Source organism: Procambarus clarkii, chromosome 49 (assembly GCF_040958095.1).
Source record: "Procambarus clarkii isolate CNS0578487 chromosome 49, FALCON_Pclarkii_2.0, whole genome shotgun sequence".
NCBI lineage: Eukaryota > Metazoa > Arthropoda > Malacostraca > Decapoda > Cambaridae > Procambarus > Procambarus clarkii.
In genome coordinates, this window is record NC_091198.1 from 14,013,387 (window position 1) to 14,157,565 (window position 144,179).

Genomic DNA, 144,179 nt, shown 5'->3' on the forward strand with positions numbered 1-144,179 from the left:
CTGAAGGGCAAGAGCTACGAGGAGAGGTTAGAGGCATTAAATATGCCAAAACTAGAAGACAGAAGAAAAAGAGGTGATATGATCACTACATACAAAATAGTAACAGGAATTGATAAGATTGGTATGGAAGATTTCCTGAGACCTGGTTTAAGAACAAGAAGTCATAGATTTAAACTAGCTAAACACAGATGCCGAAGAAATATAAGAAAATTCACTTTCGCAAACAGAGTGGTAGACGGTTGGAACAAGTTATGTGAGAAGGTGGTGGAGGCCAAGACCGTCAGTAGTTTCAAAGTGTCATATGACAAAGAGTGCTGGGAAGACGGGACACCACGAGCGTAGCTCTCATCCTGTAACTACACTTAGGTAATTAATGTAGACACCAGCACTGTCCTTTCAACACTTACTCGCCATAATTAGGCATGATGGGGGGGGGGGGTAGCTTCAGTGCAACAGTTGTTCACTGTAGTCATGCAGATATAGCCAGATAGTCAGACACTACAAATATTGACCGCAGTAATCATCACTACCAAGGAGGATCAACACATTAACTCGGAGCCGTATAACTACTGCAGGGTACCACACAGTAGTCCGTCGCTGATATCGTTACAAGCCAGTGACTGTGGGGACAAGTTACTTGTGGTTCACCGTAGCCGGCTGCCTGCCCGCCCTACTGTGAGAACCTGTCATGAACACCGTGCACACTTTCCCTGCACTCTCCCACCTGTGGCCTGCTGCACACCCGCGTCTCCAACACTGATTTTCACTCCTGCTAATTTCTCCTCCATGATGGTCTTGCGCATTCTTCCAGTTATGTACGTGACAGACAGCTGTGTATGTGTGTGTGTACTCACAAAGTTGTGCTTGCGGGGGTTGAGCTCTAGCTCTTTGGTCCCGCCTCTCAATCGTCAATCAACTGGTGTACAGATTCATAAGCCTACTGGGCTCTATCATGTCTGCATTTGAAGCTGTGTATGGAGTCAGCCTCCACCACATCACTTCTTAGTGCATTCCATCCGTTAACTACTCTGACATTGAAAAAATTCTTTCTAACGTCCCTGTGGCTCATTTGGGTACTAAGTTTCCACCTGTGTCCCCTTGTTCGCGTCCCACCCGTGGTAAAGAGTGTCTTTATCCACCCTGTCAATTCCCCTGAGAATTTTGTAGGTGGTTATCATGTCTCTCCTTATTCTTCTCTTTTCCGGGAACGTGAGGTTCAGCTCTTTTAGCCTTTCCCTGTAAGCTCATACCTCTCAGTTCCGGGACCAGTCTGGTGGCATACCGCTGAATCTTCTTTAACTTTGCCTTGTGTATGGTATGTATGGACTAGGTATGGACTCCAGGCTGGAGCTGCATATTCCAGGATTGGTCTGACATAAGTGGTATACAGGGTCCTGAACGATTCCTTACACAAGTTTCTAAAGGCAGTTCTTATGTTGCCCAGTCTAGCATATGCCGCTGATGATATTCTTTTGATGTGGGCCTCTGGGGACAGGTTCGGTGTCATATCAATTCCCAGATCTTTCTCTCTATTTGACTCTTGCAGGATTTCACCTCCCAGATGGTACCTTGTGTTCACCCTTCTGCTCCCTTCGCCTAATTTCATTACTTTACACTTTCCTGAGTTGAACTTTACTAGCCATTTTCTAAACCATTCCTCCAGTTTGTCCAGGTCGTCCTGTAGTCTCTGTCTATCTTCATCAGTCGATTCTTCTCATAATTTTTGCATCATCAGCAAACATTGAGAGGAATGAGTTTATACCCTCTGGAAGAGCGTTTACATATATTAGAAACAGGATGGGTCCAAGTACAGAGCATTGTGGGACTCTGCTGGTGACATCTCGCCACTCTGATGTCTCCCCCCTCACAGTTCCTCGCTGTTCCCTGTTGCTTAGATACTCCCTTATCCACTGGAGCACCTTACCTTTGCTCCATCTTTTGTAACAGCCTTTTATGGGGTACTGTGTCAAAGGGTTGCCGACAGTCCAAGAGAATGCAGTCTACGCACCCTTCTCTTTCTTACCTAACTTTTGTTGCTTGGTCAGAATTCTATTAAACCTGTGAGGCGCAATTTATCGGAGAAATGCCCAACCGACCACTGGATCATTATCTAACAGTGCAGTTACAAACTCGTTAAGATTTCAACTTAGATTCAACAGAGCAGAAGAAGTTGTTAAACACATGGGGCAAAATCTAACTGAAGCGACCATATGAGTTATAAGTACTAATACTCCGCCCAAGTAAAACAGAAACAAACAACACTTTGTGAGCCAGCCAGAGGCTTAGGGCCCACGCTGGAATATCCCTGCCCCCCCCCCCCCCAAAAAAAAAAAAAATCTGAACCCATGCTGGTGGTGTGTTACAAAGCTATTTCTCTCCAGATGCTCTACGAGCTTTTTCCTCACGATCTTCTGCATCATCTTCCATGGTATACAAGTACACTCGCATGGTAAATCTGTGTAAACACTACAAATAAAGGCACCTAGTCTATGGAACTCTATCCCTAACGAATTAAAAAGCTGTCCAACCTACCCCCTTATTAAAAAATAACACCAAAAAGTACCTAATTTCATCCTCGTAGTTTTCCCAACCTGTCCTCGACTCAAGTCCATTACATCCAGCGGTCGACCCCACAGACGCATTCATAAATTTTAACATACTGTTCATTCCAAACAGGAATTTTCTCAAATATAAATTAATATTATATTAGCATATTGTGCATACATAGGCGTAGGTTAGGTTAGGTGTTTAGGTTCTGTTGACGATTATTTGTATTTGTAGTACGTGGGTGAAGCATTTATAGCGTTGTGCAGCCCGTCCTCCAAACAAAGATCTAAAAGTGATTCCATGCACCCACCAAACCCCCTGTTTATGAATGAAAAGCGGTTTACACACGACTCACAACTGCTGACGTTCGAACATATCCGGAACAAGTGCTTCACTAACGAATTTTGTTCGAATCACAACGCAACCCATCCTCGACTCAAGTCCATTACATTCAGCGGTCAACCCCACAGCAGCCCGTCCTCCGTCCACTGGCATTCAAGTGAGCGTTCTTGGAGACCCGAACAGGGGTCTTACCAAGGCAGGATAAGGCGGCCAAGTGGGTGGCCGCATCCTGAGGAGCAGCAGCAACGACACGCGTACCGAGACGGGTGGGGTTGAAAGTAACAGAGGCATCTACGGAATCAACAAGGTGCCTATGGAGGGAGAAATCGTCAGGAGGTGTAGAATCCAGAGGGAGGAGATTAAAGTATTTGGCCCATGAAGCAGGACCAAACAAGGATTGGTACGCATCAGAACGGAAAGGAATCGAGCGAGTGTGGCCGTGGCGTGGACGGCATTGAGAACCCCCAGAGAGAGGGGTTAAAAGGTGCAGTAGTCACCATGAGAGAGTGAGCCGTGCCAGGGGACGAGGTAGTCACCACTGGGGGCTTGTGGCTCGACCCAACCACAGAGGAGGGAGGGGAGCCAAGGGGAGTAGTCAGGAGGGTCAAAGGACGAGTAATGTCGGGGCCCAGTGCAGCGGGGGCTACAGAGCCTGGTCTTCCAACATAGTCCAACTCGGGGGCTTGGTCGCCCACCCCACGAGCCTGAAAAGTCATAAGAGGAACAGTATTGGACAAAGACGAGAGGAAAGACTTTCATTCACTAATGTGCCCCCACACCCACCACGAAGCCACAATTAGAGGAAAAGACACCCAACAAGAGACATGTTGCCGATCTTGATGGGGCCCCCTAGGGGTGCGTCGCTAGTACATGCCCTACAAACGCCACCTTAAGAACCGTCAGTCCGTCGAGATCGGGTTCAGTGATGAAAGGAGGATTGACAATAAAAGGGTCCCCTCACTCGAGATGTTGGGTACTACAGTTCTACCGGTGCAAGAGTATGCCTCCTCAAACACCCGGGCATCAAAACAAAAGAAGGCCGAAAGAATAATAATAACAGGCAAAAGGTCGGCGGGGAAATGACAATTAGAAAGGAGAAGATGGGGGGGGGGGGAAGAGAAAAATGAAACATTTCGTGGAGAGGAAACGTCGTCCAGCAGAATTTGTGAGGACAGCAGCAGGAGCATAAGGCCACAAAAGGGCAGAACTGGCCCATGGAGCATCACACTCTGGCACTCACCCACCAAGTCCCCTCAAGGCAACAACGGGCCGGACAGGGAGGGGGTACATCTCGGGTGAAGACGGTCCATACACTCTTGCTCTTATTTCCTCTTTGATGAGTGAAGAGAAATTTGCTTCATTTATTGGGGTTTCTGCATTACTTTCATGCCTCCCTTGTTTACTGGCAGGTATTACACAACTGCTACAAATATTTTGCCACGACCGGGGGAGCTGGTCGGCCGAGCGGACAGCACGCTGGACTTGTGATCCTGTGGTCCTGGGTTCGATCCCAGGCGCCGGCGAGAAACAATGGGCAGAGTTTCTTTCACCCTATGCCCCTGTTACCTAGCAGTAAAATAGGTACCTGGGTGTTAGTCAGCTGTCACGCGCTGCTTCCTGGGGCTGGAGGCCTGGTCGAGGACCGGGCCGCAGGGACACTAAAAAAGCCCCGAAATCATCTCAAGATAACTACCTTCTAATATAGTTCCTGCACAGCCTTCATATCCAAATGTCTGCAACTGTCTCAACCTTCCAATTATCATTAATCGGCAGGTCAACACTATTCACGTGTATTCTTTCAATGATCTGGGAAATACTGCATAATTATCTCTATCAGCGATATAACCTCACTCTCTTTGTTAGAAACGAGATCAGCACTTGTTTATTAGAACTTAAGACTAGTTACTCTATGAATATTCAATTTTCTGTTGAGTTCCATGCTATAACATACTAGGTTGAGAGACAAAAGAGAGGGGAGGGAGGAATGGAGATTGAGAGTATAGGAAAATGAGGAATAACAGGCAGAGGAAGAAAGATATGGAGGGAAGAATGAGAGGAGATTGTGAGGAAGTGAAGATAGAAAATGAGTTGAAAGATAAAGGAGAGGATGAGGAAAAGATGGATGGCTTATATACATGGTATTTAGATACAGATGGACACATTCAAATGTACGTATACACACACGCATGTAAAATTATACGGAAGCCCCTTCCCACTGACAATGACAGCATGTAACAGCAAATACTGTACTACAGTAGGGTAACAAGGGTAATCAAACATTGAAGTAATTTTAACAAAATATATTTTCTGCAATTTACAACAGACAACCATCACCTACTCTGGAATGTGCAAAAACACACCTGTTAAACTAGGTAGAAAAAAAAAAAAGTTTCCCTAGGCTTGAAGGCTTTTAAATATCCATTTCCTGTAATGGAAATTACAGACACTATACCAGAATCTTTTAGATTCTTCTCCTCACTTCAAAATGAAAACTTAGGTACACACAATAGCCACTGGCATGGTGCTGAGGATGTGCGTGTTATCCAGCCAGTTGGGTTAAGCACCACAAAAGCTTATCAGTAACTGGATGGGACCTTGGCAACAGGATACATTAAGATTAAAACAGAAACCTCCACAATGCAAGTCAGTCACACTACTCGGGATACATATTGAATTAGTTGAGAAAAAAAAAAAAAAAAATAATGCATGGGTGTCAATACAGCATATTCCTTATATATTTTACAGCCAATTGCATTGTCACATCCACAAAAGTATCCCATTAATTTTTTTGTAATTAAACAATTTTAACATTTGTGAATACTTTATAGTTCTATATTACAACAAACTACTTGGCACCAACTACAACTGGAAAGTTCAATGTATTTGCAATAAATTTCTTGATACAGAAAGATATGCCCATATTGCTCAAATGAAACATGCAAATGATGTATAAAATAATGTATATACTCACTATTCTCAGAAACAAATACTGTATGCCTATTGGTAAGGAAATCACTATGAAGTTACACAAAGTGCAATGCCATGAATACTTGGTTTTATTTTATCAATATGGCTACCTAATAAAAAAAACTTAAGCCCTGAAAATCTTGGTTTTTATACATTTCCGAGTCAAGATTATGTCTCCAATACACTATTACTAATCAAGATCTTCACATGGTCTCACAATCTATTCAAACTCTTATAAAAAAAAAACTATCCATAATGTCAATATTCAATATCAAAAACATATAAACTTGTCAAATATTCCTCATCAAATGTACAACGTTCAAATTGTGTGACATTTGTATACATAAATATACTGCACACATGCATACATACTACATACATAAATATATGTATATAAAAGAGGACCAAGTTTTACACATGTTACTTTTTCTTTTTGCTCTCTTTTTTGGAGGAGGCTTTAGATGACCTCAGTGAAGTGACTATAACCAACAATATAAGAACAATAAATACAATGCCAATAGCATATACAGCACTTGGGTTCTCCCGCAGCCAGTCCGCACACCATTCAGTGTAGTCATCGCTGAAGACAAAATTGGAATTAATGTAACGCCAATATATTTAAATACTCTAACCTACTGTATTTCCAACCTATAACACATTATACATAAACTATATCAAAGCAAAATAAACCATAATTACATCCCTAATTATGAACAAAAGCATTTACCTTTTTATAAGTACCATATTATACAGTACAACACTAATTTCAGTAAATCATTCACCAGTATTAATGCAAACCTGGTCAAAAGTAAAAGTATTTAAGTCAATGTCTAACCTTGTAAAGATGCATACTATGGGACCTACAACATGCTGATCTTGGCAAGCTTAATTGTGAATGTCAGAAATTCTATACATATCCTTGCAGTCCATCCTGGCACTCATTGCACTCTCCTACATGGCCTGACGTCCAAACCCACACTTGAAGAAATAATTCACAAACAAATAATATTTTGTCTGAAAGGAATTACCCATCAACCACTCTCGATTAACTATCAGGCACTCGCGTATCACTGGCCACTCGTGCTTTTCCGAGGGAGGGAAAGGAAAGGAAAAGAAAGGAGGGAAGGAAAGGAAAAGAGGGAAAGGAAAAGAGGGAAAGGAAAGAGGGAAAGGAAAGAGGGAAAGGAAAAGAGGGAAAGGAAAGGAGGGAGTGAAAAGAAAGGAAAGGAGGGAGTGAAAAGAAAGGAAAGGAGGGAGTGAAAAGAAAGGAAAGGAGGGAGTGAAAAGAAAGGAAAGGAGGGAGTGAAAAGAAAGGAAAGGAGGGAATGAAAAGAAAGGAGGGAAGGAAAGAAAAGAAAAGGAGGGAAGGAAAGGAGATAAAGGAAAGAAAAGTGAAGGAGAGACAGGAAAGGGAAGGGTGTAAAAGGAAAGGGGGGAAAAGGAAAGGAGGGAAATGAAAGGAAGGCAAGGAGAGGAGAGGAGAGGGAAAGCAAGGAAATGAGGGAAAGTATAAAGGAAAGAAAAGGTAAGGAGGGAAAATGAAGGAAGGATGGAGGGAAAATGAAGTAAGAATGGAAGGAGGGAAAAGAAGGGAGAGAGTGAGTGGGGAGGGAAAAAAAACACTCCAGCCACAAGAAATAAAAAAAAAAAGTAAGAAATATGTAGCAAAAAGCTTAAAATTATCCTTTGCATTAGTAGATAAAAAAATATCAATGAGAAGTGTATGCCAAAACCATTGTAAACATCAAAATGTCATCAAATGATAGAGAAGATAAAATACCACAAGCATAGCTCTTACCTCATAACTACACTTCGGCAATTACTCTTCATTATGTACAAACGCTGATTAACTAGCAGTTTCTTGCTTATATATGTCGTGGACGACCCCACCAACAAAGATAGGGCACTGTAATATTGGACAGTACGGGCTAACAACTAAACAAGAGGGTCTAACACACCAAGCATCAGCTGACTTGTCCTACCAATTTGCACACTTGAATGATGGGGAAAACTAGCACGGTACTGTATCACCTCGCACAAATAAATATTTTACAGCCACATTTCTGCCATATCATACACAGTAATAAATAATAATTCTGAGTTATGTAGTCATTCCTTTCAAAACAAACTGCGTCCCTCACTCGTAGTCACTGAAAACTGTCATCCCAGTCGACACTATCATTCATCCATGCTCTATCAAGCACTAGTCCATTTATTTCACACGACCCTGACAAAGATTGAATTCCTTAAATTAACTCACAATGGTGTTTTTGGATGTGGAATATCTTCTGCCCGGGCATTTCTGAAGCCTTCTTGAGCAAATGCTGCTAGGGAACCCACGTCCACGCCAGGCAGGTTGTACCGGTACACACGACCCTGTCTAAACCTAAAAACCATTCACAGTGCCATAATGAGAATACATTACAGAATTTTAAAATTAACTTTTAACTACAATTAAAACTATTTTCTAGAAAAAAAAAATGTTTGTTTCCTTAATCAACAGGCTAGATAAAGACATCGTAACAGCCAGTAAATAACAAATCTAAATCTGACAATGTTTGTTTGTTTGCAAAGTTTGATGTGGATTGAAAGCATGAGGGGTGGATGAGTGTATATGGGGGAGGGAGTATATATGGGGGAGGGAGTATATATGGGGGAGGGAGTATATATGGGGTTAGGGGATGGTGGGATTTAGTGCAATGTTCTGTCTCCAAGTTCTTTGCACTCTGTGATCACTTTACATTTATTGATGTTAAAGTTCTGTGTCATACTTATTCTCAAAAATGCGGATGAAGTGCAAACCTCTTACTGTCAATGAATCCCACTTGTTACTCACCCATACAAGTTACAAGAATATCCTTACATTTCTATGACCCAAGTGTATATTCAACTTCCACTTCTTTTTAAACGTTCTCTTCTCCTTGATATATTGCATGTACTAGTGATCATATTTCTCCTTTCCTTCTCACTAAGGTTTGTGAGGAGTTTCTTTAACTTTCTTCCTCACACATTTACCAATTACAGTACAACCTAGATTAATAAACTATACGAGACCAACCCCAATTCGTTAGAGTAAGGGATTCATTGCAACTAGAGATGCCTTTAGGACACATTTCCCACTGTATGGGCTAGTTTCACTATATTGTAACACAGTATAGACAACTACAAAGTAAACATTTCTGCATTTTTTTTATGATATCTACCTTATTTTTCATTTCCCCAGCCTCAAAAATAGTTTTCAAAAGGTAGCAGGACCATACCTGAATGAACAAAAACATTGCCAACTTGAAATGAAAAACCATTGAATTTTGTTTTAAATATCTTCAATAATTTTCCCAAGGCTCCAACGTTTTCTTTTAACACTTTCATTCCTTAGGGACAGAGGTGACATCCACAAATAACTCTGCAGATGTTCTTTGGGGACGTTGCTGACATCTAAAATTAAAATACTGTATTTTTTAAAAATCCATTTTTTATCCGCTCATTATGGGAAATGTTTTAAACTTTGTGGCAATGTCTTTCCATTTTCTGTTATGGGCCCATGTGGCATCAAGGCACCGCCTGTGACCGCAGGCCCATTGGTATTGTACTGTGATTTATGACTGCTGCGGCCTCCCCTCGCCTCCAACACGTGTGCCCGTTCTGGCTATTACTCCTCAGCTGTATTTGTTATGCCTTTATATACTATAAATTTACTGCAAGATGGATAGTGATCAAGAACAGTGCCATTCCAGGACGAAAGCCATGAAAGAAACACGTCTGAGGGACAAGCCAAGTTCTGTAGTGTGCGGCAAAAGTACAGCAAGGTCAAACTGACCAACAAATTTCCAGGCTATACTCTATGTGATGAATTATCTGAAATTGATCTTGAAAGTGCCCAAAGTGACATTGATGTAGATAGTAAGTTTATTGAAACAAACAGCAGGTGAGGATGAATTTGAAAGTGAGGGGGAGTGATGATTTTGGTGGTGATACCCCCACAGCCACATGTGCAGGGTGTGCTCGTACCCCACACACCAGTTCTGTTGAAGCCTGGTCTACTGACAACACTCCACCATTTGAAGACAGTTTTACTGGAACACCAGGCTTGACTGTACCAGTACCAACCACCGCTCGGGGATTTTTACAATTATTTATTACGCGAGATTTGCCGAAATATATGGTATATGAAACAAATTTGTATGCATCACAAAGCAACACCAATGCTTCTCAAGCATCCAACTTGAGCAATAAGTGAGATGAAGCGAGGGTAAAAGAGCTTGCTAGATATTTTGGACTTACAATGTTGATGGGCATTATGAAGTTGCCAGCAATGAGAATGTACTGACAAACAGGTAAATTTTGGCATGTACCATCCATGAGAAATGCTCGGTCCACCTTGGGAGGGTGTGGGGAGCGCGAGCCAGGCCGCTGAAAGTGTTAATGTTCTGTCCATCTACAAAAATCATCAGAAACATAACTGGAGCCATATTAAGGGTTACCATTCATACCCTAATATTTCCCAAGCTCTATAGGCTGCTTTCAATGAGCGAAATTACAATTTCAACCTATCATATGAAGGACAACTACGAAGAGAACCAGTCTGTTAAAGAAATTTAATGGCATCTTGCATATTTCCCATGCACTAGCCTTGAACATTGTTTTCAGAAGAAAAAGGACGCTTTTGTGAACGAAAACTAGGGAATCTCAAAATGAAAACAAATCACAGAAAGATTTTAAATATGATTAACGGTTCCCAAGTTCTTGAGAAGTGCCAAATAAAAATCATTAAAAACATGATTGGGCAATATTAATTATCATTCATACCTAATTTTTCCCATGCTCTATGGGTTGATTTCATAAAGCAAAATTATAATTTCAATGTTTCATATGAAGGACAACCACAAGACCCTCTGTAAAGATATTTAACCCCATCTAACATTTTCCCCAGGCCCAAGCCTCGATATCTCAAATGATTTGGCGTGTCATATTCCTGGGAATATTAGGATTAACCCTTAACCCTTAAACTGCGCATGGCGTTATATGTCGCATACAACAGGACCCGATGGTACCATAAGTTACAGTGACGCACAAATAACGGCGAAGAGCTACAACCGGACACAAAACATGATGCACCCCCAGCCTGACCAACCAAGCATCAACAACCCAGGGACCCCTCCGGAAAACAGCAGTCTCATTCTTCGCCAGAAAAGGAGATGGCTGCATACAAACAAAACCATCACGAAGGCGGACAGAGTAGAAACGCCTGTGCCGGAGGAGAGCATGAAGCTCCCCAACCCAACCCCCAGAGGCCAATGCCAACAGAAAAAGTGCCTTGAGAAACAATCCTGAACCGAAAGGGCCCACAACAAACCGAGGTGAAAAAAGAAGAGAGAGCACTCTGTCCAAAGACCAGGCAGTGCATGAGCAGGCCAGAGGTGAAACAATGCATGAGACAGCTTGCGAAACAGGACAGAAGTAACATCAATACCGAAAGCAAGCTGAAGCGGCTCCGCCAGTGTAGCACGATACGAGGCGACAGTGTTGGGCATAAGGTGACGATCTTGGAACAACCAAGAAAGAAAGGACAACACCACCCTAACAGAAAGCAAAGTACAATGACGAAGACGCAAGAAGAAACGGAAGGACCGCCAGGAAATTTCACACTGCTGCCGAGACGAAGCCTGCAGGTGGGACACTAACAAGGAAGCCACCTGATCACCAGAGAGATGATGATAAACTAGAGTAAAAAATACCATACGCGAAGACTCGTGGAGAAGATCGAACCAGCCACGTGACGATCCGGTCCGAAAGGAAGAGGCGGACCCGTGGGAAAGCCTCTGGGTTCGGACACCTAGCAAGCAGCGGCTAAAACCACGGATGGGCCGGCCACCACGGGGCCAAGAGGACAACTCTCCTTTGGTAAGTCTCCAAGCAAATCGGGACCTGGAGCAACAGCTGAACCGGGAAAAAGAGGTACAGGAACCCCCACCTCGACCAGTCCTGCCAAGAGGCATCAACCCCGATGGCTTCGCAGTCGGGGAAGGGCGCCACATACAGGGGAAGGCGCCGCGACCACACCGACGCAAGGAGGTCCACCTCGGGGCGACCGAACGTCTGGCAAAGCCAACTGAAGGAGTCGGTGTCGACCGTCCATTCCGTGGAGAGGGGAACGAAATGACAGGCCGTCAGCCAAGACATTGGACAATTCTCGCACGTGAACTGCCAGGAGAGCCAAACCCAGAGAACTCAGCAGACGAGTCACCCGAAGCGACCAGCGCCAAAGAGCCAAGGACCGCATCGAACTCCCTCGGTTCAGACAATGAACCACAGGGGAGCAGTCCGCGGGCGACCCGAAGCCTCCGAAGAGCAAACCACACTACCACGAACTCCCGCACTGTGCTGTGGGCTCGACGGAAGGACGGGTCCCACCGTCCCTGACCAGCCTGGTGAGCACTGGTCACAAAGCCCCAGCCGAGAGACGACGCATCTGTGAACACATCGAGTGAGGGCTCGGGTAGGCGCCAAGGCACTGAACCCTGAAAAACCCGAAGAGGAAGCCGGTGACGCAAGGCCCCCGGGGTCCGAAACCAGCGATGGCAAGAGAGGCGGAAGGGACGTCCCCGAAGGAACCAGAACAGCTGACAAAGCCGAAGCCAAACCCGACCTGGCAGGTAGACCATCATCACGAAGTTCAGGCTCCCGCACAGACCCTCGAGCAACCGCAGGGTGACCCGGGAGCCCCCCAGGAACAGGCGCAAGCGAGACCGCAGGAGAGACTCCGGAGGGAGAGACAAGCAAGCGGTCCAAGAGTCCCACACAAGACCCAGTCATGTTCGACCCTGGGAGGGAATCAGATGGGACTTCCTCCAGTTCACTAAGAACCCGAACCCGGCGAGCTAGGAACCAAATCCCTGGCTAGCATACAACTGGACCAGCTGGGAGCCCAAACTAGCCAGTCGTCGAGGTAGGCCAACACCCGAACACCTAAGAGACACAGACGGGCCACTACAACCCGTGTAAGGCGTGTGAACACGCGAGGTGCCAGGTTCAACCCGAATGGGAGGCAACGAAAGCGGTAACCCTGACCTCACACAACAAACCCGAGCCAGTCCCTGAACCCCGGATGAATTGGGAAGTGCCAATAAGCATCCCAGAAGTCCAGGGACACCATCCGAGTGCCCGGCTCCAACAGGAGTTGAACCTGGGATAGCGTAGTCATACGAAAGGAGGGGCAATGAACCCAGGGGTTCAGACAGGACAAGTCCAGAATGAACCACATGTCCGCACAGTCCCGTTTTGGTACTGGGAACAGATGAGAAACCCATCTGAGGGACGTCGTCATTTCAACCACGCCCAAGTGAACCCATTCCAAGAGGACTTTACAGAACACAGGGGAAGAGGCCTGCCTCATCAGCCCCGAACTTCCCAGAGGAGGGGGGCCACCCAACGCCACCGCAGGCCAAGAGAAACGACCCGAGACGCCTACAAATCATGGGGCCAAGCGTGAGCGAACAGTGCAAGCCTCACCCCCATCGCCACATCAATGGGGCGAAACGCGAAAGGGCCGGCGCCCCTTACGAGACCCAGAACCTCGCACAGAGCGACCACCGCGCCGACCCAATGAAGGCGGGACCGAAGGTGGCCGAACCCGGCACCTGTGGCCTACCACGAGAGGAACCCTCTGGGAAGGTCCCACCCCACCCGGAACCCCCGGAGAACCAACAAGTCAGACATAGGCCAACAAGTAGCCGAAGGGCCAGCTATGAAGGGCCCCCCCCACCCCAGCCTGAATATACTGCGCCACGGCAGAATCCTCAAAAAGCAGAGGACAAAAAGGAGAAGACATCCTAAGAGCCAGGGCCCAGGCCGATTCCAGGGAGCAGGCAAGCACCGCCTGCCGACACGCGAGCCAGGAAGCATAGAACAGGGAAACCACATCCCTCAGGATCGGTGCAAACAGTTTCAGCAAGGCAGCCGACGAGCAGGCTGCCGAGCACAAGGCACCAGACCCTGAGACGGCCCCGAGCGCCCCTACATCCTCCTCAAGCCAGTTCGAAGACAGCTCCAGGAGGGAAAGGAAACGCAAGGTTGAAGCCAAAAGGCCACGGACACGCATGTCCTCAGCAACCTGCGCAGTCGAGAGGGAGGGAACCTGCACATGGAGCTGCACCATGCCCACATCCCGGGAAAGGGCAGGGGGGGGGGGAGGGCAAACAAGCACTCATTGAGGCGCTCTAGGTTGCCCCCCAGGAAAACCTGAACCACTGTCGCAACCTCACGCCACTCAAGTGTGCAGGTATGGCAGAAATAATGCCAAGCCTTCAAGGCAAAGACAGGACAGTCCGCCAGTCGGGACGACTCCAGAACCTCGTAATGGACCCAGAAAGGGAACAAAGTCCCAAACCTGAACAAAGACGGATTCATCACCGAGGCATAATCCGGGGTCATGCAGGAGGCAAGCTGCAAGGGCTGCCCACACCGCAGAAGGTTGGATGTGAGGAGCCGAAAACCTCCAGAAGAACGGAACCGACGCACCCGGGGAAGACACGGAACTGAACCTGGGGAGGGGCAGACACCAAATCCAAATCATACAGAGGGGGGAAAAAAAGAAAACCCCACTCTTGTAACAAGCTCTGCTCAGAGGGTAGAAAAACCCAGGTGGGGTCCAACGGGGCCCAAGGCCCCCAAGTCAGCCTCTCCTCCCGCCCCGGGATCCTCCTCCGCAGGACCCGGGGCCGAGTCATCTCCCAAAGCACCGGCCTCAAAAGACAAAGCCAGCACAGCCGTGTAAGCCAAACAAAAGGGGGCCCACTGGTCAGACCCGGTGGCTTCGGCAGGGAGACTAGACTCGAATGCTTCTGTCGCCACACCAGAAGGGGCATCTCCCGAGACTGCCCGAGCCTCAAGACCATCAAAACCCTGCTCCGGCTCCGAAACCCTCAGACGCTTTAGGGCCGGAAGCAGGGGTGGGGGACCAGAATGAACCACAGGAGGGGGACAGATGGGGGGGGGGGGAAGACTGAACCTAGGTCAAAGCAACTCCCATCCCCAAGTCCGGGTCCCTATAAGCAAAACGGGGCAGCCTCGGGGCATCATGGTGAGCAACCAACCGAGCACGTTGCAACAACCTAAAACGCACATGCAACGCCTGTACCCTCATAAGATCATCACTAGACTGGGTAAATTGAGTCACTAACAAGCAGCAGAACTCGCAGGACTCAGGGTCGAAAGTGTCACCGACCCAACAGGCAGCGTGATGGAGGTAAACACAGTGAGGGGTCACTCCGAGACAAAGGGACCGAACAACCCTCAAACTCGCATGAAGCGAGGGGAGACTCCGAGGTCACATCCATCGGACCCACACGCCCCGATGGATATTTAATATATCCCCGATGGATATATTTGGGGATATTTACAGAACCTGACGTAAGAAAATCGTGCATTGTTTAATTTTAATATTTTATAACAGTGAAGATGGATTGATAACAGTACAGTACTGTGTATGAAAATATAAATTTTATATACAATATATATGTACCAATTGATATTTATGATTCTTGTACAGGCCATTCTCACTTTACAAATATTCACCTTACAAGCATTTGCCCATACAAACATCCTCTCAGGTCCTCCTGTACCTCTTCATGCATAAAATCATTGTACAAACTTGCTGAAGTGTCCCTTTGAAGGCTCAACTTGCCACACAAATCACGAAACCAAATAACGAAACTGGTGACATTTTCCTGAAGTGTTGGTGCCAACGTCTGCCCTTGTCTGCTACTGTGAGGTCAGCGACTCTTAAGTCAATCTGCTGGCCCGACTCGGTGCCCAGTGATGACGTTACTGCAAGACCGTCACCAATTCTCCGTGAGCTTGCCACTTCACCCACTCTTATCTCTTATTGTATCATGATTTGCCGGATCAGGTAAAATCTTTCCTTCCTGGCCGCCATTTTGTTTGGGCCATCGCCCCTTGCCAATTCTTTACAACTAAATTTACCCCAGTCATGCTTCTCACACTTTCCATTATAACTTGAAACATTCTTTGGGCCATCTATTATTTCATTAGGTGGGAATAAATAATAAAGGTGAGGCTATGACATTTATAAGGCAATTAGAAACATGGGAAAATCATGGATGAGGTTAAACTAACATGAAGCGTTTGGAGAAAAGTTTGTCCTCAATTTGTGCATAATTTTTGGGGATTTGAGAATTAATTGCACGAGCTGACTGAAAACATTGATGATATTGCAAGGGATCTAAACCGTGAGGTTGATGAAGATGTGGAAGAATTATTGGACTTTCAGAGGACCTCACAAATGAAGATCCTGTGGAGTTGGAGGCAGCAAAGACTGAAAATGAAGCTTACCGGATGAGTTGGTTACGTAGACACCCCCAGCAAATGATTCACAGCCAAGAGACTAGCAGAGCCATTTAAGTTGATGAATGATGGTTTGGCAATTTTGAAAGAGCAAGATGACGATGCAGAGAGATATCAAAATTAAAAAATTATATTTAATGGCCTTACACTCTACAAGCAAATTTACCTGGAAAAGAAGAAGACAGTTGTGCAAAGTACTTTTGAGAAAATATTTCCCAACAGTCTCCAGCCCAGCAATTGCCTCCCAAAAAGTCACCATCTATTCATCCACAGATCTCTAGTTCCAGCTATTGGTACTGGTAATGGCTCCAAAGATTCTCCACTTACGGGCTATTCATGCCCATGCCACCTTTTGGGTGGCTTAATCCTTATCAATCAACCATCAACTGCCAACAACAACCTAAGAAGAGTCTGACCAATACCATCAACTTCCACAGCACCTAGTGAAACTCATGATGGCCCACAGTGTTTCCTACCAACTCGATCACCTCCAACATCAAATGTAGCCAGTGACACTGAAAATGAACCACCACCCTCCACCGCTGATGCATCGCCACCTTTCATTGATGCTGCATTGCCTCCCTCCACCACGCACGCATCGCTCATCTCTCACCATCTCCTCCATCAACTAGATCTCTCCACTCCTCAACAACATCTAACTTTGACAAGCTGGACAACTCCATCATTCACAGTAAATAATATGCTGTGTTTTTTATATGTCCGAAATATTTTGGTTTTGTGAAAAATTTTGGTGGCCAGGGAACGCATCTCCCATTTATGGGAAATCTCGGAAAATCTCGCTTAGCATTCCAAACAACTGCTTTATAAACACATTCTCAGGACATAACTCTCTTTGTAGTTAGGGTTACTTTGTAGTTGTAGTTATTAATAACCAATCTGTGTGCCACCTTTCACAACATTTAGGACGGCATAGTAGTAATATGGCCAGAGACCGATGTAGACAGGCAGCAGGATATTTGTATAACTTGCCAAGTGGTGCAAAGAATTCCCAGTTAATACGGGTGGTTTGCCATTAACCGTATGTTTGTCCAATTAATGCTGGATGGACAAATTCTCATCAATTGTGGATATTTATACTGTCAGATACTCCAAGAACCTGAAAAAGACATGGATAATGGGGGTTCCACTATTGCGATAACATGTCTTTTTCCACAATTTTAGTACAGTACTGTAGTTGTATTAGTGCTGACTAATAGTAATAATGATGGTTATGACAGTAATGGCTGTGGTAGTAAATGATAGTTATGCATTAACAAGCCTAATAAGTAAATGGTCAGAAAACTATTCATAATTACAAAAGGTTAATTGACTAATCCATACGCTGTACTTACAGAAGGAAAGAAGGAAAACTCTTCACGCCAAATCTTCGGGTTGTCTGGCCACCATCGTTATCACGATTAATAAGTGCAACATTTTTCTTATTTTTCAAATTGGCACCAACTGCCTCAATAGTGGCTCGTAGCTGAGTACAAGTGGTGCAGTCCGAGCGTGTGAACATCACTAGCCAGTCTCCAGTTGTGGCTCCAGTTGAGGCTTGTGTCAAATGCTGAGGGCAAATTAAAAGAAAGTTAATGTGTCCATTTTCTTTGTGAAGAGCAAACTAAATATAGCTGTAACCCATACCAAACTAGGACAGAAGGTATCATTGATGAATTAGAGGCCGAGAGAGATCAAAACATTAATGACTGGCATATATCCAATGGAAGCATTTGCATAACATACAATCCAAAGAACAAGGGGGATAAAAAAAACAGCGTTGAATGTAATGGAACATTTTCTGACCGAGCCCAGGAGGCTCCCTGGAGATATCAGACTGATATATGATATATTAGTCTGGGGCATCAGTCTATTGGAGTTCAGCCTACTAGGGACCACGAGCCAGAACCTGTCCCCCTCAGAGAGGAACAGGGAGCAATAGCATATTGAAACGCCTAATGTGGTTAGGGATCCATGTCTGCCATCAACTGGGGTTAGGCACCCAGAAAGGTAGGCATAACAAAACAGCCCCCACTTGGTAAGAATATTGCAACCAAAGACCAAACAGAGGCAGAACTCCCCCAACACTCAAGGAAACATGTAAACGCCATACACCGCCGCTGTGCTGCTTATCCGCACAGAACTCCCCTTCCCTGGGGAAGGGGGAAGCCCTGGACACCCGGTGCCGGCTACTCACACCTCCAGTTCGGAGGCCGAGTATCAAAACCTCAACGAAACCGGCGACCAGGGGTGGGAGGGTGCCAGGGAGCCTCCAGGCTCACCCAGAAAATTGCGTTTCATTACGTTCGGCGCTGGTTTTCTGTGGAGAGCCCCGTCGGCTCCCTGGCGCTAAATAACCAAAGATAAATAAAAGAGGGACTTACCCGGGAGGCGGCCGCCACGTGCTCTTCAACTCAAAAGTCGAGACAATTGACTGCAACTTGCAACCCAAAGCCACACACGAACGACCAGGACCAGGACCAGGAATATTGACTAAATAACAGGCGGCCAGGACCCTGTTCGACCACTAAAATCCCCGCACTCGCATGTCAGCCCAAGACATGTTGCCAAACATGGCAGCCAAAGCAGCAAACTTAAGAATGTCATGGGTATGAGGATAGACCGCAGGTTGGCTAGACTAAATAATCTTGTGGAAGAACTGGGAGACCCGAGCCCTGGATCAAGGAACGAGGGAAACCGTATCAACCCAAAGCGTGTCCCCGGCCACTGAGGCCAAGGCGCGCAAATAACGGCGAAGTGCTGCAACTGGACACGTCACATGATGCACCCCCGGCCTGACCAGCAAAGCATCAATGACCCAAGGGCCCCACTGGAAAGTCACCATCTCGTTCCTCGTCAGAAAAGAAAGCGACAACTGTAACCAAACAAACTGACTACCAGGACTGAAGGAACAGAAACTCCTGCGCTGGAGGAGAGCACAAAGCTCATCAACCCGATCCCCAGAAGCCAATGCCAACAGACACAGAGCCTTGGAAAAACAAACGAACTAAACTAAGAGGGCCACCACAAACTGAGGAGCAGAGAGAAAAGAGAGCACCTGGTCCAAGGGCTAGGATGGCTCAAGCGGAGCATGAGCAGGCCGGAGGTGAAACAGAGCATAAGAAAGTCTACGGAACGGGTTGGAAATGACATCCATCTTGAGGTAAAGGTGAAATGGCTGCGCCAGCACTGCACGATACGGGGCGACAGTATTCAGCATCAAATGACAGTCCTGAAAAAGCCAAGAAAGGACAAAACAACCCAATCAGAAATAGAAGACAACCTACGGAGAGACAGAAAATGGCAAAAAGAACACCAAGAAACTTAATAAATAAATAAATAAATAAATGTTTATTTAGGTAAGGGACATACATAAAGAGATTTTACAAAGTTTGTTGGATTAATAGATAGAGCTAGTACATACAATGCCTAAAGCCACTATTACGTGTGTGACGATAATCTCCTTCAAGAGATTGAGCCTGCTCTTCCCTCCAAAAATACGTCGCAACAAATATATAAAACTACTATGGAAGAAATGTCCAACAACGACAACATCATCTCCAAGGTTTGCCAGAGAGCAAAACGTATGCAGCCAGGAACACCTGCTCCACCTCAAACCGCCAAACTACCTGTCTTGTCGCCTGCTCGTCGCTGATTGGCTGCGGGGTCCAGCTGCAAATGCACTCCACCCACCATACTACTTGATGTCTGGGGCCGCCACGACCTCAGTCTTCAGAATATCCCGTGCTTTCGACAAGTTAACACGTCTCGTTGGTAGACTAAGCCCCAGGCTTACGTGTACTAAGAGAAGTGATAGCTTGAAGCCAATATTCCGGCACCTATTTCCTTTGTTTGCCATAAACTTGTTATTTGCTCACTTGTCTTAACGTAACTTTTCATTTTGTCATTTGATTATTCTTATTACTTTGATTGATTTTATTATACGAATTTGTATGTCCATTTTATTCATGTTTTAATTTCTTTAACGTAATTAAAATTTCATTGTTAAAATTTACTTGTGTGTCTTCTCCTTACCTTACCACAGACGAAGTTCCAGATTTTCTATTTTTTTTTATTTCTATGTGACGAGGCCATACCCCTAGCTTTGAACAGCCGAACACCAACGCGTTACCGTCACATATTATATGGGGGCCTGTCCGGGAGCTTCACTCAGGTACTGGTGCCAAGTGGTAATTAATGGTAAGCGTATTTAACTTTGTTAACGTAGCTTTTACTATTTTTCATATTCAATTTCATTTTTTATATGGTGCGGTGTATTGTGCATTACGAGAGTAGCATATGGTGAAGGTGAGACAACTTTGGATTGCGTGGTGACTGTAGGCCGCAGTCATACTCTTAATTGGTCATCTCTCCCTCCGTGTTATTACTCCTGTTTACCATCTTTGTCCCTTGGATATTTCTCATTTTTGACAGATCATCATATTGGTACCCTGGTACTGTGGTCTGCCCCGGGTCAAGTGCACCCAATCTTCTGCAATCTGACTGTAGGAGGACAAAGAGGGCCATAGTTCCTCTAGCTCGAACTTTAGTTACTGAATTGGGACCTCAGCAGCAGTTCTCGTCACCAGTTGACACCTCGCACCCCTACACGTCAGTCAGAGATGATGATACATACAACGGTAGGGAATTAGCTTACTTTTTCAGAGCACAAAAGTTCGCTAATTCTGTAAGTATCATACTAATTCAGTAGGAAAAACTTGCTTTATGTCCTATAGAGACTTGGCAAGGTATGCCTACATCCTTGGACTACCAATTTTACTTTTGAGGCAATTAACTGTTTCATTTGTTTTCGAAACTGTTTCATTTGTTAGTAGGATTTTCTTGCCCTTATCCTCTTACACGAGTACCGGGTACAAGATTTCCTGCGCCCTTGATTTAAATTAATCATTTAACATCTTTTAATTAACTTTAATTGTTAAAGATCCCACAGGATAGGTATCAGTTGCCACGTTGTCCTGTTTCTGACATTCACTATAACTGAATATTCGTGTATATTTATTTGCTAATTTCACCATGTTTCGTCTCCAAGCTTTCCGTGCAAATCCAGCAGGTGAAATAGGGACTAAGTCGTGCCAAGAGGACTGAATTACAAACTCTTGCACATGAGTATCAACTAGAAGTTCCCTACCAAGCCAACAAAAATGACCTACACAACCTGTTGCTGGATTACTATTTAGAGCAAGGTAAGATAGACTCTGAAACTCATGAAACTTACTATATTGCAGATAAAACTGATTTGGCAACGATGAAACTCAAAATAGAGCTGGCCAAGATTGAACGCGAGCAGCAAAGGGAAGCCATCGAACAACAAGAACGAGCAGCTGCCATACGAAGGGAAGAACAAGAACGCGAAGCTGCTTTGAGGAGAGAAGAACACGAACGTGGAATCGCCCTCCAGGAACGTGAGGTTGCACTACTCCAGGAGCGGGAACGAGTACAGCTTGAAACCAAATGACGCGAGTTGGAGATGCAACGCGAACATGACAAGCAACAAGCGACTCTGGCTCTAGAGTGTCGTCAACGAGAATACACGTTGGAAACTTCACACCTCGCTCAACGCCAGCAAGCTACTGCTAATCTTCCCGTCAGTTTTAATATATCACATGCAAGTAAGTTAATGCCATCCTTTGTAGAAGCAGAAGTTGATGTGTTTTTCACCACCTTTGAAACCCTTGCTAATCAACTCAGTTGGCCTGTCGACCAATGGGCCACACTTCTCAGAGTCCATCTTACAGGTAGAGCTGCAGTCACACTCAGTACTCTGGCGTCTGAGAATGACTACCAGACTCTGAAACAAGCAGTGTTGGACGCCTACCTCCTCTCTACAGAAAGTTATAGAAGGAAATTCCGTGACCACCTGAAGGCAAGTACCACTACCTTCCTCGAGTTTGCTAACACAAAACGGAGATATTTCATGAAATGGCTGGAAGCAGCACATGTCTCTACTTTTACAGAACTCGTCAACCTGATGCTAGTTGAAGAATTCTTGAGACGTGTGCCGCCTCCTGTCCGTCTCTACTTAGCAGATAAAGAAGAAACCGACTACCTGAAGTGTGCTAAGTCGGCTGACACTTACAGCCTCATCCACCGGCTGACACCCGAACCATCCTCCAGTAAGAAGTCGTGGTACAGTTACGAGAAAGTGAGCACCGATCAAGCTGGCTCGCAATTGTACTGCAAGTATTGTAGACTCTATGGACATACCATAGACAAGTGTGGTAAGTCTCAATACAAGGGAACCACTGACCCACAGAAACCCAAACCAACTCCTCCTAAGTCCGGTAAGCCTGTGATGAATGTTGGTGTTAATGTTAATGATCTTTCTCTTTTCAGTAACCACCTGTATACTGGAACTGTCTCTGCCAACGGTTCAAATCCGGAGGGACGTTTCAAATTGAAGATCTTGAGGGACACAGCGGCTCTTCAATCGATCATCTTGAAGTCGGCTGTGCCCAACATCGTCTACACCGGAGAAACTGTCTTCATCATTGACCTCACTGCTACCACTCCATACCCTCTCGCCAGAGTCCACCTGGATTGTCCCTACGTGAACGGAGAAGTCCAAGTCGCAGTCAGGGAAAAGCCTTTTCCCATGCCTGGAGTGCAACTTCTCCTAGGCAACGACTTGGCAGAAGACCTGCAACCGACCAACCTGATCGTCATGGACAAACCCCAGGTGTGTAACTCTGTGCCAATAAACCCTATTCTAGCGTATGTTCCAGCAGAGGTTCAAGAGAGTGATGAAGTTTCTCCTCCGGTTCTTGTGACCACCCGTGCACAAGCCGCACGTCCACAGCCAGCTGACTCTACTGCTACCGCTGTCCCTCAAGACCCTCAGAAACTACCCCCGCATCTGACCAAGTTGGAGTTCCGTAAGTTGCAGAGGGAAGATCTTACTTTAACACCATTGTTTTTCCAGGCTGAGACTCAACCCGACAGTATTCCTGGGTTCTTCCTAGAGAATGACTTGCTCTACCGCAGATATAGACCCAGTAAACTGAAGGAGGAGGACGATTGGGCCAACATCGAACAACTTGTGATTCCTACCAGCCTGCGGCCCACTATTCTACACCTGGCCCACGGAGCACTCTCCCACTACGGCTTCAACAAGACTTACCATGGAATTCGTCAAGACTACTACTGGCCAGGTATGGTAAATAGCGTCAAACAGTACGTAAAACAGTGTCATACATGTCAGATGGCAGGCAAACCGAACATCTCCATTCCCAGAGCGCCACTGATTCCCATACAGGTGCCTGCGGAACCTTTCCACAGACTCATAATAGACTGTGTTGGTCCTTTACCTCGGACCAGTTCAGGTAACGCCTATATCTTAACCATCCTGTGTCCTACCACCAGATTTCCCATAGCAGTTCCAGTGAAGAACATCACGGCTGCTACGGTTGTAAAACATCTATTGAAGATCTTCACTCAATACGGATTTCCCAGGGAGATTCAGAGCGACTGTGGTACCAACTTCACCAGTGATCTCTTCAAAAGGACACTGGAGGAGTTCAACATCAAACAGGTATTGTCCAGCCCCTATCATCCTGCTTCACAGGGTTCTCTTGAACGTAGTCATCAGACTATCAAAGCACTCTTGAAAAAGTTTTGTAGTGAAACCTCTAAGGATTGGGATAAGCAAATCGACCTTATAATGTGTATTTACAGAAGTCTCCCCAATGAGTCCCTAGGAGTATCTCCTTATGAGATGCTCTACGGCCGTAAGTGCCGTACTCCCCTTAAGGCTTTCAAAGACTCTCTCAGAGATGCCACCTTCAGTGAGCATCAGAATGTGCCCCAGTTTCTTCAAAACCTTCAACACATTCTAGAGAGAGTCCACCATTTTGCCCATGATAATCTATTGAAAGCCCAGGAGAGGATGAAGACTCATTACGACCAGACCAGCAAAGTAAGAAAATTTAAGCCAGGAGACTTCATTCTAGCATACTTCCCTATCCCAGGTTCACCTTTACAAAACAGGTTTTCAGGACCCTACCGCGTCAAAGAGTGCAGAAATAACAACAACTACGTAATAGAGACTCCAGATAGGCGGCGGAAGACCCAGCTGTGCCACGTCAACCTCCTGAAGCAATATAATGGTACTCCTCCCACTGTCCTAATTAATTATTCCACCTTCACAGAACCCTACATCAACAGTGAGACCTTCCCAGCTTCTCCTCCCGAAAGCACTGACAAGGAGTCGGCGCTTTCTAATTCCGAAATCCTTAATGATCTTCCCAAATACTTTCAGGATAATAATAGTGCTCCTTTGCCATATTCTAATTCCACTCTCACCTCGTCAGATAAGCCCTTCATCCTCCATGTCGACGCCAGTGGTACCGACGTTGGTGGTGTCGTGATGCAGCAACGAGGCGAGGAGAATACACCTGTCAGCGACTACTGCTACAAGGAACTACGGAACAATTGGCAAGGAACTACTCTTCATCATCCTGAAGCTCCGGCACTTCACTCCACACCTGAAAAGTGCTCGGTCCACCATCAACACGGACCACACCACCCTACACCTCCTGCAGCACGCCCACTTCTCATCTCAACGTCTTCTACTATGGGCTTGCTAACTGCAGAAATTCAACCTGGAGACACGCTATACCAAGATTCCGACAACATCTTAGCCCATGATCTCTCCAGAGTTTATGAAGTAGAAGCGACTCCATCTATTACTCCACCACATAACGACGTACTTCTTCCAGAACCGCAGGCTTCGGGGGAGAGTTGTGACGATAATCTCCTTCAAGAGATTGAGCCTGCTCTTCCCTCCAAAAATACGTCGCAACAAATATATAAAACTACTATGGAAGAAATGTCCAACAACGACAACAACATCTCCAAGGTTTGCCAGAGAGCAAAACGTATGCAGCCAGGAACACCTGCTCCACCTCAAACCGCCAAACTACCTGTCTCGTCGCCTGCTCGTCGCTGATTGGCTGCGGGGTCCAGCTGCAAATGCACTCCACCCACCATACTACTTGATGTCTGGGGCCGCCACGACCTCAGTCTTCAGAATATCCCGTGCTTTCGACAAGTTAACACGTCTCGTTGGTAGACTAAGCCCCAGGCTTACGTGTACTAAGAGAAGTGATAGCTTGAAGCCAATATTCCGGCACCTATTTCCTTTGTTTGCCATAAACTTGTTATTTGCTCACTTGTCTTAACGTAACTTTTCATTTTGTCATTTGATTATTCTTATTACTTTGATTGATTTTATTATACGAATTTGTATGTCCATTTTATTCATGTTTTAATTTCTTTAACGTAATTAAAATTTCATTGTTAAAATTTACTTGTGTTTTGTGTGTCTTCTCCTTACCTTACCACAGACGAAGTTCCAGATTTTCTATTTTTTTTTTATTTCTATGTGACGAGGCCATACCCCTAGCTTTGAACAGCCGAACACCAACGCGTTACCGTCACACGTGAAACACCCACATCAAAAAGACCAGACGCGAAGAGCGGAGTAGTAGACCGAATCAGCCGTGTACCGGACCGATCTGCTGAAAGAGGCGGAGCTGCGGGAAACGCACAGGGTTTAGACACCGAGCAAGCAGCACCTGAAACTAAGGCTGGGCCGGCCATTAAGAGGCTAGAAGGACGACTCTCCCACGGTAAGACTCCAAACGAGCCAGAACCGAAAGCAACAGCTGGACCGGGGGGGAAGAGGTACAGGTAACCCCATCTCTACCAGTCCAGCAGAAAGGCCTCAACTGTAACGAATCCACAGTCAGGGAAGGGCACCACATAGATCAGGAGACGCCAAGACCACGCCGACGCGAAGAGGTCCACCTCCGGAAACCCGTACATCCGGCAAAGCCAACTTACGGGGTCAGCCTCAACCATACATTCTATGGACAAGGCAATGAACAAAGACAGGCCAGTGGACACACCCTGGACATGAACTGCACGGTGAACCAAACCCTGAGAATCTAGCAGACGAGTCACTCAAAGTGACCAGCCCCAAAGAGCCACGAACTAAAGAGAACCCCCGCAGTTCAGACAATGAACCACTGGAGAGCAGTCCGAATGGAGTCGGATCATGGATTCCCGAGCGACCCGAACCTTCTGAAGCAACAGTCAAACCCCCGCAAATTACCGCATGGTGCAGCGAGCCCGATGAAAAGATGGAGCCCACCGCCCCTGGCTGGCCTGGTGAAAACTGGTCACAAAGTCCCAGCCGAGAGACAAGGCATCCATGAACACATCGAGTGAAGGCTCAGGTAGGTGCCAAGGTACTGAATCCAGAAAAACCTGAAAAGGAAGCCGGTGGCGCAGCAACTGACGCAAGGTCCACAGAGGCCGTACCCAGCAATTGCAAGAGAGGTGGAAGGGACATCCCTGAAAGATCCAAAACAGACACCGAAGCCAGACCCGACTCGGCAGGTAAACCAGCAGGGGGAAGTTTCGGGCAACCTTCCGAGTGACCTGGGATCTCCCCAGAAACAGCTGAAGATGGGACAGCAGCTGCAGCAATGCCTCCAGGGGGAGAGACATGGTAATGGTCCAAGAGTACCACACGAGGCCCCGCCAGGTCAGATCCTGGGATGGAACCAGATGGGACTTCTTCCAGTTCACCAGGAACCCGAACCTGGCAGCTAGAAAAGAGCCACACCCCTGGCGAGCAGACTAGCAGACCAGCTGGGAGCCCACACCAACCAGTCATTGAGGTATGCCAAAACCCGAACCCTTAGCAGATGCAGACAGGTCACCATGACCCGGGTAAGATGCGTTAATACGCGAGGTGCCAGATTCAAGCCAAAAGAAAGGCAACGAAAGCGGAAAGCTTACCACCCCACAATGAAACCTAGCTAGTCCCTGAACCTAGGAAAAGTCAGGACGTGCCAAGGTGCGTCACAGAGGTCCAGAGACGCCATCCTACAGACGACAGTAGTGATCCGAAAGGAAGGGCAAAGAATCCAGGGGTTTAGACAGGACAAGTCCAGAATGAACAGCAGATCCACACAGTCCCGTTTTGGCACTGGAAACAGGCAGGAAACCCACCTGAGGAACAATGTCGTTTCGACCACTCCCAAGCGCACCCACTCCAAGATGACCCCACAGCGCAGGGGAAGAAGCCTGGCTGCCAGCCCCGAACCCTCAATAGGAGGAGAAGCCGCCCAACGCTACCACAGCCCGGAAGAGACGACTTGAAATGCCCACGAATCGTTGGACCAGGCGTGAACTAACAGCGCAAGTCTCCCCCCCAATCACCCCATTAACGGGGCAACACGCAAAAGGGCCAACACCCCCTTACGAGAAGCTGGTCAACGAGCAGAGCGTGAAGCTGGCCAACGAGCAGAGCGAGCATCACGCTGGCCAACGAGCAGAGCGAGCATCACGCTGGCCAACGAGTAGAGCGAGCATCACGCTGGCCAACGAGTAGAGCGAGCATCACGCTGGCCAACGAGTAGAGCGAGCATCACGCTGGCCAACGAGTAGAGCGAGCATCACGCTGGCCAACGAGTAGAGCGAGCATCACGCTGGCCAACGAGTAGAGCGAGCATCACGCTGGCCAACGAGTAGAGCGAGCATCACGCTGGCCAACGAGTAGAGCGAGCATCACGCTGGCCAACGAGTAGAGCGAGCATCACGCTGGCCAACGAGTAGAGCGAGCATCACGCTGGCCAACGAGTAGAGCGAGCATCACGCTGGCCAACGAGTAGAGCGAGCATCACGCTGGCCAACGAGTAGAGCGAGCATCACGCTGGCCAACGAGTAGAGCGAGCATCACGCTGGCCAACGAGTAGAGCGAGCATCACGCTGGCCAACGAGTAGAGCAAGCATCACGCTGGCCAACGAGCAGAGCAAGCATCACGCTGGCCAACGAGCAGAGCAAGCATCACGCTGGCCAGACGACGCAGGCTCTGAAGGAAGCGCTAGCTCAGAAACTGGCACCAATGGCCTACCCCAACTGGAAGAACCCCAAACATTCCGAGAAGCCTAAGAACGGCCACCACAGAACCAACAAGTCCGATATAGGACGACAACTAGACGAGGCCGCCTGCAGAAACCGATTGACAGCAGTCTCTGCAAACAGCAACGGATAAAAAAAAAAAAAAAAAAAAAAAAAAAAAAAAAAAAAAAAAAAAAAAAATTAAAAACCTAAGAGCCAGGGCCCAAGCGGATTCCAAGGAGAGAGTGAGCACGGCCTGGCGGCACGCGAGGCGAGAAGCTAAGAACAGAGGAACTGCCTCCCTGAGAATCGGCGCAAATGGCTTCAACAGTGCGGCTGCCGCCCGAGCCGCCGAGGCCAGCGCCCCAGACAAAGGCCTGGCACTCAACGCCATCACATCCTCCCCAAGCCAGTCCGAGGACAGCTCGAGAAGGAAAAAGCAGCGCAATACCGAGGCCAAATGTCCTCAAGCACGCAAGTCCTCAGCTACCAAAGACACCAAAAAGGTGTAAACTGCACGTGCAGCTGCACAAGGCCCACATCTCGAGGAAGCACAAGGGCAAACAAGCATGCATTAAGGTGCTTGAACTCGCCCACCAAGGTAAATCTGCAGAACGGTAGCAGCCTCCTGCCATTCAAGTGCGAGTCCGACAAAACTTATGCCATGATCTCTACGAAAAGAAAAGGCAGTCTGCAAGCCAGGAAGACTCCAGAACCTCATAACGCACCCAATACAGGGAAGAAGAACCGAACTCAAACTAGGACGGATTCATCACAGAGGCAGAATCCAGGTCTTGCAGGAGGTACGCCGCAAGAGCCTCCCGAATCTCTTTAGGCGAGATTCGAGGCAAAAAACCTCTGGAAGGGGCCAAGCAACCCAAGGGAACCCAGAACTGAACCCGGGGAGGAGCTGACCCCAAATCACTCATACAGGGAGGGGGGGGGGGGTTAAGAAAAGCCCTCCTGCAACAACAAACCCTGAGAAGAGGGCACCAAATCCCAAACGGGATCAAAGGTGGTCCAAGCCTCTCCAGGTCAACTCCTCCCCAACCCCGGGATCCTCCAAACCAGGACCCAGGGCAGAGCCGTCCTTCACGCCCTCTATTCCTGAAGAAAAGGCAGAGTCCAGGAGAAAGGTAGCAAAGAAGGTAGTCTGCTGGTAGGACCCAGAAGCCTCGGCAGGCAGAGCAGGCTCGAATGCCTCTGTCCCCAACTCAAAGGGGCAGCCCCTGAAGCCGCCCGAGTCTTATCAATTAAACCTTGCCCCGACTCCAAACCCTCAGAACAATGCCAACTGGGGAAGGACTGGGAGGCGCGGATTGAACCAGAGTCAACGCGACCAACGCCCCTAAGTCAGGGTCGCTATAACCAAAACGGGCCAGCCTCGGGGCATCCAAGTGGGCAACCAATCTAGTGCATTATAGCAACCTAAACCGGGCCTGAAATGCGGATGCCACCAGTACCCGAACCTCAATGTCAATAGAATGGGAAAATTGGAGCACTAGCAGAGAACATGTCTTGCAAGACTCTGGGTCAAAGGTGTTGTTGACCCAACAGGCAGCATGACGGAGGAAAAAAAGGTGACTGTCACCCTGAGACAAGGGCACAGAGCAACCTTCAAACTCGCACAAGGTGAGCTGGAACTCTGAAGACGCATCCATCAGTCTACCGAGCCCTGACAGGGTTTTCCAGGCCCTGCAGGCTGATCGCTACGGGAAGTCCCAGCAAGGTGCTGTAAAGCCGGTTAAACCCAAAAACTAACAGATGAGCTAAAGCTGAACCCCTGCGACATGTCCAATCACAGGCAGGGGCCTAGATAGAGGAGGGCCACAAAAATACCCTAGGTGAACCAATAGTCAAACGAGGCAGACCACCTCCAAGCAAGGAAAGTAAAAAAGAAAACCCCCACAAAAGTACGTCACCAGAAGGAACAGGAACACAGCCGCAGTGTTGGTAGGCAAGCTGTGCAGCACCTTGCGCCCCTACCAGCAACAAAACCACTTCCTACCCAAGGCCAAACAAAAGACACGAAACCCCAGCTGGCCCCAAGGGCAGGGTAAATGCCAAGCAGCAAGAATCCCCTATGGAAGTGGAGTCCCGAAGGCACTATGCAAGGTAACCCTAGGAACCAAGGGTAGTACTTATAAGATGCTTAGGGAAGGTAGCCCTAAGTGCATGCAGCCCCAGTACACTGAAGTTATACTTGGCCACTGCACCACAAAACAGCAGAGAACACCAGTAAGGCAAAACCCTGCCAAGATATTGAGGCCAGAGTTGACGACCGCCCCAGATCACATCGGCCAACGAACTGGAGGTGTGAGTAGCTTGTGTGGGGGGTTCGGGGCTCCCTCCTCCCCCTCCCGAGGACAGGAGGGCTGCGCGGACAAGCGGCGTGGCTGCGGTGTATGAAGTTTACTTGTTTCCTTGGGTGTTGGGGGAGTTCTGCCTCTGTTCAATTTTCGGTTGCAATTTTTTAAGTGGGGTTTGTTTTGTTATGCCTACCTTCTGGGTGCCTAACCCTGGTCAATGGCAGACATGGAATGCCCCCAACCACATGGGGGTTTCCATAGGCCATTGCTGCCTGTGCCTCTCTGAGGGGGGAGGGGGGGGGGGCCAGGTTCTGGCTCATGGTCCCCGGTAGGGTGAACTCCAATAGACTGATGCCCCAGACTAATATATCCCTTATCAGTTCGATAGCTCCAGAGAGCCGACGGGGCTCTCCACAGGAAAAGTATTTAACAGAATTTGTTTGCATCTTCCTAAAGATAACAGAGACCAGTCAGAAAGATTGTGGAGGGGGTCTTAAACCTCTTCCTACCCAACCTTTAATAAAACACTAGAATTTCCCACCAGGGAAGGTAGGGTTACATGATCCAATATCAATAGACATGTTTCTTGTACTGCCATACACATAGGATACCCAATTCTCACCACATAGAAATTTTGGTTTTATGCTCAAGTGTAAAAGTAGTTTCTTTATACTTGCCTCAAAGTTAACATCACTCAGTTGGTGGACAGTTGACTCTGGATTGGCAATTAAATAATTCAACATGAATTCATCATCATCTGCAGGACCACTGTACAGCAAGGGGATTCCATTACGAATGAAAACAACACCAGCACCCATTTTCTGCAGGAATTTACTTTGTTAAAAATATTATACTACAGGGTAGAAAAATTTAAATTTACTTCAATATTTTATTGTGTAATTTGTTTAACCATTTAATTAAGCAATGCAATTCTGTACTCCAATTACATTCAACTTAACAGGTAAAAATGAACAGATGCTAAATATTAATATATCATGCTGACCTTTGATCAAAACCATTACAATAAGCCAAGAGACGGCAAGTACGCTTACCTTGTTGTTCAGACCATACTGTTCAGCAAGAGAGGGAGAGTGGGTCCGCACCACCCAAGCATTAAACGTCTCGACGATATCTTCTCTTATTAATGCCAGTGTGCCCTCCAGCTCTTTACATCTTCCAGTGCACTCACTGCTGTCACCTACACAATGGTAAAAGGTTCTAGGCTTGCCACAACATTTAGAATGAGACAGTATAAAGTTAAAGCCTTAAAGAAATAGGAAAATTTAAAACATATCCATTATAAAATATAAAGCCAAGCATTCTGTAGAGCTGATCGGCAAGGTTAATTATTTGTTAACTGCTACTTTAATAATCTAGGCATTTTTTAAACCAAGAAATATAAAAATGGCAGAGATAAACTTGACGAAAAATTTCCATATGAATCATGGAACAAAACCTACTCAATCAATTCAGATTTGTAGCATAAATCAGCAAACTGCAATAAAAATCTAGAATCTTTACTTTTATGGATTTTGATTGGCTAGCTAGGGAACTATCAGGAGAAAGCGCTAAGCCACTAAGACTATATAGCATTACAAATATATCAATGGGTACTGTAACACAGTGGTCTACCTTGGGGTAAGAAATAGTAGGGGAATAGTAGATTTAGGTTTTAAAATCCGCCTGGAAAGGATCATCAAGGCAAATAGGGGGGGGGGGAGGGCCTTCGACAAGCCGCCAGATTCCTGTCCTCATCGAGTGGCCACTAGCACTTGTGGCCTCGCTGACCACTAGTGTTAGTGGTCCCTCGGGTAAATCAGGTGATGGCCTTCTGGCAAGTTCTAGAAAATGGGCACGGGGGCCGCGACCCCCAGGGCACGGGGGCCGCGACCCCCAGGGCACGGGGGCCACGACCCCCAGGGCACGGGGGCCGCGACCCCCAGGGCACGGGGGCCACGACCCCCAGGGCACGGGGGCCACGAGCCGAGGACTCCGAGGCCAGAAAAGGAGACTCTAGCTCAAGTCGACCATCTTCCAACATGTGAGACACACTTGTCTAACATTATTATTTAATCTAATCCCCGCTAACTTGTCAGGTAGACGGAGGGCAGGAAGGAGGGTAGGAGGAGGGCAGGAAGGAGGGTAGGAGGAGGGCAGGAAGGAGGGCAGACGGAGGGCAGGAAGGAGGGTAGGAGGAGGGCAGACGGAGGGCAGGAAGGAGGGCAGGAAGGAGGGTAGGAGGAGGGCAGACGGAGGGCAGACGGAGGGCAGGAAGGAGGGCAGACGGAGGGCAGGAAGGAGGGCAGACGGAGGGCAGGAAGGAGGGCAGACGGAGGGCAGGAAGGAGGGCAGACGGAGGGCAGGAAGGAGGGCAGACGGAGGGCAGGAAGGAGGGTAGGAGGAGGGCAGACGGAGGGCAGACGGAGGGCAGGAGGAGGGCAGACGGAGGGCAGACGGAGGGCAGGAAGGAGGGTAGGAGGAGGGCAGGCGGAGGGCAGGAAGGAGGGTAGGAGGAGGGCAGATGGAGGGCAGGAAGGAGGGTAGGAGGAGGGCAGATGGAGGGCAGGAAGGAGGGTAGGAGGAGGGTAGGAGGAGGGCAGGAAGGAGGGTAGGAGGAGGGCAGATGGAGGGCAGATGGAGGGCAGATGGAGGGCAGGAAGGAGGGTAGGAGGAGGGCAGGAAGGAGGGTAGGAGGAGGGCAGGAAGGAGGGTAGGAGGAGGGTAGGAAGGAGGGTAGGAAGGAGGGTAGGAGGAGGGCAGGAAGGAGGGTAGGAGGAGGGCAGACGGAGGGCAGACAGAGGGCAGGAGGGTAGGAGGAGGGCAGGAGCAGTGCGGGAGGCCGGTGGCATTGCAGGGTGGCAGCTGTGCCAGGCAGAGGGCAGGAGGCCGGTGGCACTGCAGGGTGGCAGCTGTGCCAGGTAGAGGGCAGGAGGCCGGTAGCACTGCAGGGTGGCAGCTGTGCCAGGCAGAGGGCCACTCACCGAAGAGGACTACCACGTAGTGCTCGTCAGCCGCCAGTTGCCTGAGCTCGTCCTCGGCCAGGACCTCGAGGGAGGAGGAGGCGGTGATGGGGGGCCAGGCCAGCAGGGCCAGGAGCACACAGGTGACAGCTGACACCGCCATTGTTGTTGTGAGAGGCAGGGAAAGTGGAGTTCTGTGCTGAGCGGCCGCCGCCACCTCTCGCCGCTGCCGCCCCGCTCCACTAGATGGCTCTCACAAAGCCCAACCACCCTATTATACTACCATATATCTATCTATCTATCTATATATATAGATCCATTTATTTATTTGTATACAAGAAGGTAAATTGGGTTTATGAGAGAACATAGCATTGATGTTTTCACATTCTTGTAAAGCCACTAGCTCGCATAGCGTTTAGGGCAAGTCCTTAATCTATCAGATAATTTTAAGTAGATAATTTCTAGCAAAATTTAACTACTCAATTGTTTCATTTTATTTATATATACAATAGTTGTTACATTGTTGTACAGCCACTAGCACGCACAGGGTTTCAAGTAAGTTCTTAAACCAAATGTTCCCTGTAATACGACCCGCCAAATCGTTTAACAACCAGGTACCCAGTCTTACCTGGGACGCGGTCGGGTCAAGAAGTACCTGCTCCGCGACTAGGGGTGAAGTTAGTATTGGTGTTTAGCTCAGTCTACACACGAGGAGACTGACTAGTATCAATCGGATTCTACACATCTCCCCCATGCTGGGTACTGAGATGGAGACTCAGTCACCAGAAGAACTGGCTACTTCCCACGGCAATATTCACATGGACTCAGAAAGCCGCCAGTCAGTCGAGGAGAGTGAGTTTGAAGAAGTTATACCCAGGCAACAGAAGAAACGGAGAAGACAGGATGTAACGCCTCTCTAATGTGTGTAGAAACAGACTTAATCTGGGTGAGAAAATAGTTCCCCAGATGCTGCAACTGTGGAGATGTTCACAATGCCAGCTCGGCTGTGTGTAGCAAGAGGCCGAGTATGGATGTTCCCCGGCCGGTGAATGTTACAGGGCAGGCAAGAGCTCTTACCCAGACACCGGGAGCACAGCAGAACAGTCTGCCTCAAACAGCACCAGTGAACCGGACGAATGCGTGGGTAAAAAGAGTCGCCTTTACTTCGTCAGGCTCAAGCAACAATTAAGCAGCCACGCCACCACTCAGGACTCCGGCAGTGACTGTAACGGTGAGGGAAGTGGCTACTGTGGCTCAGAAAGAGGGCCATAATGGTATGGTCAAGGTGTGGGCTGAACTAAGAAAAGTTGGTGAGTTCCTCCGAAATCTTGGGCAGAGAATAGTCCATCGAGGCGAAATTAAACGTTCAGATGAAGGTCAAGGAAAGTCACAAAACAGTGAAGGAAAGTCAGGATATAGTGGTTGAGAACAATAATGAAATATAGAGTTATGAAATGAATTAAAGTGAAGCGTGTGTGAATGATGATAGTCTTAGTGAAAGGAAGAACTCTATAATTACACATAATTGTATTATGCTGTACACATAATGCTGTATTGTGCCTACTAATTTTTTGTTAAACTACCATTCAAGTTGTCATTGCAATCAATCTGAGCTACCTATGTGCCTTAATATACCTACAATTTTTCTCTCGTCTTTTATTTTTTTTTCTTGCTTTGTAACTGTTATCATTTTTATAAATTTTGCAAGCATTTACCTACTTAAAATTTTCTTGAGTAAGGACCTGCCCGAAACGCTGCTCGTACTAGTGGCTTTACAAGAATGTAATTACTATGCTATGTATCCTCACAATCCCAATGTACCTTCTTGTATATAAATAAATAAATAAATAAATAAAATGAAGGAATCATTTGGGTTAATAATGGACGTCACGGGACTGAAAAAATCTCTTGAGAAACGCAATGTTGCTTTTACTGGTGACGTTGGGAGGAGGTGGGAGATGTTATACAAGGTATGGTTATCATTTAGTGAACTTATTGTGGATGACTTAGAAAGTGAATTGATTAATAATGGATCACCCTAGACTGAAAGTGTTGTCATGGAATGTTAATGGTTTAAGAAACAGGGTTACAGATGTTCAATATCATTTCCCATCACATAACAATGGTGTTGTAGCTCTCCAGGAAACCGGGGATAGGAATGAAGGCTTATTGAAATTAAAAATGCTATAAAGGGTTTCACCTCTTCGCTGCAAATAACATCAGAGGGACGTTGATTTATGTTAAGAACTCCATACCAGCAGAGTTGGTAGAACCGCCGTCAAAAACGCAAGGTATAGAGAGTGTGTGCGTTAAATTATCATAAAGGGAAGGGGGAATTTATTGCAGTTAATTTGTATGTATCCAAGAACTGCTTCGACCCTCACTATCTACCTGACTGCATTTATACTAATCCTTCACTGGTCATTGGGGACCTTAATGCTCGGCACACAAGCCTTGGGACAGTGGGTAGTATTAATGCTAATGGGGTCAAGTGGTTACAGTTTCTGCAAGATCATCCAGATACCTGTCTCTTGGAAAATAATAAACCAACTCACATCAGGGAAAGATGGCTTGACTATGCCTGCATGTTAAACTCTCAGGGGATTATGGGGGAGGCTCGGGTTGTTCCGGAACTACTTAATGACCACTTTGTCTTGAACATTGAATTACCACTGCGTAGCGAGTAGATTATCCCAATAATATACTCGCTCCAAAGTTATGAAAATTTTATTCAAAATATGGGAGATTGGTATCAACAATAAACGCCGCTCTGCGTTGATAGTTTTTACGAGGACATGGTCGAGAACATGGAGAAATTAGTACAGAGGAAAAATAACGGGGGCAGGGGAAGCAAGACGCATGGACCCAAGAAATTTAAATATTCCAATGATCAGCAAGTTAAGGGGTGGGAGAGAATGCTACGGAGTGCGCATAAAGAATGGTTAAAAAATGGAATGAGGGATGAAGAGAAAAATACAATGTTGGAAGTGGCTAGGGAATGCAGTCGGGTGAGGAAGGAGGCGCGGCCGGACAGATACTTATTTATTTATTTTTATTTATTTAGTTATATACAAGAAGGTACATTGGGTTTGAGAGAATACATAGCACAGTATTTACAATCTTGTAAAGCCACTAGTACGCGCAGCGTTTCGGACAGGTCCTTAATCTAACAGATAATTTTAAGTAGGCAAATTCTAGCAGAATTAATAATATAAGATACATTGCAAGACAAAAATGAGATGAGAGAGATTAGTAAGTATATTAAAGCACATTGGTATATTAAAGCTCTGATTGATTACATTGACAGCTTGATTGGTAATTTAAACAAGATTAATAGACACCATACAGCAGATTGATAGCACATATAAGACAGCAATGATCACAATGGTAAAGATGTTCGGATTGGGTACATAAAGATTGGGAGATTGGGTAGCAATAGATACAGTGCAATTTTAAAGCAAAAGGTAAAAAACTGAGGCTGAAATTAGGTACTTTTTAGTTTTGTTTTTGAATGACGCAAAATACTGGCAAGACTTTGCTCAGTCCATTGGTAATACTAAGAACCTTAGACATATGGAAAGCAGTAAATAAAATGAGGGGTTGTAAGACCAAATTCATTGCTCACTCAGATCCAGGGAAAGTTGCTAATGAGTTAGTAGATTAATGGGCTAATGCTGCTGGTATGGAGTCCTTACCTGAAGACACGAGTCACCATTGAGTCATGGGAAAATATTAGAAATGGAGTAACTTTGTGATTTAAATACAAGATATGTAACATGCATTGAGATAACTCACGATGAGCTACTGGATGCTATAAAAAGTGGCAGCTCTACTGCTCCGGGGAAAGATGGAGTAACGTATGACATTCTTAATTATTTAGCCGGTATGAAACCTAGTACCTTACTTGATTTGTTTAACATGCTATAGAGAGGGAAAGTTACTAAGAAAATGGAAGGAGGCTGTCATCATTCCTTCCATGGCTGTCATGGAAGGAGGCTGTTATCAATAAGTCAAACGGAGGCTACAGGCCTGTCTCCTTAACATCCTGCTTTTGTAAAATGATGGAAAGGATTTTGTTAAATAGGCTACTCTACCTTGTAGGTGATAACATGTCCAGTAATCTCTTTGGTTTTATCAAAGGCACCCCCTCCCCGCTCAGCTCGTTGTCGCCGTGTGGGGGCTTAGTGGGCGGCTGTCGGAGTGTGATGCTCCTTGGGACAGTCCTCTGTCCTTTTCTAGCCTTGTGCTCCTGCTGCTGTCCTCTCCAATTCTGCTGGGCATCTTTTCCTTTTCCTTCTGTTTCGTTTTTCTCCCCCCTCTTCACCTATCTGCTTGCCGTTTCCTGCCGACCTTTTGCTCGTTCTGGTTCTTCCCTTGGACTTCTTCTATTTTAATAATAATAATAATTTTTATTTAGGTAAGGTACATACATAAAGAGATTTTACAAAGTTTGTTGGCTTTATAGATAGAGCTAGTACATACAATGCCTAAAGCCACTATTACGCAAAGCGTTTCGGGCAGGAAAAACATTAATGACTAAAGCTTAAAACTAATGGGTAAAAAGAATAAAATGTGTTGAGAACAAATAAAAATAGAGGTAAAAGAGGGGGGAACATTGTTGAAAAAGCAGCACAAATACAATTACAAATTATTACAGAAAATTACATTCAAACAGCGTTGATTTGAAAAAAAAAAACATACATGGGTTGACAACAGAGGGGTAAGGTAGGTTACAGGGAATTTATTAGGTATAGCTTCGTTTTTAACTTAAACTGGTTGATTTTGACGCCCGGGTGCTTGAGGAGGCATACTCTTGCACCCGTAGAACTGTAGTACCCGACGTCGAGAGCGAGGGGAACCTTTTATCGTCAATCCCCCTTTCGTCTCTGAACCCGATCTCGACGGACTGTCGGTTTCTTAAGGTGGCGTTTGTGGGGCGTATACTCACGACGCACCCCTAGGAGGCCCCGGCAAGATCGGCGATAGCTTCTTGTTGGGTGTCCTGCCTCTAATTGTGGCTCCATGGTGGGTGTGGGGGCACATTCGTGAATGAATTCTTCTTTTCGTAATGATGATAACCCCTGTTTCGGCTGCTTCTGGTTTACCTTCTCAGGCTCGTGGGGTGGGCGACCAAGCCCCCGAGTCGGTCCGTATTGGAAGACCGGGCTCTGTAGCCTCCGCTGCATTGGGCCCCGACCTTGCTCCTCCTTTGGCCTCTCTGACTCCTTCCCCTGGCTCCCCTCCCTCCTCTGTGGTTGGGTCGAGCCCCAAGCCCCCAGTGGTGACTACCTCGTCCCCTGGCGCGGCTCCTTCTCTAGTTGTAACTACTGCGCCTTTTAACCCCTCTCTCTCTGGGGGTTCTCACCGCCGTCCTCGTCACGGCCGCCCTCGCTCGATTCCTTCCAGTTCTGCTACCTATCACGCCTTGTTTGGTCCCGCTTCGTGGGCCAAATATTTTGATCTCCTCCCTCTTTATTCTGCACCTCCTGACGATTTCTCCCTCCATCGACATCTCGTTGATTCCGTGGATGCCTCCATTACTTTCAACCCCACTCGTCTCGGTACACGTGTCGTTGCTGCTCCATCTCAGGATGCAGCTTCCCGCTTGGCTGCCTTATCCTGCCTTGGCGAGACCCCTGTTCGGGTCTCGAAGAACGCTCAGTTGAATGCCAGTGTTGGCACTATTTTGCTCCCGCCCCATGTTGCGACCGGTGTTCGGGACCTGCGCGACTGCCACGACGATATTCGACATATCCTTGCTGCCCAGGGCCATTCTATTCTCCAGGTGGACACGTTTACTCGTCCCCCTCGTGGTAGTCGCCGTCAACCCCTCCGAGTTGTGAAGATTACCTTGATGGTAGGACCCTTCCACCCTCTGTCATTCTTGCTGGTGCCAGGTGCTCTGTCCAGAAGTACATTCCTTCTCCTCGGCTCTGCAACAAGTGCTGGAGGTTTGGGCATGGTGCCCTCCGCTGCTCTGGGACTGTCTCTCTCTGTCCTTTGTGTGGTGGCGAAGGTCACTCTAAGTCGGAGTGCACTTCTCCCCAGGCTCGCTGCCTCAACTGCGGTGAGGCCTGTCATGTTCACAGAAAATGGTACCATCCGTTTTCTATGTGCGGCGGCTGAGACGCCAGAGAGAGAAAGAAGGTAAACAAGAGAGCGTACAGGACGCCCGCCAAGCTTGGTAGCTACTAGTCATGTAATCATATTAAGTATTAAAGTCAGTAACCAAGTCATGACTTTACATCAACCCTACAACCAAGACTTCCTCAGTAACACACAAACACCACAAGGCCCATCCTGCCTTCTCCCGTGCGTGTGTCCATTACAAGCTTGAGGCAGCCGTCCTCAACTTGAAGCACCGGGAGCGTTTATCTTTTCCTGAGGCGAGACGCCAGGTTCGCTGGCTCCCGCCTTATGCTAATATCTCTTATGCTCGCGTGTTGCGCTCTTCCTCTCCTCGTCCTTCCCGCCTTCCTCAGACTCACAACCGTTTCCGTGCCTTGGACCCTGATGCGCCCACATGCCCCCTCCTCTGTTCCTTTGGGTTCTCTCCCGAAGGATCCTCCTCCTGGTCCTCTGTCTGGGGTTCCCCTTCCTTCTACCCGGTCTGCCGTGTCTCCTGTGTCTTCTTCCTCGTCTCCCTCCGTTCCTCCTTCCCATCCTTCCCCTCCGTCTCTTGACTCTCCCCGCCGCCTGTCGGTGCGGGCTGATGTCCATCGCTCTCCAAACGGCCGTCATGTGTGCTCTCGTTCAGCTTCTCCTGTTGAGACGCTAGAATCCGTTGCCCAGTACGTGGTTGCTGGAACACCTGTCTCTTTACGTCAGAAGCGTAAACCTGGCTCCTCTCCTTCCTCCTCCCCGGCGGGTAAGAAGGTTTCGCTTTCTTCCTCGGCCCCTACTTCTGCCTCTCTCGCTCCTTCCCCTCCCATTTCGGTGGTTGCGCCCCCTGTTCCTGCTATGGAGGTTTCTTTAGCCCCCGCTTCCCTCTCAGTTGCTGCCCTTGCTGAGGTACTCTCCCCTCTTTTCTACCCCTCCTCTTCCTGCTGCTGTCCTTGCCTGCTCCTCTCCGTAATTGTCTCCTCCTCTTCCTCCTCCTCCGGACCCCGCCCGCCCACCTTTGATCTGTTCTCCCGTTTCCTTCCCTCCGTCTTTGCTCAGTTTACCCATGCCCCCTAACCCTGACTTTGCTGACCCTGATCCCGACCCTGATATTCTTTAACGTGCTCTGTTGCTCTTTCGCCTTTGTTTCTTCCTTGTTCTCTGTTTTTGTCCTTTCTCTTCTCGTCGTTGTCCATTCTTCAATGGAACGTTCGAGGTTATTACGCTAATTTCCTCGAACTCCAACTTCTGATTTCGCGGGTTTCGCTCCTTTGTGTCTGTCTCCAGGATGCCGATGCTTGGTGCTCGTCCTGGTCGTTTTCGTGGCTATTTCCTTTCTCTCCCCCCCCCCACCAGCTGTTGCTGGGGCTTCTAATTCTTCTGCTCTTTTGATTCGTGCTGACGTTCCCTTTGTTCCTTTACTTTTTCCTTCACCTCTCCATTGTTCTGCTGCTCGTGTCTTTGTGGGGAAATGGTACACTGTTCCATTTATCTCCCCACGAGTGTCCCGCTTTCACTTCCTGATTTGAAACGCCTCCTAGACTCCTTGCCGGAGCCTGTGCTCCTGCTGGGTGACTTCAATTGTCGTCATTCTCTTTGGGGTGACGTTCTGACGAATACCCGGGGTCGCCTTCTTGAGCCGTTTCTCCTCTCTTCTTCCCTGTCTCTTCTGAATTCTGGTGAGCCCACTCATTTGGACTCTCAGGACTCGCACCCTTTCTTGTCTTGATCTTTCTCTCTGCTCTTCTTCTCTTTACTTAGATTTCACGTGGCAGGTTCTTGATGACCTCCATGAAAGTGATCATTTCCCCATCCTTGTTTCCTTTTTCTCTTTTCGCCCTTCCCTCTCTTTCCCTAGGTGGCAGTTTGCTAAGGCGGACTGGACCCTATTTTCCCTCAGTGCTACTCTCTCTGACCTCTCCCTTCTGCCTCTCTTTCGCGCTCTCCTCCTTTTTCATGACACTGTCTTCAACGCTGCCCTCCGCTCTATCCCTCGCTCTTCCTCCCGGGGTCCACGGAAGTGCGTTCCCTGGTGGAATGCGGACTGTGCTCGGGCTGTCCGCTGTAAGCGTGCAGCCTGGAAGAGGCACCGCCGTAGGCAGACGACCTATTCTTTTCTTTTCTTTCGGAAAGCGAGTGCGGTGGCCCGTAGAGCCATCCGTACGGCTAAACGTGAATGTTGGGCATCTTATGTCTCAACAATTACGTCCGAAACCCCTCTGGCCCAGATCTGGAAGCGTATCCGCAAGATAGCGGGTAAGTTCGTTCCCGATGTTTCACCGGTCCTTCACCTCCATGATACTCTTGTGGCGGACCCGTTGCAGGTCGCTTCCGAACTGGGTTCCCACTTTTCTTCTGTTAGCTCTGGTCTTCATCTTCCCCAATCTTTCCTTCTTCATAAACCTGTCCTTGAGTCTCGTCCTTTAGATTTCTGCACTCATCTTCAGCTTCCCTATAATGATCCCTTCTCTCTCTCTGAACTTCGTTCTGCCCTGGCCCTCTGCGGTTCTACGGCGGCGGGCTCCGATGGTATTCATTATGAGATGCTTCGCCATCTCCCTCCGAGCACATGTCATTATTTACTGAGTGTATAATCGGATCTGGGAGTCGTCGTCAGTCCCTGAGGACTGGCTCGATGCCGTTGTCCTCCCTGTTCGCAAACCGGGGTCTCTGGGTACTTCCCCTAAGGACTTTCGCCCTATTGCTCTCACAAGTTGTGTCTGCAAACTCTTTGAACGTATGGTTAACGTTCGTCTGATGTGGTTCCTGGAACACCATCACCTCCTCTCCCCTTCTCAATTTGGTTTCCGCAAGTGCCGCAGCACGACAGATGTCCTGGTGAACTTGGAGGTCTATATTCGTACTGCTTTTGCTGCGAAGACCTCCGTTGTTGCCGTCCTTTTTGACCTGGAAAAGGCTTACGACACCACTTGGCGTTGTCATATCCTATCTCAACTTCATTCTTTTGGCCTTCGTGGTCATCTCCCTCTTTCTCTGCAGCTTCCTTTCTCGTCGTTCCTTTCGGGTGCGCCTTGGTACCGCTCTCTCTCCCTCTTTTCAGCAATACGAAGGTGTGCCCCAGGGTAGTGTTCTGAGCACTACTCTTTTTCTGGTTGCCCTCAATGGTCTTCTTTCCTCTCTTCCTTCTGGTGTCTTCTCCGCTCTCTATGTCGATGATCTTACCCTTTGTTGTCAGGGTGATGATTCGCCTCTCCTTCAACTTGCAATTGATGCCGTGTCGTCTTGGGCCACAGATCATGGCTTCAAGTTCTCTACTTCTAAGACTTGTGCCATGACTTTTACGCGGAAACGGGTTGTTCTTCGTCCCTCTTTGTCCCTTTATGGTCATCCCCTTGAATACAAAGATTCCGCGAAGCTTTTGGGGTTATTCCTTGACACACTTTTGTCTTGGTCTCCCCATATCTCTTACCTCCGTTTTGAGTGCTCTAAGGCCCTTACCCTCCTTCGGGTCTTGTCCCATACTTCTTGGGGGGCAGATAGGCGCACTCGCCTTGCTTTACATTCCTCTCTCGTCCTGTCTAAGCTCGATTATGGTTGCCCTGCTTACTCGTCTGCTTCTCCTTCTACTCTTCGCCGTCTTGATGCTTTGCACCATACTGGGTTGCGCCTCAGTTCTGGTGCCTTTCGTTCGACTCCTATCCTTAGCTTGTATGTTGACACTGGCTTCCTGTCTCTCCAGGACCGCCGTGATCGCTACTGTCTTCGCTATCTTGCGCGGTCCTTGCAACATCCTTCCTCTCGCCTCTGTCGTGCTTTAACTTTTACCCCTCCTGCGGTTCCTGTTCCTCTTCACCACCTCCCTCTTTCTGTCCGGTTATCTCGCCTACAGGATTCTCTTTCCGTTCGTATTTCTGATGTTTCTCCTCGTGTTGTTCCTTCTTTGCCCCCGTGGAGGGTCACTCTTCTGCGGTTTTGTACATCCTTGACCCGTATCACTAAAGCTTTTACCCCTCCTACGGTTCTAAAACGCCTTTTCCTCGAGCACTTTTCTTCTCACTCCCGCTCCGTTTGTCTTCACCGATGGATCTAAGTCAGCGGACGGTGTTGGCTTCTCTGTTGTTTTTCCTGATCGCACTTATATGTGTCGCTTGCCTCCAGAGACTAGCATCTTTACAGCGGAACTTTATGCTATTCTCTATGCTCTTCGTCTCCTGCTTTCTCGTTGTCAGTCTTCCTTTGTAGTTGCTGTTGACTCTCGTAGTGCCTTCATGGCTCTCGGGTCCTTTAATCTGGTTCATCCAGTAGTTGTCGAGATCCAGCATTGGCTGTTTCTCGTTCACAGTAAATTTAAGTCGGTTGAGTTTTGTTGGGTTCCCAGCCATATTGGTGTGTCTTTAAATGAGCGTGCGGATGCTGCCGCCAAGGAAGCTGTCCGCTCTTGTCCCATCTCTCGTACAGGCATTCCGTATTCCGACTTTTACCCGGTTATCCATTCCTCAGTCCTTACCCGTTGGCAGGCTTCTTGGTTCTGTTACTGGTAACAATCTACGTACTCTTAAATGTTGTGTTTCCTCGTGGCCGTCCTCCTTCCACCGTAACCGGCGGTGGGAAACAGCTCTAGCGAGGTTGCGTATTGGCCATACTCGCTTAACCCATGGTCACTTGATGGAGCGCCGCCCTGCTCCTTATTGTCCTAGTTGCATTGTCCCTCTTACGGTCGTGCATGTCCTTCTTGAATGTCCTGACTTCCAGGACGAGTGTGTGTCTTGCTTTCCGACCGCCCCTCGCGGTCACCTGTCCCTCGATAGAATTCTTGGTGACTCGGATACTTTTGATATCGTTCGCCTTATGCGTTTTTGTTCTCGTATTGGCATCCTTGGTGATATTTAGCACCCTCTGATTATTTTGCGTATTTGATGGTGCTACATAGCCTTCCCGGTTTGGTGCCTTCTTTTGATAATTACTTACTTACTTATGGCAGAATTATCACGAGCTTCCCTTTAAGTCGGGTGGGTCCATGCGCGTAACACTAGTCTGTAGTTACAGCAAGTGTGGTTTGTTATTCAGCTAGAAGGAACATTTACATTCTAAATTAGGTTCTCTAAATATTAAAATATGAGGATGTAAAGCAGCTTTTATTGTACATAAATTCTTTATTTCATTATGTAATATTTATGTGCATATGCACAGTTACAACTCTCGCATTTATTTTTATAAAACCTTGAGGCAAAATCAGTTGCATCCAGAGCTACTGCTAAGCATCCTAACAGTTCTAAGCTTCGTAAACTGCCATTTCAGAGTTTAATTTCTTTACATCTATTACTGTATTTGCATTCACCTTATATGAGAGAATTAACATCATAACACCAATAACAGTACAGTACCTGTATATAGCAATCACTGGCCCCTCGTGAAAAAAAATGGCTTAAATACTTTTAAAAAAGTGATGTAAACTTGCAAAGACATTTATGCCTCCAGTATCATCTAATTTCTTAAATTTAAATATCATGCAATAATCTTGGCAAACATTTGTTACATAAACTGGCTTTTATGAATCTGCAGCACACACTGCAATTTAAATGTCAGGTCTTCTTCAGGATTGTTCAACACAGAATTTTAAACATTATACGCTATTTTAGTTCCCGTCAAAAGGCTTTGGGAAATTTCCATGTTTGTAGGTGAAGCTCTATGAATAATCTTCCTCAGACATTTCCAATACCTACAAGTGATACATTCTTGGAGGAAAACCTGTAATATTTGTCGGGGTAATCTGTGCTGATGTAGGTATCATTAAAGTGAAGCAGTCACCATCTGCGTGCAATGAAATATGACTATGAGAGAATGAAGACCCTCAACAAACATATGCAAGTCAAAAAAAATAAAATGCAAGACAGCTAAAAGGAAACAAAGAATGGAAAAAGTCAAAGAAAAAGTGAAGTCAAGTCATTATCAAAAGATATCAAGCTCAGGAAGACTATACTGTATAGCAATGACTGGGCTACAATGGATCTAAAATGGAGCAGCGATCAAGTGGCAGTGTAGAGCGTAGCCAAAGTAAAGAAAGACCCAATGAAGGGAAACAGAGTAGCCTCCTTGTTATATCCCCTACGATAGTGCTTACATGGCCAACTGGTCTTCCTACCCGATCTCATAATCTAATATGACCAGCCATATCAAAAGTAAAACAAATGGCACAGTACAGACCATCTTAAAGAACTGGTATGAACCACTGGAAAGCCACAAAGAGGATATAAAGGACAAGAACAAATAGCTAAACAACAGCACATATGTTTAGTCTAACAATGTTGATAAAGCATCTCTCTTAAAGCATCAGGTGACTAGAGTCACAGCCTTGCTCACTAAAATATCCCTCACAAAGTATGAGAGTAAATAGTATAAAGAAGGAAAGAGCACAAGTCAATGCCAAATCAAACCTTGTTTAGCTTGCAATGCTTGAATGGAACATACTTATGATAGTTAACTCTATAGATACTGTATATTCTGTAGTACAAAGGAAGATAGTGACCCGTTTACAGACCCTGAATGTCACGGTAAATCCACCTATGCTATTTTCTCTTGGCTACATTATATATATTTCTATTATGAAATATGTTTTAGACAACCAGTCATTACAAAATCAAAATGGATTTATTGAATTATACATCTTTGTCTTGCACATAGCAGGGAAGCTGCAAGAGAAACTCCAATATTAAATAATTCAAACAATTTACTGGATAGGCAAGAAAATACTGTACAATATTGAACATAATAATGTAAGTGAACTTTCTTATGAAGACCTTGCAAACTTACCTGCTTGTGGCATCAAAATGATTATATTCTGTGCTGTACTATGTAAATCTTTGCAAATCATGTACTGTATTGTCAAATTGATAAACTGACAAAAGAAACGATAAATATCTATACCATTTAAACTGGCCATACCAGAGCATTTATATAACCTTAGACACTAATGCTCTTGATGCTAATTTGAGAGCAAATTAACTAAAATTCACTTCAATACTCTTCATAAATAATATTTGCATTCACATACAGAATAAATCTGTGCACTTGTCAACACACATTCAGCTAGTAAATAGTGCACTACAGTATATAAGAGCAAATACAAAGCTTAAGTTACTCTAACTTACTGATCTTGCACTTCTCTCATTCATAAATCCCAGCTTTTCCCATGAAAGAAAACAGTGACTCTTCAAAACAGTACAATATAACAATAATTATGAAAAAAGCAATGCAAATTGCCTTACTATGTACATAAACTGTGTACATTACTAAACTAATGTCTCATTGTGAAAATCAGATGGTACACATTTCTAGTTAAAAAAAAAAAGTTTATACTTCTGTTAAAATCATCACAAATATAGCAGACATTTGGTATTAGCATTTTAATCTCGTGGTATCTGTCTTATTATAGAAAATAAGAATGATAACATCCATTGTCACCAATTGAGTTACCTCAAAAATGTGTGATGCTTCATCCTGTGATCAATATGACTTTTAGTCTTCTCATATATAATTGCACAATTGTAATATTTAAGAATCTGATATTCATTTGTCAGTTTCTTCTGGTCCAGCTTGAGTCATCAAGTCAGCAATGTTTCGCTCCAGGTCATCAATGCGAGTCCCCATCTCATCTAGTATGCTTGAATTAAGGAAACTGCATTTGACATTTCACAAATAGAGTGGTAAACTGGTTGGAAACAAATTAAGTGAAAAGGTGGTGGAGGCCAAAACTGTCAGTAGTTTCAAAGTGTTATACGACAAAGAGTACTGAGAAGAAGGGACACCACGAGTGTAGCTCTCATCCTGTAACTACAGATAGGTAATTACACCATATCCTAAATAATACATCACAGCAACTCTGAGAACAGAAAATGTGCAACTCATATTTTCTCTAGAATCTCTAAAAGTTTACTTTGACAAAGTATTGATAAAAGGAGATACAAAACACCAGCGTTGAATGTAATGAAACGCCATTTTCTAGGTGAGACCCAGGAGGCTCCCCGGAGCTTTACCAGGCTGATATGCTAATGTCAGACTTTGGCATCAGTCATGTGTATGGAGTTCTAGGGCCTACCAAGGACCATGGCCAGAACCTGGCCCCCTCAGAGAAGCAAGGGGAGCAATGGCCTATAGAAACCCCCGTGTGGTAGGAAGCATTCTATGTACTGCCATCGACCGGGTCAAGCATCCAGAAAGGTAAGCATTCCAAAACAAACCCCTATTCTGGTGAAAATTGCTACCTAAAGCCGAACTAGTGGATAGAACTCTTCAACAGAAAACAAGGAAACTAGTATGACGTCATACGTCACCGCGCTGCTGTCTGCGCAGCTCCCCCCTCCCCTGGGAGGGGGAAGGGGGAGCCCCAGACCTCCCACGCCGGCTATCCACCCATCAGTTCTGAGGCTGGATATCAAAACACGCAAAAAACCGCCGACCAGAGGGAGGGGAGGGTTGCCAGAGAGCCTCCGGGTCTCACCCAGAAAATGGCGTTTCATTACATTCAACGCTGGTTTTCTGGGGGGAGAGTCCCCGTCGGCTCCTCGGAGCTAACTACCCACAGAGGAAGGTCAAAGGGACAGAACCGGGAGGCGGACACCACGCAACCCCCACAGAAGTGAGACAACCGGCAGCAAACGCCAACCCAAGGCGCCACAGCCCCGAAAAGTCCCTGGGAACAACACGAGAACAACGAGCAGCAAGGCCCCCGCACGAACACCAAAAATCCATGCCCGAAAGACCGCAAGGCCACGTCGCCCAGACGGCAGTGAGAGCAGCGAAGTCACGAACGCCACGGGCATGAGGGAAGAACACAGGCAGCTTAGCCGCAAGAACACAGCTGACCACCCGGGACACCATCACCCGCGAACCGGGAAGAACAGAATCGGATCAATGCAAAACGCGCTCCGGACCCAAACGCCGTGGCACGCAAACAACAGCGGAGGGCTGCCACGGAACAAAACATGACACACCCCCTGGCCCTGACCAACGAAGCACCAACAAATCCTGGACCCCTCCAGAACGCAGCAGCCCCACCCCGCGCCAGAAAAGATGGAGATTGCTGCCACCGAACAACGAAAACGCTAAAACCGAAGGAGCAAGAAAACTCAGCGACTTGACCCCCAGAGGCAAAGGCCAAAAGGAAAGAGCCGACAAAAAAACACACCGGAACCGAAGGGGCACTACCAACCGAGGAGAAGACAGCACGCTGACCAGAGACCAGGATGGTGCAAGCGGCGCACGAACATGCCGGAGGTGATACGACGCACGAGACAGCTTTACTAACGATGCAGAAGCAACACCAAGACCGAAAGCAAGCTGAAGCAGCTCCGCCAGCGCCGCACGAAAAGAGGCGACAGTATGTGGCAAGACGACGGCCCCCAACCCCCACCAGAAAACCAAGCCAAGAGTAACCAAGCTAACAAGAGTAACCACCTAAGGGACAGGAAAAGGAAGGACCGCCAAAATATCCCATACTGCCGCCAAGAGAAGCACGCAGGTGGGACATCTACCACGAAGCCACCCGACCACCAACCGGAGGCGAGACCGCGAGGCAGAACATAAGCAGCCCCGACAAGGCCCCTCCGAGCCCAGGAAAAGGCGGAGCTGCGGGAAGATCTCGAGCGCAACCACCGAAACCCAGGCGGTACAAGGAGATGGAACGTCTGCCGAACAGAAAAACTCTCCAAAGCATGCAAGCCCGCCAGGAGTTCAGAAACGATGGGTCCAACGCGAGACATCGCAAGACCCCCCCCCCAAAAAAAAAAAACGCAGGGCAAGCTAGGAAACCAAAGAAGGCGGAAGGGTCAACCAGAACAGTACCCGAACCAAGGGGAACGAACAACTGCAATAGTCCGAGACAAAGAAGCACATTACAGGAACACAGGGTGAGAAACGCCTAAGAACACACGCAGAACATCCCTGCTGCAGAGGAGGCAGGAAGAAAGAGCAGAAGCACAAAAACCCCAGGAAAACAACTAGGGGTGGACAATCAGGCAGGGACAGAAAACCCCCCATGCAACTCCCCAGGCACAAAACAGCAGCAAAGTGCCACACCACAACCGGACACAGGAACAAGGACACGCCACCGTGAAACATGGTACCAATGCACACATGCAGCAGCAGCAACAGGCACCACTGCAACATGCAACATGTAAAAAGCAACTCCCTTCTGCAAAGGCAGAGAAACAGAGCAGGCAGACCCCAGACAGGGCCAACGGAGACACTACAAAACCCAGCAGGCCCAGAAACCTGCACCAGGCGACCGACGGCGGAGAAAACCCCGCTCGACACCTGCTGGACAGGGTACTGGGAGCTCTTTTACACCCAAAGCCCGGCCCAAGGCCAGGCTAGACTGGCCAGAGGGTGGCCCACCAGGTAGCCCGCTGGCCCACATACCCCCACAACCAGGACTGGGCCGGAACTGCTATACGAAAACAGGCTAGTGTGCCCTGGAAGTCCACGGACGAACCAGCAAGAAGGCTTATGCTCGCAAGTAGGTCGTGTAACAACCACAGACCTCTGATGGTAATACAGTGATCCCCAATCGTGCCTATAGCACCACTGCACTCCACTGGTACTTATGCCGCAAGTTCTACCAGATAGGCGGGACCCAAGAGCCAGAGCTCAAACCCTGCAAGCACAGCCAGGAGCCCTACCAGGTGAGTACAGAACCAACCCTACAACCCCCACACCTCACATGAAAAAAGGTGGGTCCCCAGAATGACTCTAGCATGGGTTGGACATGCACATGAGGGGGACAGGAAGGGATGAAAAAGGGACAGTCACTGGTGTGCGAACGGTCTCAGTCGTACAAAATTATACCTAAATAAAGACAGGTATATAAACAACACCGCATCCAGCGCCCGGCCAAAAGACACCAGACTGCAGAAACTCACCTGGCGAATGGTGGCACGAACTTGACACGACTCAACCGTGCCCAGAAGAACCTGGGAGCACCGCCAGGGAAAGACGCCAAAGCCAGACCCTGCCGGACCCGAAGGAGAGCAGAGAGAGGCGAAGGAGGCGGCCCACACCCATGACACAGGAAAACCGCAGCGTCCTCCCCACAACTGGGAACCAGGACACCCCCGGAGCGAAGGGGCACATACCGCAGCCAGGGTGAAGAATGAGGCGAAGCACTGTAGCAAAAAGGGCGCAAAACACCAGCACTGAAACACCGCCCAGACCAAAACAAACTCCACGGCGCATGCGCATGACACACTGGCCGAACCGCACAACCCTCTCTGCGGGAAGGCGCCAACCAGGACTACTGCACTAGAAAAGTAGCCAAAAGAGGAAGCAAGAACAAAAAAAACGGCCAAAGAAGCAAAGAGAGCCCAAAAAGGAACCCAACCGGGCAACAAGTAGCCCAACAGGGCGACAAGTAGCCCAACAGGGCGACAAGTAGCCCAACAGGGCGACAAGTAGCCCAACAGGGCGACAAGTAGCCCAACAGGGCGACAAGTAGCCCAACAGGGCGACAAGTAGCCCAAAACGGCGACAAGGACGAGGAGCCGACAGACGTTACAATAATGCGGGAAGTAGCGAAAAACCTTCCCGAACCCTCAAGAACACAGAAGCCAACACTAGTCCCGAAGGCAAACAAAGGCGCAGGCGCACCCGAGATCAGAAGTCACATAGAACCCCATCGAACGGGGAAACATGATGAAAACACCATCCCAAAAAAGGGTGGGAGGAAACATCTACCCATAGGACGGAACCAACCGACTCAAAGGCCAAGGAACCGAGCCCGGGGAGGGGCCGACGCCCAACAGCAAGTACGGCGAGTGGGGAGGAAAGACCCCACTCCGCGTAACCACAAACCCCGCCTAGAGGGGGATAAAAAAAAAAAAACCCACGGGGTCCAACGGGGCCAAGGCCCCCCAAGTCAGCCCCTCCCCAGCCCCAGGAACCTACACGACAGGCCCCGGGGCCGAGCCGTTCCCCCAAAGCCCCGGCCGTACCAGAAAACCGGGGCAGCCGTGAAAACACTAAGGAAGGGAGCCCACTGGCAGACTCATACAACACGGCTGGAGGAACAGGCTCAAATGCCCCCGTCACTATCCCGGAAGGGGCATTCCCCGAGACTGCCCGAGTCTCAACACCATCAAAAACCCCGCCCCGAACCTACAAACGGTAAGGAAACAGATGCAGGCAGGAAGGGTGATCCAGGGGAAAGACAAGGGGGCGTGGATGGAACCGAAGCAACCAACACCCCAAGTCCCAAAACGAACTAAAACGGGGCAGCCCCGGGGCTCCCAGGGAGGAAACCACGAGAACGTTGCCACCACCAAGGCTCAAGTGCAACGCCCCTGCTTCCCGCACCCGCTTTGTACCCGCTTTGTCAGCGGGTACAACTTTGGGGCAGTTGTGCTTTGTCAGCACAACTGGGTAACCGAGCCACAACGAGCAACCAAACTCGCAGGACTCCGGGTCGAAGGTGTCACCTTCGACCTGTGTACTATTGTCCACAGGCAGCAAACGGAGGCAAAACAGAGAGTCACCCAGAGACAAAGGGTGAGAGCAACCCTCAAACTCGCTGGAAGCGAGGGGGGGGGGGACTCTGGGGTCACATCCATCGAACCCCGCGTACCCCCAGGGGTTTCCCAGGGTCCCGAGCGTTTACTATAAGAGGACTCGTGCTCAGGTAATCCCAGGCAGGGTACTGCTAACCGGCACCCAAAGCTACCAAACAACTTTCTAAGGAGCTGAACCCCCGGGACGTGTACACTCACGGGGACCTAGCAGGGGGTACCACCAGAAAATATTCAGAACACAAGGGACACAAGGGGCAAGAACGAAGGCAGACCCCCCACCAGGTAGATAAACAAAAAGAAAAAGAAAACCCTGCAAGAGGACAGCGTACCCAAGCGGAACAGAGCCGGCCACAATGATTGGTAAAGACAAGCTGCACAGTACCCCGCACCCCACCAGTGCAAACACTGCCCCTTACTCTAAGGCGAACAAGGGAGACAGAACACCCGAGCACACAAAGAGCGGCCGAAAACCAAGCAGTAAACTGCCAAGCAGGGGCAGGACCCAAGGAACTTGTGGAAGGCGGCCCCAAGCCCCAAGGGCAGTACTTACAGGGCACCTAGGGAAGGGAACCCTAGGCGCATGCAGCCTGAGTACTGGAGAATCATTCCCGGCTCTAGCACCACCTAGAAAACAGACACCACACTCTAGGTACAGTGCTGAAACAACCACTGGAGCCGGAGCACATAACCGGTGCCTATAGCATCAGCCGAAGAACTGATGGGTGGATAGCCGGCGTGGGAGGTCTGGGGCTCCCCCTTCCCCTTCCCGGGGAGGGGGGAGCTGCGCAGACAGCGGTGCGGTGACGTATGACGTCATACTAGTTTCCTTGTTTTCAAGGAACACGGGGGTTCCTATAGGCCATTGTTCCCTTGCCTCTCTGAGGGGGCCAGGTTCTGGTCGTGGTCCCCGGTAGGCCCTAGAACTCCATACACATGACTGATGCCAAAGTCTGACATTAGCATATCAGCCTGGTAAAGCTCCGGGGAGCTGACGGGGCTCCCCCCAGAAAATAACAAACATTAAAAACAGAAAAACTTGAAGGATATATATCCAACAGGAAGATAAATATTGTAATACAGTAACAAGGTTTTATCATTATAAAAAAATTAATTTTCATACACAGGACAAATTCTTAAAAGGTCTCGGAAGTACAGTTGGGTTTGTTCTTGAGTCACAATTGGGAATCCTGGGTTTAAATCTCAAGTGGGACAGAGATGGCTAGGCACATTTCCTATCGCCTAATGGCTCTGTTCACCTTGCAGTAAATAGATGTCCAGGAGATAATCAGCTTGTTTTGGGGTTGCATCTTGAGGGAAGCCTAATATACAGTGCATATACACAGGCTGCCTGTCTCCAACAAAATTAGTTATGAATTATTATAACAGAAAATAGTATGTAATTGTTATGATCTTGGCTCCATTGCTGCACATGGAAGCCAGGATCGTATGGGATTCGTATACCTATTGTTTATACAGTCAGCCACATGTTTTACGAACACCTGTTATACGAAAATGCCTGTTATCCGATTGGGGTTTGTTTGGATAACTAGTATGTGCAATAAAAATGGAACTAGTTTGCCAAGTGACTGTACACAGCACCACTTGAGCAGTGTTCATACACTAATTGATGGCTCAGAAGCTTTCAACTCTGCCATGGCATTAAGTACATTAGATTACATGGTAAAAAGCAGTCTGATGACATTACTTGATCACCATTAATCTCCACTTCAGTCAACCCAACACTATCATCATCCACCACCAACTTTTCTATCTAAATAACTTTAATATTATAGTTAATGAAGCATTGATAACAAGCAGGTCAGAATATATAATGGCGAGTACAAACAAAAACTGTCAAATTTCTGCAACAAAATTTGTCAATTCCCCCCCCCTTCCCTAGCTTTTCAGGATGACTAACCACTTATCCGAAAACAACATTTTATCCATTCAGTCTTGGTCCTGAAAGGTTCAGAAAGCATGTGGCCGATGATATAGAGAATGTGAGGGACCATTAAGTTATACTGTATATTTTGTTGTGATAGGCCCTGAATATTGTGAGAATATGTTGAGAATTGTATTGTGGAGAATTAGAGCTAGTTACGTTGGCTTGGTTTAAGAAAGAAGCATTTATGTGTCTGTTGGAATTTATAGACAAGTGACTTCTCAACTTAGGAATGGTGGGCTTTGTAATCCCTGCCAGACGTAGGACTATTTGGGGCCACTAGCTAGAAACACTGTGGTGATATTTTGTACAGTGTATTGTAAAGTTAGGATATTACATTTATACACAGAGTGCATGAAGAAATTGTGTGAAACCCTGGTTAGGCTTCAGTGGAAGCCTTGGGACCCTCGTGGGTGCAGTAGCACTACAGGTTGCAATTATTTTGACCATGTCATGGCACACTTGACTAGAGCGCATCTGGGACACTCAGTGCATAGGTTTGAACCCTTATCAAGGCTCCTGTGGATATGTTCTATTACAGTTATATTTAGAATTGTAGGAGACAATTAAATATTGTATTAGAGGTTTGAGTAAGTGCTAACTGGATGATCAGTTGTCCAAGCGAACACCAAGAGCACTGGGACGCAAACGGCTGCTCTCTTCTTCTTGGCTGGGGACGCATTGCGGCTGGACATGGCTAGTGGGGCATCCTCATTTTCACCTCTCCTACTCTAAACTTCAAGGTTTATTACTTGTTAAGTACTAAGTACTATTGTCCATGCCATCCTTCTGCTCCAAGTGTATTCTTGTCTGTGTTACCGTGCTTGATGGGGTTCTGGGAGTTCTACTCCCCAAATCCGGCCCGTGGGCCAGGTTTGACTAGTGAGAGCTTGGTCCAACAGGCTGTTGCTTGGAGTGGCTCACATATCCATCAAAGCCCAGTTGGTGTGGCACACCCTGGTTCGAACCTGGAGATTCATGTAAGCTAAACCCAGGTACTAGCCAGAGAAGCATGTGGTTTATATAAACATATATATTTATCTACATTAAGTTGAATTGCCCCTTAAGGGATTGCAGACCCAACCACAAGTTACTAGTATGTGAATCTCGTCTCCTGCCTATGTGGAGTCTGCGAGTTAACATAAAGCAGATGTGGTAGAGTATTGTAATGTTACTTGAGGGTGTATAGTGTTTAAAAAATAATGTAAGTTTTTAACTGGAGTTTACCATCCCCCTCTTTGACTAGGGTTAGGCGATCTGCACTAGACCACAGACTATTTTTATATCTAATTTGTTGAACTAATTTCCTGGGGGGGCCCTTGCCTAGCCTTACCCCTGAAGGTGGTATTTCCCGTATACTGTTTGTACACTAATAGCCCCCACTTATAACAAGTACTGCATAACAATTATAACAGTAATAAAAGGATATTTCTTGATATTATTTGGTCTGACATCGTCTGGAATCGCTCCTGCATTTGCTGCAGTAGAACTGTCACCTGAAACACAAAAGGTATATAATAATACTGTATCTGTTGCACAATAACAACCACTAAACATAGAATACTGGTATTAAGAGTGATAAAAGTCCAAAATACGTCTTGAAAAACCCATTAGGAAAGGAGAAAGGGAGTTATCACAAGCCATCAGCTGCCACAAGCACTAAATATTGTGGCAACAGGCTAGTTAATGAACAAGGTCAAAGACCTAGTTCATTAACTTACTACACAACTTTATTAACTAATTGCAAGACAAGATAATGATCCAGGACAGACCATAACATTGTCATTTCTCCATTTTCAGATGTGTGGGTTTTGAATCAACACTTCAGCCAATTTTAACTAATTGTAACACTTTGAATCAATTGTAACTCACTACTTGCAAGGTCAAAGAATTTTTTTACTACAGTAATAATAGGAATTTTATGTCAACCTTTTTCAAGATCTTAAAATGTTTAATTAAGGGCAAAATCTAGCATTTCCAAATACAGATTTGTATCTATTTTTCTTCTGTATTTCTTAGCCAGTTAAGTATACAACTTCAACTAGAAATGTCTGGTTGATACCTGGTTGATGGGGTTCTGGGAGTTCTTCTACTCCCCAAGCCCAGCCTGAGGCCAGGCTTGACTTGTGAGAGTTTGGTCCACTAGGCTGTTGTACTAGGCTGTCCACTAAATATTGAATTCCATGAATCTGGACTTGGGGCTGAGTGCATGGGCATGTTTTCAATTTCTCTTTCAAAGTCTAGTGCGCTCGTGTTGATATCAGTTATATTTACAGGGGTTTGAATATCCCTCATAAAGAAATTGTCTGGATCTTCCACTTTCATGTTGTTTATTGGAGTGCTAAACATGTCCTCATACTGCTTTTTTAGGATTTCACTAATTTCTTTGTCATCCTCTGTGTATGAACCTTCACTTGTACGAATAGGTCCAATACTGGCAGTGGTTTTTACTTTTGATTTGGCATATGTGAAGAAGTATGTTGGATTTTTCTTTATTTCCTGAATTGCTTTCTGTCCTAGCTGCCTTTCTTCAGTTTCATATGAGTGTTTCAATTTCCGCTCGATTTCTTCAATCTCCCTATTTAAATTATTCCTTCTTTGACGGGAAATTCATGTCTGCATAAGCATTTCCTTTATTTTTTTCCTTCGTTTATAGTGTCATCTGCATTCTCTTTCTCATTAGATCTCTTTCTGGCTTTCCTCAAAGGAACATGTTTCAGACAGACTTGACACGCTTCCGAAGTCAGTTTTTCTATTCCTTCTGTAGGACTTGTATTACTTAGAACAGTTTCCCATGGAATGTTTGTAAGTTCTCTGTTTATTATCTCCCAGTCTATCCTTTTATTATTAAAATTGAATTTACTGAATAGCCCCTCTCGCTTTATCAACGTTTTAGGTCTATTCTGAGTATTGATGGTCGTTTACACTTCAATGAGCTTGTGATCTGAGTATGTGGTATCTGATATTGTAATGTCTCTGATAATGTCTTCATTGTTCGTAAAGACCAGATCTAGAACATTTTCATTTCTCGTTGGCTCCGATATCTGCTGGTTGAGTGAAAATTTGTCACAGAATCTAAGTAGTTCTCTAATCTGTGGTTGGTTAGGTCCCGATAGATTTCCTGGTATAATATTATTGTTTGCTATTCTCCACCTGAGACTAGGCAAGTTGAAGTCACCTAGGAAGATAATATCAGGTATCGGGTTCTCCAAATTATCAAGGCTATTCTCTATTTTGTTTATCTGTTCTGTGAATTCCTCGGCCGTTGCATCTGGCGGTTTGTATATTAGAATAATCACTAAATTTATTTTCTCTAATTTTAATCCCAGTACCTCTACCACCTCATTTGTAATGTTAAGGAGCTCCGAGCATACAAGGTCTTCCCTAATATACAGACCCACTCCTCCATGTGACCTAATTTTCCTATCACACCTGTATAGGTTATATCCTGGAATCCAGATCTCACTGTCTAAGAATTCCCCTACATGGGTTTCTGTGAAAGCTCCAAATACTGCATTTGACTCCGAAAGGAGGTCATTTATGAACTGTACTTTGTTGTTTGTTCTTGTTTTCAGTCCTTGTATGTTGGCAAAGATGAAGGAGGTTACTCTATTAGTGATACTGTAGTTTGACTGGGAGACTTTTTTGGCAAGCCCATGATGCATGGACATATTGAGTTTGTTCTGACCAGTGCTGATTGTTGTAGGGCAGTTGCCTGATACATAAAAATGCTATTAACTAATATCTTAATATGATACAGTACTTCTGCTTCTCGTATCTTCTTCCAAACAACATTATCTGACATGAAGCCCTTCATATGCTCTCTGAGCCAGAGCCATCTTGGTCCACCTAAAAGGTCTATCTCCAGCTAGGCTTCCATCAGCTCCTCAACCATCATGGCAAGTAACTTTCCAAATGGTTTTGTCAAGAAAAAAGAAGGGGGGAGAGTGGTGAATCTAACAAGTCATAACCAAGGGACCAGCTCCATATCATACAAAAGGGGGGAGCAACACCATTACAACAAAAGATATAAATGTTAACACGATTACTGCACTGCTCACTATTGATTAAAGAACTAAGCTACCCCTGCAACCACCAGTCACAACAGTTCTGGTGGAGCTTTCAATCTCAAGATGTTTCCATTGTCTACCAGCATAATTTAAAATCTGCAGATTCTTAAGTTTTTTGGCTAGTTTTTCTTGAGAATATTGTCTCAACACCTGGGAGTTACATGCTTCATAATTTGCTTGATAACATATGAAACCAGTTTATGTGCTGTTGATTATGGCTACCAGCTTTGGTTAAATTCCAGAATTTTCTTCCTTGTAGATCTTTAACAAAGATCTTCAGTTTTTTCCACCACCTTCCACCTTTTTCCACCATCAGGTATCCAAAGGATACCTGATCAACCAGGCTGTGACTCGTACGTCAAGCTGCGAGCAGCCGCGTCCAACAGCCTGGTTGATCAGTCCGGCAACCAGGAGGCCTGGTCGACGACCGGGCCGCAGGGACGCTAAGCCCCGGAAGCACCTCAAGGTAACCTCAAGGTAAGGTAACCTTGGTTGATCTTTGGGACTATGTCTGAGGCTTCCACCATGGCACTAGGGTTCCCTCTTTGGTGCACACACTAGGCCAGAGAGAGATTCCACTATTGTGATTATATGACAGATCACTTAAATGCTGCTATATACAGTATTTCATTAGTATACTGTATTAGAAAGAGTTAGATATGTTAGACCCTTTTGTACATATAGGTACTAATGATTCTGAGAATGAAAGTAATTATTAGGGGAAAGCGCCAAGCCATTATGACTATATACCACTTGGAAGGAGGTCAGGATAAGGATTTGGGATGGGATGGGAAAAGGAGTGATGCCCAACCACTTGGACAGTTGGGGATTAAACATCAACTTGCATGAAGCAAGACCGTTGCTCTGCCGTCCAGCCTAAGTGGTTGGGCAGGATCAGATTTTTTTTTTTAAGAGATGCTCATAGATTCTATATATAATGATATGAAGAATTTAAAATCTTAGTACAGTATTACAAACCTGTACTATACAGGATTTTTTAAATGCTAGATTTAAGCAGGAGAATGTAGGTGTGTAGTAGGAAACGTACTGTAATTTGAACAATGTCAAACAATTTGTATTCTGTTTACCAAGTTGTGTTGACCAATGATTGGTTAGTGATGAGTGAATATCTAAGCACATATAACCTAATATATGACAGACAGAGATATAGAAGAGAGATGCACAAGAAAATCTTACTATCAATAATATGCAGTCTTGGATACATCTTAGCTATATACAAGTGTTGAAGTTAAAGTTACCATTGGATAGGTCTAGAATGTATCACTTTTCTGCTATTAATCATTTTATTTTCCTTCCAATGTCTTTGGTGTATAATATTTGATTATCAGATGTGTTTCCAGACACAGCAGGTATCTAATAGGATATATCTTATTAGATACATGAAGCATATAGTGTAAGTATATAGGCCAAGAGTATCGTGAACTCTACATATTTAAAACTGAATTGTAATGCCAATCCTGACCTTGAAAGCTTCCTAGAAGGTTGTAACATAACTCTTGGGCACCACACCAGAAACAAATACCTATTTGATATTCCAAGAGTGTGCCTTAACCAAACTAGAAATGCTCTACAGATCAAGGGCCCTAAAATGTGGAATGACCTTCCCAATCATGTCAAAGGCTGTACCTCTCTCAACCAGTTTAAGAGGAAAACTAGGCAATACCTAATTAACTCCCTGTAACCTACCTTACCCCCTAAATGTCAACCCATGTCTTGCTATTTTCAAACAATACTGTTCTTGACCAAATTGTATAATTGCTGATTTCTGCCATGTCCCCCACCCCCTTTTCCCCTTTTTCAACTCAATTTATGCTTTGATCTCAATTAATATTTTTAGTCTATAAGTTTTAGTCTTATTTTCCCCCACACCTTGCCCAAAATGCTGCGTGTATTAGTGGCCTTAGGCATTGTATGTACTAGCGCTATCTAGAAATTCAACATAATGTTTGTAACTCATCTTCTATGTATGTACTTTTACCTGAATAAACATTTGATTTGATATGATTTGATATCTGGTGGAAGCTAACGAAACTGTGCAATAACCAAATTATTATTATTATTATTTATTTACCAGCACTGAACAAAATTCCTTTTCTTCCCTTAGGGCCTCAATTTAGGCTAGATTAGGTTAAGGAGGTTTTAAGGCCCATTGACGTTCTCTCCAGCACTGTATAATGTGACCATTATCCAGCTAACGCTACATAGTTACTTATTAAAGGCTGCAGAACACCTATGTTGGTCAAGTCAGAGGAGATGAACCATGTTGGCATAGCAACCGCTTGTGATCTTCACAAACATAAGAATAATCTTACACTAATGAGAATAATGTTACATTTAAGGTGGTTGAAGGCGGCCGTAAGAGTGGTTATGTGGTTACTTACATATGTGGTGAGCTCCTGGACGTTCTTAGGGTCTGGGGCGGCCACACTGACGGCCATATCAGCATCGTTGCGTGCATCACCTCTTGGGTCAGCCATGGTGATGCCCCTGTGTCTTGTTGCTGGTGGTCTGCTGCTGCTGCTGCCGCTGCTGCTGCTGGGGTCTGGTCAAATCGTCTACTGCAGTTTCGGATACCTGCACTAGAAACAACTTCGTTCACTGAGAAATTTGTACATTCAAACCCTTTCGTTTGTATATGCGCTGGTTTGTGTTCGCTGCTGTTCTCCTCTGAAATTGAAATTGAAATTGAAATAAGTTTATTGAGGTAAAATACACACAAAGGGATGAGGTAGCTCAAGCTATTCTCACCCCATTATTCTCCTCTGAATAAATACATATTTTTTTTAATTAATTAAGAGTTGTTACATTCTTGTACAGCCACTAGTACGCGTAGCGTTTCGGGCAGGTCCCTGGAACATCAGCAGCTGGAACAGCGTCAGCTGGAACATCCTCAGCTGGAACATCATCTGCTGGAACACTTCAGCTGGAACATCATCGGCTGGAACACTTCAGTAAACATTAGCTACTGGATCATCGGCTGAAACCTCAACAACTAGAACATCAGCAGCTGGAACATTAGCTGCTGGATCATCGGCTGGAACATCAGCAGCTGGAGCAACGGCGGCTGGAACATCCTATGCTGGAACATCAGCTGCTGGAACATCATCGGCTGGAATACTGCCAGCTGGAAACATCAGCTGCTGGAACATCATCGGCTGGAACACTGCCAGCTGGAACATCAGCTACTGGATCATCTAATGGAACCTCCTCAGTCGGAACATCAGTAGTTGGAACATTCTCACCTGGAACACTCAGCTTTGCTTATGGGGGACGGTAATACTGAGAGAGGATGCCCAGCATGAGGGCTGCACCCTCCTGCAGGATCTTCGAGACGTTCTCCAGCGCTCTGCAATGGATCCTCGCAGAAAAGTTCAGCGTGCGGGATGTAGAAAAGGTGCTTTCACGTCCTACAGGCGCTGCCGCCCTTGTTCCTACGAGACGCAGCCCTCGCCGAGACGCCAACTGCCGTTCCTCAGCATCTCCTGCCCTGCAACTTCACCCTAGAACTGTGAGGACACTGCTCGACTCCCTGCAACCTGCGACCCGGCGTGCTTCAAACTAAGTGGGCGGAGTATGCGGTGTACGTATCCGGCGACGGGAGTGTCCCTTCGAGGCTGCATGCGCCCTCGACTCTGGCGAACTTCTTGCAACCGCTGCTATCCCGGGGCTTGGCATTCCGCTCTTGGAATGCATACCTCGCGCCGATCCCCTTCGTGTTCAAGCTTCATGGTCGTGAGGACCCTACTCACCAGTTTCTAGTTACTCGAACTGTTTAAGGGGGCGCGGAACACGGCACAACGGCTTCCGTCACGGCGTCTGCCTGCGATCAGGCGCCTACTGCATCGACTGCGTGGAGCCCTGGGAGGGGTCTGTGGCTCGATCTGTGGCTCGATCGGATTACGAGAAGACCTGCTACCGAGTGCTCTTCCTCCTGGCTTTCCACGCCTGCCTCCGTCCGGGGGAGGCGACTTACGCAGAGAAGGGGCAATAAACGCTACGCCTAGACCAGATAACTTTAACGAAGATGGGAATCGACATCGCTTTTGCCTACTACAAGCACAGCGCGGGCCGCACCCTGACTTTAACCCTCAGCCCAGACCCCTACAGCAAGTACTGTCCGGTCCGCGCCATAGCGAAGTACATAGGACGGCGGGGCACGGAACCAGTATATTCAAAGACAGGACGGGCGCCCCAGTCACCAGACAAGATTTTTCCAGGGTGCTCCGCGGCTGCCTTTACAGCGCTGGGACTGCCTCCAAATGATTAGGCCCCTCACTCCTTTCGAATAGGCAGGGCCACCCAGATGTCAAAGGATGGCTTGGGGAGTAGAAGAACTCCCACAACCCCATCAATCAGGTATCTCTATACTACTGTCCCCCCATACTGGCTTGCGTTTTTCTCCCCCGATCAGAAATATAAGAAAAGTTCAAGAAATTTGTGAATATTTCATTCAAAATGATCTACTAGAAATTTTAGCCAAATATCCCCAGTTTGCTAACTGTAAGTAGTAACTAAGTGACTGTAACCTATCCACAGTTGTGCAGGACAAACATATCAAATGTGACACTAGCTCTCCACATGTCAGATGCTTAATTTAGAAACTATACTTGTGGCCGATCTCGGGCCCATTGTTGATGTGAAAATGTGTATTGAATTTTGTAACTAGCTCATCAAGATTTAACTTGTTTAGCTAATTGAATTGTGGAGTTCAGTCCCTGAGCCCATTGTGCCTCTGTAATCCTTTCCACTACTGCCCACAAGATGGACATGGGGTGCATAATAAATGAACTAAACTAAAACTGTACTTTAGTACCTTCTTTTCTGTATCCTATTATTGAATATTGGGACTACGTTTACCTTTTTCCAGGCATCTGGGAGACTTCCTATCTCAAGCGTTTTATGACAAGCGACAACGAGTGACTACTTACACAGCCATGGTGAGATTAGGTCTGACCCCCATTGATTTTGTTACATCTATTTCCCCCATGTTTTTTCACCTTTTCCACAGGCCCTTCATCTTGCAACCTTGGTCTCTACTCTCGTTCTAATGTAAAGACCTGAAATTTTTGGTCCAGTTCCTCGCATATCTCATTATTCTTTTTGAGAGCTCCCCCTTGTTTCTTCAATCTAAGTACACGGTCTCACAATAATTTTTCTCCCTATTTCCCTACAGAACAGCTTTGGTTGTTCCTTAGCCTTTGCTGCAATGTATTGCCTGTCGGCTTATCTTCCAATTCAGGCGTATTCATTTCTTGTTCTCTTTAGTGCCCCTCTATTCCCAGTTCTCTGCACTTTTTCCTAGGCCTTTTTTTGTTCTTTCTTTAGCTTCCCTGCATCGCCTATTGAACCAGGGGTTTACTTTATTTTTTTCATCACCTTCTTGAGTGGTATGAACCGTTTCATTACATCGGCACATTTCCCAGCAATAAATTCCATCATCTCAGTTGCCGCCTTCCCTTCCATTCCTCTTTCCCACTGAAATTTCCACGTAAAGTCCCTTATCCTGTTGTAGTTCTAATGTCTGTAATTTCTCTTCTTCAGTGGGTTTCTTAGTGTAATTCTTTTGACTCCACTATGTATTCAAGCATAAGAATGCAGTGGTCACTAGCTCCTAGAGGCATTTCATACTCTCTCTCTCTTTTCAATATCTACTTTATTATGGAAAACACCAAGTCTAGTGTTTCTGGAGGATTGTCTTCTCTAACTCTTTTTGGTTCTGTGACATGGGAGAGGTCTAAGGATAGGGTGCACTGCCGGGTACCCCATTTACTTCTAATACTACTGTAGTATATAATAAAATTAAATCATATTTGAGAAAATCCACATTTTGAATACACAGTGCATTAAAATTGATGAATGCACTACTTGGACACAGTAAACTCTAAAACCTAAGCTAGAATAATGTCTTACACACCCTGTGCACTCCATATAGAATACAAAATTTTCTCTTATTTTGGTTAGATTAGGGCAGGATAGGATTGGTTGCGTGGGTTTGGCCAAGTTATGGCAGGTTGTGTTGGGTTAGGTTTACTGAAAGAGTAGCAATGATGTAAAGTAAGTGAAAATTTGCTCAGGTCATAGACCCTTATGCTTGGATGAGCATAGCCTGATAGGTTGCAGCCTTGTAAAGCAAATACAAATAATTGCCAACAGAACCTGAACACCTAATCTCACCTGATTTACTTGAGGGCCACTAACCCTAGTAGCCTCGACGAGGACAGGAAGTCGGCGGCTGATAAGCTGATATCACCTAACGTTTGCCTAACTTTACTCACTTATTACACAAGAATTACTCGGTGAAAAAATACAGATTTTGAACACATTAAAATTTATACTTGCAACTTTGGGGTTGGCTGCATCTTAGCAAATCATGGGTGGAGGACGGGTTGATTAGTATGTACAGTATACACTTCTGTTGTGACAATTGTCCATTCTGCCTCTGTTGAGGGTTTTGACTGACATAGGTTATGCACAATCCCTATATTGTACTGACTTTAATGTACCGGTAAGTGTTTTTGCTTTTTGCCGTCATTCTTGGTGTGAATGAACTGCTGCTTTGGTTCTCTTTTAACAAGTTAGTAGTGATGATCTCAGTTGCTCACTTACTGCATTACAAGTGCAAAATGCAGACAGCAAGTGACAATTACATGGCTGAAAATTAAACACCCAACCCACACATCTGAAAATAAGGGAAGTGATGATATTTTGGTCCACTCTAGACCATTATTACATAACTTGATGATGGTTCAGGACAAACCAAAACATCATCACTTCCTTAAACCACAAATTTTATGATCAAAGGATTTGACAAGGTGGAGGAAACAGAAGGGATGGTAGATGGAAAATTATAAACTGAGGTTGGTGACAACGGGAAAAAAAAGTCTCGTGTTCAGCTTCCATGGATTTGTTGCATTACATTTGAGTGGAGCATGTAATTAGTACACCGGCTGTTGGAAGGCAGGTGAATGCTGCCAACACTAGGAAGCTGCTGCTGTTCTGGCTATTGGGTGCCAATGACTTCCTCTAGCTAGGAATGTCTTCACACATTAAGCCTTCTGTACTACTTGCTTGCTTTTGTGTTTTGCTTTTATTAGGATATTTTTTATATAATTACTGTACATTTATTTAGTATATATAGGGCCAGGAAGAACCCATTCTTCATGGTCATCAGGCAGATAGATCAGGTTTCAAAGGCATTTATTCAACAAATCTTAAAAGGTGTTGTAGGAGGAAAATTGGAAAATTAACTAGCAGGTAGTGTGGACAAGATGATTAACAAAAAGGTGCTAATACCTGTACAAAGGAAGAATACTTGATAAACTTATGTGCAGTGAAAGGTTTGCTATACATCAGAATCTTTAATGAATATAAGTTAACTCACAGATTTAACACACAAAAACAGTACCAGTGGAAAGTGACATGTCACAACTAATAAAGCATTACGAAGTGATGAATACAGACATCATATGATGGACCATGTGCACCGATACAAGAGGCAGTGATGAGTGTCCTCTCACATTGAAGTGGAGGAACAGTAAACAAAAATCACAGGAACCAACATCAGTCACAGTTTAATCTGACAAAACACATCCAACCTCATTAGAGAACAACACTGATCACATCTCATTAAGCTAGGATGTGATGTCAAAACCACAACGACCAACAAAATATCAGAATCTTACCCTATTGGCAGTTTGATGAGCATAATCTTTACTCTTACGTAGAGAAGGTGTTAACTTCCAGTAATGACTATACTATACAGTATTTTATACTGTATAACTAGTTGTGCTTCAAATTCATAAATACTTACTAATTTATATTTAGTGCTCCAATATTACTCTTTATTGTGCAAGGTGAGGGACTGAATTGTTAAAAAAGTTAAACCAAATTATACACACTATTGCATTACACTGTTATACACCCTATCTTACCCTATTGGCAGTTTGACGAGCATAATCTTGACTCTCACGCATAGAAGACATTATCTTCTAGCAAATGATTATACAGTATGTACTGTACACTATTTTATGTAACTAGTTGTGCTTCAAAATTCATAAATACTAATAACTATTTGATATTTAGTGCTCCATTATTATTCTTCATTGTGAAAGATAAAGGATTGAACTATTGAAATAGTTAAACCAAATTATACACTCACAATTTCATTTGGATATATTTGGCACAAAGTGCCAGATATTTTGTAACTCAAAATGGTTAAAAAAAAATAAAAAATAAAGAATAGTTGAATGTAATGAAAATGCCATTTTCTGGGTTGAGCCCCAGAGGCTTCCTGAAGATAAACAGACTGATACCTCCCATATTAGTCTATAGCATCAGTTACTGGAGTCCTTATGCCTACCAGGAACCACAAACCAGAACCTGGCTCCCTCAGAGAGGCAGAGAGAGCAATGGCTTATGAAATACTCCATTGTTTGAGAGTAGTCATGTCTGCCATCAACTGGGGGTATCACCCAGAAAGGTAGGCGAACCATTACAAGCCCCAACTGGTAAAACATTGCAATCCAAGACCGAACAGAGGCTAGGAACCCCCCCCCCCCCCCAGAGAAAAACAAACAAGTGTTCACTCAACCAGCGCACCGGCTTGTTAGTGACCCGTTGGCCAAAGCTCTCACACCTGCAGTTCATCAACTGATGCAGTATAGAGCTACAGTTGCCTCTGGCCTCTTTCTCCTGCTGGATTTTATCCTGTGCAGTTGTACCGGCTGTGTGATTATTGTGTGGTGGCCAGGTGTTCTAAGAAGTACTTGGGATGGAGGTCAGGCTGGGGGTGCATCACGTTGTGTGTCCGGTTGCGGCTCTCTGCCGGTATCTGCACACCTCGGGTTCTGTATCCCCCGTGCCCGAATGTCAACCAAAGACATGTTACCAAAAACTGCAGCAAGAGCTGCAAACGTTCACACATCATGGGCATGAGGGTAGCCTGCAGGCTAGCTACACATAACCCTGAGGACGACCCGAGAGACCCGAGCCCTGGAACAGGGAACGAGGGACACTGGATCTACCCAAAGCACGTCCATCGATACAGAACTCGAGGCATGCAGATAACGGCAAAGAGCTGCAACTTGATACAAAACATGATGCACCCCAGCCTGACCTGCATCCCAAGTACTTCTTAGAACACCTGGCCACCACACAATAATCACAGTCGGCACAACCATACAGGGTAAAATCCAGCAGGAGAAAGAGGCCAGAGGTAACTGCAGCTCTATACTGCAACAGTTGACGAACTGCAGGTGAGCACGCTTGGGCCGCCGGGAAAGGAAAGGGGGGGGGGGGGCACTAGTGAGCAGGTGTGCTGGTTGAGTGGACATTTGCTTGTTTGTTGTCTTCTCTTGTGAAAAGTTCCTAGCCTCTGTTTGGTCTTGAGTTGCAATGTTTTACCAGTTGGGGCTTGTAATGGTTTGCCTACCTTTCTGGGTGATGCCCCCGGTCGATGGCAGACACGACTATACTCTCAACAGTCGAGTGTTTATATGCCATTGCTCCCTTCACCTCTCTGGGGGAACCAGGTTTTGGCTCATGGTTCCTGGTAGGCATAAGGACTCTGATGCTAGTCTAGAGCATCTAACTGATGCTCTAGACTAATATGGCAGATATCAGTCCTTTAGCTTCAGGAAGCCTCCGGGGCTCACCTCAGAAAAAAAAGTTATGCCCTGACAAACACAGAATGGCCTTGTGCATTCCCTTTTATTTTCTGTGGAATACATTTTTTATTTTAAAAGTTTCTTTTTCCATGTAATACTGTATTTTGGTGACCATCACAGTTTGCCATGCATACTTTTTGCCTTTAAATTCAGTCCAGCAACGAGGCCTGGTCGACCACCGGGCCATGGGGACGCTAAACCCTGAAAACACTTCAAGGTAACCTCAAGGGCAAGGTAACCTTCCATTACAAAGTTAGCCCTCTCTAGATGCTCCATCAGTCCCCCTTCCCAATTACTTTATCCAGTGCTTTGGAAGAAATGCATATTAGTGACACTTGGTTTGTAATTTAGTGCTTATTGCCTGCATTCTTCTTTTGAACACTGGCATCGAGTGTGACTGTCTTCCGCAGCCATGGTGTTATCTGGCCCGGACATACTGTTTCTTACATCTAGCTCCTGTACACTGTCTTATTTTCTCTCTTCAGCTATTACTCAGCTTTTAAATTATGCTTGTGGTCAGGTATTCAAGAAACAGGGTGGAAGAGGAAACATTAAGTGTGGGTCACCAAGAGATTGAGCAACAAGTTGCTCTTCAATGTGAAATGACAAGAATCCAGGAAGAGTTGATGGAAGTGAAAGAAATGAGACTCACGTGTGATGACAACCTTTAATCCGAGTGCATGTGCGGGATAGCACAAGATAAAGGACCCCCCATCAGAGCATAAGGTAAATATAACTGGTAAGAGAGGCATGTTTTGATTTGGCTCATTAAAGGTTATTTTGTCAATACTCTTAGAAAGGAGCCCAAGAAAACCAATGTGTCCGAGTCACAAAAATCAACTCACTAAACTGATGAATGAGCCAATTAATTTAAAAGAGCATCACAATTAAATATGTGTGTATTTGTTTGCTCTGGCAAAGATGCTCAAGCATGTATCAACACACTCAATCCGCCTTTCACAATCGTTCAGATCACCAACTCGGCTACATAACAGGTGCCTAAAAATCTTATTAATAAATACCTTTTTAATGTGAAAATTAACAGTGATTATCAGTGCATAACATGACAAAGCCACAGCAATTAATGACTTCCCATGGAATAACAAAATCTAATTAGTTGTTGTACCCTTGATAAGTACTTTTAGGGAGCTATGAAACTGCAAATATTGTACAAATTAGATATAAAATGTGTAAAAAGCAATTTGAAAATTTCCTTTAAGTACATGTAATTCTATACTGTATGTATTTAGTTTTAACACTTCAGAAAATGTACAAAGTTTCTTTTAAAAAGCACCTGTACAAAGTTCAAATTCTAAACTAACTGGCATGGATACAAGGCAGTCTATTGAAATCTGTGTTTAAGTCTCAGCTTATCAGTAAATAACCTTTAACTCTTTATTCTAAAATTTTCCTGGCATTTTTAACATGTGAGCCTCAACTCAATCCCACTCATTGTTTTCTTCCTCTGACATGTCTGCCTCATTTCCTGGAGGTTCTGGGAGGTGTATGTTTGAGAGGAGGTCCCTCATGGCATCAAGGAGTGTATTCACCGAAGCTCTCAAATCTCCAACAGCTTGTCCTTCTTCCTCGCCTCCTGCTTCCTGCAATGCTACTGCACCCTCTGCACCTCTAAAATAAGTAAATAGAATATCTAGTTATTAATTTATCATCATATTACAGAGATCAAGGAAGGCATCTTAGCCCCTTGTCAGAATATCTCACGATACAAATAATGGTAATCATTTTGAGGCAATAGAGTGACTTGAACCAGCGTCCTGGTTATTCCTAGACGCCTGCCTTAACCGACTTGGCCACGATGGTACAAAAGTCTACCAACCCGGAACTCTACTGAATTTACTGGGACATTCTGGAGATGCCGAACTACCGCCCAACCAGGGTTTTAGTCAACTCGATCCCACTCTGGCCAAAAGGTAATGGCCAGTTTGGGGCCTCCAGAACCTCCCAGTGAATTCAGTAGAGTTCAAGGTTGGTCGACTTTTGTACCATCGTGGCCGAGTCGGTTAAGTTAGGTGTCTGGGAATCACCAGAATGCTGGTTCAGGTAACTCCATTGCCTCAAAATGATTTTCACTGATAAATCGTGCCATTGTGATTTCATTGTGAACAAATAATGGTGCTCTCTCTCTCATGTGTACGTGTATATTCCAAGGTTGCTTTAGTGTATATATATTCCAAGGCTGCTTAGTGTATATATATTCCAAGGCTGCTCTAGTGTGTGTATATTCCAAGGCTGCTCTAAAGTGTATATGCCAAGGCTGCTTAGTGTATATATATTCCAAGGCTGCTCTAGTGTGTGTATATTCCAAGGCTGCTCTAGTGTGTGTATATTCCAAGGCTGCTCTAGAGTGTATATTCCAAGGCTGCTTAGTGTATATATATTCCAAGGCTGCTCTAGTGTATGTACAATCCAAGGTTGCTTTAGTGACTGGAGCTGGTGTTTCCAACCTTGTCCCATATTCCCACACCCCTGGAAAATATTTGATTTGTGTTTGCATCCCCCTATAAAAGTAATACCACATTTGTAGATACCATTTTATTGCATTTTTGACTTTATTCACAAGTGGATAATTTTTGGTGAATCACAATGCAGCCTTCCTCTTTGTTGCACCCTCTGAAACACCATATAGTACCCCCTGGACTCAGGCAAACATGATACTTATCCAATCAAAACTTGCCAGGAACAATACAAATGCTCACTGTGTAGTTTACACAAAAATCTATAGCATTATTGGGGCCCATGCCATACATTTAAATCAACAAATTAAGTATCTACTATTCTATAAAACAAATGGGGAATGCAAGTTATCTAAAAAAAAATGGCACCAATTTAACAAGTACAGTATCACACTATACTCACTCGTCAGGGTCTGGAGCGTTTGGGTCATAGTTGGGAAGCAGCGAACGGAAGAATGAAGCTAAAATACTTGATGAATTACTTGTTGGATGATTAGATGAAGGCGGTCTACTATAGCCACAGATAGTGTCAGGTGGTGGTAAAGGATCATAACTCATTACTGGAGAGTTGGCAAGGGCCTGCAAAAATATAATTTTGTTTGTTCAGTTTGAGAATGTTTTGAGAAAATTATCTGTGGAAGGAGGTATGTGTTTAGGGAACTAAGAAGCTAAAGCATAATGCAGAAGATAAAATTTTCTGTATTGCAAAATAAAACATTGAGCTTGGCAGATAATCATTATTATGATGGAATTTATTAAATTATCTAATAACTTTTATATATTTAGTGAATACAAATAAGAAAATGTTTAAAATTAAACATGCTGTCAGTCAGAAATATAAACAAAGCTGGGAACTGACAGCAGGTAGAGCTGCAGTAGCGTGCTTGATTTCTGCCATAAGAATGTGGCGGTAAATTGCCATGGGTGTCCCCTGGTACCGCACTTTACGAATCTCTTCTCCTTCCTTCACTAGTGGGTCACCACTATCTACACGAGCCAGGACAACTTGCACATTCTCTGTAACACAATAAAGAAAGCAATTCTTACATACAGTAACATATACACATACATACCCTGTATGGGCATGTAAAACAATTTCCATAATTAACTCAATGTGCAGTAATCATAGGCTGATCCCTAAGATGTGCCGTTATCATGTGTCGATTTATGTTTTTTATCACATGGTTTTTATACAAATTATGTAAATAGGGTTACAGTATAATAATACATCTTCATGAATGTAATGTTGTTAACCTAGACCAATGAGTAAATTCTGCTAACTTTTTAATGGCATACTATGTGATGGCGTTACAACATACCAGTGACCTGCAGTCATCAAATCAAAATTTGCTCAACCCCTCCACTTGAGTTTGAATGTATTTCTAGAAGACTTTCCAGACAGAATAGCGGCAAAGAAGTGGGTTGTAAAATGTTTATTCAAGCTGTGCCAGGAACAGATTTATGTGCAATATAGGCATACATAATATATTGTAGACATATATATATACAGTACTCAATTACTGTTTTTGTTAATTACTGTAGTTTGGACTCGCCATACCAACTTAGTGGTTTGCTATGGTGAACAAATGTAGATACTTATATATAGTGTGTGTATATAGTACAATAACAGCAAAAGGAGTATGTTGGGGGGAGGCATTTTGGTGAGGGAGGCATTTTGGTGAGGGAGGTATTGGTGAGGGAGGTGTTGGTGAGGGAGGTGTTGGTGAGGGAGGTGTTGGTGAGGGAGGGAGCATCAGCTGACTGTGTGGCAACCTCAAGTATTGTCTTTGACTCACCATACCAGCTTAGTTGTACAGTTGGTTCACACATTGTTAAAAAATATATCACTACATACTACTGAATATTACTGCAAAAATATACAAAAAAAATATAATAATAATAATAATAATAATAATAATAATAATAATCACACACTGAAATAATTAGGTATCATCATCTTTGTGGCAACTCCCACCTGACAGCTTGGGCGGAGCAGACCACCACCTAACGCCTGCTCTGTCAGCACCTCTTTTTTTTTTTTTTTTTGGGCCAGACTTTCCCACCCTATTGCAGCCAAAATATGCCACCTACAATTTTTATTATTATTTTCCCCATGATCAGGGAATACAAATCAACACTTTTAAAAGACTTTTTATTTCTTGCACCTAGGCGTGTTGCAAACTAAAATTGCAAGAGCAGCCCAGAAATTAATGTACACAAGACTTCTAATTGTGGCATTTCAAATTCTGTTAAAAATGTAATCAATTAATTTACTTCCAACATGATGCCCATGTACTTGTCCCTGCTGCCGACACTTTCAGCACAGATGACAGCATACACTTCAGACTGCTGTCAGTGTAGACATAATTAAACTGACATTAGCAGAGACACGACTTTACAGGGCAAGTTATTAATTAAGTTATCAAGTTAGCAAGTTATCAGCAGAATCCGTAATGAATCTAACTTATAGAGAAACAAACTTGACATTCTGTTTTGAGCAAAATATGAGCATAAGAGTTTTTTGTGCACGATGATAGTGCCTTAAAATTTAAAACCTTACCTTCCAGCCATGTCATGACACCTGCTTCTTTCCATACGTGATAGCAGCGGCCCACATACAGGTTGACAATCTGAGTCAATCCTTTACTCTGTCTGAGGGTAACAATGTTTAACCAAAATGATAAATACAATAAATTGTCATCCACATTTCCGTGGAAATAAACATAACATTTATCTGGGCTGTATGGGTCTGGAATAGTTTATAGAGCATCGGCCTCACACGCATGGGGTCCACGGTTCGAGACCCATACAGCCCAGGTGAATGGGGGTAAATACAGTACAGTGATGACCAAACCACACATCAGAAGATGAAGAGATGACGATTTTGATTGTTGCCGCCGGAGGCAGCTAGTTTATTGTGCACCCCATACTCATCCTGTTGTATGGGGTTAGCACAAAAGCTTTAAAAAGGGCACAAAAGGTCTTTATCAGACCTCGTCTTAGATAATTACATAAACAATTTCATCTATCCTTCAAACCTTAGTTATATGTCAGCTAGTTACAGTGAATGTTCTACAGTATTTCAAGAGCTATATATTTCCAGTAAGTCATTATAGATTAATGGTAGGTCTTATCGCTAATACATAATTGTTTGAGCAATGGAGATATTACAGTCATAGGGGAGCTACTGTTTATTATTAGTCTTCACAATACTTAGTTTCTTAATCTCATATGTCATTTATCTACTGGGAGCGAATTATGGATACAGTGCAAGGATTTCAGATGACGCTGTTTTGGTCCATCCTGGACCATTATCAAATGGTGTAATGGATTTCCTGGACCATTATCAAATGGTGTAATGGATTTCCTGGACCATTATCAAATGGTGAAATGGATTTCCTGGACCATTATCAAATGGTGTAATGGATTTCCTGGACCATTATCAAATGGTGTAATGGATTTCCTGGACCATTTTCGAGTCGTGTAATGGTCCAGGACAGACCAAAACGTCGTCGTTTCTTCGTCCTCTGATGTGTAGTTTGGTCATCATATCTTCAGCCACGTTATTGTGAATCATCGTTTCATAAATACAATGTTTAACATTCAAATTTACAGAAACGTGTCAAGAACTGTAATATATGCAAGAGAGTACAGTATTTGATGGAGAAACTAACCTGAATGATTATTTTTCCAAAATTATCCAAATGTATGAATAAATGAAAGAATGAATTATGTAGTTATTAAAAAAATTTCAGCTGTTATTACAAAGCCCAAATTTTTTTTATTTACCTAACTTGTCAATGGTATTTATTATATTCAGCATAAACATGCAGAAAATGCACAGTGCTTCAACTACAGAGCACAAGCAAACCAATACAAATCTCCTTGAAACATAGTATGGTACCATTTACTCAAATGAATTAACTCTTTCATGGGGCTTTGTGAGAATATAATAGCTCTATTTTTAAATGTTAATTCACAACAAAACCCAAAATTGACAAACATTTATTGATGTTAACACGTGTACATCTATTAATGAACACGTACTGTACATGTATAATGTATATACATTATATTAATACTCTATTTGCCACTTTTATAAGGTGGGGAGATATCAGCGTAGAGAAAAAAACCAGCGTTGAATGTAATGAAACGCCATTTTCTGGGTGAGACCCGGAGGCTCCCCGGAGCTTTACCGGCTGATATGCTAATGTCAGACTTTGGCATCAGTCATGTGTATGGAGTTCTAGGGCCTACCGGGGACCACGAGCCAGAACCTGGCCCCCTCAGAGAGGCAAGGGGAGCAATGGCCTATAGAAACCCCCGTGTGGTTGGAAGCATTCTATGTCTGCCATCGACCGGGTCAAGCATCCAGAAAGGTAAGCATTCCAAAACAAACCCCTATTCTGGTGAAAATTGCTACCTAAGCCGAACTAGTGAATAGAACTCTTCAACAGAAAACAAGGAAACTAGTATGACGTCATACGTCACCGCGCCGCTGTCTGCGCAGCTCCCCCCTCCCTGGGAGGGGGAAGGGGGAGCCCCAGACCTCCCACGCCGGCTATCCACCCATCAGTTCTGAGGCTGGATGTCAAAACACGCGAAAAACGCCGACCGGAGGGAGGGAGGGTTGCCGGGGAGCCTCCGGGTCTCACCCAGAAAATGGCGTTTCATTACATTCAACGCTGGTTTTCTGGGGGGAGCCCCGTCGGCTCCCCGGAGCTAACTACCCACAGAGGAAGGTCAAAGGGACAAAACCGGGAGGCGGACACCACGCACCCCCCAAGGAGGCGAGACAACCGGCAGCAAACGCCAACCCAAGGCGCCACAGCCCCGAAAATCCCGGGAACAACACGAGAACCACGAGCAGCAAGGCCCCTGCACGAACACCAAAAATCCATGCCCAAAACACTGCAAGGCCACGTCGCCCAGACGGCAGTGAGAGCAGCGAAGCCACGAACGCCACAGGCATGAGGGAAGAACACAGGCAGCTTAGCCGCAAGAACACGGCTGACCACCCGGGACACCCTCACCCGCGAACCGGGAAGAACAGAACTGGATCAACGCAAAACGCGCTCCGGACCCAAACGCCGTGGCACGCAAACAACAGCGGAGGGCCGCCACTGAACACAAAAACGACACACCCCCGGCCCGACCAACGAAGCACCAACAAACCCTGGACCCCTCCAGAATGCAGCAGCCCCACCCCGCGCCAGAAAAGACGGAGACTGCTGCCATCAAACAACCAAAACGCTAAAACCGAAGGAGCAAGAAAACTCAGCGAACCGACCCCCAGAGACAAAGGCCCAAAGGAAAGAGCCGACGAAAAAACACACCGGAACCGAAGGGGCACTACCAACCGAGGAGAAGACAGAGCACGCTGACCAGAGACCAGGATGGTGCAAGCGGCGCACGAACAGGCCGGAGGTGAAATGACGCACAAGACAGCTGACTAACGGTGCAGAAGCAACACCAAGACCGAAAGCAAGCTGAAGCGGCTCCGCCTGCGCCGCATGAAAAGAGGCGACAGTATGTGGCAAGACGACGGCCCCCAACCCCCACTAGAAAACCAAGCCGAGAGTAAACCAAGCTAACAAGAGGAACCACCTAAGAAGGGACAGGAAAAGGAAGGACCGCCAAAATACCCCATACTGCCGCCAAGAGAAGCACGCAGGTGGGACACCTACCACGAAGCCACCCGACCACCAACCGGAGGCGAGACCACGAGGCAGAACATAAGCAGCCCCGACAAGGCCCCCCCGAGCCCAGGAAAAAGGCGGAGCCGCGAGAAGAACTCGGGCGCGACCACCGAAACCCAGGCGGCACAAGGAGATGGAACGTCTGCCGAACAGAAAAACTCCCCGAAGCATGCAAGCCCGCCAGGAGTTCAGAAACGACGGGTCCGACGCGAGACATCGCAAGAACCCCCCCCCCCAAAAAAAAAACAACAACAACAACCGGCAGGGCAAGCTAGGAAAACCAAAGAAGGCGGAAGGGTCGCCGCCAGAACAGGACCCAAACCAAGGGGCACGAACAACTGCAACAAACCGAGACAAAGAAGCACATCACAGGACACAGGCTGACCAACGCCTAAGAACACACGCAGAACATCCCTGCTGCAGAGGAGGCAGGAAGAAAGAGCAGAAGCACAAAAAAAAAAAAAAAAAAAAAAACAGGAGAACAACCAGGGGTGGACAATCAGGCAGGGACAAAAACCCCACGCAATCCCCAGGCACAAAACGGCAGCAAAGTGCCACTCCACAACCGGACACAGGAACAAGGACACGCCACCGTGAAACACGGTACCAATGCACACGTGCAGCAGCAGCAACAGGCACCACTGCAACATGCAACACGTAAATAGCAACTCCCCTCTGCAAAGGCAGAGAACGGAGCAGGCAGACCCCAGACAGGGCCAACGGAGACACGACAAAACCCTGCAGGCCCAGAAACCTGCACCAGGCGACCGACGGCGGAGAAACCCCGCTCGATACCTGCTGGATGAGGTACTGGGAGCTCTTTTACACCTCAAGCCCGGCCCAAGGTCAGGCCAGACCGGCCAGAGGATGGCCCACCAGGCAGCTGCAAGGAGCAGTCCACCGGCCCACATACCCCCACAACCAGGACGGGCCGGAACTGCCATACGAAAACAGGCCAGGGCGCCCTGGAAGTCCACGGACGAACCAGCAAGAAGGCTTATGCTCGCAAGTAGGTCGTGTAACAAGCACAGACCACTGATGGTAATACAGTGTTCCCCAAAAGTGCCAAGAGCACCACTGCACTCCACTGGTACTATCCCGCCAGTTCTACCAGATAGGCGGGACCCAAGAGCCAGAGCTCAAATCCTGCAAGCACAGCCAGGAGCCTCACCAGGTGAGTACAGAACCAACCCTACAACCCCCACACCTCACAACATTGAAAAAGGAGGGTCCCCTGAATGACTCCAGCATGGGTTGGACATGCACATGAGGGGGACAGGAAGGGGTGATAAAGGGACAGTCACTGGTGTGCGAACGGTCTCAGTCGTACAAAAATATACCTAAATAAAGACAGGTATATAAACACCGCCGCATCCAGCGCCTGGCCAAAAGACGCCAGACCGCAGAAACTCACCTGGCGAATGGTGGCTCGAACTTGACACGACTCAACCGTGCCCAGAAGAACTTGGGAGCACCGCCAGGTGAAGACGCCAGAGCCGGACCCTGCCGGACCCGCAGGAGAACAGGGAGAGGCGAAGGAGGCGGTCCACACCCATGACACAGGGAAAACCGCGGTGTCCTCCCCACAACTGGGAACCAGGACACCCCCGGCGCGAAGGGGCACATACCGCAGCCAGGGAGAAGAACGAGAGGCGAAGCACTGTAGCAAAAAAGGGCGCAAAAAACCCCAGCACTGAACCACCGCCCAGACCAAAACAAACTCCACGGCGCATGCGCATAACACGCTGGCCGAACCGCACACCCTCCCTGCGGGAAGGCGCCAGCCAGGACTATTGCACGAGAAAAGGAGCCAAAAGAGGAAGCAGGAACAATAAAACCGGCCAAAGAAGCAAAGAGCCCAAAAAAAAAAAAAAAGGAACCCAAACGGGCGACAAGTAGCCCAACCGGGTGACAAGTAGCCCAACAGGGCGACAAGCAGCCCAACAGGGCGACAAGTAGCCCAACAGGGCGACAAGTAGCCCAACAGGGCGACAAGTAGCCCAACAGGGCGACAAGTAGCCCAACAGGGCGACAAGTAGCCCAACAGGGCGACAAGTAGCCCAACAGGGCGACAAGTAGCCCAACAGGGCGACAAGTAGCCCAACAGGGCGACAAGTAGCCCAACAGGGCGACAAGTAGCCCAACAGGGCGACAAGGAGCCCAACAGGGCGACAAGTAGCCCAACAGGGCGACAAGTAGTAGGAGCCGACAGACGTTCCAATAATGCGGGAAGTAGCGAAAAACCTTCCCGTACCCTCGAGAACACAGAAGCCAACACTAGTCCCGAAGGCACACGAAGGCGCAGGCGCACCCGAGATCAGAAGTCACGCAGAACCCCATCGAACGGGGAAACATGACAAAAACACCGTCCCAAAAAGCGGGGGAGGAAACATCCACCCACAGGACGGAACCAACCGACTCAAAGGCCAAGGAACCGAGCCCGGGGAGGGGCCGACGTCCAACAGCACGTACGGCGAGTGGGGAGGAAAGACCCCACTCCGCGTAACCACAAGCCCCGCCTAGAGGGGGATAAAAAACCCCACGGGGTCCAACGGGGCCAAGGCCCCCCCCCCGTCAGCCCCGGGAACCTACACGACAGGCCCCGGGGCCGAGCCGTTCCCCCAAAGCCCCGGCCGTACCAGAAAACCGGGGCAGCCGTGAAAACACTAAGGAAGGGAGCCCACTGGCAGACTCATACAACACGGCTGGAGGAACAGGCCCAAATGCCCCCGTCACTACCCCGGAAGGGGAATTCCCCGAGACTGCCCGAGTCTCAACACCACCAAACACCCCGCCCTGAACCTACAGACGGGAAGGAACCGGATGCAGGCAGGAAGGGTGAACCAGGGGAAAGACAAGGGGGCGTGGATGGAACCGAAGCAACCAACACCCCCAAGTCCCAAAACGAACTACAACGGGGCAGCCCCGGGGCTCCCGGGGAGGAAACCACGAGAACGTTGCCACCACCAAGGCTCAAGTGCAACGCCCCTGCTGCCCGCACCCGCTTTGTTAGCACAACTGGGTAACCGAGCCACAACGAGCAACCAAACTCGCAGGACACCGGGTCGAAGGTGTCACCGACCCCACAGGCAGCAGACGGAGGCAAAACAGAGAGTCACCCAGAGACAAAAGGTGAGAGCAACCCTCAAACTCGCTGGAAGCGAGGGGGGGCTCTGGGGTCACATCCATCGGACCCGCGCGCCCCCAGGGGTTTCCCAGGGTCCCGAGCGTTTACTTTAAGAGGACTCGCGCTCAGGTAATCCCAGGCAGGGTACTGCTAACCGGCACCCAAGCTACCAAACAACTTTCTAAGAGCTGAACCCCCGGGACGTGTACACTCACGGGGACCTAGCAGGGGGTACCACCAGAAATACTCAGAACACAAGGGACACAAGGGGCAAGAACGAAGGCAGACCCCCCCCACCAGGTAAATAAACAAAAGAAAAAGAAAACCCCGCAAGAGGACAGCGTACCCAAGCGGAACAGAGCCGGCCGCTATGATTGGTAAAGACAAGCTGCACAGTACCCCGCGCCCCACCAGTGCAAACACTGCCCCTTACTCTAAGGCGAACAAGGGAGACAGAACACCCGAGCACACAAAGAGCGGCCGAAAACCAAGCAGTAAACGGCCAAGCAGGGGCAGGACCCAAGGAACTTGTGGAAGGTGGCCCCAAGCCCCAAGGGCAGTACTTACAGGGCACCTAGGGAAGGGAACCCTAGGCGCATGCAGCCCGAGTACTGAAGAATCACTCCCGGCTCACGCACCACCTAGAAAACAGACACCACACTCTAGGTACAGTGCTGAAACAACCACTGGAGCCGGAGCACATAACCATTGCCTATAGCATCAGCCGAAGAACTTATGGGTGGATAGCCGGCGTGGGAGGTCTGGGGCTCCCCCTTCCCCCTCCCGGGGAGGGGGGAGCTGCGCAGACAGCGGCGCGGTGACGTATGACGTCATACTAGTTTCCTTGTTTTCTGTTGAAGAGTTCTATTCACTAGTTCGGCTTAGGTAGCAATTTTCACCAGAATAGGGGTTTGTTTTGGAATGCTTACCTTTCTGGATGCTTGACCCGGTCGATGGCAGACATAGAATGCTTCCAACCACACGGGGGTTTCTATAGGCCATTGCTCCCCTTGCCTCTCTGAGGGGGCCAGGTTCTGGCTCGTGGTCCCCGGTAGGCCCTAGAACTCCATACACATGACTGATGCCAAAGTCTGACATTAGCATATCAGCCGGTAAAGCTCCGGGGAGCCGACGGGGCTCCCCCCAGAAAAGGACATGGTTGTAGGGAAAGATTATAAGTATTAAAAGAGAAAAGAAGCCTTTTATTGTCTAAGGGAATAACTTCCAAGAGGATGGGTTTGGAGCCCAATCTTCCCACCTTTTAAAAGCCTGGCTACAGGCTGGGCTCGGGAATAGAAAAACTTGAAATGTTCTCCAGGTATGCACCAGGTAACACAGAATGCAAGGCTCAGTGCACCACAACGGAGATTGGTGGGATTACCACAACCCAATATCTAAAGCAATACTGCCCATGTATATAACATTTATACAGCACTGTATAAATTTACGCTTAGGTGACTTTTGAGCGCGTCAACTATTTTTCTATTGAGTAGGCTGGCGTGCCGCGCTCACGAGTCAAAAGAAAAAATATTTGTATAAATTCCATTTACTATCCGATCTACTTGGGGATAGTTTACAAATGTTTGCCATGAAATTTACGTTTTCTCTAATAGCCGAACAGCTTATTTAGGAGAACAGCGTGGCAGTGAATCATCGTGGTAAAACAATTGTATTATTGACGCGACGAGTATAATCGACATAGTTTTTATATATGTTGCCGGTCGAATGCATCCTTATGTGACCTTTTATACTGTACTTATGTTCTTCTAGAACATTCTATTGCAAACACATTGGTACAAAAATGAAATACGTACATCAAAAAATAATGTCAGGACAGTGAATTGAATATACACTTTTCAATGCGGGTTGCGTTGATATGCCGCCGCGGGTAACACTTTGGCCACTTCCCATACTGTTTTGGGTGGGCTGCGACATTGATTCTATATTTATATGCATATGTCCGTGTAGAGAATTTTATTGCGATTTCAGTGATACCAAAATTAACGCTGTAGCACAACTGTGAGCTTCACAACCATGAAGAGAGTGGAAACATTTTGTTGCTGTTTGGCGCTCTCGGCTAGTGATCTCAATAGTTTTTTTATTTGGTGTTGATATGCCTTATGCTGTGGCGGCATTTTATAGGTATGTTCTTATAGACAATTCTATTGCGAACACAGTGATACCAAATTTAAATACGTACGCCTACAATTAGTGTCACGACAGTCAAAAGAGTAAACACTTTTCGGTATTACCGCTTAGGCGCTCGAAACGCCGAAAGCACAAGGGGAAGTTTTTTTTTTCAGAATGCCGCCAGCACAAAAGTGTTAAACAAAATGGGATGAATTTGGAAAGTTGGATATATTCTGTGTGTGTGTGTTGTATTTATTTATATATTTTTATACATTATTATTACACACACACACACACACACACACAATACATTGAATATTGTGAAATGGCTACTGGAATTCAACACGAGCAAATGTAAAGTTATGGAAATGGGACTAGGAGATAGGAGACCAAAGGGACAGTACACAATGAAGGGGAACAGCCTACCAGTGACGACACGCGAAAGAGACCTGGGTGTGGACATAACACCTAATCTATCTCCTGAGGCACATATAAATAGGATAACGACAGCAGCGTACTCTACACTGGAAAAAGTTAGAACATCATTCAGAAACCTAAGTAAGGAGGCATTTAGGGCGCTTTACACTGCCTACGTGAGGCCAGTCTTGGAATATGCCGCCTCATCATGGAGTCCCCATCTGAAGAAGCATATAATGAAACTGGAAAAGGTTCAGAGGTTTGCAACGAGACTCGTCCCAGAGCTACGAGGGATGGGGTATGAAGAGCGCCTGAGGGAACTGTGCCTTACGACACTAGAAAGAAGAAGGGAGAGGGGGGACATGATAGGAACGTATAAAATACTCAGAGGGATTGACAGAGTGGACATAGACGAAATGTTCACACAGAATAGTAACAGAATGAGGGGACATGGGTGGAAGCTTGAAACTCAGATGAGTCACAGAGATGTTAGGATGTATTCTTTTAGCGTGAGAGTAGTGGGAAAATGGAATGCACTTCAGGAACAGGTTGTGGAAGCAAATACTATTCATAATTTTAAAACCAGGTATGATAGGGAAATGGGACAGGAGTCATTGCTGTAAACAACCGATGCTCGAAAGGCGGGATCCAAGAGTCAATGCTCGATCCTGCAGACACAACTAGGTGAGCACGTACACGCACGCACACACACGCGTGCACACACATGCGCACGCGCACGGACACACACACACACACACAGACAGGGAAGATTTTCTGAGACCTGGAACTTCAAGAACAAGAGGTCATAGACTTAAACTAGCTAAACACAGATGCCGAAGAAATGTAAGAAAATTCACCTTCGCAAATAGAGTGGTAGACGGTTGGAACAAGTTAAGTGAGAAGGTGGTGGAGGCCAAGACCGTCAGTAGTTTCAAAGTGTTATATGACAAAGAGTGCTGGGAAGACAGGACACCACGAACGTATCTCTCATCCTGTAACTACACTTAGGTAATTACACGCACGCACGGACACACACACACGCGCACGGACACACACACACGCGCACGCACACACGCGCACACACACACACACACACTGTACATAACATCTCCCGTCCCTTGAAATCAGTTTGACTCACTGCAGACTATTATTGGTATGCAATAAAACTAGGACTCTCATTAGCTTATTTGTCATACGACATCTAATTTGGTTCACGCTGTCTACAATACATCAATACATATTAACTATGCCATACAATTTGAAAAAATTTACTCATGACCCCATGGCAAAATCTGAAATAAAGTACGGTGCATCCTCGATCTATCGAACCCCGCTCTATCGCATTCCAGGAAAATCCGAACAAATTAAATTCGCTACTAAATGTTCAGTGGAACATACAAATGTACGATTAAGCGAGGATTGTTTGTCCAAGCGGTCACCGAGACCGAGCGTCGGGAGGTTGCTGTCATCAACTATGATTCACCAAAGTGTAAACAGTTATACAGTGTTTCATTAGGCTTACCCATTGTTTCTAGGGAGAAGTGCATGAAGGATGATAAAATGGCGTCACGGGTCATTGGCGAGTTGTTGTCAGAGAGGCCAAGTGGTGTCAGTAGTTAGGGTTTATTGTCAGAGGGCAGGTGGTATCAGTGGTGGAAGTGGTCAGGGGGATGCAGGGAGTGATAGTGGTATCAGGGGAGGCAGGTGGTGTCAATGGTGGAAGTGGTCACCATCAGACTTCTGACACCATCCCCCACTACTGACAATAATTCTAACACCATCCCCATCATGTATTAATGTGGTTGTAATTTTTTGGGGGAAGAAGGGTTGCTGGGATGGATGGATGGTTCGCATTGGAACGAATCGACTTTGCCCCATACAGTTCGTTCAACGTGAGGACACACTGTACTTAATTTACTTCATGCACAAACAAAAATCCTTTATGCTATAATCTAATAAAATAATTGTTTAAATTCAATATGCAAGTTATTATTCATGATAGGTGTTTATCAAGGTCTAGAATTGCAATAATTACAAATATTTTGGACATAAGAGGAATAATATTGAGGGTCCCGGTAGTACATTCTGGTTCATTCTCAATGCACAATCGAGAGGTCCAATTTACAATCAATTCCAAATTTTACTACAATGTACCTATTAATAATTATCTGTTAGATTAAGGACCTGCCCGAAACACTATGCGTATTAGTGACTTTGCAAGAATGTAAAAATGCCAATGTTATATACAGTACTCACAAACCCAAGGTACCTTCTTGTATAAATAAATAAAAACTAATGAAGGCAACCAAAAACAGAAGAGAAGAACTTACTGTATTTGTGCTGCTGGACCAAAGAATGCATGACTAGCAACAACTGGGTCTGGCTGAATATTACATTTATCAAGCAGAGGCATCAATACACCAGGGAACATGATAAGAGCCTTCTGTATCATTGTATCTGCACGCTTCCGCATCTCCTCTACACTCCCCAATTCCTCAGCCTGCAAAGCAACAATGGTTTGCCCAATACAGTACTAACATTTCTTACAAATAATGCTGAATATGCTTACATGTGGTTATAACAACAACTGGAAATTTTGTAAAGTACTTGGGTAACAACTGTCATTCTGAAAATGTTCTCCTACACTCCTTTGTCAATTCCTTTCCACACATTCACTTCCGAGTATCATTGAAAACACTGTGCCAAGGCTCAGAAAACAATACATCAAGCAAACTGGATTTTCTACAAATTAGACATTTTTGATATGCACGTTGGATATTTTAATGGATACTCGTTGGATTTAATGGATACTGAAAATGTGCCAAGCTAGAGCCCCACTTATGTAAATTAAAAATTATTGAATCACTCAAACTACTACTACTACAAATTTATCAACATAGTATTTTAGATCAGATTAGAGCGGTTTAATAGCCAACCGTTAATAAGTAAAACAAACACAGCAGCATTTACTGCTTCACACAACCAGATGAACACTGTTCTCCCAAAGTTGTCAATTAAAAATGTTAAGCATTAAAGAACTTCACTATTACTGAAACCAACTTTATGTGTCCTTTTTGGTGTCACTTATGTGCTGGGTAAGCTCAACTCTTATTAACCTACCTCTCATTGTACACTATCATTCATTAATTCAATCTAACTAAATCATTTGACACAATTTCCTGTCTTACTATATACAGACTTTTGCACTCTGCATATTTCCATGACATTTCCATTCCTTATTCTATATTCATACCACCACAAATGTTAGACCTTTTTCAATTTCTACTGCTAAAGTTTTGTACATACATATACATTGATGAATTCTCAACTAATAAATTCGTATCAAGATATATTCCAAGATTACCAATGCTGCCGCCTTAGCTGCCTCTCGCTTGTCCCGTCCTGATGGTTGATCCCCACCAACACTAAGGTGGAACAGTGCAAGGGGTACCGAGTAAGAAAAACTAGGTAGCTGAAAAGAAATAAAAAATCATCACTGCAAAACATAACTCGCATGAACGTGATGTATCGATGAGAAAATCATCAGAAGCCACGAGGAGGATTGGAACCTATGCTCTGGGTCTAAGGTGTGTGCTTTGGAGTAGCCAGAGTATAGGTTCAGATCCTCCTCATGGCTCCTACTGATGCTCTCATCATCATCACTATTTCCCCACTCATAAAATGGGGAGCTATTCGTAAGGTCAACCCCTTCCTACCAACAAGGGAAGGCTGGTAAAGTGTTACACATTAAGGATATCTAGAATAATACCCAACCTTCTATACTCTGTAGCATTATTTTTAATTAACTTTCTCTTTTACAAGCAGCCAGTCTTATGGCTCTCTATTATAATCACTCAACCCATTACAGATTACAAATCTTATTGAAAAACTTCCTGCAAGCGGGGAGAAAGTTTTATAGTACATTTCTTTATACTGTTCTTTGTACTGTCTTTATACTTTACTAAAACGTAAGACTGGGTTGAGCATGAAGTACTGTGGGAGGTTTTAATGACCTAAAGGGTAGTAATTATAACAGCAGTAAAATTGTGTATTATGATGAACAAAGCATATGTCAGAGTAGGGGCAAAACAGGAGGATTTTAATGCTGGTAGACACAAGAGAAGGCTGTGTAATGTGATCCTGGAGCTTACATATGTATATACTGTACTAGCATATGGATGAGATAGTCAGGTAGGGAGAGTCGAGACCACCTGGAGCAGGAATGGACAGCGACGGTGGCAGTGGTGATAACGGGAATAATATTGTTGTAATTAACAGATAGTATGGAGATGATGTGTTCTTTGGTGAAGGCAAGGAGGAATTGCCCCACTTAAGGGGCACAATTACCTCTTGTAATTGTCTTGTTACAGCCAGGTTACGATTTTGATAATGTGTAAAAGAGAAAGTTGAAGAACAATTTAGTTAAAAGATTATGGCATTTGAGAGAAGGGGAATGGGATGGCATGAACTTTGTTGATTCTTATAGACTGGCAAGCCAGAATGCTTTGAAATGTAGGGTAAAAATGGGGAAAGACATACTGGAAATACAGTATTAGAACTTTTAAACAATTTGGGCCATTGTTAGATGAAAATGACTGAACAGAAGGTGAAATAAATATTGTGACAAGAGTAGGAGTTGAATAGTATAATGGAGGGAGGAATGCCCAGGAGTTAGGAATGAACATATAGTATACAGTATTATACAATAGTGTTTATTCAAAAGAATGTGTGTACAAAAAAATAGGAGTAATGTACAAATTGTAGGGACAGGAATTACACAATTTATGTAGCCACTATTATACAAAGTGTTTCAGGCAAAACACACACTAAATAGACAAAAAACAGTATTACTTTCATCTCTGACACATGAGAATAAAACTTGGGTGTGGAAAAGGGCAGTTTGCTCGAGAACATGCAGCAGCAATGAGACTGAGAACATCTGCTGGTATATAAGCGATGGGGAAAGTAAAGAAGAAGTATTTTAAAAGATGTGACATGAATGAAAGTAGTAGAGAAATGAAAAGTGAATTGGTAGAGTCAGTGGAGTGCAAGAGACTCACGTGGTATGGAGATGTTTGAAGGATGCCCGAGAATTGTTAAACAAATAGGGTGTACAGAAGAACATAAGAATGAAGATAACTGCAGAAGGCCCATTGGCCCATACGAGGCACCACCTATTTATATCCACCCAAATGGTGTAAAATGGCAAAACAAAGAAGTATCTGGAAGAGGCAGACAACCAGCATCTTGCAAAGGTACAGTGGAATAACATGACAAAGAAAGTGGAGGAAGAGGTAAGAGAGCATGAAAGGCTGTTTATGTGGTATTAGAGCCCCCAGACGAACCTTCTGTCACAGCCACCCCTTAATGGCAAGCTCATGGAAGGAAGCAAGGGCTATATTGATGTTTACCTACTTGATACCCACTACCTACCCACTGGATGGGGTTCTGGGAGTTCTTCTACTGCCCGGCCCAAGGCCAGGCTTCACTTGTGAGAGCTTGTTTCCTTACTTTCAATTTCTACTGACCCACTACCATTACTAAGCATCACTTGTAGACTTCACATTAATTATTGGTAGCTTTTAAATCAATGGATGCCCTGTTAACTTTTCTACAAGGTTACTTACTCTTTCAGGAAAAATTAAACCTGTTGATATTATTGTAGGAGCTTGTTAAACATAACCACTTTACTAAGAGTTACTCTATAATCTGGTTTAGGAAATCTTTCCAGGCTTTCAGATGATGAGCAGAGCCCCAAGATATGCTCTTTGAGAGCTTACAAGCCTTTAATTACACTCTTAACCAAACATGCATTAATGGAATAAACACAGTATTGGTGCATACAAAGCTTCAACATAAAGAAAATTATACATAATCTTTACAACTACATCAAAAACTCCTACATACCATTGAGAGATTTTTAGAGGGTTCATACATATCATAGAGTGCAACCAGCCATTCGTATTCCTGAGCACGGAGGGCATAAAAATCTATCATGAGAGAGACAGCCATAGGATCATCGTCAGGAGAGAGGCTCAGCAGCAGCTTACACAGCTCGAGGGCAGTACGGTAACACCCTTTTTGCCCCACGTTGAGTATGTGACGGAAGAGAGCAATAAACAAGCTCCTGCAGAAAAGAGAAGTGTTAGAAGAAAGTCAGTGCACAAGGACTCAAACACAGATTCAACATACTTGAGAACTAAACCACACGCCAGAAGATGAGGCGACAACAACATTTCGGTCCGTCCTGGACCATTATCAAGTAGATTGTCAATAATTGACAATCGATTTGATCTGGTCCAGGATGGACCGAAACGTTGCCTCTTCATCTTCTGGTGTGGTTTAGTTCTTATATCTTCAAGCCACATTATTGTGACTCATCGTCTGCATTCAACATACTTATTTAAATTATATTACAGGTACTGTACTAATAAACCAGCATTGAATGTAATGAAATCCCATTTTCTGGGTAGAGCCCTGGAGGCTCCCTGGAGCTATTGGACTGATATTAGCTAATATTACTACAGGGCTTCAGTCATATGGAGTTGTCATGCCTACCGGGAACCACTAGCCAGAACATGGTCTCCTTAGAGAGGGGAAGGGAACAATGGCCTATGAAACTCCTTTGTATGAAAGTTTTCATGTCTGCCATCGACCAGGATTAGACACCCAGAAAGGTTGGCGCCCCAAAACAGACCCCAGCTAGTAGAAAAATTGCAACCAGAGACTGAACAAAGGCTAGAAACTCCCCCTAAAATAAACAAGAAAACAAGCAACACATCACACCATACGCCACTCGTTCGCACTGACCCTCTTCCCTGAAGGGGGGTTGAGGGAGGGTCTCGGCCCACAGAGCCAGCCGCTGGATCATTAGTTCAGAGACACTAAACAGAACAAAAAGCACCGACCGGAGGGAGGGAGAGAGGGTGCCAGGAAGCCTCCGGGGCTCTACCCAGAAAATTGTGTTTAATTGCATTCAAGCCTGATTTTCTGTGGGTGAGCTAGCTACCGAAAGAGCAGAAAATTAGGGACTTAAACAGGAGGCGGCAGCACCACACAACTCATGACGAGGACAAGACAACTGGCTGCAACCGCTGACCCAAGGCACATTACCGCTGAGGGCCCGGCACATTAATGAGATAACGGGCAGTTCAGGGGCCAGATTCACGAAGCAGTTACGCAAACACTTACGAACCTGTACAGCTTTTCTTAATCTTTGGCGGCTTTGGTTACATTTATTAAATACAATGGGGCCTCCACTTACGATGCTAATCCGTTCCCAAAGACGGATCGTAAGTCGAAATATCGTAAGTCGAAGTGATTTTTCCCATAAGAAATAAAGGGAATTTAATTAATCTGTTCCCAACCCTCCAAAATATTAACATACAAATACATTTTATACTGAATACAATGTTTTTTTTCTAATACAATACAGTACCAAAGTTTTTCTTACCTTTATGGAGGGCTCTTGATGGCATATGGAAGATGGTGATGAGGGGGGAGGAGGAGAGTTGTTACTGTTTGGAAGGGGAGTCCTCTTCCATTATCACATCAGGCAATGATGTTTTCTCTGGGGTACTCTCTCTCTCTCCTACGTTTTGCCTGAATACCACTAGGACCTGGTTGTGGTTCAGTACTTGTTTGTCTCACTTCAAATATGTCAAGAGACATTTGTTTTTCCCTTTGTTTTAACATTTGTCTGTAATGATGCATCACAGTGTCATTGAATAGGTTAAGGCAACGACCTACTGCAGCTTGATTTGGGCGAGTCGTTTCAGCAAAGGTTTGCAATTCTTCCCATGCTGCACACATTTTCTTAATTGTTGAGGAAGAGACATTCTGTACTCTTGTTTCTGCTCTATGGTCATCCTTACTTGTGTTTTCAAATGTTGAGTTTTACCACCGACTCTCCTGGGACTCATGGCGTGATATATAATAATTACTTTAATGTTCAAAATGCAAAAAAACACCACAAACGTGGAATTTCTTATAGGCACGATCGTCACCAAGCGGGCAGCTGTAGTAAACTGAAGCAGGTCGGCCGCGTGACTGGGAACCACGCGCTCGGTTGACCCGAAAGTGTACCAACAAATATCTGAAGTCGATGACACCATCGGATGTCGAGTCGCATTTTTCGATGAAATTTACATCGTATCTCAAAATTATCGTAAGTAGGGGCAATCGTATGTCGAGGTGCCACTGTAGTTGATGGGCTCCGAAGCACCAGAAGGCTGTTTATAACAATAACAACAGTTGATTGGCAAGTTGTCATGCTTGTAAACTGTTTAATAAATGTAACCAAAGCCGTCAAAGATTAAGGAAAGATGTACACGTTCGTAAGTACTTGCGTAACTGCTTCGTGAATCTGGCCCCAGGACCCTGTTCGACCCCCAAAACCCTTGCGCCTGAATGTCAGCCCAAAACACTACTAAATACAGCAGCCAAAGCTGCGAACTTCCGAACATCGTGGGTGTGAGGGTAGACTACAGGCTGGCTAGACTTAATAACCAAGCAGACGACCTGAGAGACCCTAGCCCTGGAACAGGGAACGAGGGATACCGTGTCAACCAGCAATGTGTCCCCGGACACAGAAGCTGAGGCATGCAGATAACGGCGTAAAGTCGCAACCGGATACAACACATGATGCACCATCGGCCTGACCAACCAAGCATCAATAACCCACAGACCCCTCCAGAAGCCTGCCATCTCATTCTTTGCCAGAAAAGAAGGTGATGACTGCAAATGAACTAAATGTCTACCCAGACCAAAAGACAGAAGCCTCTGCACTGGAGGAGAGCATGAAGCTCCCGGACCCGACCCCCAGAAGCCAAAGCCAACAAAAACAAAGCCTTCTGGAAACAATCACTGACCGAAGGGGACACCACAAACAGAGGGGAAAAAGAGAGTACCTGGTCCAAAGACCAGGTCGACTCAGGCAGCACATGAGCAGGCTGGAGGTGGAAAAACGCATGAGAAAGCTTACGAAATGGAGCAGAAGTGACATCCACCCCGAATGCAAGCTGGAGCAGCTCCACCAGCGCTGCACAATACAAAGCGACAGTACAGTGGTACAGTGGTACCTCGGAATGCGAGTGTCCCTGTATGCGAGTTTTTCGGAAGACGAGCAGTATTTACTCCAAAAATTTGTCTCGGAAGGCGAGGGTTACCTCGGGACGCGAGTTTGTTGATACGCGTACAGGCCGACCTAGCGCGTGATGGTTCGGCGATCGTCGCCCCTCTGCCCCGCCGCCCCTCAGTTTACCATTGTCTCGCGCTCAGTGACTACCCCCACATCAATTCTTCTCGCGGATTTTCGGTGTTTTGTTGGATTTTTGGTGATTTGTCTATACAATTTGTTATTATATATCTCACCATGGGTCCCAAGAAAGCCAGTGGTAAGGATAAAGGCCAGAAAGCTCATGTGAGGATGACAATAGAGGAGAAACAAGAGATCATTCGGAAGCATGAGAACGGTACACGTGTTGTTGAACTTTGTAGGCAGTACAACAAAGCCACATCAACAATATGCACTATACTTAAGAAGAAAAATGAGATTATGGGTGCTAAAGTGGCAAAAGGAGTAAGAACATTAACGGCACAAAGACCACAAATACTTGAAGTGGAAAAGTTGTTATTAATTTGGATACACGACAAGGAGTTGAGGGGTGATAGTGTTTCGGAGGCCATTATTTGTGAGAAAGCCAGGGTGTTGCACGAAGACCTTCTAAAGAATACCCCTGCAACGAGTGATGCAGATACGAAAGAGTTTAAGGCAAGCAGGGGCTGGTTTGAAAAATTTAGAAAGAGAAGTGGCATCCATAGTGTTACAAGGCATGGGGAGGCAGCCAGCTCAGACAAACCAGCCGCTGGACGATTTATTGACGAATTTAAAGAGTTTGTAGAGGCTGAGGGATACCTACCGCAACAAGTGTTTAATTGTGACGAAACAGGACTGTTTTGGAAAAGAATGCCTAAGAGGACATACATTACCAAGGAGGAAAAATCCTTGCCTGGACACAAGCCTATGAAAGATAGGTTTACGCTTGTACTGTGTTCAAATGCGAGTGGCGATTTGAAAATTAAACCCTTGCTAGTGTATCATTCTGAAAATCCAAGGGTTTTCAAACAGTATAAAGTGCAGAAAACCCATTTGTGTGTGATGTGGAAGTCTAATAAAAAAGCATGGGTGACTAGGCTTATTTTTTCGGAGTGGGTGAATGAAGTGCTGTGCCCTGCCATAGAAAAATATCTGCAGGAGAAACAATTGCCACTCAAAGCCGTGCTTCTCCTTGACAATGCTCCTGCTCATCCTCCAGGCTTGGAAGATGATTTGTTGCCTAGATACAATAAATTCCTCACAGTTAAATTCCTTCCTCCTAACACCACTCCTCTAATTCAGCCTATGGACCAGAAAATCATAGCGAATTTTAAGAAACTTTATGAAAGGGTACTTTTCCGGAAATGTTTTGAAGTGACTGAAGCCACAAACCTCACCCTCAAAGAGTTCTGGAGAGAGCATTTTAACATTTGTAGTGCTTTAAAACTCGTTGACAAAGCCTGGCAAGAAGTGACTCAAAGAACCCTGATCTCTGGCTGGAGAAAATTGTGGCCTGAATGTGTGAGAGAACTAGACTTTGAGGGGTTTGAGCCTATAAATGATGCGCCTATTGTTGAGGAAATTGTTAGTCTAGGCCAGCAAATGGGCTTGGAATTGGATGGTGATGATGTGGAGGAGTTGGTGGAAGAACACAACGAAGAACTGACCACCGAAGAACTCCTAGCCCTTCAACAGGAACAGCAAGCCAACGCAGCAGCGAATGATTCTGCAGTGGAGGAGGAGGTTGCAGCAGCACCAGCGAATGTCCCTTCTGCAGTAATTAAGAAGGTGTGTCAGATGTGGGAAGAGATTCAAACAACTGTTGAACAGACTCACCCAGAGAAAGCTGTAGTAGGCCGTTGTCTTAATCTTTTCAATGACAATGTGATGCCTTACTACAGAGAGAGCTTGCGAAGAAGGGAAAAGCAAGCTTCCATGGACAGATTTGTGGTGAGGAAATCGAGCAGTGAGCCTCAACCAGGACCTAGTGGCACTCAGATAAAACGTTCCAGGGAGAGCACAGCAGAAAGGTCCTCACTGCCTGATGTGATTATGGAAGGGGACTCCCCTTCCAAACAGTAACTCCTCTCCTCCTCCCCCCTCCTCACCATCTTCCATATGCCTACAGCACTCGACAGCAAGGTAAGTAATAACTGGAACATAGTTTTGTAGGTTTATTTAGATGAATTAGGTAAATTAGGTATAAAAATTTAGTTTGATGTGGGATTTTTGGGGTAGTCAGGAACGGATTAATTCATTTCCCTTTATTTCTTATGGGGAAATTAGCTTCGGAATGCGAGTTTTCGGAATACGAGGTGTCTCCAGGAACCAAATAAACTCGTAAACTGAGGTATGCCTGTACCTTCGTTTTCGTAGTTGATCCATTCCCCAGAGAGGGTACGAAAACCTAAATGAATTTTCCAATAAGAAATAATGTAAATTGAATTAATCCGTTCTACACCCCAAAAAATATTAACTAAAAAACACATTTTATACAGAATAATACTCTTAGGTACCTTACCTTTATGGAGGACTCTTGTTGGAATATGGAAGACAGTGAGGAGGGGGAAGAAAAGGGAAGGTGTTAGAGTTTAGAAGGGGAGTCCCCTTCCATTATAACAGCAGTGATGACATTTGTGGGGTACTGTACTCTCTCTCACGTTTTGCCTGCATACCACTAGGACCTGGTTGTGGCTCACTGCTTGCTTGTCTCACTAAGAATCTGTCTATAGACACTTGTTTTTCCCTACATTTTAACACTTGTCTGTAGTAAGACATCACATTGTCTATGAATGATCTCTTGTTTTTCCTCTATCGTCATCCTCACAACTATTTTCTTAGGTTGAACATTACCACTGACTTTCTTGGAACCCATGGTGTGATATAAGAACTTTTAAGTTCAGAAAAAAAACAAAAATGAAATTCTTCACAAAGAATCCAAATGTGATCATCACTAGGCGGGAGACAATTTAAACTGAAGCGCCATATTCACGGCGGACCCGTACGTGTATAAACAAACTACGACAACCGAATCTAGAAATTTACTACGAGAACCGATAACTACGAGAACAGGGGCCTATGAGAGCTGAGGTTCCACTGTATTCGGCATCAGATGCCTGTCCTGAAAAAGCCAAGAAAGAAAATTGAATGCAACATGAACCGAGACCGAGGACATCCGAAGAAGGAAAAGGAAGTGGCAAAAAGACTGCAGGTGGGACACCATTAGAGAAGCCACCAGGTTACCATACAGATGGAGATACACCCGCTTCAGAAACTCCAGATGCGAAGCAGGGAAGAGAAGAGCGGACCAGCAAGGTACCTCACCGGCCGCGGAAAACGCCCCGGGGTCAGACACCAATCAAGCAGCTCCTGAAACGAAGGTTGGACCAGCCACCATGGGGCCAGAAGGAAAACCCCTTCCCCAATAGGACTGTGACGGCCTCACAGTTCGGGAAGGACGCCACATAGAGATGCCTCGAACACGCCGTTGTTAAGAGGTCCACCTTTGGGGACCCGTACGTCCGGCAGAGCCAACTGAAGGAGTCAGCATTGACTGACCATAATGTGAACAGGGGAATGAACCGCAACAGGCCGTTTACCAGGACGTTGGACATGCCCAATATGAACTGCACAGAAAGCTAAACCCCGAGAACTCGGCCCCAAAAAGCCAAGGTCCACAGAGACTCCCCGTGGTTCAGGCAATGAACCACCAAAGTGCAGTCCGAATGGAGCTGGATCGTAGAGCCTCGAGAGAGGCAAATTTGATGCAGCGCAAGCCCCACTGCTGCGAACTCCCGCACCGTGCTGTGAACCCGATGGAAGGATGGAGCCTATCTCCCTTGGCTGGCCTTATGAGCACTGATCACAAACACCCAGCCTAGAGAGGAGGTCTCCATGAACACATTGACCAAGGGCTCGAGGAGGCGCCAAGGCACTGAACCCCGAAAAACACGACGAAGCCCCCGGGGGATGAACCCAGCAATCGTGAGAGCAGCGGAAGGGGCAGCCCTGAAGGCTGCCCCTTCCCGAAGGAACCAGAACAGATGCCACAGCCAAACCCAACAGGTAAATGTTGGGTTTAAAGAAGCCAAACCCAGTGGGTAAATGATCAAAGAGAAGCTCCTTCCACACAGCTGCTCGAGCATCCGCCAGATGACCCGGGACCCCCTCAGAAACAGCCGACGGCGGGAATGCAGCTGGAGCAATGCTGCCTGAGAGACAAGGACGCTGTCCGGGAATCCCAGACAAGGCCCAGCCTGATTAGGAATAAGGAAGATGGGACCACCTCCAATTCACCAGGAACTCGAACCCGGCAAGCTGTGAAAGAACCTAGGTACATATAGTGGTACCTCGGCTTACGAGCGCCCCTGGTTACGAGTTTTTCAGGTTACGAGCAGGATTTGCTCGGAAAATTTGTATCGGGATATGAGGGTTGCCACAGGTTACAAGTTTGTTGATACACGTACGAACCGACCTAGCGCATTGTGGCACGGCGATCGCCACTCAGTGATCCAGTGCCTCGTGTCCAGTGACTATCCTGCCTGAATTCTTCACAAGGATTTACAGTTTTTTGTCGGATTTCTGGCCATTTGAGCATAAAAGTTGTTATATATCTCGCCATGGGTCCCAAGAAAGCCAGTGGTAAGTTTCAACCTAAGAAAATAGTTGTGAGTAGAGGATGTCCCTTCTTCATTAAGAAAATGTGTGAAGTATGGGAAGAACTGCAAAGTTTTGTTGAAAAAACTCACCCAGATAAAGCTGTAGCAGGCCATTGCATTGACCTGTTAAATGACAATGTGATGTCTTACTACAGACAAGTGTTAAAATGTAGGGAAAAACAAGTGTCTTTAGACAGATTCTTAGTAAGACTAGCAAGCAGTGAGCCACAAGCAGGTCCTAGTGGTATGCAGGCAAAACGTGCCAGAGAGTGCACACCAGAGAAGTCCTCACTGCCTGATGTTATAATAGATGGGGACTCCCCTTCCAAACATTAACACCTCTCCTTCTCCCCCCTCCTCACCAGCTTCCATACAGCAGTCATCAGAAATGGTAAGTAATAACTTGAACATAGTTTTGTAGTGTAGATTTAGATGAATTAGGTATAAAATTTAGTTTGAAGTGAGGTTTTTGGGTAGTCAGGAACGGATTAATTAATTTCCCATTATTTCTTATGGGGAAATTAGCTTCGGGTTACGAGTTTTCGGGTTACGAGCTGTCTCCAGGAACGGATTAAACTCTTAAACCGAGGTACCACTGTATCACCTAATAGGAACCTCGGCAGCCTCCCAACAGGCAATAAAGAAAACTAATAGAAGGAAAGAGAACTCCAAGGAAACACCACAACCCAGCGGACCAGAAAGATGCTCAGCAACCGTGATTATGCAAGCTGTGCAGCCCACTGCACCCCAACCAGTAATAACCGCACCGAGACCTAAGCTGACCCCAAAGACGAGGCAGAAGTCAAGCAACGGCTACCTCTTCGGGAATGGGAGCCCAAGAAATCCAGGGAAGGCAACCCTGAACTCCAAGGGGTGTACTCACAGGGCGCTTAGGGAAGGAAGCCCTAAGCGCATGCAGCTCATGGTACCAACTCCTGACCACCTGCCTAATGAACAGCAAGGAACACCGACTGGTTGAAAATCCTGTCAGGCAATAGAGACCAGAGTAAACGTCCACCCCATTTAGCTTCAGTCGACAAATTAATGGTCCGGCTGCCGGCTCGGTGGGTCGGAACCCCCTCTTCCCCTGGTTGGGGCAGGTTGGGGGGGGGGGGGAGGGGTCGGCATAAACAAGCGGCGCACAGTGTGATGACAAGTTGCTTGTTTTCTTGTTTGTTCTATATTAAATGAATATGCCATACTTTCTAAGAGATCATTAATTGAGTAAGTAGGGTGAACAGCAAGTCTGGTCAGAAGACATCTGGCAACCTTAACACACAAGAGAGAGACTTGTTTATTAGTATTCAACTTCAGTGATTTACATGGAATACTTTATAGGAAGGTTAAAAAAAATTATTAGCCCCGCCACAATACGATAGATCATGTTTTATTGGTCAACCTGGGAGTAAGCTGACCAAAATGTTTATGTAAAAAATTCCATTTAGGCATATATCTCTTACATGGCAACTTCCATCACAGAACAAAACAGAAGCCACATCACTTCTCAGGCAAGTCTAATCGAGTATCACGAGTTCCCACATGAGCATACCTAGTAAAAAGCTTTGAACCTAATGTAATATTCATCTACAATATATTTTATTCTCAGGAAATATGTGGTATTAACCATATGATAATTCTTGGTTATACTGTACTGTTGAAATTTTCTTACAAATGGGCAGCAGGTTTTGCTGTCTGGAGTCTCTGATTAGGGTACAACAGGGGTACCTATCATACCCCTGTTGACGATTCACAGGGTCAACGTGTCCGTGGCCCAGTACGGTCTGACCAGGCCTCCTAGTTGGTGGTGTCAACCAGGCTATATGATGCAGGCATCTCACAGCCTGACATACGAGTCACAGTCTGGTTTAGAGATGAATCTCTGATTCAAAACAATAGCTTCCAATTTATTACAAGCACACTACAGCAAAACTGTGTGATTACAATATAATTTAAAGTACTTGTTACAGTACAATAAACACAAGGAAATTAATATACTAAATCATTATAGTACTTCACCTATTTTCCTGTTGACGATACTGCAATCTGCAAACACCAGTAGCAATATTAAATAATGGATGACTAGCTGTCTCCAACACATACAACGCTCTCTCAATCAGCTGAGCAGCCATGGCAGAATCATCACCAAGTCGAAATATTTCAGAGACTTGAAGAAGAGTATCCACATGGAAGGGTTCATGGTTGAGTAGAGTCTGAGGTCATGCAAAAAATAAAAAAAAATGAAGTACAAGTCTATAATTATTCTGTTTACCTATTCTGTGTGTTAAATTTGATTTGCATGTACAGTATCTTCCCTTCCACATAAGACACAAAAGCATTTAGATATTTAACACAGAATGGCCTAAGGAATTCATAAATTACATTTATATTACGGTAGTCAAAACATAAATATAAATATATTACAGTAGGAAGGGAGTACCACCTCTGGCTGGAAGAAGGGGACCCTTAACCTCAGAGGAAATCACACATAACACGAAGGGAATGTTTAGGTCCCCTCCAATACAGTTTGTGCGCTTTTCCCCTACCACCCCTTCCTATTGTGTATATATACACGTGTAGTATATGTATGTATGTATGTGTATATATATATATATGTTAATTATATATGATACTGTAAAGATTATTACAAGTGTAATGCACAGTACAGTAATGTATTGCTCAAGAAGCTTTCACTAACCATAATATTTTCGGGGTTTAAAGATTCAACAGCCTCAAGAAAACGGAACTGGAACTGCTGATATGTTTGACTGTGGACATACTTGAACACTGGATAAGTCGGTGTGGACTCGGCCACAACCATGGATATACCTGGCCGAGGATGTGCTGCCCAATTTGGATGTCCTTGAACAATCCATGTTGACCTTACTGATCTACCAGTTCTGCCCCGGCGTCTGCTGGACAGGAGAACAATAAATTTGGACATATAATCAATTAGATGACCATTACTCTATGGTGTCGGAAATCTGACACACATTAACATACTACAGTTACCCTTTAAGAATCAGAGAATGGGATTCCATGACGTCATCAACAACACTGTAAATATGAACTCATTTCTTTTAAACTTCAGTCTAGCGTTTAAACTTAATAAAATAGTAATCACTAGGACTGAATATAAATAAATACACCAGAAATATAGCTTGACTCCCTATTCCTTAATACAGTAGATAGAACCAGCAGATATTGTTGGAACGCCAGCTGAGGGAGGAGGGAGGCGAGTCACGCACACAGAATGTAAACAGAGGAACACTAAAACAGAGAGGGCTCCTTACGAGCAAGCACAACTCATCATAGACTCCCAAAATATGAGCCAATCAACCGAGTAACTGCCACAGCAACTTACTACAACAACAAGAATACCCGAATATCCGTCTTACCAATTATCTATTACATGTTTTTGGCCATTTACTGTTTTAGATAGGTCTGGTGGTTATACAGTGAGCTTAAAGTTCAACAAAAGCAAAGTATTTTACTCAGCAGTACACACACAATATTCATGTCACACCTGTACTTTATATGTTAATGTGCCATTACTAATGTCCTTCATTTGGCAGGTAAACTTGTGATTTGGAGTTACTGAAAAGATAAGTTGGCCCACACAAACTATATAGTTTCTTGATACCCTAGCTGTACACAGATGCCACTGTACTAGGCTGCCATTACAAGGACCCTGGACCACTTGTGCCACACCCTAACAGATGTTGGATGAAACATATCCAGCCTAATTAGGCCATAACAACTACACAGCTAAGGATATAAATATTTTTATGCAATAAAGTAGATAGAGTAATACTAATACTGTAGATTAGGCCATAATATGTGGCATAATTTATATTTTGCAAGAGGTAAACAATTGTAGTTTATAATATATCCACTCATAGGTGGTATAAGTTATAATAGTCCCTCCAAACAATGTGTAGATTAAGTTCTGGCAGGCTGAATCAAAATATAGTCCACTTAGAATCATAATACAGTAATTCAATATTGAAGTTAACAAAAAATATAATGTTGACCAGACCACACACTAGAAGTTGAAGGGACGACGACTACGTTTCGGTCCGTCCTGGACCATTCTCAAGTTGATTGTGATGAGGAGGTAGAGACAGGCAATAAATTGCCTGTCTCTACCTCCTCATCACAATCGACTTGAGAATGGTCCAGGACGGACCGAAACGTAGTCGTCGTCCCTTCAACTTCTAGTGTGTGGTCTGGTCAACATACTTCAGCCACGTTATTGTGACTCATCGCCTGCAAAAAATACAATAAAAATAAATGCCTGCCTGCTAGGATTTTCCCACATATGGGAAGGAATGTGGATTACATATGGAGCAAGGGATTATTACCATACTGGTGCAATGCTGAACACAAGAATAAAGGTAACTGCAGAAGGCCTATTGGCCCATCCGAGGCAGCTCCTTATTTATAACCACCCAATCTCATTCATATACATATATACTGTATGTCTAATCTATGCTTGAAACAATCAAGGGATCCAACTTCTATTACGTTATGTGGTAATTGGTTCCACAAATCAACAACCCTATTCCCGAACCAGTATTTACCCAGGTCTTTCCTAAATCTAAGCTTGTTGTATCCATTCATCCACTTGTACACCTCAATCATGTCACCCCTAATTCTTTGCCTTTCTAGAGAATGTAATTTGAGCTTTATTAATCTTTCTTCATATGACAGGTGTCTAACTTGGGGGATTAGCTTTGTCATCCTACACTGGACATGTTTTAGTGAATTTATAGCATTCTATAGTGCTATACAGCGACCAAAACTGAACTGCATAATCTAAATAGGGCTTAACCAGAGCAAGATATAACTGAAGAACACCACCAGGTGTATTATTAGTAATGCTTCGATTAATAAATCTCAGCAGTCCTATTTACCTTATTATGAACATTTATGCATTAATTTTTTGGTTTTAAATTTTTACTAATCGTAACTCCCTAGATTCCTTTCGCAATTCAAACTCGCAATCTCAACACCATCTAGCTCGTATCTTGTAACTATATCATTACCTAGCCTCAAAGCCTTACATTTGTCAGCATTGAACTGCTATCTGCCAATCTTTTGACCATTTTAAAACCCTATTTAGATTGTCTTGAAGTGACAAGAGTTTTTCCACTGTTTATTTCCCATCTTGATTTTTGTATCATTGGCAAATTTGCAAACGTTGCTGCTCAAACCTGAATCTAAATCATTTATATATACTGTACCTGTATTATGAATAACAGAGGGCCCAGGACAGAGCCTTGAAGCACTCCACTTACAACATTTTCCCACTCTGACAACCCCATTTATACTAGTGTTTCCTTTGGTATAGCCATGCCCTAATTCAACTTAATATAATACCCCCAATACTGTGAGCCTCTAACTTATTAATTAGTCTTTCATGTGGCACTGTATCAAAAGCTTTGCTAAAGTCAAGATACACAACATCACAAATCTTACCACTATCAACTGCATATGGATGTATAATGATTGGGTAACCAGGGCCCAAGTGGATACATAAAGAGAGGGGGGGGGGGTGCGGGGTGTTACTGCTGTGTAGAGGGTCATGAGGATGCACGACTGAACAACCACTGCTGCGTGGGACAGCTATAAGCACACATGACTGGAGGACCACTGCCATGCATGGCCAATGTGGAAGTTGTACAATTACTTTACCCACAGATCACAAACCAAGAGGCAAAAACTATAAAAATTGCTTTAAATTTATGATCATAACACTAGGTACACAATAATTATATCAACACACTTACTTGTTTTCATTAGCCTGCACAACTTTAGAGCCAAATATCCGCTTCATTTCATTCTGGGGGTTCAGGTGCTTATGCTCCACATTCAGTAGATTTCGTGCGAGTTTATCACCTATTAATTAAGAAGAATATTTTTTTTGTTAGCACTTTTTAAGTTATTTTTTTATTGCAAAGGAAAGCTATTGCAAAGCTATTGCAAAGTTATTTTTATGAAAACTTAATACAGGGGTATCTCGGTTTAAGATTTTAATCTATTCCTGGAGACTGTTCGTAACCCGAAAATTTGTAAACCGAAGCAAATTTCCCCATAAGAAATATTGGTAATGGGAAAATTAATTAATCCGTTCCTGACTCCCCAAAAACTTCACTTCAAAGTAAATTTTATACCTAATTCACCCAAATCTTCACTACAAAAGTATGTTCAAGTTATTACTTACCCTTGCTGATAACTCCTGTTGGCATATGGAAGATGGTGAGGAGGGGGGGGGGGAAAGAGGAAGAAGGAGTTACTGTTTGGAAGGGGAGTTCTCTTCCATGATAACATCAGGCAGTGAAGATTTCTCTGGAGAATTACGTAGCCTCTCTGGCACGTTTTGCCTGCATACCATTAGGTCCTGGTTGTGGCTCACCACTTTATTTTCTCACAAGGAAACGTTCCATTGAAGATTGTTTTTCCCTTCTTTGCAAAACTTGTTTGTTGTGAGGCATCACATTAGTTATTGAAAAAGATTAATGCAACGGCCTACTACAGCTTTTTCTAGACGAGTTGTTTCAATAAAAGTTTGCATTTCTTCCCACATCTTACACCACTTCCTAATTGTTGAGGAAGGGACATTCTCTACTGCCTCATCCTCCTTGGAAGAAATATCCTCAGTTGCCTGTTGTTGCTGCTCCTTTTGAAGGACTTGGAGTTCTTCGGTGCTCAGTTCTTCATTGTGTTCTTCCACGTCGGCACTATCCAATTCCAAGCCCATTTTCCGGCCCAGAGTAACAATTTCCTCAACAACAGGCACTTCATTTACAGGCTCAAATCCCTCAAAGTCTAGTTCTGACACACATTCAGGCCACAATTTTCTCCAGCCAGAGATCAGGGTTTTTTGAGTCACTTCTTGCCAGGCTTTGTCAACGAGTTTTAAAGCACTACAAATGTTAAAATGTTTTTTCCAGAGCTTTTTGAGGGCGAGGTTTGTGGCATCAGTCACTTCAAAACATTTCCGGAAAAGTACCCTTTCATATAAAGTTTCTTAAAATTCGCTATGATTTTCTGGTCCATAGGCTGAATTAGAGGAGTGGTGTTAGGAGGAAGGAACTTTACTGTGAGAAAATTAAATCTGTTCAACAATGTATCTTCCAAGCCTGGAGGATGAGCAGGAGCAATTGTCGAGGAGAAGCAGGGCCTTGAGTGGCAAACTTTTCTCCTGCGGATATTTTTGTATGGCAGGGCACACCACTTCATTCACCCACTCTGTAAAAAAAAAAAGAAATCCGAGTCACCCATGCCTTATTATTATCCCTCCACATAACACACATTTAGTTTTTCTGCACACCATACTCTTTGAAACCCTTTGATTTTCAGAATGATACACAAGCAAGGGTTTAATTTTCATATCGCCACTCGCATTTCCACACAGCACAAGTGTAAACCTATCTTTCATAGGCTTGTGTCCGGGCAATGATTTTTCCTCCTTGGTAATGTATGTCCTCTTAGGCAATCTTTTCCAGAACAGTCCTGTTTCATCACAATTAAACACTTGTTGTGGTAGGTATCCCTCAGCCTCTGCAAACTCTTTAAATTCTTCAATAAATCTTTCAGCTGCTGGTTTGTCTGAGCTGGCAGCCTCCCCATGCCTCAACACTATGAATACCACTTTTTATTTTTTTAATTTGTCAAACCATTCCTTGCTTGCCTTAAAGTCTTTCGCATCTGCACTCGTTCCAGGGGTTTTCTTTACAAGATCTTCGTGCAATGATGGATGCACAAATGATGGCCTCTGAAACACTAATCACCTGCTAACTCCTTGTTGTGTACCCAAATTAATAACTTTTCCACATCCTCAAGTATTTGTGTTCTTTGTTTCGTGATTGTTGATACACTCTTTGCCACTTTAGCACTCAAAATGTCCTTTTTCTTGGCAAGTACAGTGCATATCGTTGACATGGCCTTGTTGTACTGCCTAGCTAGTTCAACAACACGAGTACCATTTTCGTGCTTACGAATGATCATGTTTTTCCTCTATGGTCATTGTCGCATGTGATTTCTTGTCTTGAACCTTACCACTGGCTTTCTTGGGACCCATGGCGAGATACATAACAAATTTTATGCTCAAATAGCAAAAAATCTGAAAAGAAACGGTAAATCCTTGCGATGAATTCAGGCGGGATAGTCACTGGGTGCGAGGCACTACTAAACGGAGGCGCGATCGCCATGCCACCACGCGCTAGGTCAGCTGTACGCGTATCAACAAACTCGTATCCAGAGGTAAAGTTCGTATCCCGATTCAAATTTTCCAAACAAATCGGGCTCGTAACCAGAAAAGTTTGTAAACTGTTTGTAAACTGAGGTACCACTGTATAGAATTTTTTAGAAGACTCATTGGCCCTTGCAAGGCAGCACTTACTCATGTCTGTGGTGTAGTGGTAAGACACTCGCCTGGCGTTCCGTGAGCGCTATGTCATGGGTTCGTATCGTGGCCGGGGAGGATTTACTGGGCGCAATTCCTTAACTGTAGCCTCTGTTTAACGCAACAGTAAAATGTGTACTTGGATGAAAAAACGATTCTTCGCGGCAGGGGATCGTATTCCAGGGACCTGCCCGAAACGCTACGCGTACTAGTGGCTGTACAAGAATGTAACAACTCTTGTATATATCTCAAAAAAAAGTCAAACCACTTCAACTAGTGTATTTATCAAGCTAAGCATCTAACGAATTCATTATATAATCATTCAACATTCAACTAATCTGAATACACTATACATATTATGTATAACATTAAATGTGATAAATTTGGACAAACAGAACGGTAAACTCACTTGTGGCTTTTTCAACACTGACTTGTACCCGAGTCTCGCCGGAAATGGCATTTACTTCTTCAATGATGTTATCTATCTCATCCTTATCATTCTGATGATCAAAAACAAACAAGAAAGCTTTGTAAAATTAATCTATCATAAAATGCAATACTTTTGATTAACAATTATAAAGGATAGCATGTGTATCAGCCCCACTATCCATGTACAGTACAACTATGTGGCACACACATGTACACCAGTTAAAGTGATAGTTGAGAGGTGGAACCAAAGAGTTGAATCTCAACCAATGCAAGCACACCTAGGCGAGTACATCTGGGCATCTGCTGTGAATAAAGGAAAAGTAAAGACAGCAGGGGACCCATTTTCATCCCCAGCTATATTATCACAAGAAAATACCCAGTGATCTTCGGGTCAAATATGTTCAGGTTCCTGTAGATAAAGGCAGGTATTTATGGCAGTGAGCAATGCAACAATGGAAGATATACAAGTCTTCAAAGATGGTAAGTTTGATGTACAGTACTTGGGTTGTGTAGAAAGAAAGTTAATTAAAAGAAAGGTATAATTGCATACAGACTGTATGGCTGACAGTGAGTGAACATAAAAGTATTAACAATTAATATGATAAACTCTTCATACAATAAGTCAATGCATGTATAGTATCAGTGTAAGAAATTCAAGTGTCCTATGACTAAGGTGGCTTTTAATTGTATAATCATCATTCGCTGATGGTATTGTGAATGAAAAGGTCATTACTGTAGTTTGATGAATTGGAGTGATACTAAAGGTACATTATAAACACACACACAGCTGAGCTCTGTGTGATGATAATTTTAATCAAATACAACAGATGTAAATATAGGTACAGTAAGTAAACAAATATATCACTATGTTGTACAGCTAAATTAAAACTTACATCGGTTGGATCTTCACTGCTGGCAGGGACTCTTACTCTACCTCTCTTCTTCTTCTTTTTACGTTTTCGCTTAGCTCCAGACCCAAGAGGAGGCTGTGGAGAAAGGCCATCCCGATGAACATCCTCTCTGCCTTCACCAGGTTCAGTCAAGTCATCGTCTTCCTTCACCTCAGACTCTGATGGAGATCCCTGGATCAACTGCAATAAATAATTAGTTGCTAGAATAAAATACAAGTACTCAAGTAATACTGACAAATACATGAAAATTTTTATTAATACAACAAAATTTGACTCGTGTATGCATACCCACCATCCTGTCCTCTCACCCTATACTTAATTCATTTTTATGGATGTGCCCAATCCATTATGAAATGCAATTATTACATGTTAAAGCACCCTAATATTGATGTTTCCTCTACACCTCAGTATGTTACGTTGGCTGCTTGGATTACGTTTGTTGGGAGACACAAGACATCCAACATTCATGTGTAGCTGTACAGATGGCCCTACGGGCCACCGCACTCGCCTTCCGAAACAAAACAAAAGAATCGGCCGTCTGCCGGCGGCGGTCTCTCTTCCAGGCTGCACACTTACAGTGGACAGCCCGAGCACAGTCTGCATTCCACCAGGGACCGTGGATCGCACTTCTGTGGTCCTTGAGAGGAAGAGCGAGGAATAGAGTGGAGGGCAGCGTCAAAGATGGTGTCATGAAAAAGGAGGAGAAAGCAAGGGAAAGGCAGAAGGGAGAGGTCAGAGAGAAACACTGAAGATAAATAGGTTCCAGTCTGCCTTAGCAAATTGCCACCTAGGGAAGGAGAGGGGAGGGTGAAAAGAGAAAAAAGGTAACAAGGATGGGAAAATGGTCACTGCCATGGAGGTCATCAAGAACTCGCCACATGAAATCCGAGTAAAGAGATGACGAGCAGAGAGAAAGATCAATACAGGAAAGGGTGCGAGTCCGAGAGTCCAAATGCATGTATAGTACCTCCCATGTATAATGCATGTATAATGGTCTGGTGAGTGGGCTCACTAGACTTCAGAAGAGACAAGAAAGAAGAGGATGAATGGTTCAAGAAGGCAACCCCAGGTGTTTGTCAGATCATCACCTCAAAGGGTATTACGACAAGTGAAATCACCTAGCAGGAGCACAGGCTCCCGGAAGGAGTCCAGTAGGTGTTTAAGATCCGGAAGAGAAAGCGAGACACTTGGGGTGGGGGGGGGGGGGGGGGGAAGAGATAAATGGAACAAACCGTGTACCATTTCCCCACAAAGATACGAAGCAGCAGAACAATGGAGAGGCGATGGAAAAAGTAAGGGGACAAAGGGAACATCAGAGCAAATCAAGAGAGCAGAAGTTAGGAGCCCCAGCTAGGGGAAGGGGGAGAGAAAGGAATAGCCACAGAAGCAACCAGGACGAGTACCAAGCATCGGCTCCTTGAGACAAAGGGACGAAAACCGTGAAATCAGAAGTTGGAGTTCAAGGAAATTGGCATGATAACCACGAATGTTCCACTGAAGAATAGACATCGGCAAGAAGAGAAAGGACAGCAACAGAGAACAACGAAGAAACAAAGGTGAAAAGCGAACACAGCACGTTAAAGAAGCGCAGGGTCAGGGACAGCGAAGTCAGGGTTAGGGGGCATGGGTAAACTGAGTAAAGATGGAGGGAAGGGAGCGGGAGGATAGACCAGATTCGAATGTGCAGGGACAGGTGGAGGTGGAGAAGGAGGGGGGGACAACCGAGGGTTAAGGACAGCAGTAGGAGGGGCAGAAACCAGGGAGTGCACCTCAGCAAGGGCAGCAACCGAGGGGGAAGTGGGGGCCAAAGAAACGTCCATAGCAGGAACAGGGGGCACAACCTCCGAAATGGGAGGGGATGGAACAAGAGTCAGAGGCAGGGGGCGAGGAAGAAAGCGAAGCCTTCTTACCAGCCGGGATGGAGGAGGGAGAGGAGCCAGGCTTTCGCTTCTGACTCAAAGAGACAGGCGTCCCAACAACAATGTACTGGGCAATAGATTCAAGCGTCTCAACAGGAGAAGCAGAACGAGAGCAAACATGATGGCCGTTGGGAGAGTGATGGACATCAGCCTGCACTGACAGGCGGCGTGGAGAGCTAAGAGACGGAGAAGGATGGGAAGGAGGATCGAAGGGAGACGAGGAAGAAGACACAGGAGACATGACAGACTGGGTAGAAAGAAGGGGAACCCCAGACAGAGAGCCATGAGGGGGACCCTTCGGGACAGAACTGAAAGGAACAGAGGAGGCGGTGGGCGTGTCTGGGTCTAAGGCCTGGAAACGGTTGTGATACTGAGGAAGGCGGGAAGGACGAGGAGAGGAAGAGCGCAACACGCAAGCATAAGAGACGTTAGCATAAGGTGGGAGATGGTGAACCTGGCGCCTCGCCTCAGGAAAAGACAAAGATTCCCGCTTCTTCAAGTTGAGGATGGATGCCTCAAGCTTGTAATGTATACACGCGCGGGAGAAGGTAGGGTGGGCCTCACCACAATTGAGGCAGCGAGCCTGGAGAGAAGTGCACTTTGCCTTAGAGTGACCTTCGTCCCCACACACAGGACAGAGAGAGAGAGACAGTACCAGAGCAGCGGAGGGCACCATGCCCAAACCTCCAGCACTTATTACAGAGCCGAGGAGAGGGAATGTGCTCATAGACGGAGCACCTGGCACCAGCAAGAATGACAGAAGGCAAAAGGGTCCTACCATCAATGGTAATCTTCACAACCCGTAGGGGTTGACGACGATGACCACGAGGGGGACGAGTAAATGAGTCTACTTGGAGGACAGAATGGCCCTGGGCTTCGAGGATATGCCGAATATCTTCGTGGCAGTCCTGTAGATTTCGAACACCGGTTGCAACATGGGGTGGGAGGAGAATAGTGCCAACACTAGCATTCAACCGAGCGTTCTTGGAGACCTGAACAGGGTTCTCGCCAAGGCAGGATAAGGCGGCCCAGCGGGAGGCTGTATCCTGAGGAGCAGCAGCAACGACTCATGTACTGAGATGGGTGGGGTTGAAGGTAACAGAGGCATCTACTGAATCAACAAGGTGCCTATGGAGGGAGAAATCGTCAGAAGGTGTAGAATCAAGAGGGAGGAGATCAAAAGTATTTAGCCCACGAAGCGGGACCAAACAAGGCTTGATACGCATCAGTACGGGAAGGAATCGAGCGAGTGCAGCCGTGGCGAGGATGGCGTTGAGAACCCCCAGAGAGAGAGGAGTTAAAAGGTGCAGTAGTCACAACTAGAGACTGAGCCGTGCCAGGAGACGAGGTGGTCACCACTGGGGGCTTGGGGCTCGACCCAACCACAGAGGAGGGAGGGGAGCAGAGGGGAATAGTCAGGAGGGTCAAAGGCAGAGCAAGGTCGGGGCCCAATGCAGCAGGGGCTACAGAGCCCGGTCTTCCAACAAAGGCCGACTCGAGGGCTTGGTCACCCACCCCACGAGCCCGAGAAGGTATAAGAGGAACATTAATTGACATGCAAAAGAGGAAAGACTTTCATTCACGAATGTGCCCCCACAACCATCACAGAGCCACAATTAGAGGCAGGACACCCAACAAGAGACTTATTGCCGATCTTGACGGGGCCCCCAAGGGGTGAGTTATGTGTATACGCCCCACAAACGCCATCTTAAGAACCGTCAATCCGTCGAGATCGGGTTCAGTGACGAAAGGAGGATCAACAATAAAAGGGTCCCTCGCTCGAGACGTTGGGTACAACAGTCTCGAGCTGTTGGAAACTAGGCGAGTAGAGGAACAAGTCCTCTAGACACTAGCTTCCTCCCTGCGGGGTGCTCCAGAGAGCTGGCACATTACGCATGTCTTACATGCATGATAGTTTGTTTAAATCTCAGAGTGATACATGTAACAATCTGTACTTTGATTTCTTGTGTTGAAAATGTATGTAAATGCTAGAATTTCCCTCAAAATTCCTCTTCAAAATAATTGTGTTGATTCATTCACCAGTTCTAGAAGTACAGTACAGCTGTGCCAATGTTTATATAATTGTCCGTATGACATTACATTTTTCCTCGTGCATGTTCACTTGTTATTCTATTTGATCTTGTGCATTGATTAATTTCCTCCCATTTTAACACACACAGAGAACCTCCTCATTTGCATCCAAATTACATTTTTAATTAATTATATTAATCATTAATTGCCCTCCTCTATTACATTTTATAATTATATATCTTCCCCTTAAATACTTATTTTTCCTTCCCCTCCATTTCATGTCAATTGGTTCAGTTCTCCCATTACATGTCAATTAAATCCCACCTTCATGACATGATCCTTTCCATTACCCTCCCCCATTGCATGTATATTTCCATTACTACCCCATTACATATGTAATTACCCCATTGTCAGACATTTGTCCATGCCAACCCCCCCCCCCCCTTCCCATTACATCAGAGATGCAAATACCAAGACAGTACTGTAATTTAGTTCAAAATCCAACTGGGAAAAATGCTTAGGAATCATAGGCAAGCTTTGACAAGTCACTGGCTTTCTGTCCCTGCAAGATAAATTCATTAACATTAATTATATTTTTACATAAAACTGAACTTAATTTCCTTAGGTGGCTGAAGAAAAGCAGGTTTAAACTACTGTATTCCTATGACCCAAAACTAACAAACAATATTAAACTCACCAAATCAAATCTATTTTGTCCCTTTGAAGGCACTATTGGAGGTTCTTCTACCTCCTGTTCATCATCATCCTCCTCCTCCTCAGGACAGCTGTTGGGCAAGTCCAAATCTCCCCTTCCTCCTTGCAATTTTCTCAATGCTCTTGTGGACATTTTTGATAATGCTCCAAGATGTTCTCAAACTAAAAATTAGAATAAAAGTTAGTTACCAAGTGGAGTCGACATTCACAGTAATGCACCTTAGTTGGTGCCCGACATTCACAGTGATGCACCCTAGTTGGTGCCCGACATTCACAGTGATGCGCTCTAGTTAGTGCCCGACATTCACAGTGATGCACCTTAGTTGGTGCCCGACATTCACAGTGATGCGCTCTAGTTGGTGCCCGACATTCACAGTGATACACCCTAGTTGGTGCCCGACATTCACAGTGATACACCCTAGTTGGTGCCCGACATTCACAGTGATGCACCCTAGTTGGTGCCCGACATTCACAGTGATGTACCCTAGTTGGTGCCCGACATTCACAGTGATGCGCTCTAGTTGGTGCCCGACATTCACAGTGATGCACCCTAGTTGGTGCCCGACATTCACAGTGATGCACCCAGTTGGTGTCCGACATTCACAGTGATGCACCCTAGTTGGTGCCCGACATTCACAGCGATGCACCCAGTTGGTGCCCGACATTCACAGTGATGCACCCTAGTTGGTGCCCGACATTCACAGCGATGCACCCAGTTGGTGCCCGACATTCACAGTGATGCACCCTAGTTGGTGCCCGACATTCACAGCGATGCACCCAGTTGGTGCCCGATATTCACAGCGATGCACCCAGTTGGTGCCTGACATTCACAGCGATGCACCCAGTTGGTGCCCGACATTCACAGCGATGCACCCAGTTGGTGCCCGACATTCACAGCGATGCACCCAGTTGGTGCCCGACATTCACAGCGATGCACCCAGTTGGTGCCCGACATTCACAGCGATGCACCCAGTTGGTGCCCGACATTCACAGCGATGCACCCAGTTGGTGCCCGACATTCACAGCGATGCACCCAGTTGGTGCCCGACATTCACAGTGATGCACCCAGTTGGTGCCCGACATTCACAGCGATGCACCCAGTTGGTGCCCGACATTCACAGCGATGCACCCAGTTGGTGCCCGACATTCACAGCGATGCACCCAGTTGGTGCCCGACATTCACAGTGATGCACCCTAGTTGGTGCCCGACATTCACAGCGATTCACCCAGTTGGTGCCCGACATTCACAGTGATGCACCCAGTTGGTGCCCGACATTCACAGTGATGCACATTAGTTGGTGCCCGACATTCACAGCGATGCACCCTAGTTGGTGCCCGACATTCACAGCGATGCACCCTAGTTGGTGCCCGACATTCACAGTGATGCACCCTAGTTGGTGCCCGACATTCACAGCGATGCACCCTAGTTGGTGCCCGACATTCACACTAACAAAACCAACAAAAGGCTTCTGCGTAGTCCCCGTGGCACAGTGGTAAAACACGCGACTGACGCTTCGCGAGCGCTTTGGCCTGGGTTCGTATCCGGCCAGGGAGGATTGACTGGGTGCCAATCCTTAACTGTTGCCTTAGGCCTGTTCACCCAGCAGTAAATGGGTACCTGGATGCTAAAATGATTTGGAGGGTCGTATTCCGGGGAAAATAAGGATTAAAAACCTGGCCAAAATGATATGCGTGCTAATGGCTTGACAAGAATGTAACATTCTTGTTACATTCCATTCTGACATTCACACCACCAGGACCCAGCTGATGGCTGACATTCACACCACCAGGACCCAGCTGATGGCTGACATTCACACCACCAGGACCCAGCTGGCAGCTGACATTCACACCACCAGGACCCAGCTGATGGCTGACATTCACACCACCAGGACCCAGCTGGCAGCTGACATTCACACCACCAGCACCCAGCTGACGGCTGACATTCACACCACCAGCACCCAGCTGGCAGCTGACATTCACACCACCAGGGCCCAGCTGACGGCTGACATTTACACCGCCAGGACCCAGCTGACGGCTGACATTCACACCACCAGCACCCAGCTGACGGCTGACATTCACACCACCAGGGCCCAGGTGACGGCTGACATTCACACCACCAGGGCCCAGCTGACGGCTGACATTCACACCACCAGGGCCCAGCTGACGGCTGACATTCACACCGCCAGGACCCAGCTGACAGCTGACATTCACACCGCCAGGACCCAGCTGACGGCTGACATTCACACCGCCAGCACCCAGCTGACATTCACACCGCCAGCACCCAGCTGACGGCTGACATTCACACCACCAGCACCCAGCTCACGGCTGACATTCACACCACCAACACCCAGCTGACGGCTGACATTCACACCATCAGCACCCAGCTGACGGCTGACATTCACACCATCAGCACCCAGCTGACGGCTGACATTCACACCAGGATAACACTACCGTACACTGGACCACAAAATAAGATGATGATGTGTACCCAAGAGACGTGTGTTCATCTACTCGCTCACACACACTGTCAGCCTCACGACGCTACAAGCACACAGTCTACGGTCACGGGGCGCTAGTGTGGCCTGCAGCGGTGGTAGAGTAGATATATAGAGCAGAGCAGAGGTAGAGGTGAGTAGAGAGAGAGAGCAGTGGAACTCACTCCTACACTCACTCCGCTGGTCAGCTGAGTCTCTCCGTATCTTAACCTACTTATCCAGCCTCACCTTAACAATTGTACATTTCCGTATTTGTTGTAGTAGTTTTTCTTGCCTTGTTAGCTATCTAATAGCTGCAGTACAAATTAATATTAGTATATGGATGCAGCTTTGTTTCGCTAGTTAAGGTAGACAAGTAGTTGAAGTCTGAGTCGCATCCTGCGACTCAGACCCGTGAAACGCTCCAATCAGAAGACAGTTGACGGACTAAACAATTGTGATTGGAAAATATTTACCTGAATTTACCTGAGGGCCACTAACACTCTAGTGGCCTCGATGAGGACAGGAAGCCGCTGGCTTGTCAAAGATCCCCAGATTTGTTCTGATGATGCTCCTGATATTTCCAATTTCTTCCAATTGTTCTTACTTATGCAATAAGAATAAATAAGTTTATTTTATGCAATTTTATAACATAAATATAACAAATAAATGATTGTTGGGCTGTACTAAAAGTCCAACTTAGTTAAATAAACTAAGTGAAAACTAAAAACTAACTAAATTATACAATAAACTAATTCAGGGCACATGGCGACATTTTTGACACGCCGCCGGCTTCCTGTCCTTATCGAGGCCACAGAAGTGTTAATGGCCCTCAGGTAATTAAACTGAATTGATTTATTGTAATTATATTATTATTTAGGAAGTTTTTTTTTTTTTTTTTTTTTTTATTTTTATAAAAGAATACACAATGTACAAAACCCGCCGCCGCCGAACAAGCAGTCTCCGTGGTGTAGTGGTAAGACACTCGCCTGGCGTTCCGCGAGCGCTATGTCATGGGTTCGTATCCTGGCCGGGGAGGATTTACTGGGCGCAATTCCTTAACTGTAGCCTCTGTTTAACGCAACAGTAAAATGTGTACTTGGATGAAAAAACGATTCTTCGCGGCAGGGGATCGTATTCCAGGGACCATAGGATTAAGGACTTGCCCGAAACGCTACGCGTACTAGTGGCTGTACAAGAATGTAACAACTCTTGTATATATCTCAAAAAAAAAAAAAAAAAAAAAAAAAAAAAAAAAAAAAAAAAAGTTAAGAACATACACAGGACAATATAACAAAGGAAGTAAACCACGGATACACTAAACATACCCAACAAAAACCAAGAAAGAAAACACATGACACAAGGCACAAAAAAAAAAAAAAGAGAACCCAGAAACGGGGACAGTATGTACCACAAAAAACAGAACATGTCATTAATAGCACACAATAGAAATAACATAAAACATAGGCACATCCACACAACCTTAAGTACAGAAATACAAAAGGAGAACGCACATACAAGCCCAGCCCAACAACCCAAACACAGGTGCATAAAAGTATAGAACAACAGGCCTCCGAAACCCCTAAGAGGCAAAATTACAAAACTACATTAAACAAAAAACATGGAAATACATACATTGAAAGTCAAACAGAAATAACTGAGTACATTTCTTTTTTCTTACTCCGTTTCCTCAAGCATAATTAAAAAGACATAATACAAAGGCAGAACACAAAACACAAATCAAGAAAGAACAGATAAATAATACATAAATAGCACAAGGCAAAGTACATGGCACATAAAAAGAGAAATAACAATCAGTAATGGCAAAAAAACACTCATAACACAGGAACAGTAGTACATGAAAAGGGGGGGGGAGGACAAAACATAACCCGGGCACCCCAACCCCCCCACACAGAAAATCACAAAAGACAGAAGAGGCACGCTCCAAAGACAGAGGAGCATATAAGCATACATACCATAAAGAACAAAAATGCACAAAACATAAAACCCATACAAGGCAAACAAAAAGGCCCACGCAGGAGCCAGGGAAAACATAAAAACCACACCCACACACAAGCACACCCAAACGAAACACACACCCACAGGAGCAACCACAACAGAACAAAACAACCACACACACACACACACACACACACACACACACACACACACACACACACACCCCGCCCAACCCCCGCCGAGGAGGCCCATCGGAGGACCGGGGACCGAAAACAAACCGGAACAAGACCCACCCAACCAACCCACAACCAACATCCACGAGCCCAACCCACGACCAATCACTCAAAAGCAGCCCCACGAACATACGCACCAGTAAACCAACCACAAAAATCATCCGGAAAAGCACGCTGCAGCCACCACCAGGTGAACCGTAAGCGCCCTCTCAAAAACCCCAAAACCCTCCCTCCGGCCAACCCACACACAATACACATAGTCAGCGACAAGAAGACAGAGCGTATTACGCACCCGTCGAGAGCCCCGCGGAAAAGACAAAAACAAAAACGGCAAAAAACCACCCCGACATCCCGGCCCACAAACCACGGCCAACACAGCACGAAACCAAGCAAGCAAACCACTCAGCCTCTCACAAAAATAGAAAACATGTAACTGAGTTTCAGGCAAACCACAGTGGACACATGCGTCAGAGGCACGCAAACCCAGCATGCACAACCGGTCATTTGTCGCCAACGACAAATGCAACATGCGAAACAACAACTCCCGCTGCTGCGGCGCCAAAAACCGCGCCCCTAACGCCGCCCACACCTCCCCCCAATCCCAACACGGGAATAAAGACTCCACCCGCGGCTGAACACGACAAAATAGAACCCCATAAATCGCCTTCACTGAGAGAGACATATAACCCGGACAACGACAGACAGCCCGAAGAATGTCTACCGCCCAGGAGTAAACAGGAGGGGTACAAAAGGCCACCTCCCGACAAACACCGCAATCCACCAAAAAACTAAACCGGACCGAACAATAAAAAATACACAAAGCATTGAGCCCCCCACCCAACGCTAAACCCTGACGCAACGAGACCCAGAACAGCGCCCGAGCCCTGGTAAACACATCAGGAATACCAACCCCACCTTCCCGCACCGCTAACACCAACGTCGAGCGACGAACCGGGTGGTAACGACCACACCACACGTACCTATAAACCTGACGTTCCAACCCCAGAGCCAGCCGGCGATCTAGGGGGAAACACCGAGCCACGTGACAGAACTTTACAAGTAACAAGCAACGCCCGCTGATAAATTGTTAACGGGCGCGCAGCCAACAACCCAACCGCAACACCAACACTACGAGAAACCGCACCCCAATTAAATTCCAAAGATCTCTCGTAAGAAGCGAACCAGGTGATCCCCAGAACTCGCAGAGAGGAGACCACCGGAAACCAAGACCCCTCCCACACAAGGCGAGAGGACCACCCACCGATACCCATAAGACCAGATTTGGCACGATTGACCTGGGCCCCAGTGGCCAACTCAAACCTCTCAACCACGACCTGGACAGCCCGAACAGAACCAGCAGAGGCCACGAACAGGATGGTATCATCCGCATAACCGCAGATGGGTAACCGAAGATCAGAAGGCAGCCGGGGGGGACGGATCAACGCACAAGCCTTGACCGCCCGAAAAAAAGGCTCCTGAAAGAGCACATAAAGGAGCATGGAAAGCGGACAACCCTGCCTCACCGAACGGCGGACAGGGAAAGGAGCACTCAAGAACCCATTGATGCAAACCCGACTGCAACACCGAGCGTACAACATACGCACCCAACGAACAAACAAAGGCGGAAAACCAAGCCTCTCTAACACACGAAAAACAAAAGCTAACGAAACACAGTCAAAAGCCTTAGACCAATCCAGGCAAAGCATCGCTGCAGACAAGCGAGAGCCCGACACGTACAGAAGCACATCCCGAAATAACGCATTGCACTGCAGTAACGAGCGACCTGGAACACCACAAAGCTGTTCCACGGAAACCACAGACGCAACCACACGGCGACACCGACCAGCTAAAATCTTGGACAGGATCTTATAGTCCACATTCAACAAAGTAATGGGTCTCCAGTTCGAGAAGAACCGCAAATCGCCCGGCTTCGGGAGCAGCCGCACAATCCCAACGCACTGAGATACAGGCAGAACGCACCCCCGGAGGCAAGTCCGGACCACCTCCAAAAGAACATCACCCAACACATCCCAAAAGGCAACATAAAACTCGACAGGAAGACCATCCGAGCCCGGCACCTTCCCGGAACGAAATGACCTCACCACACCGAAAAGCTCCCCCAACGAAACATCTTCCTCCAAACCAACACAATCAGCAGCAGACAACCCCGGAGCACAACCACCCAAAAAACCTTCCGCAATCGCGTCGTCCCCTACCACCTCCCCATAGAGCGCAACCAACTCTTGCCGCACATAATGCAACACACCACCGGTGTCCGAAACAACAGACCCATCCGGCCTTTGCAGAGCCGTAAAAAGAACACCGTCCCGCGCAGCCTTCACCTTCCCTAAAAGATAAGGAGAGAGCCGTTCCCCGTCAACACGTTCACTCACACGAGCACGCACACGAACACCCTCGGCCCACTCATTCCGCAAACCACAAATACGCTCCTTACACTCCGCAATCTCCCCAAAACAGTCAATCCCAGCATTGTACCGCACATACAACCGCGAAAGCCTCGCCTGGAACAACCGCAGCAACCCAAACCTTCCAGCAGCCTCACGTTTGGCAGCCACCCGAAAAAACAACCGACATTGCTCCTTACACCACTCCCACCAATCTAAAACAGAAGGAAAATCACACCGCCGGGCGAGAACCCCGACCCACCAAACCCGAAACTGCCCACAAACCCTCGGAGAACGCAACAACCCACAATTCAGCTTCCACCACCCCGCGCCGACCCGTACCTGACTGGGCACACCAACCCGGACCACCACGAGACTATGGTCCGAGAAAGCAACCGGGACAGTGTGGAAAGCAAACACAGAACACCCCCCGCCAGTAACATACACGCGATCAATCCGCGAACGCGCCCCATGCGCAGCAAAAGTAAAGGACAACTCGCCCCCATAGAGCACAGCAGCATCCTTGAAACCGCAAGAACGCACCACCTCCAGCAGCGCACCCGAGACATTCTGCGGGCGGGCGCTACTACAGTCCCGCGCACTCGTCACACAGTTAAAATCACCACCAAAAACCATACTCCGCGTATCATGACGCAGGAAAGGGAGAAGCCCCACCCGAAAAAACTCCTCCCGTTCCCGATGGCGAGCCACCCCCGAGGGGGCGTACACCGTCAGGAACGGAAGAACGACCCCCAAAAACTCAACCCTCACAAACAAAACCCGCCCATCTTCATCCATCTCCGTGTGAAGCACGGAGAAGGAAGCCCTCCTAGAAAACAACATAAGCGTCCCCCCGAAGGACGTCCTCGGCGGGTTGAGCACAACATGAAAATGCGCACTTAAACACTGCAGCACAGACACCTCACGAACATTATGCTCCTGGATCAGAGCCACATCCACACGCTGCTCCTGCAGAACATCCAACAGGCCCAACTGGACCCCAAGATCATTCAAACCACGAACATTCAAAGACGCACAGACAACAGAGGGCGCCATCGGGAGAACCTCAGGACACCCCCAACCCAACGCGTCCCCCAGGGGACACAACCGCACCCGCAGCGGGAGCCACATCCACACCACCAGGCTCAACCCCCTGCCGCACCCTGGAAGACGACCGGCCAGGAACCGCCTTCAAAATCACAGGAGATACACCATGCGAAGAGGGCGCCCCAGGCGTCGAGGACACCATCCACAGTTTTTCCACTTCCTCCGCTGCCCCGAGCCCGACACCACGCTCAATGCCCCGCTCATCCCCAGATCCCGCTTCCGAAGGGGGAGGAGGAACCACTGGAGAAGCGGAGGGAGGAGCACCAGCCAAAGGCACACCACCCGAAGCCTCGATCCTCTTCCCAGGGGGGCCCCTGCTGCGCGACCGATCCCTCGGAGCGCGCTTTCGTCGAGGAACAGAAGAGCCCAATGCAACCACAGGAGGCACAGCACAAGCGACAGCAGGCGGCTGCGCCACGGCACCAGCATCAGGAACACCGCTAGGCTGGCCGTCAGGAGACACAGTATCAACACCGCCCCTGGCCTCGGGAAGCACACTGGCCACTGCACACGGGTCGCCCTCCGGCACTACACCACACACGTCGGATTTCAAGGAGACACTCGGGTCGCGATGTACCTCCGCCGCCACCAGCGTAGGCGCACCCGAAGCAGGAGCCGCGAGAGCATCAGAGTCAACAGACAGAGCAGAGGACCCAGCAGCAGACGGAGAGGTAGGGACAGCTGGGGACGACGCCTCCAGAGGCACACCCACAGAGCCCGGGCCCGCTGGGGGCGCCCCAGCCTCCGGCAGAAGTGGAAAATCATCCGCATGGAAAACCGATGGGTCCTCCGGGCGAGGGGCACGGCAAGCTGCAGCGAAATGGCCTACCTCACCACACCGGAAACAGGAGCGAGTCTGCCCCTGGTAGAACACACGCACATAAAACCCACACACAGCCACCCGAGAGGGAATAGCCCCAGAGAGCCGCATGCGCAAAGTACGGGCACCCATACGGAGCCCCTTCAGGCGCCCACTAAGCAGACAGGCATGACGCTGCCCCACCACCTCACCATACCGACGGAACGCGGCGGACAGCTCCTCCTCAGGAAACTGCACCGGCGCACCATGAACGCTCACATACGTCAGGGGGCCCCACGGATCGGAGACCTCCACCGTCACAGCAGAACCTGGAAGTACATGCGTCCGTGTACCCCATCGACGCACAAACAGCTGATACACCTGCGCCGAGGAGAATGTCACCGCCACCCGGGTAGGGGAAAGTTTCTCAACACCTAGAGATCTTGGTACTCAACACGCATGACGTCCATAAGGGCAACCTCCACCAAGGGCCAGTCAATGGGGGCCGAGAAATCAAGCCGGGCGGTGTCGACCCGGCGAACACGGCCACCACTAGTCGACGCCATGACACCCGCCAGGCCCCGGCCAATGGCCGCACCACACTGTCAACAAGACGACCACCACGCAGCAGGTACAGGTCAACACTGACAGCCCGGGCCGAACGTCAGCGCCCTCCGGTAGCAGAGCGGCGAGCTTTTTTAGGAAGTGATATGTTGACCAGACGACATAAGATAGGATGACAGCTCGAATATCTGCAGGAAGAACCGCACGTCTATGGGTCATCCAATAAGGTTAGCAGACTTCTAAATGTTACTTGAATTTACCTGAGACTCACTAACACTAGTGGCCTCGACGAAGACAGGAAGCCGGCGGCTTATCGAAGCTCCCTCCATTTGCCACGTGGGCTGGATGGTAGAGCGACGGTCTCGCTTCATGCAGGTCGGCGTTCAATCCCCAACCGTCCAAGTGGTTGGCACCATTCCTTTGGAGCGAGTCCCAAATTCTTATCCTTATCCCTTCAAAGTGTTATAATAGTAATGGCTTGGCGCTCTCTCCTCACAATTCCCTTCCTCCTTGTCACATCTGCTAGGCTTAGGCTCGGCTACAAGTACCTCTGAGAGTTTGCAACATCTGCTGATATAAATTTGTCTAAATGTAAACTCTGTCAGAAGAACTATTTGCATACTTTGCGTCATTATACAATGGAATGTGAAAAAATGGTGGAATTTGGAGATAGCACCATCAATGGTGTCCAAGAAATGTGTAAGTCAGTCATCAGGGCATATGGGGCGGGAGTGGGGGGGGGCGTCGACAAGCCGCCAGCTTCCTGTCCTCGGCGAAGCCACTAGTGTTTGTGGCTTTCGGGTAAATTCACGGCAGCCTGCACATGACTGTAAAGCTGCCGCCCAGTTGGGTGGGTGTGGAGCACATGACTGTAAAGCTGCCACCCAGTTGAGTGGGTGTGGAGCACATGACTGTAAAGCTGCCGCCCAGTTAGGTGGGTGTGGAGCACATGACTGTAAAGCTGCCGCCCAGTTGGGTGTATGTGGAGCACATGACTGTAAAGCTGCCGCCCAGTTGGGTGGGTGTGGAGCACATGACTGTAAAGTTGCTGCCCAGTTAGGTGGGTGTGGAGCACATGACTGTAAAGCTGCCGCCCAGTTAGGTGGGTGTGGAGCACATGACTGTAAAGCTGCCAACCCAGTTGGGTGTATGTGGAGCAGTTGCTGCCCAGTTGCTGCTCAGTTGGGTGGGTGTACAGCAAGACTAGTAACTGTGTGACTCACCATAGATGTAAAGTGCCTTGTATGGGGACTGTTGTGAGCCTCTTGTTGAATCACTTGAGATATCCTACCCATCAACATTGGTGTTCCTCAGGGCAGCATACTTGGCCCTCTCCTCTTTCGCATCTATATTAATGACCTTCCAAATGCCTCCCAACACCTCAAACAAATTCTATTTGCTGACGACACAACCTTCATTTACTCCAGTCCTGACCCCCTTGCTCTAAATGCCACAGTAAATACTGAGCTAAATAAAGTCCATCTTTGGCTAACTGCCAACAAACTCACCCTTAACATTGACAAAAAAAAATCAAAATCAAAATGTTTATTTAGGTAAGGTACATACATACAAGAGATTTTACAAAGAATGATGGATTTATAGTTAGGGCTAGTACATACAACGCCTAAAGCCACTATTACGCAATGCGTTTCGGGCATAAAAAACTTAAATGACTAAAGCTTAATACTAATTGAGCATAAAGAGTAAAATGAAAACATGGAATGAAAACATGGCGGAAAAAGCAGCACAAATACAATTATGTCGACAAACAGCGCTCTTTAAAAAAAAAAACCAGACATTGGATGACAACAGAGGGGTAAGGTAGGTTACAGGGAATTTATTAGGTATAGCTTCGTTTTTATCTTAAACTGGTTGAGAGAGGTACAGTCTTTAACATGGTTGGGAAGGTCATTCCACATTCTGGGTCCCTTGATTTGTAGAGCATTTCTAGTTTGATTAAGTCGTACTCTAGGAATATCAAAACTGTATTTATTTCTGGTGTGGTGCTCATGGGTTCTGTTACAACCTTCTATGAAGCTTTTGAGGTCAGGATTGGCATTACAGTTTAGCGTTTTATATATGTATAATACACAAGAGAGAATGTGCAGTGACTTAATGTCTAACATATTCAGAGATTGACATATTCAGACACTGTGGACAAGCTAGGGTAAAGTACTACTGGATAAGAACTGAAGCTTGATGCAGCTTAGGGTAGTGAGACCACGTGGTACCCTAATACAACACAACACAACACTTAGGGGTACCCAAAACACTAGCAAATAAATAAAAAAAAAAACACTTTCTATATTCTGTTTGGCAATAAATCCTCTAATCAAATAAATCTCAAAATAAACAATACCCAAATTTGTAACAAATTAGATGGCAAATTCCTTGGCGTTCTCATTGACCACAAGCTGAATTTCCAGGGACACATTCTAAATATATCAAAAAAAGTTTCAAAAACTGTTGGCATTCTTTCTAAGATCAGACATTATGTACCCCGCCCTGCCCTGGTGACTCTCTATTACTCCCTCGTCTATCCATATCTCAACTATGGTATTTGTGCTTGGGGTTCTACTACCCAAAATCATTTACGTCCTCTAATTACTCAACACAAAGCTGCTATTAGGACAATATCCAACTCTGGCCCCAGACATCACTCGGTACCCCTACTCAAATCTCTGAATATGTTAAATATTAAGTCACTGCACATTCTCTCATGTGTATTATGCATATATAAAACGCTAAACTGTAATGCCAATCCTGACCTCAAAAGCTTCATTGAAGGTTGTAACAGAACCCATGAGCACCACACCAGAAATAAATACAGTTTTGATATTCCTAGAGTACGACTTAATCAAACTAGAAATGCTCTACAAATCAAGGAGCCCAGAATGTGGAATGACCTTCCCAATCATGTTAAAGACTGTACCTCTCTCAACCAGTTTAAGATAAAAACGAAGCACTACCTAATAAATTCCCTGTAACCTACCTTACCCCTCTATTGTCAACCCATGTCTGTTTTCTTAAACAACCCTGTTTGTCGACCTATTTGTATTTGTGCTGCTTTTTCAGTCATGTTCCCCCCTTTTTATCTTTATTTTTATTTGTTCTCAACACATTTTATTCTTTATACTCATTTAGTATTAAGTATTAGTCATTAAAGTTTTTCCTGCCCGAAACGCTTTGCGTAATAGTGACTTTAGGCATTGTATGTACTAGCTCTATCTATAAATCTATCAATTTATGTAAAATCTCTTGTATGTATGTACCTTACCTGAATAAACATTTTATGTTATTTATTTTTTATTAAGTATGTTTCAGCAGAGGTCCAAGAAAGTGATGAAGTTTCTCCTCCGGTTTTGGTGACCACCCGTGCACAAGCTGCACGACCGCAACCAGCTGACTCTACTGCTACCGCTGTCCCTCAAGACCCTCAGAATCTACCACTGAATCTTACTAGGTTGGAGTTCCGTAAGTTACAGAGGGAGGATTCATCATTAACACCATTATTCTTCCAGGCTGAGACTCAACCTGACAGTATCCCTGGGTTCTTCCTAGAGAATCAGTTGCTCTACCGCAGGTACAAACCCAGTAAGCTGAAGGAGGACGACGATTGGGCAAATGTCGAACAACTAGTGGTTCCCACCAGCCTACGGCCCGATATTCTACACCTGGCCCACGGAGCTCTTTCTCACTATGGTTTTAACAAAACCTACCACGGAATCAGACAAGACTACTACTGGCCAGGTATGGTTAAAGACGTCAAAAGTTACGTGCAACAGTGTCATACATGTCAGATGGCAGGTAAACCTAACATCTCTATTCCCTAGGCTCCATTGACTCCTATCCAGGTGCCTGCGGAACCTTTCCACAGACTCATCATAGACTGTGTTGGTCCTTTACCCCGGACCAGTTCTGGCAACGCCTATATATTAACTATCCTGTGTCCTACCACCAGATTCCCCATAGCAGTTCCAGTAAAGAATATTACGGCTGCTACTGTGGTGAGTGCATCATTGCATCACCACCTTTCTTACCCTGCACACTGAAAAGTCATATACCACCTTCCTAGATCTTAAGTCTGCCTTTGATATTGCAAATAGACATGTTATCTTGAGTGAGCTTGCAAGAATGAATATTGGTGGTCGGCTTCTTTGTTGGATCAGGGGTTACTTATCCAACAGGAAGTCATCTGTATTTTTCAAGGGGCATAGAAGTGTAACAAGAGACTTTGAACTAGGCACCCCGCAGGGTGGTGTCCTCAGTCCTACCTTATTCAATATCTTAATAAACACGCTGTTAAACTCTGTACCGAGGAAACCCAACGTCCACATCATTAGCTATGCTGATGATATAATGATACACACCACTGGGTATGCTAACACGCAGAACACTCTTAACTCTGTATTAGACTCATGTCAGGACCTAGGTTTAATTATCTCAGCAGAGAAAACAAAGATATTAAATCGGCGCCCACCCAGGCAGGGAGGAGCTGTTCGCAAGATGCAACTGTCTGATGGCTCCCAGCTTGACTATGTAAACAGATTCAAATACCTTGGCCTTGAGGTGCCACTGTACGGTCCTGTTGTATTCAGACTCTGTCGTCAGTTTAAAGAGAGGCTCCGAGCTCTCAAGGCTGTTGCAGGTTATCACTCAAGCTATGGTGCCAATGTCAGAATTGTCAAAATGATGTACTTTGCATACATCAGATCTTTAGTAGATTATGCTGCACCTCTGCTTGTTTTGATGCCTGAAAGAAAGCTTGGAGGGCTTGAAAAATTGCAAAACGAAGCCTTGAGGATAATCCTTGGGTGCCCTCGTACCACAAAGATACTTAATATGAGAAAGGAACTTAATATTCTGAGCGTTGTTGATCGTGTTACTGAAATTAACTGTCAAATTGGTATAAAAATGCTTAGGCTAACTCATCCTAATCCTTGCACAGAAGCCCTCCAGAATTTCTTTATTGAAGATCAGCATTGTTCCAAATGGATAACAAAAACTGGAACTCAACTCAGAATGTATCAGGTTCATGATTTGTACCAAGAGAAACAACAACGGCACTTTCCTGCACCGTGGGAGGTTACACCCTTTCCAGTTTTAATCCCTCCCTTTCCACCCAAGAAGCAAATTAGAGATCAGCCCAAGCTTCGTCTTGAGGCAAAGCTCAACGCCTTAAGCCATATTGATGCTCTGTCCACAGAGCATTCTCTCTCTCAAATTATATATACTGATGGTTCCCTACACCGCACCACGGGTGCAGCTGGAAGTGCAGTTGTCCTGACAATGGGCGATGGCCTATACTTTGAGTGGGGAGTCCGTATAAACAACTGGGCCTCTACCCTTCAGACTGAACTATTTGCCTTGATCCTTGTACTGAAATGCGTACAAGTCTCAAAACTTGATACATTAATTGTAAGTGACTCCTTATCATCCTTAAATGCTCTCAACTCTTTAAGACATAACTGTAACATGCTCGTGTCCGAAGCTAGACACAAATACAACAAAATTATTAAGGATGGTAACAGAGTCCATTTCATGTGGTCTCCATCTCATGTTGGCCTCCGAATGCATGATAGAGCTGATAAGTTAGCCAAAGAATCTGCCTTTAAAGGAGCCGTTGAGTGTAACCTTGGATTGTCAATGAGCAATCTGAGAGCAGCTTGTGACAATAATCTCCTTCAAGAGATTGAGCCTGCTCTTCCCTCCACAAACACGTCGTTGAAATTATATAAAACGACTATGGAAGACATGTCCAACAACAACAACAACACCAGCAAGGCTTGCCAGGGTGAGCAAAACGGATGCAGCCAGCCACCTGTTCGGACTCAAACCACCAAACTACATGTTGATCGCTACCGGCTCCGCTGATTGGTCGCCGGTCTGGCTGCACCTGCACTCGCCCCCCCATACTACTTGATGTCTGGGGTCGCCCCAACCTCCTACCTCAGAATGTTCAGTGCTCTCGTTGTTACCACTCCTCCCGGCTAGACGCTAGCGTGTACTGAGGGAAGTGGTAGCTTAAGCCAATATTCCAGCACCTCCCATTTACTTGTATATTGCACTTCTTGTTATTTTGTCTTAACGTAACTTTTCATTGTGTCATTTAAGTATTCTTATTATTTTGATTGATTTTATTATAAGAATTTGTTTGTGCATTTTATTCATGTTTTGATTTAATTAACGTAATTAAAATTTCATTGTTAAAGTTTACTTGTGTTTTGTGTGTCTTCTCCTTACCTTACCACAGACGAAGTTCCAGTTTTTTCTATTTTTTTTTTATAACTATGTGACGAGGCCATACCCCTAGCCTTAAACAGCCGAACACCAACGCGTTACCGTCACAAGCTGTACACCGAGAACTTCAACAAGATCTTGTAGATCTGAGGCAAAGTGAAATTGACACCAGTAATTCCATCTATCATCATACTATCATGCAAGAGGAGCCACACATCTATGGATCATCCAATAAAATCAGCAGACTTCTAGATGTTACTACTGCTCGGCTTAGACTCGGTTACAAGTATCTCTGGGAATTCTCATTATCTGCTGATGTAGACCTGACCAAATGTAAACTGTGTCAACAAAATTATTCGCACACCCTCCGTCACTATGTGATGGAGTGCGAAAAGATACGTGAATTTAGAGACAATTCTATAACCAATGTTCCAGCGATGTGTCAATATTTCATTCAAAATGATCTGCTACCAGAAATTTTAGCCAAATATCCCCAGTTTGCTAACTGTAGGTAGTAACTAAGTGATTGTAACCTATCCACCGCTGCCCACTGGATGGGGGGCGGTGTGCAGGACAAACATATAAATTTTGACACTAGCTCTCCACATATGTCAGTTGCTTAATTTAGAACCTGTACTTGAGGTCGATCTCGAACCCATTGTTGATGTGATGACTTATATTGAATTTTGTAACTAGCTCATCAAGATTGTAACTTGCTTAGCTAAATGAATTGTGGGGTTCAGTCCCTGAGCCCATTATGTGCCTCTGTAACCCTTTCCACTACCGCCCACAGGATGGGTATGGGGTGCATAATAAATGAACTAAACTAACTAAAACTACTGTGGTGAAACAACTATTGAAGATCTTCACCCAGTATGGATTTCCAAGAGAGGTTCAAAGTGACTGGCACCAACTTCACCAGTGATCTCTTCAAGAAGACACTGGAAGAGTTCAACATCACACAGGTATTGTCCAGCCCCTATCATCCTGCTTAACAGGGTTCTCTTGAACGTAGTCATCAGACTATCAAAGCACTCCTAAAGAAATTTTGCAATGAAACCTTGAAGGACTGGGAAAAACAACTTGACCTCATTATGTGCATTTTCAGAAGTCTCCCCAATGAGTCTCTAGGAGTATCTCCTTATGAGATGCTCTACGGACGTAAGTGCCGTACTCCTCTCAAAGCTTTTAAAGACTCTCTACGTAATGCCACCTTCAGTGACCCTCAGAATGTGCCCCAGTTTCTTCAAAACTTAAAACACTGTTACGACCCTGGGTTCCTCAAGTGGAAACCAGAGGTCAAATTGAACTAAATAAGCTACGTTAGATTAGCAAGACGCAAGTCGACGTGTCTTTGTTCGATCTTCCCTGCCAAAAGTAGGACGAATCTTGTTGCTCACAAGCATTCAGACTCTTGAGCTTGTTGTGGATTAAGTATAACATCGTTATAAGATTAACTACCCTGAGAACGAGTAAAGTAACAATCTGTTGCATAGGGGAAGATTTTTAATGTGTTTAGCTGCACGATCAATTAGGCTCCTCCCGGCACCACTCAGTGCGGGAGCCCTGAGCTGGTCGCTGGAAGCTTTCCTCTCTGGCTGGCGTTCGTGGTGTCGAGATCTACTCTGTGGCTGCACCTCTCCCCTTCTACCTTTCCTCTTACTTATTTCCCTTACCTTAAGTTAAGTGTATCCTGTGTTGTAAGTGTGCCTACTCTGGTAGGGAAGATTAGTGAGACCTGGGGGTAGTATTTGCTAGTGTTTTGGGTACCCCTAAGTGTTGTGTTGTGTTGTATTAGGGTACCACGTGGTCTCACTACCCTAAGCTGCATCAAGCTTCAGTTCTTATCCAGTAGTACTTTACCCTAGCTTGTTCACAGTGTAAACCTTGTATCCTGCCTAAGTGGACCAAGGCTTTTAACGTAAGATAGTGTGGTAAAGTAATTATTATTATTGTTATTGGTGTGAGTGTATATGGGGGGTTGTTAAGGGGTTAATAAATAAGTAAGTTAGTTCAAGGAGTATCCCTTCTTCCTGTGTGGGAGATCTATGATCAACCTCTAGACTGACATGATCTAGTAGCAAGTTATTATTACTGTGGATAGTTTATTTTGGGGGCCGGGCCTTTTAGTTCTCCCATATTTGATAACTTAATGCTAACTACTGCTCCTACACCCATGTTATACTATATCCCCCATAGTACAGACTCCCATTTTTAACAAACACATTCTAGAGAGAGTACGTAAATTTGCTAATGACAATCTATTGAAAGCTCAGGAGAGGATGAAGACTCATTTTGACCAACGCAGCAAAATAAGGAAATTTAAACCAGGAGACTTCGTGTTGGCATACTTTCCTATCCCAGGTTCTCCATTGCAAAACAAGTTTTCAGGACCCTACCACATCAAGGAATGCAGGAACAATCACAACTACGTTCTTGAGACTCCAGATAGGCGGCAGAAGACCCAGTTGTGCCACGTCAACCTCCTGAAGCAGTATCAAGGTACTCCTCCTACTGTGTTGGTATCATTATCCATCTTTAAAGGTTCATACCTCCACAGTGAGACCTTAATTCCCTGCTTCTCCTCCCGAAAGCACTAACACTGAGTCAGTGCCTTCCAACTCGGAAATCCTAACTGATCTTCATACCTATTTGCAGGACAGTAATAGTGCTCCTCTCATCAGAATCTTCAAGGAACATCAGAAGTTGTTCAGCGATGATCCACAGGAGTGTAATGTGGTTCAGCACGACATCCAGCTGCTCCCTGACACCCGGCCGATTCGTCAACCTTTCTACCGAATCAGCCCGAGCAAAAAAAGGAAGTTATGCGTGCTGAGGTACAGTACCTCCTGGATCATGGGCTGGCCATCCCTTGTGAGTCCCCTTGGGCCTCACCCTGCATCTTGGTGCCGAAACCGCACGGTAAAGTGAGGCTGTGTACCGATTACCGGAAATTGAATCTTGTGACTGTCAAGGATGCTTATACCCATTACCTAGAATAGATGACATCCTTGACGGCATTGGTAATGCTCGGTATTTATCCCAACTAGACTTACTCAAGGGATACTACCAAGTATGTTTAACAGAACGAGCTAAGGAAATATCTGCCTTCACCACTCCTTTTGGCCTTTACAGATATGAACGCCTTCCATTTTTTTTTTTAGATATATACAAGAGTTGTTACATTCTTGTACAGCCACTAGTATGCGTAGCGTTTCGGGCAGGTCCCTGGAATACGATCCCCTGCCACGAAGAATCGTTTTTTCATCCAAGTACACATTTTACTGTTGCGTTAAACAGAGGCTACAGTTAAGGAATTGCGCCCAGTAAATCCTCCCCGACCAGGATACGAACCCATGACATAGCGCTCGCGGAACGCCAGGCGAGTGTCTTACCACTACACCACGGAGACTGATCGCATTTGGAGCCTCGCATTTGGACTATGTAATGCCCCGGCCACCTTCCAGCGAGCTGTCAACCGCGTCATCCAGGGCTTAGATAACACCTACGCCTACTTGGATGATATCGTTGTGACAACCAACACCTGGAGCGAACATCTGCTCCAGCTGCAACGATTGTTCGCCAAGCTCCTGACAGCCGGCCTCACCATCAACTTGGGTAAGTCCACCTTTGCTAAAGTGCGTTATCTTGGTCATGTGATAGGGAGTGGCAGCCTAGCTCCGTTAAACATACACACTCAAGCCATCCAGCATTACCCACAGCCTACCACCAGGAAGCAGCTCCTGCGCTTCCTTGGTCTTGCCTCTTACTACCGTAGGTTTGTGAAGAATTTTAGTACGGTAGCGACACCATTGATCACCTTAACTAGCCCCAAGCAACGGTATAATTGGACCATTCAGCAAACCATTGCTTTTGAACAACTTAAATCTCTGCTCTGTTCTAATCCCATTCTCGCCTCGCCAGATATCACGAAGCCTTTCATCCTCCATGTCGACGCCAGTGGTACCGGCATTGGGGGTGTCCTGATGCAACAACGAGGCGAGGAGGTTCTACCTGTTAGCTACTACAGCTACAAGTTAAAACCACATCAGAAGAATTACAGCACTATCGAAAAGGAACTCCTCTCCATCGTCCTGAACTTACAGCACTTTGCATCTTACCTACAAGGTGCTCGGTCTACCACCATCTACTCGGACCACAATCCCCTACGCTACTTGCAGCAAGCCCAATTCAACAATCAACGACTTCTACGATGGGCTTTGTATCTGCAGAATTTCAACCTGGAGATCTTCTACATCAAGGGTTCTGACATCATAGCAGACGCCCTCTCCAGAGTCTATGAGGTAGAGGCAGCTACACCTACCACTCTACCATCTGAAGACGTAACTTCACCCATTAGAGCAGTCTTCGGGGGAGAGTTGTGATGATAATCTCTTTCAAGAGAGATTGAGCCTGCTCTTCCCTACATAAAGTTACTTATATATATGCAACAATAAGATGCTATCTTCAAGATACGTCTACCAGTAGCACAAAACGTGTTGACCAGGAGGCAAACGTACCCTAAACTCCCCTCTACTCCACACTCCCTCCATGCCGGCTCGCCACCGTCATCAACCAGCAAACTACCATTCGCAGCCTGCCTGCTTCTGATTGGTGACCCACTGACTGCACACCTGCACCTCAGCGCCCTCTACTTAGTCGATGTCTGGGCTTGAACCAGTCATTGAAGTTAGAATATCTTGTGCTCTCAAGCTGTGAACAACTGATATACACTCTGTCTATCAGGTGGATGTTTCTCAGCTAGCACTTTATTCTCAGCACCTGCTTATTTCATTTTGTCTTTATATTATAGAGTAACGTCATCCCTGTTCTTAATTTTTATGTTATATTTTTTGACTTGTTTGTTTGCACTGTACATAGCCAAGGAATTGTCTTTGTTTTTAATTTGTTTTCAATTTAATTAAAGTTTTATTATTCATACTATGTGTTTTGCGTGTATTCCCTTACTTTACCACAGACAACAGCCAAGCAGTCGATCTTTTTTTTTCTTTAATGTGATAGGCATTGACACCAGCCATTAGGGGGACTGCCGAACATCTACACTCCTTCATTTTCCCGTCACAATATATATATTATATATATATAATATATATATATATATATATATATATATAAATAAAGAACACTGCTTTTCCCAAAAGCGGTGGGTTTTCTGAGGGAAGAAAACGTAGGTATGGGAGATGCGTCTAACCGCCCAAGCTGCGGACGCAACGAGCCAGTGTTTATATAAGCCCTGTCCACGGACTGGAGGGCCCTCTGGTCTCGACACGCACGCAGCTGCCTCACTTACAAAACGCCCACCCTCCTCCCGGGATTCTTTGCATCCCGTTTTCTTTTCCAAGGGATGACGGACAGGCAGGCTCAGGGGGCACTTGTTCTAGCTTGCTAAGCATTTGCGGTGTCTTTGGGGGTCCTCCGCTGGAACCCCCAAAGTGATAAGCCTGCAGATAGGTAAGAAATATTACCATGAATAATTAGTGTAAATTCAAATAATGCAACTTTCAATTACTAATTATAGATGTAACTATTAATTGTAATTGATTTAATACTTTATCATTATAATGATTTCATTATAATTATTCTTTACTACTTTATTGTTATGCATTAGTCACTAATTATTTATCATTCACCCTAATTAGCTATTTGACATATTAAAATTATTGCTTATCATTATACTGTTTATTATATAATAATAATTTATTTATTATTAATTTACTATCAATTTACTATTATTATAAAATAAAGAAGTCCCCACTCTGAGCGCGTTTTCTTCCAACCTCAGAAAATGTATTTTTTTTCAGTGCTCCATAATATTACATTTTTTAAGTGTGAGGGGAAAGAGGGTGTTGGGGAAGAGGTAACAGGGAGGGAGGGGGAAGGCAACTATCAGGAGAAAGTGCAAAGCCATTACAATTATATAGCACTTGGAAGGGGTCAGAATAAGGATTTGAGATGGGACGGGAGGAGGGAATGGCGTCCAACCACTTGGTCGGTCGGGGATTGAACGCCAACCCGCACAAGGCGATACCATCACTCAACCGTCCAGGGATTATACAGACAAATGCTTTTAACTGTGTGTACTGATCATGCCAAAAGTAAAATGGTATGTGTGTGTGTAATGTGTTCTTACAGTGTTGGAGAGAGAAAAGGAGGGTGAGAGGGAGTAGAAGAGGGGATAGGGGGTGGAGGATGGAGAGGAGAGAAAAGAGGGATAGAGGAAGTATTCATTATGCAGGCAACAGCCTGTAGACTATTCGTTATACAGTCAACACCCCGGCTGTATAATAATACGATAGTTCATTGTATTATTGGGGCTCTACTACCCAAAATCACTTACGTCCTCTAATTACTCAACACAAAGCTGCTATTAGGACAATATCCAATTCTGGCCCCAGACATCACTCGGTACCCCTACTCAAATCCCTGAATATGTTAGACATTAAGTCACTGCACATTCTCTCATGTGTACTATACATATACAAAACGCTAAATTGTAATGCCAATCCTGATCTCAAAAGCTTCATAGAAGGTTGTAACAGAACCCATGAGCACCACACCAGAAATAAATACAGTTTTGATATTCCTAGAGTACGACTTAATCAAACCAGAAATGCTCTACAAATCAAGGGGCCCAGAATGTGGAATGACCTTCCCAACCATGTTAAAGACAGTACCTCTCTCAACCAGTTTAAGTTAAAAACGAAGCTATACCTAATAAATTCCCTGTAACCTACGTACCTTACCTCTCTATTGTCAACCCATGTATGTTTTTTGTTTTTTTTTTTGTTTTTCAAATCAACGCTGTTTTAATGTAATTTAATGTAATAATTTGTAATTGTATTTGTGCTGTTTTTTCAACAATGTTCCCCCCTCTTTTACCTCTATTTTTATTTGTACTCAACGCATTTTTTTCTTTTTACCCATTAGTTTTAAGCTTTAGTCAGTAGTGTTTTTTCCTGCCCGAAACGCTTTGCGTAATAGTGGCTTTAGGCATTGTATGTACTAGCTTTTATCTATAAAGCCAACAAACTTTGTAAAATCTCTTTATGTATGTACCTTTGCCTAAATAAAAATTATTATTATTATTATTATTATTACTGTATATTAATAATTGTTGTAATTAAAGGAAGGAAGGAAGGTAAGTAAGTAATTATCAAAAGAAGGCACCAAACCGGGAAGGCTATGTAGCACCATCAAATGTGCAGAATAATCAGAGGGTGCTAAATATCACCAAGGATGCCAATACGGGAACAAAAACGCATAAGGCGAACGATATCAAAAGTATCCGAGTCACCAAGAATTCTATTGAGGGACAGGTGACCGCGAGGGGCGGTCGGAAAGCAAGACACAACGCTCGTCCTGGAAGTCAGGACATTCAAGAAGGACATGCACGACCGTAAGAGGGACAATGCAACTAGGACAATAAGGAGCAGGGCGGCGCTCCATCAAGTGACCATGGGTTAAGCGAGTATGGCCAATACGCAACCTCGCCAGAACCGTTTCCCAACGCCGGTTACGGTGGTAGGAGGACGGCCACGAGGAAACACAACATTTCAGAGTACGTAGTTTGTTACCAGTAACAGACGACCAAGAAGCCTGCCAACGGGTAAGGACGGAGGAATGGATAACCGGGTAAAAGTCGGAATATGGAATACCTTTACGAGAGATGGGACAAGAGCGGACAGCTTCCTTGGCGGCAGCATTCGCACGCTCATTTAAAGACACACCAACATGGCTGGGAACCCAACAAAACTCAACCAACTTAAATTTACTGTGAACAAGAAGCAGCCAATGCTGGATCTCGACAACTACTGGATGAACCGGATTAAAGGACCCGAGAGCCATGAGGGCACTACGAGAGTCAACAACAACTACAAAGGAAGACTGACAACGAGAAAGCAGAAGACGAAGAGCATAGAGAATAGCATAAAGTTCCGCTGTAAAGATGCTAGTCTCCGGAGGTAAGCGACACAAATAAGTGCGATCAGGAAAAACAACAGAGTAGCCAACACCATCCGCAGACTTAGACCCATCGGTGAAGACAGAAACGGAGCGGGAGTGAGAAGAAAAGTGCTCGAGAAAAAGGCGTTTTAGAACCGTAGGAGGGGTAAAAGCTTTAGTGATACGGGTCAAGGATGTACAAAACCGCGGAAGAGGGACCCTCCACGGGGGCAAAGAAGGAACAACACGAGGAGAAACATCAGAAATACGAACGGAAAGAGAATCCTGTAGGCGAGATAACCGGACAGAAAGAGGGAGGTGGTGAAGAGGAACAGGAACCGCAGGAGGGGTAAAAGTTAAAGCACGACAGAGGCAAGAGGAAGGATGTTGCAAGGACCGCGCAAGATAGCGAAGACAGTAGCGATCACGGCGGTCCTGGAGAGACAGGAAGCCAGTGTCAACATACAAGCTAAGGACGGGAGTCGAACGAAAGGCACCAGAACTGAGGCGCAACCCAGTATGGTGCAAAGCATCAAGACGGCGAAGAGTAGAAGGAGAAGCAGACGAGTAAGCAGGGCAACCATAATCGAGCTTAGACAGGACGAGAGAGGAATGTAAAGCAAGGAGAGTGCGCCTATCTGCCCCCCAAGAAGTATGGGACAAGACCCAAAGGAGGGTAAGGGCCTTAGAGCACTCAACACGGAGGTAAGAGATATGGGGAGACCAAGACAAAGGAGTGTCAAGGAATAACCCCAAAAGCTTCGCGGAATCTTTGTACTCAAGGGGATGACCATAAAGTGACAAAGAGGGACGAAGAACGACCCGTTTCCACATAAAAGTCATGGCACAAGTCTTAGAAGTAGGGAACTTGAAGCCATGATCGGTGGCCCAAGACGACACGGCATCAATTGCAAGTTGAAGCCGGCGCTGAAGGAGAGGCGAATCATCACCCCTGACAGCAAAGGGTAAGATCATCGACATAGAGAGCGGAGAAGACACCAGAAGAAAGAGAGGAAAGAAGACCATTGAGGGCAACCAGAAAAAAAGTAGTGCTCAGAACACTACCCTGGGGCACACCTTCGTATTGCTGAAAAGAGGCAGAGAGACCGGTACCAAGGCGCACCCGAAAGGAACGACGGGAGAGGAAGCTGCGGAGAAAGAGAGGGAGATGACCACGAAGGCCAAAAGAATGAAGTTGAGATAGAATATGATATCGCCAAGTGGTGTCGTAAGCCTTTTCCAGGTCAAAAAGGACGGCAACAACGGAGGTCTTCGCAGCAAAAGCAGTACGAATATAGACCTCCAAGTTCACCAGGACATCTGTCGTGCTGCGGCACTTGCAGAAACCAAATTGAGAAGGAGAGAGGAGGTGATGGTGTTCCAGGAACCACATCAGACGAACGTTAACCATACGTTCAAAGAGTTTGCAGACACAACTTGTGAGAGCAATAGGGCGAAAGTCCTTAGGGGAAGTACCCAGAGACCCCGGTTTGCAAACAGGGAGGACAACGGCATCGAGCCAGACCTCAGGGACTGACGACGACTCCCAGATCCGATTATACAGACTCAGTAAATACTGAGACGTGCACGGAGGGAGATGGCGAAGCATCTCATAATGAATACCATCGGAGCCCGCCGCCGTAGAACCGCAGAGGGCCAGGGCAGAACGAAGTTCAGAGAGAGAGAAGGGATCATTATAGGGAAGCTGAAGATGAGTGCAGAAATCTAAAGGACGAGACTCAAGGACAGGTTTACGAAGAAGGAAAGATTGGGGAAGATGAAGACCAGAGCTAACAGAAGAAAAGTGGGAACCCAGTTCGGAAGCGACCTGCAACGGGTCCGCCACAAGAGTATCATGGAGGTGAAGGACCGGTGAAACATCGGGAACGAACTTACCCGCTATCTTGCGGATACGCTTCCAGATCTGGGCCAGAGGGGTTTCGGACGTAATTGTCGAGACATAAGATGCCCAACATTCACGTTTAGCCGTACGGATGGCCCTACGGGCCACCGCACTCGCTTTCCGAAAGAAAAGAAAAGAATCGGTCGTCTGCCTACGGCGGTGCTTCTTCCAGGCTGCACGCTTACAGCGGACAGCCCGAGCACAGTCCGCATTCCACCAGGGAACGCACTTCCGTGGACCCCGAGAGGAAGAGCGAGGAATAGAGCGGAGGGCAGCGTCGAAGACAGTGTCATGAAAAAGGAGGAGAGCGCGAGAGAGGGGCAGAAGGGAGAGGTCAGAGAGAGTAGCACTGAGGGAAAATAGGGTCCAGTCCGCCTTAGCAAACTGCCACCTAGGGAAAGAGAGGGAAGGGCGAAAAGAGAAAAAGGAAACAAGGATGGGGAAATGATCACTTCCATGGAGGTCATCAAGAACCTGCCACGTGAAATCTAAGTAAAGAGAAGAAGAGCAGAGAGAAAGATCAAGGCAAGAAAGGGTGCGAGTCCGAGAGTCCAAATGAGTGGGCTCACCAGAATTCAGAATAGACAGGGAAGAAGAGAGGAGAAACGGCTCAAGGAGGCGACCCCGGGTATTCGTCAGAACGTCACCCCAAAGAGAATGACGACAATTGAAGTCACCCAGCAGGAGCACAGGCTCCGGAAAGGAGTCTAGGAGGTGTTTCAAATCAGGAAGAGAAAGCGGGACACTCGGGGGGAGATAAATGGAACAAACTGTGTACCATTTCCCCACAAAGAAACGAGCAGCAGAACAATGGAGAGGCGAAGGAAAAAGTAAAGGAACAAAGGGAACATCAGCACGAATCAAAAGAGCAGAAGAATTAGAAGCCCCAGCAATGGCTGGGGGGGGGGGGAGAGAAAGGAATAGCCACGAAAACGACCAGGACGAGCACCAAGCATTGGCTCCTGGAGACAGACACAAAGGGGCGAAAACCGCGAAACCAGAAGTTGGAGTTCGAGGAAATTGGCGTAATAACCTCGAACGTTCCATTGAAGAATGGACAACGACGAGAAGAGAAAGGACAAAAACAGAGAACAAGGAAGAAACAAAGGCGAAAGACCAACAGAGCACGTTAAAGAATATCAGGGTCGGGATCAGGCTCAGCAAAGTCAGGGTTAGGGGGCATGGGTAAACTGAGCAAAGACGGAGGGAAGGAAACGGGAGAACAGATCAGAGGTGGGCGGGCAGGGTCCGGAGGAGGAGGAGGAGGAGGAGGAGGAGACAACGGAGAGGAGCAGTCAAGGACAGCAGCAGGAAGAGGGGGAGTAGAAAGAGAGGAGCGCACCCCAGCAAGAGCAGCAACCGAAAGGGAAGCAGGGGCCAAAGAAACCTCCATAGCAGGAACAGGGGGCGCAAGCACTGAAACGGGAGGGGAAGGAGCAACAGAGCCAGAAGGAGGAGCTGAGGAAGAAAGCGAAGCCTTCTTACCCGCCGGGGAAGAGGAAGGAGAGGAGCCAGGCTTACGCTTCTGACTTAAAGAGACCGGTGTCCCAGCAACTACGTACCGGGCAACGGATTCCAGTGTCTCAACAGGAGAAGCCGAACGAGAGCACACACGACGGCCGTTAGGAGAGCGATGGACATCCGCCCGCACCGACAGGCGGCGGGGAGAGCCGATAGATGGAGGAAGAGGATGGGAAGGAGGATCGGAGGGGGACGAGGAAGAAGACACAGAAGACACGACAGACCGGGTAGAAGGAAGGGGAACCCCAGACAGAGGACCAGGAGGAGGATCCTTCGGGAGAGAACCCAAAGGGACAGAGGAGGGGGCAGTGGGCGCATCAGGGTCCAAGGCCCGGAAACGGTTGTGAGTCTGAGGAAGGCGGGAAGGACGAGGAGAGGAAGAGCGCAACACACGAACATAAGAGATATTAGCATAAGGCGGGAGCCGGCGAACCTGGCGCCTCGCCTCAGGAAAAGATAAACGCTCCCGGTGCTTCAAGTTGAGGACGGCTGCCTCAAGCTTGTAATGGACACACGCACGGGAGAAGGTAGGATGGGCCTCACCGCAGTTGAGGCAACGAGCCTGGGGAGAAGCGCACTCCGACTTAGAGTGACCTTCGCCACCACACAAAGGACAGAGAGAGACAGTCCCGGAGCAGCGGAGGGCACCATGCCCAAACCTCCAGCACTTGTTGCAGAGCCGAGGAGAAGGAATGTACTCCTGGACAGAGCACCTGGCACCAGCAAGAATGACAGAGGGTGGAAGGGTCCTGCCATCAAAGGTAATCTTCACAACCCGGAGGGATTGACGGCGACTACCACGAGGGGGACGAGTAAACGTGTCCACCTGGAGAATAGAATGGCCCTGGGCAGCGAGGATATGTCGAATATCGTCGTGGCAGTCGCGCAGGTCCCGAACATGGGGCGGGAGCAAAATAGTGCCAACACTGGCATTCGACTGAACGTTCTTCGAGACCCGAACGGGGGTCTCGCCAAGGCAGGATAAGGCAGCCAAGCGGGAAGCAGCATCCTGAGAAGGAGCAGCAACGACACGTGTACCGAGACGAGTGGGGTTGAAAGTAATGGAGGCATCCACGGAATCAATGAGATGTCGATGGAGGGAGAAATCGTCAGGAGGCGCAGAATCAAGAGGGAGGAGATCAAAATATTTGGCCCACGAAGCGGGACCAAACAAGGCTTGATAGGTAGCAGAACTGGAAGGAATCGAGCGAGGGCGGCCGTGATGAGGACGGCGGTGAGAACCCCCAGAGAGAGAGGGGTTAAAAGGCGCAGTAGTTACAACTAGAGAAGGAGCCGCGCCAGGGGACGAGGTAGTCACCACTGGGGGCTTGGGGCTCGACCCAACCACAGAGGAGGGAGGGGAGCCAGAGGAAGGAGTCAGAGAGGCCAAAGGAGGAGCAAGGTCGGGGCCCAATGCAGCGGAGGCTACAGAGCCCGGTCTTCCAATACGGACCGACTCGGGGGCTTGGTCGCCCACCCCACGAGCCTGAGAAGGTAAACCAGAAGAAGCCGAAGCAGGGGTAATCATCTTGACGAAAGAAAGAATTCACTCACGAATGTGCCCCCACACCCACCATGGAGCCACAATTAGAGGCAGGACACCCAACAAGAAGCTATCGCCGATCTTGTCGGGGCCTCCTAGGGGTGCGTCGCGAGTATACGCCCCACAAACGCCACCTTAAGAAACCGACAGTCCGTCGAGATCGGGTTCAGTGACGAAGTGGGGATTGACAATAAAAGGTTCCCCTCGCTCTCGACGTCGGGTACTGCAGTTCTACGGGTGCATGAGTATGCCTCCTCAAGCACCCGGGCGTCAAAATAGAAGAAGTCCAAGGGAAGAACCAGAACGAGCAAAAGGTCGGTAGGAAACGGCAAGCAGATAGGAGAAGAGGGGGGAGAAAAACGAAACAGAAGGAAAAGGAAAAGATGCCCAGCAGAATTGGAGAGGACGGCAGCAGGAGCACAAGGCTAGAAAAGGACAGAGGACTGTCCCAAGGAGCATCACACTCCGGCAGCCGCCCACTAAGCCCCCACACGGCGACAACGAGCTGAGCGGGGAGGGGGACGCGAGCATAAGAGATGTTAGTATAAGGCGGGAGCCGGCGAACCTGGCGCCTCGCCTCAGGAAAAGATAAACGCTCCCGGTGCTTCAAGTTGAGGACGGCTGCCTCAAGCTTGTAATGGACACAGGCACGGGAGAAGGTAGGATGGGTCTCACCGCAGTTGAGGCAGCGAGCTTGGAGAGAAGTGCACTCCGACTTAGAGTGACCTTCACCCCCACACAAAGGACAGAGAGAGACAGTCCCAGAGCAGCGGAGGGCACCATGCCCAAACCTCCAGCACTTGTTACAAGTCGAGGAGAAGGAATATACTCCTGGACAGAGCACCTAGCACCAGCAAGAATGACCGAGGATGGATGGGTCCTACCATCAAAGGTGATCTTCACAACGCGAAGGGGTTGACGGCGACGACCACGAGGGGGACGAGTAAGCGATTCGACCTGGAGGACAGAATGGCCTTGGGCATCAAGGATATGCTGAATATCATCGTGGCAATCCTGCAGATTCCGAACACCGGTTGCAACATGGGGTGGGAGGAGAATAGTGCCAACACTGGCATTCAGCTGAACGTTCTTGGAGACCCGAACAGGGATCTCGCCAAGGCAATATAAGGCAGCCAAGCGGGAAGCTGCATCCTGAGAAGGAGCAGCAACGACACGTGTACCGAGACGAGTGGGGTTAAAAGTAACAGACGCATCCACGGAATCTACAAGATGCCGATGTAGGGAGAAATCGTCAGGAGGCGCAGAATCAAGAGGGAGGAGATCAAAGTATTTGGCCCATGAAGCAGGACCAAACAAGGCCTGATACGCATCAGTACGGGAAGGAATCGAGCGAGTGCGGCTGGGGCGCGAACGGCGTTGAGAACCCCTAGAGAGAGAGGGGTCAAAAGGCGCAGTAGTCACAACGAGAGACTTAGCCGCACCAGGGGACGAAGTGGTCACCACCAGAGGCAGGAGGCTCGACCCAACCACAGAGGAGGGAGGGGAGCTGGGGGAAGAAGTCAGGACGGTCAAAGGAGGAGCAAGGTCGGGGCCCAACGCAGCGGGAGCTACAGAGCCTGGTCTTCCAATACAGGCCGACTCGGGGGCTTGGTCGCCCACCCCACGAGCCTGAGAGGGTACAACGGAAACAATCAACGACATAGAAACGAAGAGAAAAATTCATCCACGAATGTGCCCCCATACCCACCATGGAGCCACAATTAGAGGCAGGACACCCAACAGGAAGCTATCGCCGATCATGCCGGGGCCCCCTAGGGGTGCGTCGTGAGTATACGCCCCACAAACGCCACCTTAAGAACTGTCAGTCCGTCGAGATCGGGTTCAGCAACAAAAGGGGGATTGACAATAAAAGGTTTCCCTCGCTCGAGACGTTGGGTACTACAGTTCTACGGGTGCAAGAGTATGCCTCCTCAAGCACCCGGAAGTCAAAATAGAAGAAGTCCAAATAAATAATCCAAAACAAGCAAAAGGTCGGCAGGAAACGACAAGCAGAGAGGAGAAGAGGGGGAGAAAAACGAAACATAATGAAAAAGAAAAGCGATCCGGCACAATTAGAGAAGACAGCAGCAGGAGTGCAAGGCCAGAAAAGGACAGAGGACTGCCCCACGGAGCATCACACTCCGGCAGCCGTCCACCAAGCCCCCTCACGACGCCAACGAGCCGGATGGGGAGGGGGAGGAAGGAAGGAAGCCAACCTTAGGTGAAAGGAGGCTGTGATGATCTCTGTCTGGAACCCGTAGGTGTGGGGCTCAGACGTCCCCCTCCTGAGGCTCGTAATTACCTAAGTGTAGTTACAGGATGAGAGCTACGCTCGTGCGGCCCAATCTCTGTTTCAGGAGACTAGGGTCGTTCCTGCATTTGCTGGGGTGGTTCTTCTCCAGCCCCAACCACAAGGTCTCCGGGTCTGGAGTCCCTGTGCCTTCTTTTACCAACCTCAAGGAAACCTCCAGAGCTGGAGCCAGACCCTAGAGCAGTTAGTTGTTGCCTTCAACCTCGTTCTGGCAGTTCCTGCAACAGCGTTGGAACCAATCGCATTGGCGTTTGCCTTTCCACTGGAAACTTTTGGCAATGTAGAGAAGGGGGACCTGCTGTATTGGTGACAGCTTCTTCCCTGTATCAACCTACTCGGGCTTTGTGCCCTGGAGAGGTCACTCCAGACCGACAACCAGAGTGAAACCTCATAGTCTCCCGAGACTGATGGATGCCTACTACTACTACCCCTGTGATTGTCCTCATTATACAGGCAACTCTATATACTGTATTCATTATGGTCAATACTCTATAGATTATAATCATTATACAGACAACAGCCTGTAGACTATATTAATTTTGTAGGCAATATGGTGCAGAATATATTATATAGGCAATACCCTGTAGACTTTATTCATCATACAGGCAATAATCTGTAGACATCATTCATTATACAGGCAACAGCATGTTGACTATATTCATTATACCCAGCAGTGTTCCTGTATGTCTTTTCTCCCTTCATCTTTTTCCACTTCTTCCGCTCCCTCACCCCCCATTCCATCTCTCCTACACCGTCACTGCACAACACTGTAAGAATACTTCACACAGTCGCTTCATCTACTCGCTCCATAAAGTCTGAGGAGGGGGGGGGGGGGGCGAATCCATATCATCAGTTTTGTGGGGGAAATCTAAAGGGAAAGTGTTATTAGATTCTTGTATTTTTTTGCATGATCAATGCACACACTTTCTAATATAGAAAAAATAAATAATAAATTATAATGATAATAATAATTCAGAGTCAAGTTATATGGCATTGTGAGATTTTCATGGTAATGTCTGTAGGCACAATTTTTTTTTTTTTTAAGCCAATTTCATCCCACCTATGATGAGCACATACCCAACAATTACTGGGAAAAATTTGGGTCTAGCTAGCCACAAGCTTAAGGGTCTTTATCCTTGAATAAATATTTATATTTATAGCCACTGTAATAGGCGATGGGAAATGGCTTTGGTTAGGTGTGTATTGGACACACTTAACTCATGAAAAAATAATGAAATGTCCTGGGGCCAGATTCACGAAAGCACTTACGCAAGCACTTACAAACCTGTACATCTTTTCTCGATCTTTGGCAGCTTTGTTTCCAATTAATAAACAGTTAATGAGTTCCGAAGCACCAGGAGGCTGTTTATAACAATAGCAACAGTTGATTGGGAAGTTTTCATACTTGTAAACTGTTTAATAAATCTAAACAAAGCCGTCAAAGATTGAGGAAAGATGTACATCTTCGTAAGTGCTTGCGTACGTGCTTTCGTGAATCTGGCCCCTACTCCTTTTTGATGATGCAAGATCCCCTTCAGGATTCCCTTCAGGCAAAGCAAGACACACACCACATAGTTCCAATTATGGCAAACGGGTGAATAATGGAGAATGCAGCAGCCTGCCACATGCAGGCAAAGTTCCTGTAACCTACAGAGCACTTGTGGTCCCACTGAAAAAGCTTCAAGCACTGTTGTGAGGGCCCTAGGGCCTTAAGATATACAAACACACCTGCTTCAAGCACTGACACGCACACACACACAAGCTTATTAGGTGTAACGATGTTCAGAGACGACATAACAGGCACCATGACGATAGGAGGACCAAGAGTAGTAGTGGCAGTGATATATAACCCTTCACCAAACGACAGTAGACCCAGGCAAGAGTATGACAGAAACAACATGGCAGTTAACACTATAATTAGAGAGAGCAGCTATTGCTGCCTGTAGAAATAGATCCTATCTACTCATCATGGGGGACTTCAAATACAGGATAGACTGGGAAAACAAGGAACCACATGGAGGTGAGGAAATATGGAGAGCTAAACTGTTGGAAGTAGCAACAAGAAACTTTTTAAGTCAGCATTTCAGGGGACCCACAAGAATGAGAGGCAATGATGAACCAGTGAGACTCGACCTAATCTTCCCTCTGAATGACTCCGACATAAGGGAAATCTGTTTCAAAGCCTCCATGGGAACGAGCGATCACAGTGTACTGATGTTTGAGTATCTGGTCGAAGTAAGGTTAATGTGCTCAAGGAAGGGACCAGAAAACAAAATGCTGGCATTCTTGAAGGGAAACTATGAGGAGATAAGAAAAGTCATAACATGGGTAACAGAGCTCAAAGGAAAGACGGCCCAAGACAAGATGGACTACATCATGCAGAAGTGTAGAGGCAGCAGACAAGTTCATTTCAGTCCAAAAAGGAAAAAATGAAATGCAGATGAGAAACCCATGGTTTAATCAGAGATGTAAGCTAGGAAATCAACTAAGTACAAGGGTATGGAGAAACTATACAAATAACGGGACACTAGAGTGCAGAGAAAGATACCAGAGCATCAGGAATGAATACATCAGGGTGAGAAGAGAAACTGAAAGACAATATGAAAATGACATAGCAAGCAAGGCAAAGACTCAACCTAAATTGCTGCACAGCACCATCAGGAAAAAAACAACAGTGAAGGAACAGGTAATGAAACTGAGGATACGGGAAGACAAATTCACTACAAACGACAAGGAAGTGTGCGAGGAACTAAATAGGAAATTTCAGGTCTAAACAGTAGAGCAAGGGAAAGTCCCAGAGATAAGAGAGGGAATATCTAACCAAATATCACTAGAGGAGTTTGTGATTACCAGTGGAGGGGGGGGGGGTGAGGAAGCATCTGATAGAGTTGGATGTGACAAAGCTATAGGTCGGATGAAATCTCGCCATGGATACTGAAGGAAGGAGCAGAAGCTCTGTGCCTGCCACTCTCCATGGTGTATAACAAATCACTGGTAACAGGTAAAATGCCAAAAATTTGAAAGACAGCTAATGTAGTCCCGATATTCAAGAAGGATGATAGACAGGAGGTACTGAACTACGGGCCGGTGTCCCTAACTTGCATACCATGCATGATGATGGAGAAGATTGTGCGAAAAAAGCTAGTGTAACATCTGGAGCGAACGAGCTTTGTAACACAACATCAGCATGGGTTCAGAGATGGCAAATCATGCCTCACAGGATTAACCGACTTGTATGATCAGGCAACAAAAATCAGGCAAGAAAGAGGGCTGGGCAGACTACATATTCTTGGATTGCCAGGAAAGCCTTTGACACAGTACCACATAAGAGACTAGTGCACAAACTGGAGATGCAGGCAAGAGTGAAAGGGAAGGTACTCCACTGGATAAGGGAGTACCTAAATAATAGAAGAC

General features: G+C 46.1%; 4 protein-coding genes across 10 annotated transcripts; 1 reads left to right on the forward strand and 3 right to left on the reverse strand.

Annotated features, from left to right (window-relative positions):
- Positions 1-5,174: 5,174 nt before the first annotated feature.
- On the reverse strand, positions 5,175-33,666 carry LOC123763228 (thioredoxin domain-containing protein). The gene is made up of 6 exons (XM_045750305.2): positions 33,435-33,666; positions 31,506-31,651; positions 31,131-31,274; positions 17,571-17,785; positions 8,117-8,242; positions 5,175-6,436 (listed from the first exon to the last, which is right to left on the reverse strand). The coding sequence occupies exons 1-6, from the start codon at positions 33,574-33,576 to the stop codon at positions 6,277-6,279; spliced, it is 933 nt and encodes a 310-aa protein (XP_045606261.1). The 5' UTR covers positions 33,577-33,666; the 3' UTR covers positions 5,175-6,276.
- A 10,932-nt stretch (positions 33,667-44,598) lies between these two features.
- Positions 44,599-64,262, reverse strand: LOC123763227 (heat shock factor-binding protein 1). The gene is made up of 4 exons (XM_045750304.2): positions 64,241-64,262; positions 60,448-60,733; positions 55,405-55,471; positions 44,599-47,131 (listed from the first exon to the last, which is right to left on the reverse strand). The coding sequence occupies exons 2-4, from the start codon at positions 60,541-60,543 to the stop codon at positions 47,043-47,045; spliced, it is 252 nt and encodes an 83-aa protein (XP_045606260.1). The 5' UTR covers positions 60,544-60,733; positions 64,241-64,262; the 3' UTR covers positions 44,599-47,042.
- A 4,124-nt stretch (positions 64,263-68,386) lies between these two features.
- Positions 68,387-112,451, reverse strand: Nulp1 (Nuclear localized protein 1). Of its 7 annotated transcripts, none has more exons than XM_069303006.1 (14): positions 112,404-112,451; positions 109,728-109,906; positions 105,063-105,260; positions 104,150-104,240; positions 101,123-101,231; positions 98,029-98,242; positions 97,350-97,543; positions 87,486-87,705; positions 84,943-85,050; positions 83,909-84,078; positions 72,766-72,857; positions 71,065-71,222; positions 70,609-70,784; positions 68,387-69,360 (listed from the first exon to the last, which is right to left on the reverse strand). In XM_069303006.1, the coding sequence occupies exons 2-14, from the start codon at positions 109,875-109,877 to the stop codon at positions 69,171-69,173; spliced, it is 2,070 nt and encodes a 689-aa protein (XP_069159107.1). In that variant the 5' UTR covers positions 109,878-109,906; positions 112,404-112,451; the 3' UTR covers positions 68,387-69,170. The 7 variants fall into 7 exon arrangements, with proteins under 7 accessions (XP_069159107.1, XP_045606256.1, XP_069159108.1 ...); XM_045750300.1 differs by having other exon boundaries at positions 98,029-98,245; XM_069303007.1 differs by having other exon boundaries at positions 112,416-112,437.
- LOC138351396 (protein PBMUCL2-like) lies at positions 111,512-112,033 on the forward strand. The gene has a single exon (XM_069303210.1). The coding sequence runs from the start codon at positions 111,512-111,514 to the stop codon at positions 112,031-112,033; it is 522 nt and encodes a 173-aa protein (XP_069159311.1).
- Positions 112,452-144,179: the final 31,728 nt, after the last annotated feature.

Coding starts and splice junctions, on each gene's coding strand:
- LOC123763228 (XM_045750305.2), bottom strand. CDS start 33,576: ATGGCGGTGTCAGCTGTCACCTGTGTGCTCCTGGCCCTGCTGGCCTGG. Junction 31,652..33,434: donor CTACGTGGTAGTCCTCTTCG/GTGAGTGGCCCT, acceptor ACCATTGTGTAG/GTGACAGCAGTGAGTGCACT. Junction 17,786..31,130: donor TGAGTGATGTTAACTTTGAG/GCAAGTATAAAG, acceptor ATTTGCCCTCAG/CATTTGACACAAGCCTCAAC.
- Nulp1 (XM_045750300.1), bottom strand. CDS start 109,877: ATGTCCACAAGAGCATTGAGAAAATTGCAAGGAGGAAGGGGAGATTTG. Junction 84,079..84,942: donor CAGCTAAGGCGGCAGCATTG/GTAATCTTGGAA, acceptor GTTGCTTTGCAG/GCTGAGGAATTGGGGAGTGT. Junction 72,858..83,908: donor GGTCCAGCAGCACAAATACA/GTAAGTTCTTCT, acceptor TGTTACCCTCAG/ACAGAGTAAAGGATTGACTC.
- LOC138351396 (XM_069303210.1), top strand. CDS start 111,512: ATGGCTGACATTCACACCACCAGGACCCAGCTGATGGCTGACATTCAC.
- LOC123763227 (XM_045750304.2), bottom strand. CDS start 60,543: ATGGCTGACCCAAGAGGTGATGCACGCAACGATGCTGATATGGCCGTC. Junction 55,472..60,447: donor TCCAGGAGCTCACCACATAT/GTAAGTAACCAC, acceptor TTTGTGTTTCAG/GTGACAGTTCTACTGCAGCA. Junction 47,132..55,404: donor AGACCAAATAATATCAAGAA/ATATCCTTTTAT, acceptor ATTCAAGCATAC/TAGATGAGATGGGGACTCGC.